The 144,179-nt window shown below is 36.5% G+C and overlaps 3 protein-coding genes and 2 long non-coding RNA genes across 9 annotated transcripts; 1 reads left to right on the forward strand and 4 right to left on the reverse strand.

The window, feature by feature from the left end:
* Positions 1-18,324: 18,324 nt before the first annotated feature.
* Positions 18,325-21,979, reverse strand: LOC145119985 (uncharacterized). The gene is made up of 4 exons (XM_079055774.1): positions 21,858-21,979; positions 19,893-19,929; positions 19,376-19,809; positions 18,325-18,901 (listed from the first exon to the last, which is right to left on the reverse strand). The coding sequence occupies exons 3-4, from the start codon at positions 19,772-19,774 to the stop codon at positions 18,782-18,784; spliced, it is 519 nt and encodes a 172-aa protein (XP_078911900.1). The 5' UTR covers positions 19,775-19,809; positions 19,893-19,929; positions 21,858-21,979; the 3' UTR covers positions 18,325-18,781.
* A 32,962-nt stretch (positions 21,980-54,941) lies between these two features.
* LOC145119986 (uncharacterized) lies at positions 54,942-56,435 on the forward strand. Its single transcript, XR_013714069.1, has 3 exons — positions 54,942-55,129; positions 55,288-55,350; positions 55,882-56,435. It is a non-coding gene; the product is annotated as an uncharacterized LOC145119986 (long non-coding RNA).
* Positions 56,436-56,752: 317 nt separating this feature from the next.
* On the reverse strand, positions 56,753-57,949 carry LOC145119988 (uncharacterized). 2 transcript variants are annotated; one of them, XR_013714071.1, is made up of 4 exons: positions 57,711-57,949; positions 57,269-57,359; positions 57,165-57,186; positions 56,753-57,076 (listed from the first exon to the last, which is right to left on the reverse strand). It is a non-coding gene; the product is annotated as an uncharacterized LOC145119988 (long non-coding RNA). The 2 variants fall into 2 exon arrangements; XR_013714070.1 differs by having other exon boundaries at positions 57,269-57,356; positions 57,711-57,948.
* A 5,212-nt stretch (positions 57,950-63,161) lies between these two features.
* On the reverse strand, positions 63,162-86,263 carry LOC145119984 (uncharacterized). 4 transcript variants are annotated; one of them, XM_079055770.1, is made up of 6 exons: positions 85,717-86,263; positions 85,380-85,537; positions 80,025-80,241; positions 79,646-79,747; positions 78,793-78,856; positions 78,070-78,224 (listed from the first exon to the last, which is right to left on the reverse strand). In XM_079055770.1, the coding sequence occupies exons 1-2, from the start codon at positions 86,057-86,059 to the stop codon at positions 85,500-85,502; spliced, it is 381 nt and encodes a 126-aa protein (XP_078911896.1). In that variant the 5' UTR covers positions 86,060-86,263; the 3' UTR covers positions 78,070-78,224; positions 78,793-78,856; positions 79,646-79,747; positions 80,025-80,241; positions 85,380-85,499. The 4 variants fall into 4 exon arrangements, with proteins under 4 accessions (XP_078911898.1, XP_078911896.1, XP_078911899.1 ...); XM_079055772.1 differs by lacking the exons at positions 78,070-78,224; positions 78,793-78,856; positions 79,646-79,747; positions 80,025-80,241 and adding an exon at positions 63,162-63,328; XM_079055773.1 differs by lacking the exons at positions 78,793-78,856; positions 79,646-79,747; positions 80,025-80,241 and having other exon boundaries at positions 85,380-85,478.
* Positions 86,264-135,394: 49,131 nt separating this feature from the next.
* LOC145120705 (uncharacterized) lies at positions 135,395-140,247 on the reverse strand. The gene is made up of 6 exons (XM_079056509.1): positions 139,685-140,247; positions 139,437-139,586; positions 139,285-139,349; positions 137,241-137,277; positions 136,724-137,157; positions 135,395-136,132 (listed from the first exon to the last, which is right to left on the reverse strand). Exons 1-6 carry the CDS (start codon positions 140,202-140,204, stop codon positions 135,521-135,523), a joined length of 1,818 nt encoding a protein of 605 aa, XP_078912635.1. The 5' UTR covers positions 140,205-140,247; the 3' UTR covers positions 135,395-135,520.
* Positions 140,248-144,179: the final 3,932 nt, after the last annotated feature.

Below are 144,179 nucleotides of genomic sequence, written 5' to 3' on the forward strand. Positions count from 1 at the left end.
AGCCTCTCATTTTAATAAACCATTAACTCATAAGTTATGAAAGATAAAAAGTTTTGAAAGTTACAAAACTTGCCCTTAAGTTTTGGAACATGTGAAGTCACCTTAAAAACTTTAGTTCCAACCACTAGAATTTTAAAAGTTAAAATTCAACCCTTATACTTTATAATATTATAATTTAATAATATACATATATATATATATATATATATATATATGTATAAGATCAAGTCGTTTTACCGTTAGTAGGCCTCATTCACGAAGCCGGTCTATAAGGGGGGTATAAGGTTCTTGCCTATAAAATGACAGCTTAATGGGTGTCCACTCTCACCCACCGCTTCCTTGACTGGTGGAGGGTCGTTAGCCGAACGGGTAGGACAATGACTTTAATCCTCATTAAAAGTATGATGGTTATAAAGTAACTAAATGTTTTATAAATTCCCAATCTTAGTTACTTTAGGAAAAATGTGAATATGGTGCTAACCCATGAAATTACACTTTGCACTTTGCTTAAGTCGTTAGTGGAGCGTGTGTGGTTAACCGGCACACTAACCTGGACTTAACAAGGTAGGCAAAGGGTGGCTTAAGGTTTATCATAGATCGGTGGAGCGCATGTGGTTAACCAGCACATCGATTAGGTGATAAACATTAAGAGTACCAAGTAATTTGCATGGTTAATTCACACCTTGTTCTGTGATCCTCGGCATCCCAGTCACAAAACTTGAAGGGCACATTCGAGATTGAAACATGTCATTGATAAGTTCAATGAATCTCAAAAGAATCTAGGAGTTTCAAAACCAATTAAAACCTAATAATTTATTTCGTTTTTCATGGTGGAAATTGGTGAATCGTCATTCGCCTACCTTCAAATATTTTATAGCTTGGATTACGACATCCCTCTTCTAAGTTATAAAATATTGTGTTGGGTCCTAGCCTTAATATTACATTTGGGTGTCTTATTAAGGACTATCTTTATATCTAATCTAAACTTGTCCTTCTTTCTTTTCTGATGTCTTCCAACAATGCTGCTTCTGGCTCAAACCCTACCGACTCCTTCTCTCTCATGAACCTTTGTGGGAGAGTCATCTTCGATGGTTCCAACTTTATGGATTGGATCTGGAACATCAGGATGGTCACTTGTTACGAGGACAAGGAATATGTCCTTGACAAGGAGCTTAAGGAACTTGATGAGTCGTCTGCTACTCCTGAGGTGATCGCTGAATACCGGACTCATGAGAGAGATGCCACTAAAGTGGCATGTATCATGTTGGCCACGATGACAGCCGAGCTCCAAAAGTCCTATGAGGACTATTACCCTTTTGAGATGCACCATGACTTGATGGACCGCTACCATCAAAGTGCTCGTCAAGAGAGGTATGACATCATCTCCTCCATGATAACAACCCGGATGAAGGATGGTGAACCCATCACAGGCCACATGCAGAAAATGCAAATGTATGTGGACCGTTTGTTGAAATTGAATGTGAAATTCCTCGAGGAGTTGGCAATTGACATCATTTTGCGCTCCTTACCTTCGTGTTATGATCAATTTTGGATAACATATCACATGAACAAGGAGGAAGTTACACTCAGCAAACTTCAAGGACTTTTGAAGACCGCAGAAAGTGGTCTTAAAGGTAAATCGGTTGTTACCACTCCTACTCCTACCGCGGCCCCTGTCTTGGCAATCGGGCAAGGTAAAGGGAAGAAGAGGAAGAGCCCTTCGAAGGGTACCAAGGGAAAGTCCCTTGATGGCTCCTCTTCGAGTGGAACCAAAAGTGGTTATGTTACTCCTTCTGCCAACCCTAAAGAGGCTGAATGCTTCTATTGCCATGAAAAGTTGCACTGGAAGCGAAACTGCCCAAAGTACCTGAAAGATGTTAAGGATGGGAAAGTGAAACCCAACCATGTAGGTATTTACACTACATTGTCTAATAACTCACCCTATTCTAATTCTTCGGTCCTTGATACAGGTTATGGCATTCACATATGTTCTGATTTGCAAGGACTAAGAAGAAGTGAGAATGTGGAGCATGGGAAGATAAACTTAATCATGGGGAATACGAAAGCTTCACCTGTCACCAATATTGGAGTTTATTCTTTGTTGCTAAGTAGTGGGTTAACATTAGATTTGAATAAATGTTGTTACTCGTCTGAAATGGCGAGAAATATTATTTCCTTTCATGGTTTGTACAAACAAGGTTTTACCTTTTCGTTTGATAATGCATGTGGTGGTATTAATGCTTTCTTTAATAATGTTCTTTATTTTAAAGAATTACCTTGTGATGGTGTGTATGAAACTATGTCGGTTGTAGATAACCTAGGAATAATGTTTTGTGTATTGATTCTTCCAATAGCTTGGATAAAGCATCATTATGGCATTGTCGTCTTGGACATGTAAGCAAGAAACGCATAGGCCAACTCTAAAAGGATGGAGTCTTGGAGTTATTTGACCTAAAGTCCGATGATAGTTGTGAATATTGTTTGCTTGGGAAAATGACAAAGTCACCCTTCACTGGTACTTGTGCTAGGGGTGAGGGTTTGTTGGATCTCATACATACTGATGTGTGTGGACCCTTCAGAACCGCCACAAGGGATGCTAACCGCTTCTATGTGACTTTTACTGATGATTATAGTAGATATGGATATGTATACTTAATCAAGCATAAGTCAGAAACCTTTGAAAAGTTCAAAGAGTTTAAACAGGAAGTGGAGAATCAGCTGGGCAGGAACATTAAGATGCTTCGATCTGATCAAGGTGGTGAGTATCTTAGTACAGAGTTTCTTGACTATCTTAAGGAATGTGGGATTGTCTCACAATTGACACCTCCCAGGACACCGCAGTTGAATGGTGTGGCTGAGAGGCGTAATCGAACCTTGTTGGACATGGTTCGTTCCATGATGAGTCGAGCTTCGCTACCAATCTCATTTTGGGGTTATGCCTTAGAGACAGCCGCCCATATCCTTAATCTAGTCCCTACAAAGAAGGTTGCCAAAACACCTCACGAGATGTGGACTGGAAAAGTTCCCAATCTAGATCACATCAAGATTTGGGGTTGCGAGGCTTTTGTGAGGCGCAAGACTCACGATAAGCTCGAACCTCAGAGTGAGCGGTATATTTTCATCAGCTACCCACAGAAATCCTTTGGTTACCTCTTCTACAGACCCAGTTATAATGTGGTCTTTGTGGCAAGGAGATGAGTCTTTCGCGAGAGAGTTCATAAGCCAAGGAAACAGTGGGAGGCAGATTGACCTTGAAGAAATTCAAGAGTCAAGTGGTGAAGGAACCTCAAACCCTAGCAATCAACCTGAGGAGGAAACTCCTGTTGATCCTGATGGGTTTTGAGCATTCTAACACTTCCTAAGTGTACATGCAACCCTAATAACCTTGGATCTATGTTTGTCTAATTATCATGCAAAGTTGAATTCCAAGGTTATATTCCTATCTAGCATACATGGGGAACAAATTTTAACTTGCATGAAAGATAGAATAACTTACCTTGTTGTTGCTTATGATCCTTGAAACCTTGTGAGCCTAGCACCCCAAGTGTGATGCCTCAAATGCTTCACACAACACCAAATGCTTTTGGAATGACTTTAGAGAGAATACACACTTCTAAAATCGGCCTAGCCCTCTTGTTTCTTATGTCCAACCTATTTTGGAGGAGAATGGGTTTCTTATATAGTGTTGACACATCTAGGGTTACACCATGTAAACCCTAATGTGTCATGACTCTTCATTTCCATGACCCATGGGTTTGTAACTCCCATGGAGCATCCTATGGGTGGAACCCAACTTGATAATCCATGGAGCCTCTTAGCCCACTATATAAGATATGGAAGATTTACATAATCTACCCATATATTTAATTAGTTATCTTTTGATCACTTAATTAATTCTAAATTAATTCTTGATCAAACTAATTAAATAATATTATTAATATATTAGAACTTATAATATATTAATAAACCATAAGTGTTATTTCTCTCATTTTAGTTTATCCAATTGCATGGTGCCATGCAACCCAAATGGACCATGCCGGGTCGGGTCAAGTACATACCAGAAATAGTTATGGACTTAGACACCTTATCCAACAGTCTCCCACTTGTATAAGTCTAATAACTATAACTGCAATACTTCAGGAACCGATCGGCAATCGTAGCTCTTTCAAGGTCTCTCGAAACTGAGAAGATGATGATACGCCATTTAAGATAAGTGATCATATAATCCTCTGTTCTAGATATCAGCCGGACAAATACATGGAACAATGTCTTACTTATTGTCCAGCAGTTTGTTTCCCGATTTCCGATTTGTTTGACAAAGAAATTAATTGAACACATCAACTTAGTTCTGACCGGGTCCGGTACATAGGTCAAAAAAAATCATCGAACGGCCCAGATATCAGCTTCTAATCCAAGAAGGAACATATCAACTTCGACTAATATGTTTGTTCTGCCACTCATTGAATTATACACAAAAGCACGTTTTATAACATCGAGTTACCAATGCGTTAACGTACAATCAATGCATAACCAACTCATAAGTAACAAATCATATCTCTAGGTTTGAAGAATTATATGATATTACCGTCTCACGATCACTCGAGATAAATTCCATGAAGTGATTCCAGTGAGCGTGGGTTGAGTCCAATGCTCAGAACTTATGAGCACTCATGAGTGTTGTAGCCATGTCCAACAACTTAGACCTCTGCAACCAATCATGACAATCTTGATTCATACCTACTTCCGACATATGACCGACTGTGGAGGTTCGAATAATATGATATACCAAACATAATTATTCTGGAAGTCAAAACATGCAAAAGAAATATAGTAAACGATTGACAAGAGATAGCAACACTTTACTCATAAATAAAACACCTTTTATTCATCATCTAATGTCAATTACACTTTACAAATTTCAAGGTTATCTAACTACTAAATCTAATATCATCCTTCAGCCCTATGCTCCGAGCATGTTGGAGATGCTTAACCCGAGTCAGTCCCTTCGTGAGGGGATCTGCTGGATTCTCATCCGATGATACCCTCTTTGCCACGAGGAGTCCTTCTTCTATTCGATGTCTGATGAAATGGTATTTTCTGTCGATGTGTCTGGATCTCCCGTGATCCCTTGGTTCCTTGGCTAAGGCAACTACACTTTCACTATCATAGAAAATTTACATTGGCTCTTTAATAGCTGGTACAACTCCAAGGTCTCCAATGAAGTTCTTCAGCCATATCGCCTCCTTTGCTGCCTTGCTAGCTGCTATATACTCTGATTCGCAAGTTGAATCAGCCACTGTCTCTTGCTTGGAACTCTTCCAAGAAATTGCTCCTCCGTTTAAGGTAAAGACCCAGCATGACTGAGAGCGGAAATTATCCCTATCAGTCTGAAAGCTAGCATCACTATACCCTACAACTCTCAAGTCTTCACTCCCACCGAGGGTAAGGACCCAATCCTTAGTCCTCCGTAGGTACTTGAGGATATTCTTTACCGCAGTCCAGTGTGCCTTGCCAGGATTCCCCTGATACCTGCTAACCATGCTCAAAGCAAAGGCTACATCAGGTCGAGTACACGTCATAGCATACATGATCGATCCTACAGCCGAAGCATAAGGTATTCGACTCATTTCTGCTATCTCAGCCTCAGTACTAAGGCTTTGTGTCTTACTCAATCTGGCGTTACTCTGGATGGGTAACTCTCCTTTCTTTGAGTCCTGCATGCCGAATCTCTTCAGCACCTTATCCAAGTAGGTACTCTGACTAAGTCCAATTAGTCTTTTACTCCGGTCTCTCAAGATCCTTATCCCTAGAATATAGGCAGCTTCTCCTAGGTCCTTCATAGAGAAACACTTCCCAAGCCAGGACTTAACTTCCTGCAGAGTTGGGATGTCATTTCCTATGAGTAGTATGTCATCCACATACAATACCAAAAAACTAACTATACTCCCACTAGCCTTGACATATACACAAGATTCATCTTCACTCCTAGAAAAGCCAAATTCTTTGACTTTCTCATCAAAGCAAAGATTCCATCTGCGAGGTGCTTGCTTTAACCCATAAATGGATTTCTCAAGCTTACACACTCTATTAGGGTACTCTGTATTGACAAAACCCTCTGGCTGACTCATGTAAACATCCTCAGCCAACTTTCCATTAAGGAAAGCGGTTTTGACATCCATTTGCCATATTTCATAGTCATGAAATGCGGCTATGGCTAACAGAACCCTAATAGACTTAATCTTGGCCACTGGAGAAAAGGTCTCATCATAATCAACTCCCGGAGTTTGTGAGAAACCCTTTGCAACTAGTCGTGCCTTATAAGTGTGTACATTACCATCCATGTCGGTCTTCTTCTTGAAGATCCATTTGCACCCTACAGTCTTACGACCTGGTACATTCTCAACCAAGTTCCAAACTTGATTGTCATACATGGACTGTATCTCGCTGTCCATTGCCTCTTTCTACTTGGCTGACTCAGGGCCTGCCATGGCTTCCGCGTAACTGTTAGGTTCATCCAGACCTATCAGTGTCTCATCACTGATAAGTGTATCACCTTCCGTAGTAATATGGAATCCATAGTAATGCTCAGGTGCATTCCTAACCCTTGTGGAACGCCTCAGAGGTACAGACTTGTCAATTGGCTCAACAGGAGTTTCCTCCTCAAGTTGAGTGCTAGGGTTTGAAGTTCCTTCACCACTTGACTCTTGAATTTCTTCAAGGTCAACTTGCCTCCCACTGTCTCCTTGGCTTATAAACTCTCTCTCTCTCGAAAGACAGCCCTCCTAGCTACAAAGACCACATTTTCACTAGGTCTGTAGAAGAGGTAACCAAAGGATTGTTGTGGGTAGCCGATGAAAATACACCTCTCGCTTCGAGGTTCGAGCTTATCATGAGTCTCACGTCTCACGAAAGCCTCGCAACCCCAAATCTTGATGTGGTCTAGTTTGGGTACTTTACCAGTCCACATCTCATGAGGAGTTTTGGCAACTTTCTTTGTAGGGACTAGATTAAGGATATGGGCGGCAGTCTCTAAGGCATACCCCCAAAATGAGATTGGTAGCGAAGCTCGACTCATCATGGAACGAACCATATCCAACAAGGTTCGATTACGCCTCTCAGCTACACCGTTCAACTGCGGTGTCCTGGGAGGTGTCAATTATGAGACAATCCCACATTCCCTAAGATAGTCGAGGAACTCTGAACTAAGATACTCACCACCTCGATCGGATCGAAGCATCTTAATGTTCCTGCCCAATTGATTCTCGACTTCCTGTTTAAATTCTTTAAACCTTTCAAAAGTCTCTGACTTATGCTTGATTAAGTAGACATATCCATATCTACTGTAATCATCAGTAAAAGTCAAATAATAACGATTAGCATCCCTTGTGGCATGTTTGAAGGGCCCACACACATCCGTGTGTATAAGATGCAACAAACCTTCACCCCTCTCACAAGAACCTGTGAAGGGTGACTTTGTCATTTTTCCAAGTAAGCATGATTCGCAACTATCATCTGACTTTAGGTCAAATGACTCCAATACTCCATCCTTTTGGAGTTGGCCTATGCGTTTCTTGCTTGTATGTCCAAGACGAAAATGCCATAATGATGCTTTATCCAAGTTATTATCATTAACAGAATCAATACACAATACATTATTTCCTAAGTTATCAACCACAGATACAGTTTCATACACACCATCACAAGGTAATGCTTTAAAATAAAGAACATTATTAAAGAAAGCATTAATCGAACCAACTTCATTATCAAATGAAAAGGTGAAACCTTGTTTATACAATGCATGAAAGGAAATAATATTTCTTGCCATTTCTGGCGAATAACAACATTTATTCAAATCTAAACTAAACCCACTACTTAGCGATAAAGTATAAACTCCAATCTTGGTGACAGGTAAAGCTTTCCTATTCCCCATGATTAAGTTTATTCTTCCATGCTCCACATTCTCACTTCTTCTTAGTCCCTGCAAATCAGAACAGATATGAATACCACAACCGGTATCAAGGACCCAAGAGTTAGAATGGGGTGAGTTATTAGATAAGATAGTGTAAATACCTGCATGGTTGGGTTTAACTTTCCCATCCTTCACATCTTGCTAGTACTTTGGGCAGTTCCGCTTCCAATGTGACTTTTCATGGCAATAGAAGCATTCAGCCTCTTTAGGGTCAGAAGAAGGAGTGACGAAACCTTTCTTGGTTCCACTTGAAGAAGAGCCATCAAGGGTCCTAGCCTTGGTACCCTTCGAAGAGCTCTTCCTCTTCTTCCCTCGACTTTTCCCGATTGCCAAAACCGGGGCGGAGTTTGGAGTAGGAGTGTTAACAACTGACTTACCCTTAAGACCTGTTTCTGCGGTCTTGAGGAGTCCCTGAAGTTTGTTGAGTGTGACCTCTTCCTTATTCATGTGATATGTCATGCGGAATTGATCATAGCACGATGGTAAGGAGTGCAAAATGATATCTATTGCAAGCTCCTCAGGGAAGTTCACATTAAGCTTCAGCAACCGATCCACATACCTTTGCATTTTCTGCATGTGGCTCGTGAAGGATTCCCCGTCCTTCATCATGGTTGTTATGATAGAGCATATGATTTCATACCTCTCTTGTCGTGCACTTTGATGGTATCTTTCCATCAGATCTTGGTGTATTTCAAAAGGGTAGAAGTCCTCATAGGACTTTTGGAGTTCCGCTGTCATGGTGGCCAACATGATGCATGCCACTTTTGTAGCATCCCTTTCATGTGCCCGGAAGTCAGTGATCTCCTGGGGAGTTGCAATGGTCTCATCAATCTCCTTAAGCTCCTTGTCAAGGACATATTCTTTGTCCTCGTTGCGGGTAATCATCCTGATGTTTCTGATCCATCCATTGAAGTTGGATCCATCAAAAATGACTTTCCCACACAAGTTCATAAGGGTAAAGGAGCCATTAGGATTAGAGCCAGAAGCAGCATTGTTTGAAGACATCTGAAAGAAGAGAACAAGATGAGTTTAGATATTAAGAGAGTCCTTAATAAAACACCCAAATGTAATATTAAGGCTAGGATCCAATCACAATATATTATAACTTAGAAGAGGTATGTCGTAATCCAAGCTATAACATATTTGAAAGGTAGGTGAATGACGATTCACCAATTTCCACCATGAAAAACAAAATATAGATATTAGGTTTTTAATTGGTTCTTAGAAATTCCTAGATTCTTTTGAGATTCAATGAATTTTTTTTCCAAAGGCATGTTTCAATCTCGAGTGTGCCCTCCAAGTTTTGTGACTGGGATACCGAAGATCACAAAACGAGGTGTGAAGTAACCATGCAAATCACTTGGTACCCTTAAAGTTTATCACTCAATCGATGTGCCGGTAAACCACACACGCTCCACCGATACTATGATAAACCTTAAGTCACCCTTTACCTACCTTGTTAAGTCCAAGTTAGTGTGCCGGTTAACCACACACGCTCCACCAACGACTTAAACAAAGTGTAAAGTGTAATTTCATGGATTAGCACCTTATTCACATTTTTCCTAAAGTAACTAAAATTGGGAATTTAATAAAAGCATTTAGTTACTTTATAATATTCATCATACTTTTAATAAGAATTTATAAGTCCTTGTCCTACCCGTTCGGCTAACGACCCTCCACCGATCAAGGAAGCGGTGGGTGAGAGTGGACACCCATTAAGTTGCCATTTTATAGGCAACAACCTTATACCCCCTTATAGACCGGCTTCGTGAATGAGGCGTACTAGCGGTAAGACGACTTGATCTTATACATATATATATATATATATATATATATATATATATATATATATATATATATATATATATATATATATATATATATATTAGTAACTTATAATATTATAAAGTATAAGGGTTGAATTTTAACTTTTAAAATTCTAAGGGTTGGAACTAAAGTTTTAATCAAGACTTTACTTGTTCCAAAACTTGAGGGCAAGTTTTGTAAACTTCAAAAACGTTTCATTTCTTATAACTTATGAATTAATTGAGTAATAAAAATGAAGACTCTTCATTTTTATAACTCTTGTGTTCTTTTAATGGCTTTAATAAAAGTGAGACTTTTGGTTTTCCATAACTTGAGAACAAGTTATGGACTCCATTAAAACACATTATGATCATGAATTAAACTACCATGAAGGCTACAAATAATTCCTATGATCATCTAATCTTCATAAGTTCAAGAACATGAATATGAACACTTTCAAGAATCAAAAATTACACTTAAAAAAAACTTGTAATTTTGATAATTGCCATTGTAAATGGATTAGCATAAACATTACACCATCTAAAACAAGTTTTAAAACATCAAAACAGTTTAGGGTAATGTTTCTAGTCCATTTCCAGCAACAAATGTGCAAACTTTCATACGAGCAGAAAACAGAAAAACGATTTTTTTCAAGCAGTTTGCACAAAAAAAACAACAAACAAACCTAGGCTTTGATACCACTGATGGGTTTTGAGCATTCTAACACTTCCTAAGTGTACATGCAACCCTAATAACCTTGGATCTATGTTTGTCTAATTATCATGCAAAGTTGAATTCCAAGGTTATATTCCTATCTAGCATACATGGGGAACAAATTTTAACTTGCATGAAAGATAGAATAACTTACCTTGTTGTTGCTTATGATCCTTGAAACCTTGTGAGCCTAGCACCCCAAGTGTGATGCCTCAAATGCTTCACACAACACCAAATGCTTTTGGAATGACTTTAGAGAGAATACACACTTCTAAAATCGGCCTAGCCCTCTTGTTTCTTATGTCCAACCTATTTTGGTGGAGAATGGGTTTCTTATATAGTGTTGACACATCTAGGGTTACACCATGTAAACCCTAATGTGTCATGACTCTTCATTTCCATGACCCATGGGTTTGTAACTCCCTGGAGCATCCTATGGGTGGAACCCAACTTGATAATCCATGGAGCCTCTTAGCCCACTATATAAGATATGGAAGATTTACATAATCTACCCATATATTTAATTAGTTATCTTTTGATCACTTAATTAATTCTAAATTAATTCTTGATCAAACTAATTAAATAATATTATTAATATATTAGAACTTATAATATATTAATAAACCATAAGGGTTATTTCTCTCATTTTAGTTTATCCAATTGCATGGTGCCATGCAACCCAAATGGACCATGCCGGGTCGGGTCAAGTACATACCAGAAATAGTTATGGACTTAGACACCTTATCCAACAGATCCGACTGATGATTCTGTACCTCTGAGGCATTCCACGAGAGTTAGGAATGCACCTAAGCATTACTATGGTTTCCATATTACTGCGGAAGGTGATACACTTATCAGTGATAGCACACTGGTAAGTCTGGATGAACCTAACAGCTACACGGAAGCCATGCCAGGCCCTCAGGCTGCTAAATGGAAAGAGGCTATGGACAGCGAGATACAATACATGTATGACAATCAAGTTTGAAACTTGGTTGACAATGTATCAGGTCGTAAGACAATCGGGTGCAAATGGATCTTCAAGAAGAAGACCGACATGGATGGTAATGTACACACCTATAAGGCGCGACTGGTTGCAAAGGGCTTTTCTCAAACTCCGGGAGTTGATTATGATGAGTCCTTTTCACCAGTAGCAAAGATTAAGTCTATTAGGGTTATGTTAGCCATTGCTGCATTGCATGATTATGAAATATGAAAAATGGATGTCAAAACCGCTTTCCTTAATGGAAAGTTGGCTGAGGATGTTTACATGAGTCAGCAGAGGGTTTTGTTAGTACAGAGTACCCTAATAGAGTGTGTAAGCTTGATAAATCCATCTATGGATTGAAACAAGCACCTCGCAGATGGAATCTTTGGTTCGATGAGAAAGTTAAAGAGTTTGGCTTTTCGAGGAGCGAAGATGAATCTTGTGTATATGTCAAGGCTAGTGGGAGTATAGTTAGCTTTTTGGTATTGTATGTGGATGACATACTACTCATAGGAAATGACATCCCAACTCTGCAGGAAGTGAAGTCCTGGCTCTGGAAGTGTTTCGCTATGAAGGACCTTGGTGAAGCTGCTATATCCTAGGGATAAGGATTTTGAGAGACAGGAGTAAGAGACTAATTGGACTTAGTCAGAGTACCTACTTGGATAAGGTGCTAAATAGGTTCAGCATGCAGAATTCCAAGAAATGAGAGTTACCGATCCAGAGTAACGCCAGATTGAGTAAGACTCAGAGCCCGAGTACAGAGGCTGAGATAGCTGAGATGAGTCGAGTACCGTATGCTTCCGCTGTAGGCTCAATCATGTATGTTATGACTTGTACTCGTCCTGATGTGGCCTTTGCTTTGAGCATGGTCAGCAGATATCAGGGGAACCCTGCCAAGGCTTACTGGACTGTGGTAAAGAACATTCTCAAGTACCGGCAGAGGACTAAGGACCGGGTCCTTACCCTCGGTGGGAGTGATGACTTGAGAGTAGTAGGGTATAGTGATGCTAGCTTCCAGACTGATAGGGATAATTTCCGCTCTCAGTCAGGTTGGGTCTTTACCTTAAACGGAGGAGCAATTACTTGGAAAAGTTCCAAGTAGGAGATAATGGTTGATTCAACTTGCGAATCAGAGTATATAGCAGCAAGCGAGGCAGAAAAGGAGGTTATATGGCTAAAGAACTTCATTGGAGACCTTGGAGTTGTACCAGCTATAAAGGAGCCTATGGAGATTTTCTGTAATAGTGAAAGTGCAGTTGCCTTAGCCAAGGAACCAAGGGATCACGGAAGATCCAGACACATCGACAGAAAATACCATTTCATCATACATCGAATAGAAGAAGGACTCCTTATGGCAAAGAGGGTATCATCGGATGAGAACCCAGCAGATCCCCTCACAAAGGGACTGGGTAGGGTTAAGCATCTTCAGCATGCGAGGCGCATAGGAGGATCATAATATAGAGTATCGCCAGTAGTTATCAAAGCACTTTCACTGTTAGTACTCGCTTATCGCGATACGATATGTGACAGTGGTAATATCAATGAGAAAACCGAAAGCACTAGAAAGCCTACACAGAATACATTGTCGAGCACACTAGGGATACACCATCGTATAACAAACGTTTCTTTCAAATCGGCCTAACATTTGTTTCTATAAAGAGTCCGTCGTCATCATTCGGCGTGGATTGGCGTGGTCCTCACAATACCAAGTTCATGTGTTTCAAAAATCCATCGCCCTAATCGACAGACTAACGAAACCCTCGTCATTCGTAACGACAACCCGACCCATACCTCACAATTGTCTCTTGTCTTCTAAACCCCGAAGTACTCATGCGAGGAGTACCTTGCCCTTCGAAACCTTGCCACTGTATACTCATCAGACCTTCCCGAACTACCACTCGTCCAACAGATCGAGTTCAAGCACAGAGGCTAAGGACGAATACAGCCCACCTATCACTATTAAGTGTATATGCGAGAGTGGTATATAATTATGATTATGCGGATTTAGTATGTGTGTTTCCCCCCTATCTCCTGTTCCTTGTTTGGTTGTGGAACTAGGGCAGAGTCGCACATCCGACCGTCTTACTAATCTTAATTAGATACGACTTGTATACACGAGGTGATGATAGATGGACCAGGTATGAATCCTATCATGAGCGTCAGGGCAAAGTGGACCAGATCTACGAGTGGATATTTTGTCATTTAGAGGAGCATGACCCCAAGAGTACTGCTAAGAAAGCTAATTTCGGGACGAAATTCCATCTAACGGGGGGATGATGTGACAACCCGTAAATCTCTATCTTGTGAAGTCAAATCCAATCAACCAAATGTCAAACTTATTTCTATTGACTTTTATCCTTGTTAAGGGTCATTCTAATGAGTTATAAGCCTAGTAGACTTAAGGATTGCATGTTGAGAAGTGTTAGCTTAGGATTAGAGGAATTCAATCAAACCAGAAAACCCATCAAAGAGTGTTCACGACCGCGAGCCCAAGTGTGGCCGTGAACCTCTCTTAGGCCGTGAACTCATTCTATAAGTATGAGTCTTAGCCATTTTTCCTTCACTTATTCTTCTCTTGGCCGCAAACACTCCATTCTCTCTCAAGTATCATAGTTCAAGAACACCATTTTCACTCTTTTCACCCTCTTTCCTTTGTATCTCCTTAGATTACAACTTAGGATCTTCAAACACTTGTCAAAACACCTAGATCTTCAAGTGTTCTTCAAGTTTGGGCCGTAAACCCTTCATATCTTCAAGTTTGGGCAGTGAACCCTTCAAGTCTTCAAGATTGGGCCGTGAACCCTTCAAGTATTCATCATTGGGCCGTGAACCACTCAAGTGGGCCGTGAACACCCATCCATTTGGGTCGTGAACTCCATTGGGCCGTGAACTATCCTTCCTTTGGGTCGTGAACACTCCTTCAACCTCCTAACTTGCTTCTATCACTCCTTTGGTGAGTTATTCTTGCATCCTAGGTTGTTTCCCAGTCTCCTTTGTAGTTAGATTCACTAATTACATGCCAATATATGCCATTATATGTCATTTAGGACTCGTTTGTGTCTCCGGAATTCATTCGTGGAACTTCTCATCCTTACGCGAATCTTCAATTGAATCACCCACATAAGGTGAGTTCATACCCCTATAATCAATCTTTTAAATGTTTTAAATGCTTTTAAGGGGGGGGGGGGGGGGAATACAAGTTGAACACAATGTTATTGTGTTAATGTTTAACTATGATAACCATCACATTAAAAGATTTCTTATGCTTTTGTAAGTGATCAAAACAATTCAAAAACTCTTTTTGAAGATATTAGTTTGTTGGTTATAAAACTTCATTTTAAAGTACATGTTTAACTCAGTAGCTATTTGAGTCTTTTCTATGGGTCAGTAACAGTTCAAACAAACATCCTAGTAAACTATAATAGGTATAGTTTAGGGTTCAGTTCATACTATAACTAACACGAGAAAGAACATACTATAACTAGAACAGGGAGGAACATACTATAACTAGAACAGGAAGGAACATACTATATTCTAGAACAGAAGAACAAATCATGATTTACATACTTATACTTTACACTCCCAGTAACCTAGGAAGGGAACGTATCATTAACTCATTGTTCAAAAGAAAATATGATAATAAACATGGTATGAGGTTATATATATATATATATATATATATATATATATATATATATGTGTGTGTGTGTGGTGCATCTACAAAGTGTCAGGTTATATATATGGGGTACATCTACAAAGTACCGAGTGATATATGGGGTACATCTACAAAGTACCGGATTTTACTTAAAAAGGGTACGTCTACAAAGTACCTGACAATAGTAAATAGCAATATATAAAACTCACAACAGTATCGACTGAGGCGTTTAGAGTACATGATTTCATTACTTCTAGTAGTCTTCCTAACCAATAGAACAACGCCACATAACTTACTAGTAACATGAACATTCAGTTAGAAGGGGGCCTATAATGCTAACTTTATGATTCCTTGATGGATACATTAGGGGTATATATTAATCAGATCCAACAGGCAGTAGGATGTGTGCTTTCCGCTTCACTTCCTGTTCCTTGTTTGGTTGTGGGCTTAGAGCAGATACACACAGTCTACTATCTATTCGATCTTGATGTATATATATCATGTTTACACCAAGTAATCATAAGGAGTAACAGGTATGGGTCAGGTCATAACATACAAATTCAGTATACCACTTTCTAGTAGAAAAACATACTTTTCGGATAGAACATTAAGTAGTTGAAACTAGAAACTTATCTATAAAAGGTTTGATACGCTTTATTAAACCAGTATAACTTAAAGGGCCTTAAATGGTTAATTCTATAATACCTTAGCTTATACATCAGGGTTGTATATAATTAATATATGATAGGCAGTGGAATGTGTGCTTTCCACCTTACTTCCTATTCCTTGTTTGGTTGTGGGCTTAGGGCAGATTCATACATTTAACTGTCCGTTCGATATTAGATTATATATAACTAGTATAAACTAAGTGATTATAGAGGGAACTATTGTGGTTACCATTTTTACTAAAGGAAATATACGATTTTCTTAAAGAATGCTTTCATCAAATATAAAGGAACTATTACAGTTAACTCCGTAAGTACCAAATAAATACGCCAGGGTTATATACAATGAAGATCTAACAAACAATGGGATGTGTGACTTCCGCCTCATTTCATTCCTTGTTTGGTTGTGGGCTTAGGGCAGATTCACACAATCGATTGACTGTTTACTCTGGGTTTTATATAACTTGTATCCATTTAGTACTCATAGAAGGAATTGTAGAGTCATTTTCACTTATCTTTCAACACATCAGAAAATATAGGATTTTCTGGAGGAACAGGCGAACTTTTCTAAAAGAACTTACAGTTTACTTTTCATCACTAAAATACTTATGAACTCACCAGCTTAAATGCTGATCTACTCTTTCAAAATAACTTGTATTCTCAGGAATCTAGTAGACAGGTACGCGCACTGGGATTCAGAAGATGGACCATATAGCTTCATGTCTTGTTTTGTTATTTAATTTGGAGTCAATCTTTTGTGAATCTAATACATTGTAAACACTTTAATATTTATACAATGGTCGTTGTTACTTTGATTACTATGATGCATGTGTTGTGATACTAAGCATGACGTCCTCCGCCCCCCCCCCCCCCGAACGTTTCCGTCGTTCCGGTTTGGGGGTGTGACAGTTGGTATCAGAGCCACCTTGCAAGTTTGGTTAGATTTTTTGATTTTTAGAAATCTTAGTTTGTGGAGAATATGGCTAACTTGGTTTTGTATAAAAACAAGTTCATACATATTTTCTATGACAACTTTATAATTGTTATTTTATGTTCAGAAAAGTTTTCATGCATCTTTTGTCATTTTAAAGTTGTCTTAGAAAAACAAAGGTTGTTTAATGTGTATGTTGATATGTATGATGTGAATAAAATAGCTAATGACCATTGTGTTTGTTGTATTGTTGTGTTGGTTGTTTTATAAAAATTGTTGTAATAATTTATTTATTCATATGGTATGTAATAAATTAAATAGATTAGTTTTCTTGGTTCATTTTTGTAAGTTATAGATTAGTTTTTAGAATTAATTTATTTGTACAAAAATGTAACAAGAGATGAAGTTGGAGTCATTTTTGAAGACAAAAGAGCCATTTTCGAAGTTAAAATGTGTGCAGGATTTTCTGTGACAGCTTCTTAAAAACTGTCGCTAAAGCTGTTTTCTGAATGACTGTTGGACTTTTAGCGACTGTTGCTGAATTTTAGTTTTCAAGAAGTTCTTCAAATCTTTTGCAAGAAAATGATGTTTATTCAATTGGGAGCTTCTACAACAACATTAAAATAAGATTTTTGGTCCCTCAAAATGTCCTTTTAGAAATGGACTTTGCATTTTTGTGTTGGCTCACAAATATGTCATTAGTTGGTTGTGTTTATGCACATATATAATTTTATGCATGTTTGTATTGTTTATTTTATGCAAATATTATGTGGTTGATAAATTAGTTTTTCACATGCTCAAATCATTTTGGACAAAATAAACATCATGGAGTTTGGTTTTTAAAATTTATAATGTGGACATAAAAATCCGGTTTTATAAAAAAACGTTAATAACGTCAAATTTTGAAAGGAAGTTTTATTAAAGATATAAAAGGTTCAAATGCAGTCAAACTTAATACCGGTTATTAAAATTGAATCGCATTAAATTATATAAAAACTAGCTTTTATATAGAACCTATAAAAGTGATTTTCTCTTGAAATTGGTACCATAGTTTATTATATGCATGTAATAACCATGATATCATATGTTTTTAAAACTAGAATTATAAACCATATAAAAGTCCCTTTTGCAAACCTCAAATCTATGCAATCCATCTTGAAGAACACTCGTACATCTCTTGTATGCATTAGTGGGATAAAGGATACTTAACCGCTTAGTGTTATATTTTGATGACCGAAGTGTATTCGAGATTTCTATAACCAAGTTATAGGCCGATTACACAAGTTTTCCAAATTGGATGATTTGATCGGAAATGTTTTGTGAAAAAGGATACCTAAGCAAAAGAATTCTAAGGCATAAATGGGATCAAACACGTCCAATTAAATTTGTTATTAGCGATCCCATAAATCTAAGAACTATATAGTAAGATATAATTGATAATCGATATCTACCGGGTTGAATTCAAATGGATGGGATAAATGATACCTAACCATTTATTTGTTTTGCAACTTGGATCCTAAACTTTGATAATTAATGTTTTTGGAAACTAAAAGGGTATTAATTATTGAAGATTAAATATTGAAAATACTAAATGAATTTTGTTAAAATTTTATAGTTAAATAATTCATTCTCATTACCATGAAATTGTCATTTTCTTTAATGAATTAATGAAACAATAACATTCACTAGATACAACTTCAATGAAATTGTATACACTTAAAGGTCGTAGTCCTAAACTATTTGCTTTGGGCTTATATAGCGGCTACTAACGATAAGAATAAAGAAACGAGTCCAATCGTCATTCTCTTTGGTAGGGCATAGAGAAAGTCACCCTCTGCATAACGTGAAGTAAGTATCCCTAAGAACATCAACACTGAAGTAGTCGAAGAGAATAATGCATTGGCATCTGATACGATAAAAAGCATAAAGACTCAATCATCTAAGAACAAAGGTTTCCCATTATCTTGGTTTCCACCAGGGACAGTGAACGCAACTGCAAATGTCATTGTTACTGTGAGTGCTGCTACTACGGTGCATGAAGACGCTGTGTCTTTCATCCATTCCTGCCTTTCTTTAAGTAAGTCTTTATGTTTATTAGTGAAAACCATTCTTGGGGTTTGTTTTCTGTATTCAAGGCTTCTTTATATGAGGGCTCTATAAATTTTTCGACTTCCTGCACAAATATGAATTAATGTTACTTTTTTATGAATAAAAATGTATTAACTATATTACAAAAGACAGTGAATAGTTTTCATTATTTTTAATTAGTACTTAACTATATTTTATAGGGATTATACAAATATATATTTTTTGTAACATTTTAATAAACAATTTTAAGTTTCTCTTGTTAGTTACCTGATTTTGAAAAAGTGATCATTAAAAAAAAATAACAGATTAGCACCATTTTGTTGATTTGTTTGTAAATAGATTATCTTTTATGAAAAACCGTGTGATGGGAAAAATGGTTTTTTTTAAATGGCAATAATAAACTGTGGTGTGTGATCACTAGAAAAAATGGTTAAGTGCTAATCCATGAAATGATGATCGATTAAAATGCTTTTTGAATTTTTTTTCCCATTACAGTATTACAATATGCAGATGAGATTTCTTTAGTATAAAGAGATGGAGATCAAATGACTATAATCACCTTAAACCATTGAAGCTCATGTCGCATTTGCAGAGCTGCACCCGTGACAACATTTAGTCGATGAGGTGGGGCTAAGTTAGCGGCCATGTGTAAGGAGTTCTGGTTTTTCTTATCAAGCTGAGTCGCTACAAATACTTTGTGAGCAGACATTTGGTTTATAAGATTGTAGACTCGTTCTTGGCGTTCCTTGATTGCTGCATGAAACAAGTAAAACCCTTCGACACTATACCAGATTATGCCCGAGTAAGTTAATATACACTCTTCGATAAGTTCATAAGCCCCGTATTTGACATTTGTACTTATCGCAGATCCTAAAATCATCCAAACTTTTTCATGATCGACCATTCCTATAACAATTTCACATATACGTTGTACTAGAAGGTTGCTCTGATCATGCATTACCTTGCTATCATGGATGTTCTTGATTGCTGGAGCTGGAGTTATAAACAACATGTGATCCAAACTTTAGAGATGATACTTGAGTATAAGCAACATGAGTTATGGATGCGTAGCGTACCTATGAAATGAAGGCCACTCCAAAATGCCACAACAAACTGTTCAAGGAAAAAATATATAAATTAAATATATCCATAAATATATATCAATCCGTTTTTATAAAAAATGTATACAAACACATATTTTATTAAAACAATGTATACAAACACCTAATAAATGCATTTTTATACAAACATGTTTTATAAACAATAAACAAGATGTATAAAAACATGTATTTTATAAATATGTATAAAAATAAGTCTTAATAAAAAAATATTTATGCAAACACCTATTTCATAGTAAATGTATTTGTATACATTTATGCATTGAAACGTGTTTAGATCAAAACATGTTTGTATAAATATGTGTTTGTATATATATTTTTTAATAAAAAATCATGTTTGTATAAAAACGTGTTTGTATACATAAATATACAAAAATACGTTTACTATGAAATAGGTCTTTGTATATATTTTATTTTATAAAAACGTTTTTGTATATAATTTTACAAAGTACATGCATGTATATATAACTTTTTTAAAAACATGTTTATATACAAATGCATTTATTCAAAATAGGTGTTTTTTGACATTTTATTTTCTAAAATGTGTTTATATATATATATATATATATATATATATATATATATATATATATATATATATATATATAAAGCAGATTTGTATATATTGATGTATTTATATATTTTTATAAAAAAAAAAAGATTTGTATATATTGATGTATTTATATATTTTTATAAAAAAAACAGATTTGTATATATTGATGTATTTATATGCACACAAAATACTTTTTATGTATTTAATACGTACTTATTTTAATATATATATATATATATATATATATATATATATATATATATGTGTGTGTGGGTATAACAATGTATTTTACATAAGTGTATTTCACACTTTTATACATAAATATTTAATATAAAAATATATAAATGTAAATAAGTATATATTAAAAAAAATTTATATATGTATTTTGCATTAAAAAGTGTTTTTTAAATAAAGAAAAAAGAAGATTTTTTATGTGAAAAATCTTCTTTTTTTATATAAATATGATTTTATACAACAAACAAAATATATTCAAAAACAAATTGAAAAAAAAGATGTAACAAATAAATTTATGATGAAATCTTAAAAAAAAAATTGAAATTTCGGCAAAAGATGTAAATTTTGAACCAAAATTGTAATATTTTATAAATATGGCCAAAAGTGTAATTTTTAACAATAAAAAATAACCTGTTGATTAGGTAAAGGTTCAAAATGAATAGAAGTGTCGGTTTCTAAAAATTAAATAAATAAAACGACTTTTAAGGATTGAATCAGTTATGATGTTAAACATAAAATTTTAACCAATGGAAAACTTATGAATGTGACTTAAATAGGAATTAAGAAAGAGTCACCCCGCGTTGCAGGGGTTAGTTGGTGTTATGATATTTTTTTTTTGAATTGTTATAACCATTTTTCATCTGATATTAGTGAATCATTCATGAATTTTTTTTTTGTAAACTTTTTATGAGTTTTGTGTTATCATATTTATTCTTTTCCGGAGAATGATTTTTTTTAATGAAATGTAAATCATTAATTTTAAGTAACAGTGAACCGTTCCTAAATTTTGGTTATCAAGTTTTTAATATTTTTTATGAGAATGTTTTTGTTGAGCAAATAAGCATTTTAATAATAAAACATAAAAGGAGAAACAAAAAATATAATACAAACTTATTTATGATTAGGAACAATCACATACAAACATCATAACGTTTACTGATGCTAGCAAAAGATTAGCAAAATATCATACGGACATCATAATGTTTAAGTAATTGGAGGGTATTTATTTATATATGAATTGAGTCTGTAGAATGGCATGCTAAAGATTATTGTTTAATTGTTTTCACTTTTATAATCATTACGAATAATACACTAACTAAACAGATTAGTCATTGCTATTTATTTAATGAGCCCACCTCTTGTTGGACATTTGCATATAGCCATTCATTCAAACTGTTTAGTCTTAATTTTGTCCACTGTTTAACCAAATTTGCAACTATCAACAGAATCTTCAATTGCAGTATGTAGAATATCTTTTTCTAAGTTATCAGTGACTTCTAAAACCTACACAACATCAGCTGTTAATTCGGTCATGTTTTAAGTTGTTACTATAAGTGCAACAATTTATGCATAAACAAAAGGATTAGTTGCATACCTGTGCAACCATGTATCATTTATTAACTGATACATACAACGAAATGGTTTTCTACATGAATTATGTGACAAAGTCACCAATTTATACATAAATAAAAGAGTTGCAGGCATAATTATGAAACCACATTTGACAATTGTAATCACGTCTCAAGTTATTACTATCAATTTATGCGTACATAGAAGGCCTTTTAGCATATTAATGCAATCACATTTCAATGGTTAAATAATTTATGCAACAAAAAGGGTTTATGACACGATTTATGCAAGAAATCATGTTTGAAATTGTTACAATGAAAGTAATTCCCCTCCTACCTAACGATTCACATAGTGAAGTGAAAGAGACTACCCCAAACGTCATCATTTTCATATTTTCACAAAATTGAAAGAAATAAGAGTAACTTGTAAATAAAGAAAATAAATATTAATAAAGCTTGCAAACCTTCAATTGGGATGTTCACCCATAAAAACGTTGAATTGAACTTACATGGTTTCCAAACATAAGTAAACCTCAATCCCACAAAGTTTCCAGGAAGACTCCTGTAACATGTACTTGTATGAGGACACGATTGTTATAAATTTTCATAATTTCTTTCTCTATAAAATTACTTAATTGTGTCATTAATTAAAAAAGAAGTACCTTGTTGCTGACTGTAAGGCGTCAAAGCTGGATTGACGTCTCAGATTAGCTGCAAGGCAATAAAAAACAGAATTCAGGTAATAAAAAAACATAATAATTTATATTACGTTAGTATTCAATAGGAGTTTGAAAAGATAGTTTTTTCTTGTTACGTTAGTGATGAGATCTCTGAAATTGTGTAGTCAACCAGCAGACCCACGTGGGTTGTCCTCTTTCAAGTATCTATTTCAAGATGATCCAAAAGGCAAACATAATAACAAGATGAAAAACTGAGATCAAATTCAACAGCATCAAAGATAAAAGGAAAATTATCAAGAAGAAAGAAGGTTGTGAAGTTACTTGATAGGAATAAAATGGAAGTCCGGAAGAGGGCCATCAATCTCAATCTCTCTCCAACTCTTGTTCCTCCAAAAAAAAATCTATAGTTGCCATGATCAAACTCTTTTATTCAGGCGATAACACCGATCCAAAGTGGAAAAAAATAAGAACAAAGCACTAATATTTAGGTCAGATGCAAAATTGAACTTAGAATAATGAAAAAAAGAGGAGAAAAGATTGTATACAAACCTGCAAGGCGCAAAGTGACGGTGTTGTTTAGGTCAAACCCTAAATCGGGGAAAATCCACTGAAATCAACAAGTCGACCCTATTCAATGCTTCTGTGTTGTCAGACTTCTTCACCTGAAAGTAGTTCATAGTAAGCTTAAAATTAGGGATACATGTAGAATAGTCGAGCCAATTGGATAAACTAAATACACAGGCACCGACCTTACTCAGCATCGAAGATTATAGGTGGAAGTAAGTAAATAAATAATACTTCTTCGCTGAATATTAACAGACGTGAGCATTTCCACTTGCTTGTACATAAGATGATTGTTCCAACAACAAACCCCTATTTGGAGTCACATGTTTCAGAGACGTGACAAACAAAATCCTACAAAAAAAAATCAACAAACAAAGCTTGAAAATCGGAAAACCCAAAGAACCAAAACCCACAAAAACATTAACAATACAACAACAAAAAATAAAATTGAAATCACAGAAAGAGTCTGACTACAAACCGGAGCAAGAGCAGAGACAACAAAGGCGAAGCATGTATTATAGGTTTTTCTATTTCCAATCTCACCCTGATTTGATTTTTTTTTTTTTTTCTATTTTGTTTTTTTAGTTGTTTTTAATTCTTTTTTAATTTATATTATTATTGTTATAAATTTCGTATAAAATTTTAAAATTCGGACGATATTTTTTTTTAATTCTTTTTTAATTTATATTATTATTATTATTATTATTATTATAATTGTTATAAATTTCACATAAAATTTTAAAATTCGGACGACATTATAAATGCAAACGGTTATATAAAATCAGTTTTTAAATATTTTTTATATTTTAATATAAATATTAATTATTACTGTTATTATTATTATAAACTTCAAACAACATTTTATAAATCGGACATTATAAATTCGAAAGACTATATAAAATCGGAACAAAAGCAAAGTTTGTCCCTATTAATTAAGGATATTAATTGGTACGGTATTATAATTGCATATTGTGTGGTGCGTTATACGGATTGAAAACATTAGTCGTGCACTATACAATGTTTCCCATGCAGCCGATTATTCTGGTCTGTATGTACGGAGAAGCCTGGACAAAACATCAGGCATTGGATATGATCCTTGTAAATCAACCATTACATAATGGTTAGGGTGAATGTGGGCGATAACGACATATATAGGGTTTGGTATATCTTGCGGGCCATATCGATGTGGGAACCACGTTGAAGAACCTTGTTTGCTTAGATAAATAACGATAACATCGTATCTGTTAGCAATGAGTATACCAGTGTCTGGCATAATCAACCAACACTCTGATACCGCAAAACCCGATCCAGAGTAATTCAATGAGTGACTTATGCGGTTTAAAAAATGAACATCATCATAAATCATAGCGTACTCTTGATAGTGTGATAATAACTCGTTGTATAGATCGTACCTAATTTGAAGCCAATCATGTTCACTACGACCAAGAGCAACTGCTATACACCGAAATCCACAATTTCCATCTCCTTCGACATTTGTAATGTTCCTGACGTATGGATGAAATTGATGTGGAATTTCATTCATAAGTGGGATTGAAGTATAAGATGGTTGATCTTGGTTAAAGTATGAATTGGACATTGAATGTTCGCGAAACGAGTACGTGCTATGCCTCTCTGGTTCCCGATTTAAGTCAAGGTCACTGGTATCCATATTATCTGTTCTATTCATAGAAAAACTACGTCTACGAGTATTGGTAGGAGTGGGCGTTGGTATAGGTGGGGTGTTGTGGCCTACATTTTTGGACTTTTGTTTGCTCAATCGTGGACGTCCACGAGTATTTTTATGAACATCTGAATAAACAAGTAATTTTTAGCATTTTATTATACAAATTAATATATTAAAGAAAATAGTACCTGGATCAACAACTGTAGTTGTTGATGGTGAAAATATGTCCCACAATTTTCTAACATAACTATGTTTTCGTTCATTTGACTGTTCAACGTAGCTTTCTTTTAATAATTCCACACCCTCATTAAAACGAAAATTAATATCATCATTAACTTTGACATTGATTAAATCAAGCTTACGCCAAAATTTATCAATAGACGATAATGGTATTGGTTGGTCCGCACATGAGTAAATTGCAATTTCGTGGGCACAAGGTAACCTACAACTACGACGCAATTGGCAACCATAATCGTCCTCAATTATTTGATGTGCGTCAGGTCGGTCCAACTCTTGTCTAATTTTTTCCAATGCATGGTGTGAAACATTTCCACACAAACCTTTAAAATGGGGTATGTTGTACCGACGCATCAACTTAGTTCGGTTTGTTTCTAAAATATCTTTTATCGCAGTGTGTTGCGATTCCACTACCTTTTCTATTCGAATTTTTTTTTTATCTAAGGTAGCATGTTGTGTCTGCAAGAATTTTTTCAACTTCGCGTGTTGGCTCTCAACTCTATTGTTAGTGTGGTTGTGAAAGTTTAAAACTTGGTTAATCCAAGTAGATACAAAATTTTATTTGTATTTATCCAACCAGACTCGATTGAGATACGAGAACACCTAATTAAAAAAGTAAATGGTTAGCTTATTATTATATATATTAATATATAAAATAAAATAGTACCTGCATGATTTGTCGCTTTTGATTCCAGTTTTGCATAATTTCTCAAATATGTTGCCACTGTTGATGAATTGACTAAAGTTTCCCAATCTTTTAAAAAGGAATTCCACTCAGCATCTATCATGTAACATCCTTTGCAATTAGTAAATATACTTTGAGATATGTGCCATCTACAAAGTATCTAAATGGCCCATGGGAATACTTTTTTACATGCATTCATCAATGCTATCTCTCTGTCAGTGACGATCACATATGGACTATCATATCTATCGATTATGGCATTTAGACAATTTAAAGCCCAAATGTAATTGGATTCCTTTTCCTTATCCATGAACCCAAAACCAATGGAAAATGTCGTGTTTGTTGAAGTAACACCAACAATCTCCAAAAAAGGCATGTTATACCTATTAATAAAAGAAAAATAATTAGTATAACAAACATATAAGGCATGTTACACCTATTAATAAATACAAAACAATTAAAAAAATATTTGTACTTGTTAGTCTTGTATGTAGCATCCATCATTATAATCTGTGGAAATGCACGTCATATTTCCAATGATGTTGGGTGAACAAAGAATAGATCTTCCAAGGCATTGGTTGTATCATTTACACGATGGTTAAATATATATCCTTTTGAATGCAAAAAATCCGAAGACAACTTGCATTTGACTTCGATCTCCACGTTCATCCATTTGAAGTTTGTAACACTCATTATAAATTGTTTTCAGTGTAGAAACATTTTTGGAATTTTGTGTCTTCAGCGCTGATAGAATATCCCGTGCAGGCACATTGTTTATCTTCATTTCTTCAACCATTTTTGATTCATTTGGAGTTAACCTCCTTGCAAATGGGTGACCCTCCATATACATTGTTGGTTCATGATTATGTTCATCATTTTTAACCTTTAACCTCCAAACATCATCTGACTTATAGTAACAAGCAAAAATTTCGAATGGACAATTTGTTTTTCTGGACCCTGTATTTTTGGTGGACGTCTCCGGACCTCTTGATACACCACCCGATCACACATAAATATAATTTTTGAAATATATCCATATCCATATCCTTTTGTCTTTGTTTTTTAATAACAACCACGTATCCAAGAGACTGTGTCGTTTCTTGCACCCACTCCGTTAAGTTTTCACGAATGCTTTAACAAATATAAATATATATTTGGCCAGTTTAAAAGAATTCCACTAAAAAAATAACATATAACAACTTACGATTAAACTAAAACTATCTATCAAAAATACATACCATGTTTGTGTGAAAACTTGCCATAAGGACAGAAGGAACGATCAATAATTTTGTGAATCGAATGAATCGAACGAATTGTTCGTTTATATAATGTATAAAGTTAAAGTCATGTCAAATCAGCTTCTTTATTATTAAAGATAAATATAAAGATAAAGATATATCAAATCAATAATAATAATAATAATAATAATAATAATAATAATAATAATAATAATAATAATAATAAGAATAAGAATAATAATAATAATAATAATAATAATAATAAAAATAAACGAATAGTAATATTTCTATTATTAGATGTACAATAATTACAGCTTCTTTTTCAATATGGGAATCTTTTGAATTTGGAAGATGACAAACAAAAAATTTGTGGTAAATATAGTGGATAAGGAAAAGGAAAAGGAATCCAATGTAAGATCGAAGTGTGTCAAAAAAGAAAAAAGGTTTTAGAATTTTTATTTTTCTTAAAATTAAAAAAGGTTTTAGATGTATATAGCTTAAAAGTTGCTAATGTAAGTTGGAAGTGTGTCAAAAAAAGGTTCCAAGTTCTAAGTGTATCAAAAAAAGAAAAAAAAAGTTTTATTTTTCTTAAAATCGTTATATATATATATATATATATATATATATATATATATATATATATATATATATATATATATATATATTTGTGTAAAAAAAGATAAAAAAACATGATGTCAAATCAAATGTCAATAATTTGATTTGATTGACATTGGGGGGTAAATGTGAAAAAGGGGGTACTTATAGCACAACCCTTAATAAACGGGAACCCAATTTTACTGTAACAGAACAACATAGCCGACACGGACAATACCCTCTCTGTCCTTCACTGACTCCAACGTGCTCAGTCGTCAGCTTCTTCTATCATTAGACCATGTACTTAACCCCCAGATATGGAATGAACATGGAAGTAGTGGAGCTTGAGTCGATTAATCGGTTGTTGGGATAAAGTGCTGTGAATTTGGCGGCTACCATGGGCAAGAACAACGTAATTAAACCCAGTTGGTAGTTGGTACCAACAGAGGCGGAGCCAATAAAATTTTTAGGGTGTTCCTCATAAATTAGTTAGAAAACACACACACTCATATATATATATATATATATATATATATATATATATATATATATATATATATATATATATATATATATATATATATATATATATATATATAGAGAGAGAGAGAGAGAGAGAGAGAGAGATCGTTAATTTTGAAGGTCTTATGTGAAAACTAAAATTGATCCTCTCTAAATATAACTTTTTTTATATAAACAAAATAAATTCAAGGGAGTGAGTTGTAACATGACAAAGCTAAAAACGTAACTAAATTAATTAAAATAAACAAATAAAGTTTTATAAAAATTGAGGGGTAGAATATATAAATTTCTAAAACTAATTTGTTAAAGAAATTAGAAGATTAGTTAAATTGTGAAAATGAGAGTATAAATAGGTGGCTACAACTATAACTTGAAATTAGGATTTAAATGACGTTGAGTTAAATGCATCCCATGTTCAAAAAAAATTAACAATTGGGCTCAAACATAGGTATATTGGAGGCCGATGTGATGCTTGTAACAGTTGAGCTCTTTTACGTTTATAATTGCATAAAATGATGTATATGAACTCATGCTTAAAAAAAATTGAGAATTTGAGGGTGGGCCTGGGCCACCCCTGGCTCTCATGTGGCTCCGCCCATGGGTACCAAGACTCAAACGAATCCATTGCCCACAAAAAATGAAATTGAGGGTTGATTTTGTAAGGTGACTAAAAAATTGTAAAAAGAAACGGGAATTCGAGTTTTTGTACGTGGTCTAATCGGAAGCAAAGCGGCGGAGCGAAGAAGAAAGAGGTTTGGAAGACGAATGGATTTAATCGAGGGAAGAAGATAACGACTGATGTCCATGGCGGTGCAACATGTGATTAAGTGGGAGAGGTAGTGGAGGGAGAAACCGACTCAAAACAAACAAAAATAATGTGGGAAATTGTAACAAAAGAAAATAAGCGGCCTAAAATACAAAAAGCCAAAACTTTTATGGTCAATTTCAGAAATGGAAAAGTGTACTGTAGATAAGGCTCCTCACAGTTAAAGGTATATATAATTTGAGATTTGTACCTTATTGAGAATACTTAAGAATATGTTAGACTTTAAGATCCTCTTGACTCTTCTTTAAACGAATCACTAACAATAAACAAAAATATTGGTATTATCATGTGTATATATATATATATATATATATATATATATATATATATATATATATATATATATATATATATATATATATATATATATATATATATTGAAGTTCAATAGAGAACCATAAATAACCAAAAAACCAATGAACCAATTTTTTTTCAACGTTTAGAACTCATTTTTTATCAAAAAAAAAAACTAAAAATACAGAATTTCATAACTTTTTATCATTTTTCCAATTATATATCAAATTCGATAAAGATTTTTTTTTTATTTTTTCGTCAAATTCACAATGTGAAGCTATGAAGATTCACAATATGAATCTAAATTCACACAGTGAATCCGAAAAATATATTTCACATTCACAATGTTAAGTTGTGAATTTAGATATTTTTAGTTTTTTTTTTCAATAAAGAATAAGCTTTAAAACTTGAAAAAAAGATTTAGTTCCTTGTAGAACCAATAATTATGGTTCTCTATTGAGTTTCTCCATATATATATATATATATATATATATATATATATATATATATATATATATATATATATATATATATATATATATATATATATATATAGGGAAGGGTTATTTGGAAAACAAAAAAACCCTAAAAAAACTCCAAAAATCATAAAAATGCATAAACAAAATACCTAGAGATCACAAACTTTTTTTTAACATTTTTTATGAAAAAATCGCAGGTTTTTAAAGAAATTCGCTGAAAAAAAAAATTGAAAAAAAAACTTTTTTTTTTATAAAAAAAAAATGATTTTTAATTTTTTTTTTCAGCGAATTTTAATAAAAAGCTGCGATTTTTTATAAAAAAATTCAAAAAAAAGTTTCGTGATCTCTAAGTATTTTTTTTATGCATTTTTATGATTTTTAGGGTTTTTTGTTTTCCATAGAAACTAAACCTATATATATATATATATATATATATATATATATATATATATATATATATATATATATATATGGTCCGGTTCCGATGAGGACTCGTAAAGACACTTTAAAAAATTTGAAAAAAAATATATAAATCATAAAATCAAGCATAGTACTACATCGGAGAGAAAAAAAATGTAATTTTTTTTTTATCATTAAAATCGTATCATGGATCATAAAAAGTGAATAATGGATCATAAAAATGTTCCATGCTTCAATTTTAATGATCCAAAAAAAAAATGTTTTAATTTTTTTTCTCTCCGATATAGTACTATGCTCGATTTCATGATTTGTATTTTTTTTTCAATTTTTTTAAGGTGTCCTCACGAGTACTCACCGAAAAAAAAGTCCTCACGCGATTCTCTCTCTCTCTGTATATATATATATATATATATATATATATATATATATATATATATATATATATATATATATATATATATATATATATATATATATAGATCTGGTAAGAAGTTTTCTTTGCTTGGAAGATAAGAAAGTTTTTTCTTACTTTTTTTTTGGAACAAAACAAATAAATCACTAGATAAATGAAAAATAACATGATTCACAAAAAAAATTACGAAAAAACATATCGATGATTTATTTTTATAATGATTTTATTATTTATTAAAATTGTCATAAAAATGAATTTTTTTCTTTATTTATTTCAGGATGAATCATGATGTGTGTAACGCTCTGTTCCGAATTGACTTCTAGTCTGAGGCTGTGGGCCGAAGTTTGGTCATCATAAGGAGTATGGCTCTAGAGAAGGTAAGATCTAGGCCCATTTGGGTTCGGGTGATGTATTAGGAGTGATTCGGGTGTTCGGTTTGTGTTTTGGAGCTTAGGGGTATTTCGGTAAAGTGTCAGTTCGGGCTTTTGTGGAAAATGGATTTTTGTTAGGAAGGTCTAAAGGAATATATGAGTTGATAGATGTGTAGAGCTTCTCGTCACCTTTCCGTGGATATAAGGATCGTCGAAATCGGGCTTGTAACGAAGAAGTTATGGCTTTCGGAAGTTTCGTGGTTTTCAGGCTTAGCCGAGTACACAGGGCGTACACAAAGTGTACATGGGGCGTACTAGTAAAGAAGGTAGTACGCTGGGCGTACTGACCAGGATGGTCGTGAAGGTTCCCAGGAGTACGCTGGGCGTACTCTAGTCAGATCAGAACCTTCTTTTAGGGTCTTGGACCCTATTTAAGCTCCTTATCTCATAACCTAACCCTAATATCTTCAGCCTCCATCCCTCTAAACCCTAGAAATCGACCCTTAGCCTCTATTTGAGTGATTCTTGAGCTTTTTGGTGATTTAGTGGGTTTTTGGTGCTTATTATGGAAGAAGGAGTTCCTTGAGGAAGCATTGCTTTGCTTGAAGCTTGTGGATCCAATCCCTAATCATATTGATCTAACTCCAGAAAGTATAAAGTTTGGATCTTGGTGGCTTTCTCATGTGGATCTAGTTGGGTTATGACTTGTTATGTTTGGACCTTGAAGAAAAAGGAACTTGGTGATCAAGCTATGGTTGGAGTCAAGCTTCTAGATCCAGAACCTTCATCAACTTTGCAAGCTTTTGGAGGTATAAAGTCTCAACCTTGTCAAATCTTTCATGTAGATCTACCATTGTGAGTTTTAGTTCATTTTGGTCTCAAGGATGGAACTTTATGGTTGAAATCCGATTCTTAGGCTTTAAGTTGCCACTCTCAGTGTTAAATGAGTCCCTAAGGCAGAAAGTTGCCATCTTGGAAGTCTTAATGGGCTCATGCATGATTTAAGACCATTTCCTTGGAAGCAGATTATCATTTTTGGAGTTTGAGCTTATGTGGGCCATGCAAAGCCGTCAAGTAAGCAACTTTATGGTTTAAGACGTTGAAAAGGACTTGGATCTGTGTTTGTAGCTTCTAGAGTAGAGTATTAAGCACTTAATGGGAAAATTGCTTAACAGAGGAGTACGCTGGGCGTACATGCAGGTACGCGCAACGTACACCACCTTCAGCCAGTACGCCTAACGTACAAGGAAGTACGCCCCGCGTACTCATCATTTGTGGGCTTGGACTGTTTTGGGCCTCGGGTTGGGCCAGGCAGTGGACTTTGGGCCTTTGGGCCTTAGTGGACCATCAGAAGTCAGATGTATTGGGCCAAGGATATGTTTGGGCTTAGGGTAAGGCCCATTAGAGGGATTGAGCCCAATTGATCAAATTGGCGTTGGGAAAGTCCACTTAGTGTTGGGCATTTGTTTTGGGTTTGGGCCTTAGTTTGGATCATATTGGGCCAGGGGTAGAATGGTCATTTTGATGGGTTTTGATCATTCTAACACTCCTAAGTGTACATGCAACCCTAGAAAACCTTGGATCTATGTTTGTCTAAAATACATGCAAAATACTTTTTCCAAGGTTCATAATCCTATCTAGCATACATAGGGAACTTTAATCATAATAATTGGCTAGAATTACATACCTTGTAGTTGATTTGATTCCTTGAAAACCTTGAGAGCCTAGCACCCCAAGTGTGATGCCCCAAATGTTTCACACAACACCAAATGCTCTTGGAATAAACTTTGAGAGAATGTAGAACACTTCTAATTCGGCTTGCCCTTTTGTCTCACTAGTGTAGCCGATTTTGGTTGCTCTAAGTATGCTTATATAGTGTGTTGCATTAGGGTTACACCATGTAAACCCTAATGTGACATGGCTCTTCATTTCCATGACCCATGGGTTTGTAACTCCCATGGAGCATCCTATCGACCTTAGCCCAACTAGATAATCCATGGAGCATCTAGCCCACTATACAAGTATGGATGATTTACACAATCAACCCATATATTTAATTAGTCTCCTTTTGATCACTTAATTAATTCTAGATTAATTCTTGATCAATACTAATTAAATAATACTATTAATATATTAGAACTTATAATATATTAATAAACCACAAGTGTTATTTCTCTCATTTAGTCTATCCAAATGCATGATGCCATGCAACGCAAATGGACCATGCCGGGTCGGGTCAAGTACATACCAGAAATAGTTATGGACTTAGATACCTTATCCAACAGTCTCCCACTTGGATAAGTCTAATAACTATAACTGCAAGTATGACTTCAGGAACCGATCAGCAATCGTAGTTCTTTTCAAGGTCTCTCGGAACTGAGAAGATGATGATACGCCATTTAAGATAAGTGATCATATAATCCTCTGTTCTAGATATCAGCCGGACAAATACATGGAACAATGTCTTGCTTATTGTCCAGCAGTTTGTTTCTCGATTTCCGATTTGTTTGACATAGAACTTAATTGAACACATCAATTTAGTTCTGACCGGGCCCGATACATAGGTCAAAACAAAATCATCGAGGGGCCCAAATATCGCTTCTAATCCAAGAAGGAACAGATAAACTTCGACTCATATACTCGTTCTACTACTTGTTAAATCACACACAAACGCATGTTTTATAACATCGAGTTACCAATGCGTTTTCGCACGATCAATGTATAACCAACTCATAGACAACAAGACATATCTCTAGGTTTGAAGATTTATATGATATTACCGTCTCGCGATCACTTGAGATAAATTCCATGAAGTGATACCAGCGAGCGTGGGTTGAATCCAATACTCAGAACTTATGAGCACTCATGAGTGTTGAGGCCATGTCCAACATCTTAGACCTCTACAACCAACTCATGACAGTCTTAATTCATATCTACTTCCAACATATGACCGACTGTGGATAATTTCAATAATATGTAAAACATAACATAAATATTCTGGAAGTCTAAACATGCAAAAGAAATAATAGTAAACGATCGACAAAAGATAGCAACACTTTACTCATAAATAAAACACACCTTTTATTCATCATCAAATGTCAATTTACACTTTACAAATTTCAAAATTATCTAACTACTAACACTAATATCATCCTTCAGCCCTATGCTCCTTGCATGCTGGAGATGCTTAACCCTACCCAGTCCCTTCGTGAGGGGATCTGCTGGGTTCACATCCGATGATACCTTCTTTGCCACGAGGAGTCCTTCTTCTATTTGATGTTTGATGAAATTGTATTTTCTGTCAATGTGTCTGGATCTCCCGTGATCCCTTGGTTCCTTCGCTAAGGCAACTGCACTTTCACTATCACAGAAAATCTCTATGGGCTCCTTTATAGCTGGTACAACTCCAAGGTCTCCAATGAAGTTCTTTAGCCATATCGCCTCCTTTGCTGCCTCGCTTGCCGCTATATACTCTGATTCGCAAGTTGAATCAGCCACTGTCTCCTGCTTGGAACTTTTCCAAGAAATTGCTCCTCCGTTTAGGGTAAAGACCCAGCCCGACTGAGAGCGGAAATTATCCCTATCAGTCTGGAAGCTAGCATCACTATACCCTACAACTCTCAAGTCATCACTCCCACCAAGGGTAAGGACCCAGTCCTTAGTCCTCCGCAGGTACTTGAGAATGTTCTTTACCGCAGTCCAGTGAGTCTTATCAGGGTTCCCCTGATACCTACTAACCATGCTGAAAGCAAAGGCTACATCAGGACCAGTACACGTCATAGCATACATGATCGAGCCTACAGCTGAAGCATAAGGTACTCGACTCATTTCTGCTATCTCAACCTCGGTACTCGGGCTCTGAGTCTTACTCAATATAGCGTTACTCTGGATGGGTAACTCTCCTTTCTTGGAATCTTGCATGTTGAACCTCTTCAGCACTTTATCCAAGTATGTACTCTGACTAAGTCCAATTAGTCTTTTACTCCAGTCTCTCAGAATCCTTATCCCTAGGATATAGGCAGCTTCTCCAAGGTCCTTCATAGCAAAACACTTCCTAAGGCAGGACTTCACTTCCTGCAAGGTTGGGATGTCATTTCCTATGAGTAGTATGTCATCCACATACAGTACCAAAAAGCTGACTATACTCCCACTAGCCTTGACATATACACAATATTCATCTTCACTCCTCGAAAAGCCAAACTCTTTGACTTTCTCATCGAAGCAAAGATTCCATCTGCGAGGTGCTTGTTTCAATCCATAGATGGATTTCTCAAGCTTACACAATTTATTAGGGTACTCTGTGCTGAAAAAACCCTCTGGCTGATTCATGTAAACATCCTCAGCCAACTTTCCATTAAGGAAAGCGGTTTTGACATCCATTTGCCATATTTCATAGTCATGAAATGCAGCTATGGCTAACAATACCCTAATAAACTTAATATTGGCTACTGGTGAAAAGGTCTCATCATAATCAACTCCCGGAGTTTGAGAAAAGCCCTTTGCAACCAGTCGCGCCTTATAAGTGTGTACATTACCATCCATGTCGGTCTTCTTCTTGAAGATCCATTTGCACCCAACTGTCTTACGACCTGGTACATTGTCAACCAAGTCCCAAACCTAATTGTCATACATCGACTGTATCTCGTTGTCCATTGCCTCTTTCCATTTTGCAGACTCGGGGCCTGCCATGGCTTCCGCATAGCTGTTAGGTGCATTCCTAACCCTTGTGGAACGCCTTAGAGGTACATACTTGTCAATTGAATCAACAGGAGTTTCCTCCTCAAGTTGATTGCTAGGGTTTGAGGTTCCGTCACCGCTTGACTCTAGAATTTCTTCAAGGTCAATTTGCCTCCCACTGTTTCCTTGGCTTATGAACTCTCTCTCTCGAAAGACAGCTCTCCTTGCTACAAAGACCACATTCTCACTAGGTCTGTAGAAGAGGTAACCAAAGGATTTCTGTGGGTAGCCGATGAAAATACACCTCTCACTTCGAGGTTCGAGCTTATCATGAGTGTCACGTCTCACGAAAGCTTCGCAACCCCAAATCTTGATGTGGGCTAGATTAGGAACTTTTCCAGTCCACATCTCGTGAGGTGTTTTGGCAACCTTCTTGGTAGGGACCAGATTAAGGATATGGGCGGCAGTCTCTAAGGCATACCCCCAGAATGAGATTGGTAGCGAAGCTCGACTCATCATGGAACGAACCATGTCCAACAAGGTTCGATTACGGCTCTCAGCTACACCATTCAACTGTGGTGTCCTGGGAGGTGTCAATTGTGAGACAACCCCACATTCCCTAAGATAGTCGAGGAACTCTGTACTAAGATACTCACCACCACGATCGGATCGAAGCATCTTAATGTTCCTGCCCAATTGATTCTCGACTTCCTGTTTAAACTCTTTAAACTTTCGAAAGTCTCTGACTTATGCTTAATTAAGTATACATATCCATATCTACTATAATCATCCATAAAAGTCACATAATAACGATTAACATCCCTTGTGGCAGTTTTGAAGGGTCCACACACATCCGTGTGCACTAGATCCAACAAACCTTCACTCCTAGCACAGGAACCTGTGAAGGGTGACTTTGTTATTTTTCCAAGTAAGCATGATTCACAACTATCATCTGACTTTAGGTCAAATGACTCCAAGACTCCATCTTTTTGGAGTTGGCCTATGCGTTTCTTGCTTACATGTCCAAGACGACAATGCCATAATGATGCTTTATCCAAGTTATTATCATTAGTAGAATCAATACACAACACATTATTTCCTAAGTTATCTACAACAGACACAACTTCATACACACCATCACAAGATAATGCTTTAAAATAAAACACATTATTAAAGAAAGCGTTTATTCCACCAACTTCATTATCAAAAGAAAAGGTAAACCCTTGTTTGTACAAAGCATGAAAGGAAATAACATTTCTTGCCATTTCAGGCGAATGACAACATTTATTCAAATTTAAAGTAAACCCACTACTTAGCAACAAAGTATAAACTCCAATCTTGGTGACAGGTGAAACTTTCCTTTTCCCCATGATCAAGTTTATCTTTCCATGCTCCACATTCTCACTTATTCTTAGTCCCTGCAAATCAGAACAAATATGAATACCACAACCGGTATCAAGGACCCAAGAGTTAGAATAGGATGAGTTATTAGATAATATAATGTAAATACCTGCATGGTTGGGTTTTACTTTCCCATCCTTCAAATCTTGTTGGTACTTTGGGAAGTTCCGCTTCCAGTGCACCTTTTCATGGCAATAGAAGCATTCAGCCTCTTTTAGATCAGAAGAAGGAGTGACGAAACCTTTCTTGGTTCCACTTGAAGAGGAGCCATCAAGGGTCTTACCCTTGGTACCCTTCGAAGGGTTCTTCCTCTTTTTCCCTCTACCTTTCCCGATTGCCAGGACAGGTGCGGAGTTTGGAGTAGGAGTAGGAGTGGTAACAACCGACTTACCTTTAAGACCTGATTCTGCGGTCTTTAGGAGTCCTTGAAGTTTGTTGAGGGTGACTTCTTCCTTGTTCATGTGGTATGTCATGCGGAATTGATCATAACACGATGGTAAGGAGTGCAAAATGATATCTATTGCTAACTCCTCTAGGAAGTTCACATTCAACTTCATCAAAAGGTCCACATACCTTTGCATTTTCTGCATGTGGCCCGTGATGGGTTCACCATCTTTCATTCGGGTTGTTATCATGGAGGAGATGATTTCATATCGCTCTTGACGAGCACTCTGATGGTAGCGGTCCATCAAATCCTGGTGTATCTCAAAAGGATAGTAGTCCTCATAGGACTTTTGGAGCTCGGCTGTCATAGTGGCCATCATGATGCATGCCACTTTGGTAGCATCTCTTTCATGTGCCTCATATTCAGCAAACTCCTCAGGAGTAGCAGTCGGCTCGGGTACCTTAAGCTCCTTGTCGAGAACATATTCTTTGTTCTCATACCGAGTGACCATCCTGATGTTCCTGATCCAATATGTAAAGTTGGATCCATCAAAGATGACTCTCCCACAAAGGTTCATGAGAGAGGAGGAGTCGGTAGGGTTTGAGCCAGTAGCAGCATTGTTGGAAGACATCTGAAAAGAAGAAAAGACAAGTTTAGTTTAGATATAAAGATAGTCCTTAATAAAACACCCAAATGTAATATTAAGGCTAGGATCCAATCACAATATATTATAACTTAGAAGAGGGATGCCGTAATCCAAGCTATAACATATTTGAAAGGTAGGTGAATGACGATTCACCAATTTCCACCATGAAAAACAAAATATATAAGTATTAGGTTTTATTTGGTTCTTAGAAACTCCTAGATTCTTTTGAGATTCATTGAACTTTTCAATGACATGTTTCAATCTCGAGTGTGCCCTTCATGTTTTGTGACGGGGATACCGAGGATCACAAAACAAGGTGTGAAGTAACCATGCAAATTACTTGGTACCCTTAATGTTTTTCACTTAATCGATGTGCCGGTTAACCACACGTGGTCCACCGACCTATGAAAAACCTTAAGTCACCCTTTGCCTACCTTGTTAAGTCTAAGTTAGTGTGCCAGTTAACCACACAACTCCACTAACGACTTAATCAAAGTGCAAAGTGTAACTTCATGGGTTAGCACCTTATTCACATTTTCCTAAAGTAACTAAGATTTGGAATTTATAAAAACATTTAGTTACTTTATAATAATCATTATACTTTTAATGAGAATTTTAAGTCATTGTCCTACCCGTTCGGCTAACGACCCTCCACCAGTCAAGGAAGCGGTAGGTGAGAGTGGACACCCATTAAGCTGCCATTTTATAGGCAACAACCTTATACCCCCCTTATAGACCGACTTCGTGAATGAGGCCTATTAATGGTAAAACGACTTGATCTTATACATATATATATATATATATATATATATATATATATATATATATATTATTAAACTTATAATATTATAAAGTATAAGGGTTGAATTTTAACTTTTAAAATTCTAAGGGTTGGAACTAAAGATTATTAAAGGACTTTACATGTTCCAAAACTTGAGAGCAAGTTTTGTAACTTTAAAAAACCTTTCAATTCATAACTTATGAGTTATTAAAATGAAGGCTCTTTATTTTTTGTAACTTATGTGTTCTTTTAATGGATTTAATACAAAGTGACTTTTGGTTATCCATAACTTGAGGATAAGTTATGGACTCCATTAAAACACATAAAGATCATGAATTCAGCATTAAACAAGTAATTCCTATGATCTATCAAGAACTCATAAGAACATGAATAATCATATCAAAATTTCAAGAACATATGAACACATATAATCATGTAATTTTGATATTAGCCATTGTAAATGGATTAAAACAACCATTACACCATCTAAAACAAGTTTTAAAACACCAAAACAGTTTAGGGTAATGTTTCTAGTCCATTTCCAACAGCAAAACTCGAAAAACTGCACTCAGGGGCTCCTACTCGTCGAGTGCCAGAACCTACTCGACGAGTAGGATGAGTTTGGTCATGGACTCGTCGAGTTCCCCCATGGACTCGGCGAGTTCATGCTTCAGAATGCATAAAAACGAGTTTTTTTTCACAATTTTGCATCAAGTATCAAACAAACAAGCCTAGGCTCTGATACCACTGATGGGTTTTGAGCATTCTAACACTCCTAAGTGTACATGCAACCCTAGAAAACCTTGGATCTATGTTTATCTAAAATATATGCAAAATACTTTTTCCAAGGTTCATAATCCTATCTAGCATACATGGGGAACTTTAATCATAATAGATGGCTAGAATTACATACCTTGTAGTTGATTTGATTCCTTGAAAACCTTGAGAGCCTAGAACCCCAAGTGTGATGCCTCAAATGTTTCACACAACACCAAATGCTCTTGGAATAAACTTTGAGAGAATGTAGAACACTTCTAATTCGGCTTGCCCTTTTGTCTCACTAGTGTAGCCGATTTTGGTTGCTCTAAGTATGCTTATATAGTGTGTTGCATTAGGGTTACACCATGTAAACCCTAATGTGACATGGCTCTTCATTTCCATGACCCATGGGTTTGTAACTCCCATGGAGCATCCTATCGACCTTAGCCCAACTAGATAATCCATGGAGCATCTAGCCCACTATACAAGTATGGATGATTTACACAATCAACCCATATATTTAATTAGTCTCCTTTTGATCATTTAATTAATTCTAGATTAATTCTTGATCAATACTAATTAAATAATACTATTAATATATTAGAACTTATAATATATTAATAAACCACAAGTGTTATTTCTCTCATTTAGTCTATCCAAATACATGATGCCATGCAACCCAAATGGACCATGTCGGGTCGGGTCAAGTACATACTAGAAATAGTTATGGACTTAGACACCTTATACAACACATTTTACCCCCATGTATGGATTAAGGATTACGGTATGGGACCCAATTGCTAATTGGGTATATTGATTGGTAGTGACAGCTCGGGAAGCTGGCGGGGCAGCAACTAAGGATTTCATGCGGGAAGCTTCTGCAGTGCGAGGTGAGTCTTCTCACCATACCAATGGGTCTAAGGCACCAATGCGGACTCATTTTATGTTATGTGGTACACTAGTTGTAGTAGAGATATGTGGTATGATAGTTAGCTTTATGCTAAGTGATATGCTAGTGATTATATGATATGTGTTATGCTAGTTGTCTTTGTGATACTTGCATGGAAGACCCCGGGGGGAGCCCGTGGCATTGGATGTAAGACCATGTGGGGTAGCCCATGGCAGTCCTAGGTAAAGACCATGTGGGGTAGCCCATGACATTGGATGTAAGACCATGTAGGGTAGCCCATGACAGTCCTAGGTAAAGACCATGTGGGGTAGCCCATGACATTGGATGTAAGACCATGTGGGGTAGCCCATGGCAGTCCTAGGTAAAGACCATGTGGGGTAGCCCATGGCATTCTTACAGGTTTATGTATGCATGGCTTATGTGATATATGTAGCTTTTATGGCTAATATGGTATGTGTGATGTGGATTGTGTGTGGGGTATGCTCTGGGGGATTCACTAAGCTTTGTGCTTACGGTTTACAGTTTTGGTTTCAGGTATCATCGATTGGAAATGAAGAGCTCGGATTGATCGCAATGCACACATCTATGATTTCCGCAATGAATGAATTTGGGGTGAACTCTGATAAATGTTTTACTTAATGATGATTTGAAATGTTTTAAATAAATGGTATCAATGTTTTAGCTATATTAAAAAAAATTCCCTTGATTTTTGGGTCGTTACAAGTTGGTATCAGAGCATTGGTTTGAGGGATTCGGGGATACCTTCGGGTGTGTCTGAACTCAAACTGAGGATTTGTAAGGTTTTCAAAGATTTTCAAAAGAAAATATTTTCAAGGAAAAGGTTTTCTAAGACAAGAAAGAGTGTGGTGCATGCAATCAACCGAGCTCAAGTAAGTTTCCCCAGAATACCTACATTTCTTATCTGTTATGATTTGATTATGAATATGTGAATCGCATGCTAGTTAGGGCTATGGGAGATGCATGTATATGTTGTATGCGCTGGCAGACTTGCATGCTAGTGCTGAGTAGTCAGCAATAGGTTGGCCTGATATGTGATGCTTGTAGCTTTTGAGATACTGTATGCTATGATAATGACTATTGGTATTGGTAACTGCTAAGTGTATGTTTTAAAAATTGTATACGGTTAGGATCTTATAGCCTTAGAATAGCTGATTTGGCCTTATTTCCTGTGGTCCTAGGGTAGAGTCTATTATTCGACAGTCTATTAGATCCTGTTCTGTGTATAATTTGCATGCATAAGGCAGCCGGCAGCGAGGATGGATGGATGTGGACATCATGAGTGGTGGTATGTGAGACGAATGTTTGATAATAGTTCATGGGATGGAGACTACCCTAGGGTAAGCCTAGGATGAGATTAGTGACATGAGTCACCTAATAGTGAATTGTATGTATAGGTAGAATTGTTTGATCGGAATATGTTGGTTAGTTTTCCGTTGTCCGAATGCTGCTTGCTCTGTGCTTTGTGGGACTTCTAGCATTGTGAGCTAGCTACTAAGTGAATATGATAGGTCACATGTGGCACAGGCTGGATAATCTCAGAGTGATGGATTTGGCCCTATTGCGCAGCTCTTGTTTGAGTCTAACCGTTCTAGGATTGAGTCTTTTACTTGAAGGATTATCTGATCTCTGCTACATGTGGCTATATTCATAAGGTAACTAGTTGACATTATTGGGAATCTTTCAGCAGCTGAGGACTGGGTGGGTTGGGAACCTAGGAGAGCCTGGGATATGCTCCAGTGAGTATACTGGGGCGGATCAGTGAGGTTGGGAACCTAGGGGGAGCCTAGGAGGTGCTTCGGTGGATATTGTGCTGCTGTTTAGCAGACATTTGGTACATCATGGGAGTAGGCGACTTAGAGGATTCGGGATGATTCCAGAGGAAAGTATGGATAGGTGTGGAAGGTAGTATTGGGCCCGTACTACTGAAAGCATAGGATCCATACTCGAATCGGGGAAAGTCTTGGAGAATGTAAGAAGTTTGGAAGAATTCTTGGTTATGACTGGACCATGGGGATAGCTGCTATACAGAATGTGGATGAACACGCAAGGGGAAGGACCAGGGTTTGGTCCCGGCTCCGGTGGTGAGCCAGTTAGCGGAAGGACAACCAGGGTTTTGAGTTCGCCTTGCATCTCTTGTATCAGGTGGTAAGGGTTGAGTATGAGATTTATTGCGCTTTGGGATTTGAAACTATGTCTTGGGAATAGTTTATAGTCGGTTTAGAGCAGAGGTTGCTCCGGCTTCTGTAGTTTAGCCGTTGGCGATTGAGCTGGTGAGGTTGTCAGGGTGCGAGACCCTGAATGATATGGATCTCAGATTCGAGGTTGGAAGATTGATTAGGAGCACCTCAATGAGAGAGGTTCAGGTCAGGTGAATTTATTGGAGGGTCTCGGTCGGAGACCCAAGAGTTTGGATCAGCTTTTGAGAGGCCAGCAGGGTCGGATCCAGTGCAACGCTTGTAGAAACTGTGCGATGAAGTTTCGTTCCAAGGGTTTGGATTGTCATTGGGATCGAAATGAGGTGTTACATTATGTTCTCAGGGTGGTCGAGGTATCACAGTAGGAGGTGGTCAGGATTCCTTCAGATGTTGGTGGATATGTTATCTTCGGCCATTTCCAGTGGATACCGGGTATTTGTATCGCTTGGGAATTGTGATAAGTTGGATCTTGGGTTGGTTTTCTGCTATTATCTGGGTTAGCAAGGGTTGTTAGATGCCATTCAGCATGTCGAGGAATCTTTGAGAGAACTTTAGACGGATGTACCTCGCGGAGCGGAATCCGCGTGTACCGTGATTGCTCCGAGTCGTTGTCGGAATCGGTTCAGTGATCTGGGTTGCTACAGGTGTAGCAGGTTTGGCCACGTCTTCAGGGACTGCCCATAGGGAGCAAGCCCGTTATATTTTGTTGTGATCAGGTGGACGACAAGGAGGTTGACTGTCTGACGGTCAGGGAGGAGCAGTGAGTGTACCGGTTCCAGTCATTTTCGGGGGTGGTCCAAGGGCTCGAACGAGGGAGTTATGACTAGTTTTCAGTAGCCTTAGTATTTATGTTTGGAAGAGCCATCGGGATTGTCGAGGGAAGAGAGAGTTGAGGCTGAGGTTTGGTTAGACTATCCGTTCGTTGGACTCCGAGATCTGAGCGTGATACCGTTTTTTTAAGTGTTTGAAGACATTGATGTGGTTGGGATACAAGAAGTGTTAGCTGGATTTCGGGTAGTGTGTTGTTTGGGCAGGTTTATTCATGGTGTTCTAGCTTTGGTAAGCATCGGCCGTCAGCAAGGTGAGCATGGGAACGTAATGAGGATTGGGAATCCTTCAATTCTCATATGTTAAGCGGACTTAGTTTAATCTAAGTGGGGGAGAGTTATTCAGATATCCAGGATAGAAGCGAGTGTGAGACGATGACGCGTTTCATATTCCCCTTTGGGAGAGGAAAGGTGGCCTTAGGGGCTGACTGAATATAGGATATCGTGGATGGGAGCTCGGGAAACTCCCCAACAATTGAATCGTGTCGTCTGATGTCATATAGTAGGCTTTGGGGGAGGGAACCAGGTAGAGTTCCAGTCAGTGTTTGAGTTCAGTTGGGAGGATAGATGTGACATCCCCATTTTCACGGCTAGAAAAGACCGATTTTGTTTATGCTTTATAAAAATCAGAGTACTTCTTTTGATAAAAATGTTGCGGAATTTGTTCCCAGTAAAACATGATAAATACGTTATCAAAGCATTTCCGAAAAAATGTATTTTATTCATTTTAAAACATTTGGGATGTCATTGTCAATACAGAAACATAAGCATAAACAGAACTTACATTCATTTACACTAGTGATCTACACCTCTTTAATCTCTCAGTGTAATGTAACTTCGTATCGGCACCTGTGATTCAAATAAGCTTGAGTGGGTCAGGTTGGGAAACCTGGTGAGTACATAGGGTTTTCAACCCACAATAATATAATTATTATGTTTAAACATCAAACAATCAACCCAATTACCCATCCCCATTATCTTCCTCACTCTTAAGGGTCTACCCTAAGAGTCACCTATCCTGCATTCATTCATTCCGAAGTCCCTTGCTTCCAGGGTTTATAAGACATGCACTAGTCCATAGCTGCCAATGCTCATTCGTAAAGCACTAAATCCATAGCTGCTAAAGTTCATTCATCGGGTACTAAATCCATAGCTACCAGTGTTCATCTAATAGGTACTAAGTTCATAGCTACCCACGTTTATCTATCAGGTACTAAGTCCATAGCTACCAACGTTTATCTATCAGGTACTAAGTCCATAGCTACCGACGTTTATCCAATAGGCACTAAGTCCATAGCTGCCGATGTTATTTATTAGGCACTAAGTCTATAGCTGCCAATGTTCACTCATATCATCTTTCATCTCTCATCATTCATCTACCCATGTTTTACCCAACATATTCGTAGATATAAAATACATATACAGTTTAAATTCTTTAAAACATGTATAAAATCATTCATCCAGCATAGATAGCAAGTATACAGGTTATATGCACACATAGCACGTAATTTATATAAAATACTTCATATCTATGTGTAAGATGAAAGTAACTATGCACTCACTTGATAAGGTGGTGACTCGGTACTCGGACAACGCTTCGTTTACTTTAAAATAATTTCCTTCGACGAAACCTAGTATTATTACCACTAGATTTTAGTCTAATATTTACCGTGACTAATTATTAGTCTTATTTTTATTATTATTATTATTATTATATAAGCGTTTAAACAATATTTTCCAACCACTATGTACAGACAGGGGCCAGACATAAAACACCGGAGGGCGGGATCATTTTGGCATATAGCACTTTTGAAATCCAACAACCCAGGCGACCCTTCAAACCGGATTCCCCGTACCGCGAGTGGTTAAAAAGATATTATAACGACACTTATATAACCCATAATAATAGCTCAAATAATTATTATAAGGTCCTAATAACGTTAGGTAGACGTATCTTACCTACGAGGGGGTTTGGCTAGAAGTCGCGCTCTGCAGGGCCAGAACTTCCGAGCCGAAAGCTCTTCTTCTCGGAGTCGTCGAGCGCTCCGGGGCTTTCTTCTAGCGCCAGGGGAGTTTTGGGAGGTTTAGAGAGAGAATGGTGGAGGTGTGAAGAAATGAGGGTGGAAGGGGTTGTATTTATAGGGTGAAATATGGCTGAAATTAGTGTCACATGTCACCATTTAGTGGCAAGCCTTGGGGAGAAAGCAATGGCCATGATTGTGCCACGTCACCCCTTTTGCAGCAGCACCCTGCCGACTTCTAAACCTCGTAACTTTCGCATACGAGCTCCATTTTCGATGTTCTTTATATCCACACGTAGGTAAAAATAAGATATACAACTTTCATTTTGACTCCGTCGGCTAATTCTCGACCGATCTTAAATTTAACAGTACGAGGAGATTATACTGTTAAATGTTCGCGTAAAATTTGTAACTTCTACATACGGACTCCGTTTTCGCCTGTCTTTTTACCATTGAGTTCCTATTAATGAGATCTTAAATTCTCATTTAGGTCATGTAGGCCAAAAACCGTTCGATCTAAAATTCGAGTTTCGGGCCGTGCACTGCTGCCAAATTTTAGAAAATTCATAACTTCCTCATACGAAGTCAGATTTGGGTGCTCTTTTTTTGTATGTTCTCGGTTTAACATATACTACAACTTTTTCTTAGATTTATAAGTCTAAAAAGTCCTCCATCGTAAATTCACTATTTACGTCTCCCGGTGCCATGCCGGTTTTGCGGAAAAACTTCGACGGGCCATAACTTCTTCGTTATAACTCGGATTTCGGCGTTCTTTATATGTACGGAACCCTTGTAAAATATACTACCATTTGGTTAAGATTACTCCTTCTAAATAATATTCCATCAAAACTCATTTTTGATGCTTATTGTCTCTAAATTGACTAGCCCGAATCTGCAGGCGTTACAATTATCTCCCCCTTAGGATGATTACGTCCCGGAATCATCAACGAAACAGGGCTGTATAATGACTCCATACGTTATCACTTCATCCTAGGTAATAACCGTAACTTCTATGTTTCTTCGAATGCGTATCTAACTCCTGGTCTTCTTGACTGCAAGCGGTGCTTGATCTTGCACCCGTTCTCTATGTCTTGTTACACTTTCAATCATGACCTTAATGTCACAAACTCACTCTTTATCAGAGACTCCTTCTTCTTCTTAACAAACATAAGATAAGTTTATTTGATTTCCACGATAGACCGATGGGTCACGTTCTAATGAACTTTCACCGTATCTTGCAACGCTCAGACTCAGGTCTTTTAGAGTCAAATTCCGGAATTAGATATACTTTCCTTCATGTTCTAATGTGATATAATCACATTTTAACATGTAGCATTTCTAGCTACCAAATTCTTTAACAACGAGCACGATACTTCTATTGATCGCTTCGATTTCAATCTTCTAGTTTAAGTCAGACGCTACATCAAACATAGTTCTCTGAACCACGTAACATATTTGTCTTAGTCGGACTCGATTTGATATGACCACTAGGGTTGGAATAACAACAATCTTCTTAGTTATTACCGAAACGATGGTAATGACATACTTTGAACAAAACGGAATCAATTACTAGCTTCTTGGTAACCTTGTGACTTTCCCTGATCCAAGTGTGAGTCCTGTGCTTCCGGTAGTATAGGCCTCTACTACCATTCACACCTACTCATACTCGTCCCAAGTATTGTCTCGCAGCTTTCCAAGTTACTATCACAAAAACAATTTTAACACATAAAAATGTGTCCAAACAATCATAAAATTTCCCCTAGACTCTACTAGGACTTCCTCCATGCGTATCTTCAATCATCAATTCTGTTTCAACTCGGTTGGTGGTGGAAGTTCCATACGATGGGATAACTTCATGGATTATACAAAAAATCTTTCTTTCTGCTAATCGAAAGTGTACTTCTCCCATACTAGACGTATTATTTCTTAGACGCGTTCTACAGGCAAGATATCACTCTTAAAATATCTTCTGATAGGTATCATTCAATATCGTAAGCCTTCTCATTTCGTTCATTTTCTCAGTCTGCTATGAGTCCTTATCATGACATTCTATACACCAAAGCAGGCGTTCGGTGTATTTAGACGAGAATATAGATAGAGGAAGATTTAGACGCGTATTCCTCCTTATTACTCCAAAAAGTTACATGCCAGTTCTAATATCGTAATTAAACGTTTAGAAACCTAAGCACATAAAATTTCCAGATCTGGTCGGCCACAGACCATAGATCCGATCAAACGATAACATAAAGCATCACAAATCATTTAGCACATAAAAGCATGTTAAGCATTTTCCCTAAATAAGCTAATGCTTGTGTCTATTCAGGTGTATTACCCAAATTTTATTAGACACACTCCTCACAATCATCGCTTAGCTTTCTAAGTTTAAGTCTAGAAATAAATCCATATTCCTAGTTCGCTTAAACTAATGCTCTGATACCAACTGTGACATCCCCATTTTCACGGCTAGAAAAGACCGATTTTGTTTATGCTTTATAAAAATCAGAGTACTTCTTTTGATAAAAATGTTGCGGAATTTGTTCCCAGTAAAACATGATAAATACGTTATCAAAGCATTTCCGACAAAATGTATTTTTATTCATTTTAAAACATTTGGGATGTCATTGTCAATACAGAAACATAAGCATAAACAGAACTTACATTCATTTACACTAGTGATCTACACCTCTTTAATCTCTCAGTGTAATGTAACTTCGTATAGGCACCCGTGATTCAAATAAGCTTGAGTGGGTCAGGTTGGGAAACCTGGTGAGTACATAGGGTTTTCAACCCACAATAATATAATTATTATGTTTAAACATCAAACAATCAACCCAATTACCCATCCCCATTATCTTCCTCACTCTTAAGGGTCTACCCTAAGAGTCACCTATCCTGCATTCATTCATTCCGAAGTCCCTTGCTTCCAGGGTTTATAAGACAGGCACTAGTCCATAACTGCCAATGCTCATTCGTAAATCACTAAATCCATAGCTGCTAAAGTTCATTCATCGGGTACTAAATCCATAGCTACCAGTGTTCATCTAATAGGTACTAAGTCCATAGCTACCCACGTTTATCTATCAGCTACTAAGTCCATAGCTACCAACGTTTATCTAGCAGGTATTAAGTCCATAGCTACCGACGTTTATCCAATAGGCACTAAGTCCATAGCTGCCGATGTTATTTATTAGGCACTAAGTCTATAGCTGCCAATGTTCACTCGTATCATCTTTCATCTCTCATCATTCATCTACCCATGTTTTACCCAACATATTCGTAGATATAAAATACATATACAGTTTAAATTCTTTAAAACATGTATAAATCATTCATCCAGTATAGATAGCAAGTATACAGGTTATATGCACACATAGCACGTAATTTATATAAAATACTTCATATCTATGTGTAAGATGAAAGTAACTATGCACTCACTTGATAAGATGGTGACTCGGTACTCGGACAACGCTTCGTTTACTTTAAAATAATTTCCTTCGACGAAACCTAGTATTATTACCACTAGATTTTAGTCTAATATTTACCGTGACTAATTATTAGTCTTATTATTATTATTATTATTAGTATATAAGCGTTTAAACAATATTTTCCAACCACTATGTACAGACAGGGGACAGACATAAAACACCGGAGGGCAGGATCATTTTGGTATATAGAACTTTTGAAATCCAACAACCCAGGTGACCCTTCAAACCGGATTCCCACTACCGCGAGTGGTTAAAAAGATATTATAACGACACTTATATAACCCATAATAATAATAGCTCAAATAATTATTATAAGGTCCTAATAACGTAACTATATTTAAATAAAAGCTATATTAAAAATTAGGTAGGCGTATCTTACCTACGAGGGGGTTTGGCTAGAAGGCCCGCTCTGCAGGGGCAGAACTTCCGAGCCGAAAGCTCTTCTTCTCGGAGCCGTCGAGCGCTCCGGGGCTTTCTTCTAGCGCCAGGGGAGTTTTGGGAGGTTTAGAGAGAAAATGGTGGAGGTGTGAAGAAATGAGGGTGGAAGGGGTTGTATTTATAGGGTGAAATATGGCTGAAATTAGTGCCACATGTCACCATCTAGTGGCAAGCCTTGGGGAGAAAGCAATGGCCAAGATTGTGCCACGTCACCCCTTTTGCAGCAGCACCCTGCCGACTTCTAAACCCCGTAACTTTCGTATACGAGCTCTGTTTTCGACGTTCTTTATATCCACACGTAGGTAAAAATAAGATATACAACTTTCATTTTGACTCCGTTGGCTAATTCTCGACCGATCTTAAATTTAACAGTACGAGGAGATTATATATTGTTAAATGTCCGCGTAAAATTCATAACTTCTACATACGGACTCCGTTTTCGCCTGTCTTTTTACCGTTGAGTTCCTATTAATGAGATATTCAATTCTCATTTAGGTCATGTAGGCCAAAAACCGCTCGATCTAAAATTCGAGTTTCGGGCCGTGCACTGCTATGCCAAATCTTAGAAAATTCATAACTTCTTGATACGAAGTCAGATTTGGGTGTTATTTTTTTGTATGTTCTCAGTTTAACATATACTACAACTTTTGCTTAGATTTCTAAGGCTAAAAAGTCCTCCATCGTAAATTCACTATTTACGTCTCCCGGTGCCATGCCGGTTTTGCGGAAAAACTTCGACGGGCCATAACTTCTTCGTTATAACTCGGATTTCGGTGTTCTTTATATGTATGGAACCCTTGTAAAATATACTACCATTTGGTTAAAATTAGTCCTTCTAAATAATCTTCCATCAAAACTCATTTTTGATGCTTATTGTCTCTAAATTGACTAGCCCGAATCTGCGGGCGTTACAATAGACTACGTGGGCGCTCAACGTTGAGATGTGTTTGGATTGATAGAGGAGCGATAGGACTATGGTCGGTGATCATGTGAAGGTGAAAGTGTTGTAAGACTAATGGGGAGCCGTAGCATTCACTAGCAGTCAGATAGTGTGGAAAGTGTTGTAAGACTACGGGGGAGCCATAGCATTCACTATCGGCCAGATAGTGTGGGAAGTGTTGTAAGACTGCTGGGGAGCCGTAGCATTCACTAGCAGTATAGAGTGTTGTAAGACTGCGAGGGTGCCGTAGCGTTCACGGATTCTTCCAGGTGATTTGGACTAGGGCAGGCTAGTTCGCAGGGTTGTGGGGGAGCCACAACTTAGTTAGGATCAGGACCAGAGGTGATTGACCGATCAGGTATCTGGGGGTGAGCCCGGATGGTTATTTGAATTTAGGACGGAACTGGTAGAGGCTGTTGAGTCAAGGGTTTGGGTCTTGAGTCGCAGGATCTTGTGGATAAGTGGTACGTGATGCAGGAGGGCTACGGCTTGGTACAACCTGATATTTGATCTCTCGGGAACCTGATGGTTGGACTGGGTACGGGACTGGTAGTCTCGGGAAATCGGCTAAGGGTATCTATTTATCAGTCAAGTAAGGAATGTCGGAAGTTATGGTGCATTATGGATCTCGAGGTAGTAGCGGGGTATCGACTCGTTTCGGAAAGGATCCCGAATTGGGGTTCGCGCATATTCAGTACATGATTTTATTTCATTGAGATGAGATTTGGGAGCATCAGGATCCCAAGGGCATCAAATGCAGGATACCACAGTAATGAATGGGTTGGTTCGATGGTCGCTTAAGCCATCATGACATGTCTCGGGTTGGTTTCATCAGCAATGGGGCCACGACACGATGGGATCAGGAAATGGCAGGACGAGGGAGACTGGGAATGATGAAAGACTATCGTATTCGGGTAGCGCTCACTATTGTATTGGATTCAGTGGCGACGGGTTGTCAGGGTACGATGATTGGATGTGTCAGAAGAATTGACAGAGTCAAGAGTGGCGGTAGGGCAACTACGGCTAGACGAGGTCGCTTCGGAGGTCGCGTGGGGCGAGTGTGTGGTTGCTAGTCGATTCAGCAATCGGGAAGGCGTTTGGTGTTCCGGAAAGATGGTAGACAGGTTGGGACCAGAGAGGTCCCCAGGTGTTCTCCAGGAAAGCAGCCATGTGGCAGCAAGAGGAGTATGAGCGACTTCAGTGATTTGGGGTCTGTGTGTGGAATTGCTTGTTATTCGGTAGACGCAGTTGATAGGTGATTTTGTCATTTAGGAAGCCTCAAGGAATTATGAGTAGGAAGTATTCTATCTAGGCTGGTTTCTTGTGAAATCAGTTCGATGTGAGCAGTCTGTCAGGGAGACAGACCATCTCGAACTTCAGAGTTCGGATGAAGTAGATGTGATCATGTTGCAAGGAATTCGTTCATCTTTAGGTTCTAGAACCCTGCGAGGATTGATTTCAGTTGCCTTGGGTAGGCTGCGGTATTCTCGGGTTTGTGGCGGTGTTGTTCAGGTTGTCTGGTATGACGGGGATATTAATGCATGATTTCGAGGACGAAATCTAATTTAAGTGGGGGAGAGTTGTAACGCTCTGTTCCGAATTGACTTCTAGTCTGAGGCTGTGGGCCGAAGTTTGGTCAGCATAAGGAGTATGGCTCTAGAGAAGGTAAGATCTAGACCCATTTGGGTTCGGATGATGTATTAGGAGTGATTCGGGTGTTCGGTTTGTGTTTTGGAGCTTAGGGGTATTTCGATAAAGTGTCAGTTCGGGCTTTTGTGGAAAATGGATTTTTGTTAGGAAGGTCTAAAGGAATATATGAGTTGATAGATGTTTAGAGCTTCTCGTCACCTTTCCGTGGATATAAGGATCGTCGAAATTGGGCTTGTAACGAAGAAGTTATGGCCTTCGGAAGTTTCGTGGTTTTCAGGCTTAGCCGAGTACACGGGGCGTACACAAAGTGTACGCAGGGCGTACTAGTAAAGAAGGTAGTACGCTGGGCGTACCTTGGAGTACGCTGGGCGTACCATATGTACGATGGGGGTACTCCAGTCAGATCAGAACCTTATTTTAGGGTCTTGGACCCTATTCAAGCTCCTTATCTCATAACCTAACCCTAATATCTTCAGCCTCCATCCCTCTAAACCCTAGAAATCGACCCTTAGCCTCTATTTGAGTGATTCTTGAGCTTTTTGGTGATTTAGTGGGTTTTTGGTGCTTATTATGGAAGAAGGAGTTCCTTGAGGAAGCATTGCTTTGCTTGAAGCTTGTGGATCCAAGCCCTAATCATATTGATCTAACTCCAGAAAGTATAAAGTTTGGATCTTGGTGGCTTTCTCATGTGGATCTAGTTGGGTTATGACTTGTTATGTTTGGACCTTGAAGAAAAAGGAACTTGGTGATCAAGCTATGGTTGGAGTCAAGCTTTTAGATCCAAAACCTTCATCAACTTTGCAAGCTTTTGGAGGTATAAAGTCTCAACCTTGTCAAATCTTTCATGTAGATCTACCATTGTGAGTTTTAGTTCATTTTGGTCTCAAGGATGGAACTTTATGGTTGAAATCCGATTCTTAGGCTTTAAGTTGCCACTCTCAGTGTTAAATGAGTCCCTAAGGCAGAAAGTTGCCATCTTGGAAGTCTTAATGGGCTCATGCATGATTTAAGACCATTTCCTTGGAAGCAGATTATCATTTTTGGAGTTTGAGCTTATGTGGGCCATGCAAAGCCGTCAAGTAAGCAACTTTATGGTTTAAGACGTTGAAAAGGACTTGGATCTGTGTTTGTAGCTTCTGGAGTAGAGTATTAAGCACTTAATGGGAAAATTGCTTAACAGAGGAGTACGCTGGGCGTACATGCAGGTACGCGCAACGTACACCACCTTCAGCCAGTAGGCTTAAAGTACAAGGAAGTACGCCCCGCGTACTCATCAGTTGTGGGCTTGGACTGTTTTGGGCCTCAGGTTGGGCCAGGCAGTGGACTTTGGGCCTTTGGGCCTTAGTGGACCATCAGAAGGCAGATGTATTGGTCCAAGGATATGTTTGGGCTTAGGGTAAGGCCCATTAGAGGGATTGGGCCCAATTGAGCAAATTGGGCCATTAGTGGGCCACTAGTTGGTTGGGAAAGTCCACTTAGTGTTGGGCATTTGTTTTAGGTTTGGGCCTTAGTTTGGATCATACTGGGCCAGAGGTAGAATGGTCATTTTACCCTCATGAATGGATTAAGGATTATGGTATGGGACCCAATTGCTAATTGGGTATATTGATTGGTAGTGACAGCTCGGGAAGCTGGCGGGGCAGCAGCTAAGGATTTCATGCGGGAAGCTTCTGCAGTGCAAGGTGAGTCTTCTCACCATACCAATGGGTCTAAGGCACCAAGGCCGGCTCATTTTATGTTATGTGGTACACTAGCTGTAGTAGAGATATGTGGTATGATTGTTAGCTTTATGCTAAGTGATATGCTAGATATTATATGATATGTGTTATGCTAGCTGTCTTTGTGATACTTGCATGGAAGACCCCGGGGGGGGGGGGGGGAGCCCGTGGCATTGGATGTAAGACCATGTGGGGTAGCCCATGACAGTCCTAAGTAAAGACCATGTGGGGTAGCCCATGACAGTCCTAGGTAAAGACCATGTAGGGTAGCCCATGACATTGGATGTAAGACCATGTGGGGTAGCCCATGGCAGTCCTAGGTAAAGACCATGTGGGGTAGCCCATGACATTCTTACAGGTTTATGTATGCATGGCTTATGTGATATATGTAGCTTTTATGGCTAATATGATATGTGTTATGTGGATTGTGTGTGGGGTATGCTCTGGGGGACTCACTAAGCTTTGTGCTTACGGTTTACAGTTTTGGTTTCAGGTATCATCGATTGGAAATGAAGAGCTCGGATTGATCGCAATGCACACATCTATGATTTCCGCAATGAATGATTTTGGGGTGAACTCTGATAAATGTTTTACTTAATGATGATTTGAAATGTTTTATATAAATGGTATGAATGTTTTAGCTATATTAAAAATAAAAATTTTTACCCTTGATTTTTGGGTCGTTACTATGTGTTTTTTTGGGGTTGCTTTTTGTTGTGAATCATCTTAGTTTAGGATTATTTAATGATTTATTTTGTTGTTCGCTAGAAATTTTTTATATATAAAGTTTCTTACTTTTCTACCAAAATTTTTTATCTTATTTGATCTTGGTTATATATATATATATATATATATATATATACCATATTATAAAGGGTTGATAATTTACAGGTACCTCACTGCACAAATGTCTTAAAATTAAGACAATTAGACTAAGAGGTACAAATCACAATGCATGGTTTGAGAAATAAGCTGCTTATCACCAACATTTTCAAACTCCCGCTCATCAAAATTGAAATAAGGGGAATGGATGATTTGGAGCGGGCAATTCAAATTTTTTTGAAATCCCCTCGATGGAAGTGTAATCACCCTGTTTCTTCAATTCCAGCGCCCTCTTTTAAAGCAACCATATCCACATGGTGAAGAACTTATCTAAACTAAGTAAGATCTTGAATTTTTCTCAGCCACTTCGATTTCAGGTTTCGTATTCTCACTCCTTTCTCCTCCACCTGAAACTTATTTGTGTGGGGATCTATGTGTTTTTTGTGCGTATTTATGCCCACTAAACCACCTTACCTTTGAAAGAAAATAAAAATCGATACTTTGTTTTTCTTTTGATTACTTTTGCTTTGTGAAGGTTTGAAGGCAGATCGATCTCACTCATCAATACCTAAATCGAACACAAATCCAAAGAATTAGGGTATGTTTCTTTAATAGTGCGCCATGTTGCTTCGTGGAATATTTTAAGGCATATCGATCAAAGCCATGTGTGATTCTTTAATATTTTGATATTTTGGCTGTCATTTTGAAATGATTATTGATGAACCCAAAAAACGATAGGTTCGTTAATCAGAATTTGCATTTGAGGGTTAGATATGTGGTCGATTTTTCTTTGGGATTGGGTTTTGTGTTTTTACTCATATCTTTCATGTTGAAGTTCTAAAATTGGCTATTTCCTTTATTATATTGTAGATATTCCTCTTTCTCTCTCCCTTTGTATTTTTGCGTGTACACACACTACCATGGTGGTTTGCCATCGTATGCTGGAAGAGAAACGAATATATAGTTTGATTTTCATGATTTGAACAAAAGCTAGGTGTGTGTGTGTGTTTGTTTTGTGTTTGTTGGACTTCTTTGTTCCTATGTTGTTGCTTGGACGTGTTCTATTGGTGCTTTGCTATGTGTTATGGGTCTGGACATGCTCTTTTACAGTTGTGGCGTTTTTTTGCAGTGGTTGTTGTTGGTGATTTTGGTTTTGCCTCTGTTGCTTTCCTGCTCTGTTCGGCGGCTCTCCGATGTTCTCATGTGCTTATGTTAGTTTGGTTGTATCGACTCCTGGTGTGTATTAGTTCCCTTGGTGGTTTGTTGGCTTATTCTCCTGGTTCGCTTTCAGGGCTGGTTGCTTTCTTCCTTGGTGCTTCAGTCAAGTTAGTTGCTTCTACTGTTGATCTTCTCTTATAAAGGCAGCTCCACCATCCCCATTACCAGATGTGCTGTCACAACCTTTGCGTTACCAGGATGAAGGTTTAAAGATGGAGAAGATTTGAAACTTGGTCATTAAAAACAAGAAACAACAAAAACGTAGTTCGGAGTTGCAATGGTTTAAGGATTTTTGTATGCTTTGTGTGTTAAATCGAGATATTATACCGTTTTAGCATCTGAATAATGTAAATAAAAGTGTTAGGTCCCGTTTGATAGTTGCTGACTGAGAAAGTGCTGACTCGGAAATTTCTGTCTGAGTAAGAAATCCTGACCGAGTAAGAAATCATAATGTTTGATTGTACATCTGACTGAATGTGTTGACCGATGAAAAATGACTATTTTACCCTGCTGAAGAGTTGTAAAAATATACAAAATGTCATACAAAATGTAAATTACACACAAATCATTTAAAAATCTAAATAAAATCTATAAAATGTTTTATACTGTTATAAATAGATTCATTGTTACATTTTATAAAAATATATCTTCACTTTACCACGTTCTCATTTTATTATTAAGTCCACTATGAAAATTAACACCTCGTATTATATGGTAAATACAAATTTTAAATTGAAAAACTACTGTAATATGGCATTTCATGCCTAAATGCAAAAACCACATGTTAAAGAATTTTACCAAACAAACTCAAAGTTTTTGACTTTACATGGTTCTAATTACTTTCTGTTAGTATTCTCAAAGTCTAACCACAAATTTTCACTACTAATCATCAATTTATGCATCAGACTACTTGTTGTCTTTGTTAACAAAAATATATAATGATTTGACTATTTACGTGTTGGCTCTCGACAACTAAACCTTCGATATTAAACCTCTCATTTTTTGGAAATAATTTGTCAAAAACTTGTTATGCTTGTTCATTGCTGTCAAAAGAAGCATGGTCTTCTTAAAAGGGTAGTACAATGATGAACTTACCTTATCTTTTCCTGCTATAAAATGGCACCAAAAGAAGCATGTTATTAGTGTAAATTATATCAAAGAGTAATGGATCTTATATAAGCATATTAGGATTACCTTTTTATATTGGTGAATCCATCTGAAAGATGATAATTAAATGTCTAATTAAAATTCAAAAAAAAAAATATGAAAGATGAACAGTAAAAAAAAAGCAATGTTACCTTTTAATTTATATACACGTAATAACTATACAAAACATATGGAGCTTTTATCCATCTCTAGAGTGAAAGCATTGCAATGACCAGAGAGCTTCTTAACAGGCCATCAACATCCAAATCAAAATCAAATAAAATAGAAATAAAAACAAATCATCAACAAATTAACCCTAGGAAAAACCCAATTGAAAAGCAATCAGAGCAGCAAAATCGGAACTTTGATTAGAAGAATCGATGCATGCCATAACTACATAATCTACAAAATTAATAAATTTTAACACAGATCATCGGAGGTATGACCTCATAACAGCAAAAACCCAATTGAGAACAACAAACATAAAGAGAAATATGAACACAGGAGCAAAATCGGAACTTTGATTAGAAGAATCGGAACTTTGATGAGAAAAATCAGAACTTTAAAATCAGATGAGAAGAATTGGAGGCGTACCTGGTGAGAAGTGGAGAAGGAGTCGATCGGTTAGGGGCAGAGGCACAAATCGTCGATAGTCAATTGGAGACGTGAAAGAGGAACGTAGGTAAGGGCACAATTGGAAAATCTTCTCTCTTTCTCAGCCAGTCGGTTGCTTTCTTCTTGCCGAGCCAGACATTTCATTCTGAGCAAGACGCCCAAAATTGATTTATCAAACAACTTTGACTGACCGAGTCAGGCAAAAATGTCTGACCCAACTCGGTCAGACACAAATCAAACACAGCCTTACTTTGATATTTTATTACTTATAAACGAAAGTTTTTTAGCTTCTTAGTTATGGTTTACATGGTTTTTATTGTCTTTTAATTTGATTTGATAATTAGTTTAAATAACTAAAGAATATATTATTTTCATTCTTTGAAAGCGTTCATATTATGTATTTGTTTATAGTCAATATATAATAAATAGATTTTAATTTATGTTAATTAAGGATTATGGATTATAGCTTTAACTAATGTTGGTTATAAAGAAAATCACTTATAAAGAAAATCATATTGTATATTCATTTATCTTTAAAAGTGTTAGTTACATATATATTATGAATACCTATTTGTAGTTATTTATAAAAATGATTTTATTAGTTCATTAGTCATGAAAAAGCAAAAAAACCAAGACAAAAAAAATACACATGTGAAAGAAAATCCTTTTTTAGTTTCTTTACCTTGATAAACAGAAAGATTGTATGTTTTATTGTAATATAAAACATATATATATATATATATATATATATATATATATATATATATATATATATATATATATATATATATATATATATATATATATATTCACCAACGAAGAGTATACTTTTGAAAAATATTTTTTGTAATTATAAATATACGTTTCTTATTTTCCTTTTCAACCGTGTATACATGTTAATTATTTTAATTTTTAACATTCTTAACCAATTAGACATAAACATAAAATAATTTAATTTTGGATAATATAAATTTGATTTATTTTGTTTTCAAATATATAAAAGCCGCAATGGGCTAAAAAAATCAGTTTTAAAAAAAAAAACAAAAAAAACATATCTTTAATTTTTCAAATTCCTTCCTTTTTTTTGGATATTTTTTTCCAGTTTTGTTTTTGCACTCCCTACCAACTAATTATATACTAATAGTTTCACCAATAGATGGCACCAACAAAAATATTGGTTAATTTTTCAAATAATATAATTTTTTCGATATTTTTTTTCCAATTTTGTTTCTTACACACGTTAGCAATTAATCATATTCTAACAACTTGAGCAATAGATAACATTCACGAGAAAACTATTTGCCACCTAACGTATTGCACGTCTATTTGACACTAAACAGCGTGCAAAGGTCGAAAGGAATCATATGAAACCAAAAGTAAACAAGTTGTCGTATGGAAACTGTCCATCGAAAAAAGTTATATGGGGCCGCTGCATCGCCCGGTACCCTACTAATATATATATATATATATATATATATATATATATATATATATATATATATATATATATATATATATATATAGGTTTAGGTTTTATGGAAAACAAAAAACCCTAAAAAAACTCTTAAAAATCATAAAAATGCATAAAAAAAAATACTTAGAGATCACAAATCTTTTTTTGACTTTATAGGTACAAAATTCGCAACTTTATTAACAAAATCGTTGAAATTTTTTTTGGAAAAAAAAACAAAAAAAAAAATTTATTTTTTAATTTTTTTCAGCTATTTTATTAAAAAAGCTGCGATTTTTGTAAATATAAAATAAAAAAAAAAGATTTGTGATCTCTAAGTATTTTTTTTTAATGATTTTTAGGGTTTTTTTTAAAGTTTTTTTGTTTTCCTAATAACCTTTCCCTATATATATATATATATATATATATATATATATATATATATATATATATATATATATATAGTTAGATTATTTTGTTTTTAGTAACTATTGTGTGCCACAATGCACAGATCTGGACCATCGGATGGAATATAATCAAAGGTCATGATCTGAGGGTCTATGATAGTAGAAAAGGATAACATATACCATATAATCACACAAATTTCAGCATAAGGGCATTTTAGTCAATTCTATTAAAAAAGAAAATTTTCGGATTTTTAGGGATAATTAATTCCTTTATTTTTAAAAATCTGAATATTTTATATTAATTGAAAATTAAAAATCCGATTTTATTCTGTCAGAATGATAGAATGTTAACCATAAACTAGTAAATATATTTTTCGATTTTATTCTATCAGAATGACAGAATGTCAACCATAAACTAGTAAATACATTCTGAAAAGAATACACAAAATCAATTTTTGAACTAATAATATACCAAATAATTACATTGTATGTTGGTGATTCATTGAACAATAACAACATTCTGAAAGAAAAAAGAAAAAGAAACATCAAAATCTAACAAAAACACTAATCTATTCTGAGAGAATATTATTTTTTAGCAACACTTTATACATTGTAGCATAACACATTCTGGTATAATACACTCTCGTTCTCAATGTTTTCTTCCTTCTCCACATCAATGTTAGCCTCTTCAAAACCTAAATCCATAAAGAAAACCTAATCAAGTTTCAAAAATTAAAAAATTCAATGCATTCTAAGAGAATAAAAACTATAAATTCTGACAGAATGTATTAAAGACTATAAAGTTTGACAGAATATAGTAGAAAATAAAAACTATAAATTCTGACAGAATGTAGTAGAGACTATAAAGTCAACCATAAAGTATCACAAATTCATTACCCGTTACACAAATATACTTGTTGTTGACAATTATTCTCAAACATTCTAACAGAATACATTTATATAAAATAAATTCTAATAGAATACATTAAATAATTCAAGAGCTGTGATTGAATCATCAACACACATCTGCATTCATGAATTCAAGAAACAAACACACATTTACATTATCGATTTAGAATTACGAACACCAATTTTGACTTTTTCGAAACAAAATCCAACTTATGACTGTGAAGTGCAAGTTGTATCAAAATATTTCTTCAATCGAACAGAAATAAACCATTGAAGAAATCGAATCTAATAAGATGATGAACACAATCTCGATCTTGAATCAAAATCGAGATAAAATCAATCTCGATTGAGGTAAATAATTTCCAGTTATATCCCCTAGTTGTTGGATTACCGGACCAGAGAAAGCAGAACAGGAGGCTGCCGGAGCATACCTCCGTCCAAGTACCTGCAATCGCCGGGATTTCATCACCGTTCGCTCCTCGCTTCTCATTCGTGTTCACGGACCCCACAGCAGCGCCACTGCTCCTCCACATCCCCTTCTTCAGCCTCATCGACCCCAGAGTCCATCATCGATTGCGAGACGAGAGTATGTGCTCCCTTTTGGATCCGTCGATTGTAGAAGAAGAAGCAGAATCAGTGATGGTGATGGTGTTGATGCCGATGATGAAGTGTTCGGCCACAAACATAACTAGGTCAAATATATTTAGTTTATTTCCTTAATTGAATGATTACTTTATTTCCTTAATTGAATGATTTCAATTAAATGATTTCTTTAATTAAAAGTACAAAAGGTCCAAAATACCCTTTAATGATTTATTTAATTATTTATTATTTCTTGAATTCTCATTGGTGCATTTAGGCACACAATAGTTGCTAAAAACATTTGAACCTAGCTCTAACTATTTCTTTTAATGATTTTTAGGGTTTTTAAGGTTTTTTTAAGTATTTTTTTTATGATTTTCAGCAATTTTATTAAAAAAGCTGTGATTTTTGTAAATTTAAAATCAAAAAAAGATTTGTGATCTCTAAGTATTTTTTTTATGATTTTTAGGGTTTTTTTAAGGTTTTTTTGTTTTCCTAATAACCTTTCCATATATATATATATATATATATATATATATATATATATATATATATATATATATATATAGAGAGAGAGAGAGAGAGAGAGAGAATCCATGGAGAACTACATTCAAGGAATGAACCAATTAACTGTTTTATTAACAATGACTTTAGGTACTACATTTTATGTATGTGCATGTGCACATGTTTTTTAAAATGCGCATATGCACAAAATAACAAAATAATATGAATATGTATCAAAAATATATTTTTTTTAAAATACAAGGAATATTTTTGTTGATTTGAAAAGAAATATAAAAGTATTTTTAAAAAATTAAAATTATTATATATATATATATATATATATATATATATATTAAAGTTATGAAAGATTTTAACAGTAAAGTGGCACATTTTTTGTCAATTTGGTCCTCCAACTTACAACATTGACCCTTCATCTTTATGCTTTTGTTCACAAACAACCCTTTCACTTTGGTTTGAATTTTTCATAACCCTCGCCTTTTATTACATATTATTAGTATTTAGTCTTTTGGCAGAAATGGTCCCTCATCATTATTATTATTATTGTTAGACAAAATTACACGATTGGTCCCTGTGGTTTACCAGATTTAACATTTTCTTTTTGGTTTTAAATTAATGTTTTATTTATTAGAAAATACCCACCCAATACCATAAACCCACCCACCATCTGCCATCACCACCACCACCACCACCACCGCCAAAATTACATAAATGGTCCATATGGTTTACCCATGGAGACAAATTCAGTCCCTACTACCTGAAAAGACCAAATTACCCTCATATCAACGGACAAAAAGCAACCAACATGCTACTTTACTTTACAAAGCAATACCTTCCGACCCCGGCAACGCCGGGGTATCTTTTCTAGTTAATAATAAAAGCTATATTTTTTTCTTGCAAACTAGCGAATATGTACCTTATATTTCAAAGCAATATTTAGAAAAAGAAAATCTCAAAAAAATACATTTTAATGAATATATTTTATATATATTTTTGTGCCTAGGCGTATTTAAAAAAAAAACATGTGCATATGCACATGTATATATTTTTATTTCAATTCTTTTACATTCTCTTAGATATGTATATACATGCTCGTGTGAAATTTGATACCATTATGGATAAAAATTTTGTTGGGTCACTTCCATAACTAAAATGTTGATAATACAATAATAGATCTCAGCCCTCCAAATATTAAGATCTAATATTAATATCAACGGGTCATTTGTGTAATTTCTAAAAGTTATGGGATGAAATTGCAGAGTAAAATACTAAAAATGTATTATGGTCACTAATTATTATTCTATTTTTATTAAGTTCTTGGAATATCTCTATACCACTCTCATGTTTCCTTATTCCTCTCCCTCCCTCTATCTCTCTTCATATATATATATATATATATATATATATATATATATATATATATATATATATATATATATATATATATATATATATATATATATAACGATTTCAAACATTAAAACCTAAAACATTAAAACGTAATATCTACCAGTTGACACCACCATATGCTATCAACACCATCATTGTAACATCCAAAAATTTTACACCAAATTTAAACTTTTCAACCATAAATAAAAGTCAAATAGTATTGTTTACAAAAATGTTTTCAAATCAATATCCATCAGAGTGTCCCATAAACAGATCATAACATAAGGATGAGGAGCGGTACTGTCACGCCTTCGCCTTGCCACGATCTCCTGAAGTACCTGAAACAATAAACTGAAAACTGTAAGCCCGAGGGCTTAGTGAGCTACCCCCAAAATACCAATACCACACTGACAATACCATGTCAGCAACAATTAGTCAATCAATCAATCAACATGCATACTGGGCCATCGGCCTGACTGGACCGCCCTACTGGGCCTACAGTCTATCTGAATCCATCCCGAGCCTTCGGCATGACTGGTCCGCCTCGTGGGCCTACAGTCTCCTCGGACCGCTCATAGGGTATGTTGGCCTTCAGCACAAAGCAGGACCGCCTCAACCCAACCAGGAAGTAAATAACCATGTTCGCATAACTATCACATACTGACATATACAAACATCAAACATATCTGTCACACTGATCATCAATCATAGAATCCTCTCGTAACGAGAGTACCGACCTAGCAGGTCACTAACATACCAATCCTTACGGATCATAAAAGCATAACATACTGTCTACCCTGATTCCGATCTAGCAGATCAAATCCATATGTAGCATACCATAACAATAACAACTAAAGGGCCGACCTTGGTGCCGTAGACCCTATCGATATAGTAAGGATAACTCACCTCGCAGATGTCGACTCGAAAGGTAAACTCCAACTCTCGGATCACTTAACACAGGCTCCACCACCTATGACCATAGTACAATATACTCATAAGTCCTTAACTCTATAAGGTACTCCATAACCCACCAGTCAACCCCTGGTCAAAGTCAAAGTCCTCAGTCAAGGTCAACAGTCCATGTTGACCCCAACTCGCCGAGTACCCTCGGCTACTCGCCGGGTTCCTTGAAGCACAATCCAACTCGCCGAGTCATCGGGGTGACTCGTCGAGTTGCTTTGATTCTCGTTCAAACTTTAAGGCCACCCGTCGAGTTCCCTCCTTGGAACTCGACGGATACACACGCATACGCATCCTAGGGAAAACTCATCTGACTCGCCGAGTTGTTCTTCAACTCGTCGAGTCTTATGGTAATCTTCATCGGACTCGCCGAGTTGTTCATCTAACTCGTCGAGTCCACGGCCATCTTCATGTGACTCGTCGAGTCAACCTTGTGACTCGCCGAGTCCATTCAGTCCCTTTTCCATACAGACTTGTTTTGAGCCATGCAGCGGCTCCAAATGACAGATCCAGGCTTCTAGGGCATGCTTATCACGTAAAGTTGCAAACTTTACGTGCATGCATGGCTATAAAGGCTCTAAGTGCTTATTTTAAGTTCTTAATGGAACTTTATGCTCAAAAGGGACCTCAATCATGACCAAGACTGTAACTTTATGCTTATAGAATCCAAGGAGGGTCCAGATCTGAAGTTACAATCTCAGATCTAGCCCATAGCTCATCTTTCCAACTTAATGTCTCACCAAAAACCCTAAAACTCAACCAATAGAAAAGATTCATAAGGAAAAGGTGATTTGGTTACCTCCAGAAGATGATAACTGAGATAAGAGTTGATTTCCACACTCTACTTGCTCCAATCTCCTTCTCCTCTAAGCCTTCTCCATCCAAAGATTCTCTTTTCAAGCTTCAATCACACAATGGGCACACACACACACGTATTAGGGTTTTAAGGGGCTCTCAAAGACTGTAAAGAGGCCAAAGGAGGCTGAGGTTCCTTTAAATAGGGGTGCAAACCCCGGGATGTAGGGTTTCATCTGCCAGCTCCTACTCGCCGAGTCCCAATATGGACTCGTCGAGTAGGTCACTTAACACGCGATCCTGCCCCGCTGCTACTCGACGAGTAGGTCAACCAACTCGTCGAGTAGAGCTTAACCCAAAAACCTTATTTAAACAATACCTGAAAATCGGGGCGTTACAACTCTCCCCCACTTGAACTAGACTTCGTCCTCGAAGTCCGTTGGAATAAACAATGCCGGGTAATGCTCGCGCATCTCCGCCTCCGGCTCCCATGTCCACTCGGATCCCCTCCGATGTTCCCACTGTACCTTTACTAAAGGTATTTCCTTGTTCCGTAGAATTTTCTTCTTCCTTTCCATAATAGCCACAGGCCTCTCCATGTAGTTCAGGCGCTCATCGACCTGAATGTCATCCAACGATACCACTGCCTCCTGGTCCATGATGCATTTCCGCAATTGCGAAACATGAAATGTGCTGTGGATCCGACCAAGTTCCTCCGGAAGCTCTAGCCTATAAGCCACCCTACCAACCCTGGCAACAATCCTGAACGGCCCGATGTAGCGGGGACCCAATTTTCCCCTCTTCCTGAAGCGGATCACTCCCTTCCAGGGTGAGACCTTCAGGAGAACCATGTCACCCACCTGAAACTCCAGCTCAGATCGGCGTCGGTCGGCTTAACTTTTCTGCCGACTCTGAGCGGTCTGCAGTCGCTGTCTAATCTGCTGTATCATCTCGGTAGTTTGCAGAACTACCTCTGTCCGACCCATCACTCTGTGCCCAACCTCGCCCCAGCAGACTGGGGTCCTACACTTCCGCCCATACAACAGCTCGAAAGGCGGGGCGCCAATACTGGAATGATAGCTGTTGTTGTAGGCGAACTCTACGAGCGGTAGGTGGGAATCCCACTCCCACTGAAATCAATGACGCACGCCCTCAACATATCCTCGAGGGTCTGGATGGTCCGCTCACTCTGCCCATCAGTTTGCGGATGGAACGCCGTACTAAAATGCAGTCTCGTACCCAGTTCCTCGTGGAACTTCTGCCAAAAACGGGAAGTAAATCGGACATCCCGATCGGAAACAATGGAAACTGGAACCCCATGGCGAGAGACAATCTCACGGACGTACAAGTCGGCCAACTTCTCTGCCGACGAACTCTCCCGTATGGCTAGGAAATGGGCACTCTTGGTCAATCGATCCACGATGACCCATATAGCATCAAACCCCTTTGCCGTCTTCGGCAACTTCGTGATGAAATCCATCGCGATCCGTTCCCATTTCCACATGGGAATCTCCAGAGTCTGCAGCTTACCATGTGGCCTCTGGTGCTCGGTCTTGACCATCCTACAGGTCAAGCACCTCTCAACAAACCAAGCGATATCTCGCTTCATGACAGGCCACCAATAACTCGAACTCAAATCACGGTACATCTTGGTGGCTCCCGGGTGAATAGAAAAACGAGACTTATGAGCCTCCTCCATCACTGTCTGCCGGACTCCTCCGAACATTGGAACCCAAACCCGACCGTAACGGGTCAACAATCCACGGCTATCCTGAACAAACCGGGCGCTTTCGCCCTTAATCTTCTCCAACTTCAAGTTTTCCGGTCTCATACCCTCAATCTAAGCATCCCTGACCAAACCCACCAGCAGGGAATCCACCGCTATCCTCATACACCGGGCTGGGGTCGAGGACCCAGCTGACTTGTGGCTCAGAGCATCCGCAACCACGTTCGCTTTACCAGAATGGTAAAGGATCTCACAATCATAGTCCTTGACTACATCCAGCCACCTGCTCTGCCTCATATTCAGGTTTGGCTGATCCATAATGTGTCTCAAACTCTTGTGATCTGTGTATATGGTACAACGGACCCCGTACAGATAGTGCCTCCAAATCTTGAGAGCGAAGACCACCGCTCCCAACTCAAGATCGTGCGTGGGGTATCTCGTCTCATGCGGCTTTAGCTGCCGCGATGCATAAGCTATCACTCGTCCCCTCTGCATGAGAACTGCCCCTAAGCCTGTGATGGACGCATCACAAAATACCACAAAATCCTCCACTCCCTCGGGGAGTGTCAACACCGGCGCCTCGCATAAACACTTTCGGAGGGTCTCAAACGCCCTCTGCTGCTCCGGGCCCCACTGGAAATCCACCCCCTTCCTCGTTAGACGAGTGAGGGGTACGACAATCTTGGAGAAATCACGAATGAATCTCCGATAATACCCTGCTAAACCCAAGAAATTCCTGATGTCTGAGGGAGATCTCGGAGTCTCCCACTGCATAACCGCCTCCACCTTGGCTGGATCGACCAAAATCTCCTCCTGGTTAACGAGATGTCCGAGGAACTGAACCTCTCGCAACCAAAACTCGCACTTCGAGAACTTGGCATACAGTCGTTCTAGTCGCAGTACCTCCAGCAGCTCCCTGAGGTGCTCCTCGTGCTGCTCTCGGGTCTTGGAATATACCAAGATATCATCTATGAACACAATGACCGAGTGATCGAGCATCGGTCTGCAGACTCGGTTCATCAGATCCATGAACACTGCTGGCGCGTTGGTGAGCCCAAACGGCATCACCACGAACTCGTAATGACCATAACGAGTCCGAAACGCGGTCTTCTCCACGTCTTCCTCCCTCACCCTGACCTGGTGGTATCCTGATCTCAAATCAATCTTGGAAAACTAAGATGCACCCTGCAATTGATCGAAAAGATCGTCTATCCTTGGAAGCGGATAACGGTTCTTCACCGTTAACTTGTTCAGCTCCCTATAGTCAATGCACATCCTGTGCGAACCGTCCTTCTTCCTGACGAAGAGGATCGGTGCTCCCCAGGGTGAACTACTCGGACGAATAAACTGCTTGCCCAGCAGCTCCTGCAACTGAGATGACAACTCCTGCATCTCTGGCGGTGCCAGTCGGTACGACGCCTTAACGATAGGGGCCGCACCCGGCACTAGATCAATCCTAAACTCGACCTGCCTCTCCGGAGGCACTCCGGGCAACTCCTCCGGAAACACGTCAGCAAACTCTCTAACTACTGGGACCTCCGAAACCGAGGGCTGATCCCTAGTCCGCGTATCTACCACATACGCCAAATAACCGGCACACCCGTGCTGTATGTACTGTCGAGCCCTGGCTGCCGAACAAAACCCTGATCCCAGCCTGGTGCCCTCACCATATACTACCAGTTCTCCCCCACTTGGGGTTCGAACCACCACCCCCTGTCCCTCACAGTCGATCATGGCGCCGAAACGGCTAAGCCAATCCATCCCTACAATCACGCATACATCCCCCATGGGGATAGGAATAAACTCTATCGAGAAGGACACCCCGAAAATCTCCAACTCGCATCCCCGGTAGACCGAGGAAGCAAAAACCCCGTGCTCGTTGGCGATCGAAACTCGCAACGGACACTCAAGATCATCTATCGGCACACTGAACCTTCCAGAGAAGGTCCGAGATACAAACGACCGACTCGCCCCCGAGTCAAATAATACCAAAGCGGGCAAAGAATTCACTAAAAACGTACCTAACCACAGGTACAATCAATAAGCATAAGACCAATACAATAACTGAGACAGAGAATAGAAACGTACCAGCAACCACATCCGGTGCTGCCTTGGCCTCCTCGGCCGTGAGCTGGAAGGCGTGACCTTGAGCCTTCGGAGGCTCCACTCTGACTGGCCTCCCATCTCCATTCCTCACAGTGGCTGGCGCGGGACCCTGTGCCGACTTGGCGGCGAGCTGCGGACAGTTGGTCTTCACATGACCAACCTGATGACAATGGTAACAAATCCGCATATCTGCTGGAGCGGCGGACTGACGGCAGTCCCTGGCATAGTGCCCCTCCTTGCCACATTTGTGGCACCCACCTTCTGCTCTACAAACTCCCGAGTGAACCCTGCCACACTTTCCACAAGTGTGGCTCTGCTGACCCCCAGACCGTGCATCAGCGGTCTTAGACCGCTTAGGCGCCGGCTGAGACTGTGCCGGTGCCTGATGCTGCTCCTTCAGCTGCAGCTCTATCTCCAACTCACGCCGCCTCGCGGCTTCCTGTAGATCCAGGAGGGTCTCACAACGCTATGTAGCCACAAACTGTCGTATATCCGTCTTGAGCATACTCAGATAACGAGTCATCTGAAACTGCTCCGACGCAAACTCCAGGCAAAACATAGCCCTCTCAGTGAACATCCGGGTAATCTCCATCACAGACTCCCCATCCTGTCTCAATGTCAAAAACTCCTGAGCAAGCCGCTCCCGTTCCATGCGCGGAATGTAGCGGGTGCGAAACATATCCCGGAACTGCTCCCAAGTAACAGCAGCCCGCTGATCATCAGAATATGAACCTGTCATCAATCTCCGCCAGTCCTTTGCCCCGAGCCTAAGCAGGTTCAGAGCACACCTGACCTTCTGGTCAGCAGGACATGAGCACGTGAAGAAACAGCCCTCCACGTCAGACAACCACCGCATAGCTCTGATCGCATCCTGAGTACCATCAAATGTCGGGGGCTTCGTATTATCGAAGTCCCGGTACTAGAAGGCCCTGTCGGCTCCTCCTCCAACCCCTGCCGCAGTTACAGCCGAAGTGGCTGCAGCGGCTGCTGTCTCCGCCAGAGCTATATCGCTCATCAAAATACTCGACCATCGCGGTCTTGATCGACCCAAACATCTCTGGTAGCTGCGCTCGGAAAGCCGCAGCGACCTCATCATGCAAAATCTCCCGGATCCTGGCATCCAGCTCCTCAGTCCCCATCTGCACCACGGGCTCAGGTGCTACCGGCACCTCTGGCCCTCCGTCACCCGACCCTGACCCTGATCCGGATCCCGATCCAGACCCAGCAGCAAAACGTCTCGTCACCACCATACTGAAAGGTACATTCAAGACATCAGATAAACAACATAATATCGGGACACCAAAACCCACAAATCCTAGGGGTTGTGACTTCCTTGCTACGCGTATGGGTCCTGTGCTTTCAGTAGTACGGGCCCATACTACCTTCCACACCTACCCATAGTTGTCTCAAGTATCATCACAACGCCCTAACACTATACTCAACATAATATGCGCTCAACCCTCAATACTAGGGGACACCGCCTATCTCACAACTGATCCCACAGCTCTGCACAACTCACACCTCCATGGAACTTCCATCAGCCACTGCAGCGCTAGTGTATGCTAGCCGCACATAACGCTGGACCCGATAGACTTTCGAATATCCCATCCTACCCTAAGGTCGAATCAGACATTCTCAGGCTATAAGATCTTGACTATACACAGCCGTGATGCATATGTTGGATTAATGTCTAAGTCCATAACTATAATTGGTAAGACTTGACCCGACCCGGCATGGTCCATTTGGGTTGCATGGCATCATGCATTTGGATAGACTATAATGAGAGAAATAACACTTAAGGTTGGTTAATATATTATAAGTTCTAATATATTAATAAGGTTATTTAATTAGTATTGATCAAGAATTAATTTGGAATTAATTAAGTGATCAAAAGGAGACTAATTAAATATATGGGTTGATTGTGTAAATCACTCATTCTTATATATGTGGGCTTGTGATCCAAGATTCCTTATGTTGGACTAAGTCCATGGGGTGACCCATGGATACTCCATGGAGGTTAAAATCCATGGAGCATAAGGAATGGGTAAAGTTATGAGTTACATGGTGTAACCCTAATAGCCACCATATAAAAGAATCCCATGGCTCAAGAAATCGTGCACTAATGTGTGAGTGTGAGGGCTAGACGATTTCCAGGAGTGTTCAAGTTTCTCTCAAGTTATTCCAAGTGTATTTGGTGTTGTGTGAACCATTTGAGGTGTCACACTTGGGGCACTAGGCACTCAAGCTTCATGAAGACATTTTACATCAAAGAGGTATGTATTCTATCTTGTTATATTTATTATTTTGTATGTTAGATTAGGATAATACCTTGGATGTTCATAACTGTATGTATAATAGAGAAAACATAGATCCAAGGTATTTAGGGTTGCATGTACACTTAGGAGTGTTAGAATGCTCATAACCCAACAGTGGTATCAGAGCATAGGCTTGTTTTCTTGTTATACTTGCAAAAGTAGCTGAAAAATCGAGTTGGATGCATATATTCGATTGTTTTGGCTGGAATTGGACTAGGAACATTACCCTAAGATGTTTTTGGACTTATAAACTTGTTTTTGATGTGGTAATGTTCATGCTAATCCAATTTCTAAGATAACTGTCATAATTTCAAGATTTGTATTAGTTTGTATGTTCATGCTAATTTCTTGAAGATTGATGATTTGAATTATCTTGTTCTTATGAGGTTCTTAGATTAATAGAAAAGTTGTGTGAAATAGTTGTTTTCAATTCATTTTAATCTAAGAGTTGATTCCAAAGTGTGTTTTTGTAACTTGTCCTCAAGTTATATGAAAAGTCACATTTAAGAATCATAAAACTCATAAAAGTTGGCAAAGGTTACAAAATGAAGAGTCTAGTTCTAATTAAATGGTTTTATGACTCCATAACTTGTCCTCAAGTTATGGAGGTTCAAGAGTCTCTTCATTAAATTAAAAAAAAAAGTGTAACCTTAATTAGTTCCATAAGTTACAATAAAAAAAGTTATTTTTTTTATTAATTAGTTTAAAGTCTTCCATAACTTGTCCTCAAGTTATGGAACTTGAAGAGTTTTTTTTTTTTTTTTTTTTTTTTTTTTTTTTTTTTAATTAAAACTACTTTAAACTCATAAGTTATGAAATTAATTAGTTTTGAATTGTTTCAAAACTTGCCCTCAAGTTTTGGAATTTGAAAAAGTTTTCACTTATGAATACTTTAATTCCAAATTAGCCCTTAGAATTTTAAAAGTTAAAATTCAACCCTTATACTTTATAATATTATAAGTTAATAATATTTATATATATGTATAAGAGTAAAGTCAGTCTTACCGTTAGTAGGCCTCATTCACAAAGCCGGTATATAAGGGGGTATAAGGTTACTGCCTATAAAATGGCAGTTTAATGGGTGTCCACTCTCACTCACCGCTTCCTTGACCGGTGGAGGGTCGTTAGCCGAACAGGTAGGACAAGGACTATAATTCTCCCTTCATTATAAGTATAATGATAAATACTAAGTAACTAAACACTTATAAATTCCCAATCTTAGTTACTTAGGAAAATGTGAATAAGGTGCTAATCCATGAAATTACACTTTGCACTTTGTTTAAGCTGTTAGTGGAGCATGTGTGGTTAACCGGCACACTAACCTGGACTTAACAAGGTAGGCAAAGGGTAACTTAATGTTTATCATAGTATCGTTGGAGCGTGTGTGGTTAACCGGCACATCGATTGAGGGGTAAATATTAAGGGTACCAAGTATATTTGCATGGTTACTTCACACCTTGTTTTGTGATCCTCGGCATCCCAGTCACAAAACCTGAAGGGCACACTTGAGATTGAAACATGCCATTGAAAAGTTCAATGAATCTCAAAAGAATCTAGGAGTTTCAAAACCAATTAAAACCTAATAATACATTTCGTTTATCTTGGTGGAAATTGGTGAATCGTCATTCACCTACCTTCAAATATTTTATAGCTTGGATTACGACATCCCTCTTCCAAGTTATAAAATAGTTTGTTGGGTCCTAGCCTTAATATTTCATATTGGGTGTCATGTTAAGGACTTTAAATCAACTATCTTGAATATCTCCCAAAAAGATGTCTGGTCTAGACATTTATGATCTTCCCAAATCTCTTGAAACAAGCTTTCCTAAATGAAGATGATGTCCCATGGATATCATACTTCTTTCACCTCCTCCAATTATTCTCCCTAACCCACAAGTTCCTAAAAAGTTTAAGGTCACTCAAGCCCTATTGGCAAGGCAAGGTCTAGGTGTGATCACATCTTGGAGATGTAGTCACATATTGACAAGCCGGGAGAGTTGGGTGTCAAAGTCTTGAGAAAGTTGGTGGCTCAACTACTTTCTAAGTCACATAGTGAGTTCTTTTGGGAATCCTATGAAACAGACTAAGACAAGACCCTTAATGATCTTATCTATTTGCTAAGATCAACTTCCTAAAACGCTATGGACATTGACAATGATGACATTGGATATCCAGTAAAGCTCTCTCTTCCCAATGGAAAGGGATCGGCCATAGTCAACTCGGTTGACCCAATGGTAAAGAGAGAGGCGAAGTCTGAGATAGTCCCATTATCAAGGGTCCATAGGTAACTATTGCCAAAGGAAGGGGCATTGGTTACGAAGCTGCCAAATTTACCTAAGGATGTTAAAGTCAATAAGTTTGGCTCTACTTCAGGTAAAGTCCATTGTCTAACTCTATTAAGTACATGCTGATTCTGATCGCGAAGATGGATTTCAATCGCATGGTTCGGTGATCAGAATTTTGGGCTATTACTTAAGAGTTATGATATTTATATTGCTTAGGAATAGATAACAACAAGGTTTTCATATGGATTGTAAGGATAAGTTTTTCCGCAAAGTTTTAAAATAAAAGAAAAAGGTTTTGATTTTATTTATTTTAAGTATCCTTACAATGGCATTTGTGAAAAGTTGTTGCTTATAAGATTCCATTGATAGCAATATTGGAAAATGGATTTGATTCTTTCAATTGTGGTAGTGTCTAAATTTACCAAATAAGGAAAGTTTCTCATCACCCAAGTTTCAATTGGACCGAAACTTGGAATCATGCAAGTTGTATAGTATGATGAATGAGAACTTTCAGCTTTCGAAAATTAAGACTAATTCCTTGTTCACATGTATATGTAAGTCAAGTAAATGACTAAAGGGATCGAGTACACATTCTTGTGCACTGGTCAAGTCCACCACAAAGATCGATAAGACTATTCGTCATGATTTACTAAAGTTTAGTAAATATGGTTATACTTACAGGCTTAAGTGTAATTATGAAGCATTGGAAAAGTCTCGATGTATGGCACAACGAATGAGAAGAATCAAATTAGGCAGAAAGATAAAAGTTTCTCAAATCTGAAAAGATGGGAGAGTACTTTAGTATCATGTTTGTGATCATCTTAATGATTTAGAAATCATATCACAATTAGTCCTCTAAAGGTCATCTTAATGCATTCTTATGACTAAGAAGAGGAGTCATGAATTGTTGAAATGGTTAGATCAGGAAGATGAGTCATACTTCGTTCCAAAACAATTCTTAGAGTCATACTCCAAGATTGTAACTTGAGTGACATATCTTAAAGAAAGGTTTAAAACACTTGTCAAATGTAAGAGTAAAAGTGTCCTACTCTTGTACATTTGAAATTGGTAAGTTGTGATGTTTTGGATAAAACAAAGACCAACTAAGGCCAATTGTGTGAAGTGTTTGTCTTGATAAAGAATCCGCACTATCTCTTGAATATTTGGCAAGATAGTCTTATATGTCAAGAGGACAGTGGGAGTCTTAAATATCCTAAAAAGAATTTCAAGAACTAATCAAGAATAAAACCTGAGGTTCTTCACTAGCACACGACTTGAGGTTTATAACCTATCGTGTTGACATATTCTGTGCCCATTCCAGTTAAAGTTGGCTTTGCATAGGAGTTCTGAAAGTTCTCAATTGGTTGCATAACAACTTGGAAGCAATGGCAGACCCTGTACTGCCAGGTGGCAAGAAGTTAAGATTGCATAAGTTCAGTCCATATAAGTTTGGATTTGTCATTATCCTTGTCTTGTGACTATGGTTTTGACGATTCACATGGATAAGAACACATACACCATAAAATCTAAGGGTCATAAGGTTTCTCTCCGATTCATGAAAATGATGGTGAGGAAACACTTCCACCAAGTAGATTTGAAGCAGATGGCAAAAGGTCTAAACAATTGAGACTATGATTACGGCATCCCTTTTCATAGTTCTGAAATTGTTTAGACACACATGCATGCTATCTAAGGAAAGGTGTATGATTTTGATAAAGTTTTATCAAAGCATCTCGTATCAGAAATCTGAACTTTGGTAAGAAAGTGAATAAAGTATTGATTTCTAGAAGTCCAGCTGATTTCTGAGTACATGTCAAAGCTAGTGGGAGCATAAGTGTTATGCTAATAATCATCATGTTAGTGGGAGCATGATAATTATTATTAGTGTTGCAAGTTAGCAATGTTAATTATAGAAAACAAAAGTTTCAATTCGTGAGGCTGCAGGGATTGAAAAAGTTGTTTGCTATAATTAAGGGAGAGGATATACTTCATTTCAGTTCTAAAGGCTTAGATTGAGACCTTAATCATCTTTAGTCAAGAATATATATATATATGAATTTCATGTTGGATTGGTTCAACTTAAGGAAATTCTATATATTGCGTTCTCAAAATTCGATTATGATTACGGCATCCCTCTTCATAGTCAAATTTTGAAAACATGGCAAATAAAAATATTGTAGCAAAAGACTGGTCTAGAATCATGTCTTGTTGTGAGACATCATGAATCGTGTACCATTTGCTTTGGGTACAGGATCGATTGCATGTGCTATAATATTTGTCATTTCTAAATTTTTCCAAATGCCCAGAGGCATTAAGAAGGGAAAAGGTCTAAAATTGGATATGACTAAAATGATTAAGCAATTGTCGAGGACAATCTGAGGTTTACCAAAGATTGGTTGCTCAGGGACAGTTGGAAGTATAGTGCTAATTTTGGAAGGACCATATTGACATATTCTGAAAAGAGGCATCTCTTATTCAGAAGTGATAGTCAAAATGAGAATATGGAGTTGTCTCCATAGGTGGAAGTTATCTGTGTAAGATTAGAAAACTTAATGCAAGAAGCATGTCCAAAGCAATGTACTTTGAATATGAGACTTAGTTTCCATGGAGTTGATCTCCATTGGAATACCTTATAATGACTGTTGACAAGTCTTTGTGACTTTGTACATATTCATTACAGGAGGGTCAGTGCATATAAGTTTAAAATCTAAACAGATTTCGATAAATGATAGGAATTTGAAATTCTCACATTTTTCGCTAAGGATTTGGGAGTGTGAAATTAGAATCATTGAAATTATGTTCAATTGGTTTATTTCACAAAGTAAGGATCATAGACAAACATAGAGTGCATACTTGGTGTATGACAAAGCTATTGTTTAAGAAAAACATAGTGTACATGCTTGGAGCATGGGACAACTAGTGTTTTTAATTCAAGTATAAAGTTGATAAAACCGAAACAATGAATAATGAGTAATCAGTATGGTGATAAATAAAAGTGTTTATTTATATTCATAGGGTTTGATACCATATTTGATTCATTTATTCTTGTGTTTCACTTTGCATGTTTTGACTTCCAGAATAACTAAGTCGCTCTTCCTGAATGATTAAGTTATTCAAACCATCGACAGTCGGTCATATGTTGGAAGTAGATATGAATCAAGACTGCCATGGGTTGGTTTGTAGAGGTCCAAGTTGGTGGACAAAGTGGTGCTACAACACTCATGAGTGCTCATAAGTTCTGAGTATTGGATTCAACCCGCGTTCATTTGAATCACTTCATGGATTTTATCACGAGTGATCATGAGACGATAATATCTTATATTCTTCAAACCTAGAGATATGAGTTGTTACTATGAGTTGGTTATACATTGATTGCACGAAAACGCATTTGGTAACTCGATGTTATAAAACGTGCCTTTGTGTATGATTCAACAAGTAGTAGAACAAGCCATATGAGTCGAAGTTTATCCATTCCTTTTACCTTCGGGATAAAAGCGATATCTGTGGGCCCCTCGTGATTTAGCGATGACACATGTGAGTGCTTGGCCAAGCCAAGACTGATTTGATTTGTTCAATCAGTCAGTCATCATAAATCGAAAATCGGGAAACAACAAATGGACAGAGAGAATGATTATAATCCATGTCTCAGTCCATATGATATCTAGAATGGAGGAATTTATGATCCCTTATCTAATGGACAAGTCATTGACAAGGTCAGAGTTCGACAGCGGCTTTAAGAGCTACGATTGCCAGTTAGGTTTTGAAGTCATACGCAATAATAGTTTTAGACTTATCCAAGTGGGAGACTGTTGGATTAATGTCTAAGTCCATAACTATAATTGGTAAGACTTGACCCGACCCGGCATGGTCCATTTGGGTTGCATGGCATCATGCATTTGGATAGACTATAATGAGAGAAATAACACTTAAGGTTGGTTAATATATTATAAGTTCTAATATATTAATAAGGTTATTTAATTAGTATTGATCAAGAATTAATTTGGAATTAATTAAGTGATCAAAAGGAGACTAATTAAATATATGGGTTGATTGTGTAAATCATTCATTCTTATATATGTGGGCTTGTGATCCAAGATTCCTTATGTTGGACTAAGTCCATGGGGTGACCCATGGATACTCCATGGAGGTTAAAATCCATGGAGCATAAGGAATGGGTAAAGTTATGAGTTACATGGTGTAACCCTAATAGCCACCATATAAAAGAATCCCATGGCTCAAGAAATCGTGCACTAATGTGTGAGTGTGAGGGCTAGACGATTTCAAGGAGTGTTCAAGTTTCTCTCAAGTTATTCCAAGTGTATTTGGTGTTGTGTGAACCATTTGAGGTGTCACACTTGGGGCACTAGGCACTCAAGCTTCATGAAGACATTCTACATCAAAGAGGTATGTATTCTATCTTGTTATATTTATTATTTTGTATGCTAGATTAGGATAATACCTTGGATGTTCATAATTGTATGTATAATAGAGAAAACATAGATCCAAGGTATTTAGGGTTGCATGTACACTTAGGAGTGTTAGAATGCTCATAACCCAACAACATATACTAAACATCTACAGTTATGATGTCAATTGCATATGCAAGAAACCCTAGGCTAATATGTATCATATAATCAGGCAACTCTATCATGCGATTCCTGAAGATCCCTAGCCTAGCACTAGCATATTGTTCTAATATACCAGAATATCAAATAACTGTATGATATTTTGGGGTTTACTTACAGGCTCCGGCTGATCGTACCCTCTGCATCCTCCATCCTTTATTTTGAAAACCATTTTTAAAACTTTCCTTCCGAAAATCCCCTTGATACCAACTCACTCAAACCAAGGCTCTGATACCAACTTGTAACATCCAAAAATTTTATGCCAAATTTAAACTTTTCAACCATAAATAAAAGTCAAATAGTATTGTTTACAAAAATGTTTTCAAATCAATATCCATCAGAATGTCCCATAAACAGATCATAACATAAGGATGAGGAGCGGTACGGTCACGCCTTCGCCTTGCCACGATCTCCTGAAGTACCTGAAACAATAAACTGAAAACTGTAAGCCCGAGGGCTTAGTGAGCTACCCCCAAAATACCAATACCACACTGACAATACCATGTCAGCAACAATCAGTCAATCAATCAATCAACATGCATACTGGGCCATCGGCCTGACTGGACCGCCCTACTGGGCCTACAGTCTATCTGAATCCATCCCGAGCCTTCGGCATGACTGGTCCGCCTCGTGGGCCTGCAGTCTCCCCGGACCGCTCATAGGGTATGTTGGCCTTCAGCACAAAGCAGGACCACCTCAACCCAACCAACAAGTAAATAACCATGTTCGCATAACTATCACATACTGACATATACAAACATCAAACATATCTGTCACACTGATCATCAATCATAGAATCCTCTCGTAACGAGAGTACCGACCTAGCAGGTCACTAACATACCAATCCTTACGGATCATAAAAGCATAACATACTGTCTACCCTGATTCCGATCTAGCAGATCAAATCCATATATAGCATACCATAACAATAACAACTAAAGGGCCGGCCTTGGTGCCGTAGACCCTATCGATATAGTGAGGATAACTCACCTCGCAGATGTCGACTCGAAAGGTAAACTCCAACTCTCGGATCACTTAACACAGGCTCCACCACCTATGACCATAGTACAATATACTCATAAGTCCTTAACTCTATAAGGTACTCCATAACCCACCAGTCAACCCCTGGTTAAAGTCAAAGTCCTCAGTCAAGGTCAACAGTCCATGTTGACCCCAACTCGCCGAGTACCCTCGGCTACTCGCCGGGTTCCTTGAAGCACAATCCAACTCGCCGAGTCATCGGGGTGACTCGTCGAGTTGCTTCGATTCTCGTTCAAACTTTAAGGCCACCCGTCGAGTTCCCTCCTTGGAACTCGACGGATACACACGCATACGCATCCTAGGGAAAACTCATCCGACTCGCCGAGTTGTTCTTCAACTCGTCGAGTCTTATGGTAATCTTCATCGGACTCGCCGAGTTGTTCATCCAACTCGTCGAGTCCACGACCATCTTCATGTGACTCGCCGAGTCAACCTTGTGACTCGCCGAGTCCATTCAGTCCCTTTTCCATACAGACTTGTTTTGAGCCATGCAGCGGCTCCAAATCACAGATCAAGGCTTCTAGGGCATGCTTATCACGTAAAGTTGCAAACTTTACATGCATGCATGGCTATAAAGGCTCTAAATGCCTATTTTAAGTTCTTAATGGAACTTTATGCTCAAAAGGGACCTTAATCATGACCAAGACTGTAACTTTATGCTTATAGAATCCAAGGAGGGTCCAGATCTGAAGTTACAATCTCAGATCTAGCCCATAGCTTATCTTTCCAACTTAATGTCTCACCAAAAACCCTAAAACTCAACCAATAGAAGAGATTCACAAGGAAAAGGTGATTTGGTTACCTCCAGAAGATGATAACTGAGATAAGAGTTGATTTCCACACTCTACTTGCTCCAATCTCCTTCTCCTCTAAGCCTTCTCCCTCTAAAGATTCTTTTTTCAAGCTTCAATCACACAATGGGCACACACACACACACACATATTAGGGTTTTAAGGGGCTCTCAAAGACTATAAAGAGGCCAAAGGAGGCTGAGGTTCCTTTAAATAGGGGTGCAAACCCCAGGATTTAGGGTTTCATCTGCCAGCTCCTACTCGCCGAGTCCCAATATGGACTCGTCGAGTAGGTCACTTAACACGCGATCCTGCCCCGCTGCTACTCGACGAGTAGGTTAACCAACTCGTCGAGTAGAGCTTAACCCAAAAACCTTATTTAAACAATACCTGAAAATCGGGGCGTTACAATCATCAAAGCCTTCCTTTTTTTTTCGTTCAACAAATCTACAAAACCTACAACTCGATTTCCAGACTTACAAATCGATTTTAATCAGGAAAAAATTAATCTTGATTTTGCTTGAATGTGTTATTGTGAAGATAAAGGTCGATGATATGGACTATGTCGATGGTGCTTACCTGGTGATTAAGGGTTGAGGTTTTCAGCCTGTTAAGATAATGGTGGTAGGTAACGATTAGAGTTTTCACTTTTTTTTTTCATAAAACTAGGGCTTTACCAAGTGCACGAGAAATCAGGGAGATATGTGTGTGTATGTAAGAGAGAACGAGAGTTTTAGAGCCGACTACAAGGGTTCCAAGCGTTCTTCCTGATTTCGTGTTCTTGGATTCGAGCAAGCTAATTTCCGTATTTTGTATTTATCATCTACAAATCTGCTTTAATATTTATCATATACTAATTTGCTTTCTTTAACAACCACTTCTTGTTTGGTAGTTGTATTCATTGATGATTATATGTGTTATTTATTTTTTATTACCTTCAACACTACCGCACTTCCTGTATCATTATATTGTTTTTACCAAAGATGTTTAATTTGACTTTTTTTCGATTTTATCTAAAAACTTTGTTATTATGAAACCTATATTTATAATTTAATTGATCATTGCACTTCTCATTCTTAGGCGTTTACAACTTCAGTCTATCTTAAATCCATATGCTTGACTGTTCTTAATATCTTAATGGAATAAAGTATATAAACTTCATTCTATTTTAATTATGGCTAAATTGGTTGAGTAATGTTAAATTTATTTGACCCGGATGAATTTATCCATATTTTGAGTGTTTGTTTCTTTATAACTTTTATTTTAAAGCAATATATATTCTTTAATGATTATAACTATAAATGTAGAAACTCATATGTAATTTATATTAATTTTATTATTTATGATTATAACTCTAAATGTATATTCATTTATGATTAGAGGTATATTATGTTCAAATTAATGTTATTGAGTTTTTTTACTTAATGTTATTGATATTTATTTTGTATTTGACAATACACGAATAAAATCAAGGTCCTTCTAGACGCAATATTAGAGGTGTGCAATTTCACATCAAGACAACCATTTCAAGTTCAAGTCAAACGGTTCACCTAAGAAAAAACAAGAAACATATAGTCCATTGTGTTTTAATCATTTATGATTAAAACTGCATTGTAATTTTTTTTCCTATGGACTATGTTATAAATTCATTTACGATTACAACCATAGTTGGTTATATATATATATATATATATATATATATATATATATATATATATATATATATATATATATATATATATATGATGTCTTTTATTCATTTATAATTGTAAATGTATTTTTATTTATCTCTACAATGTGTTTTATTTATTAATGATTACAGACGTATTGTATTTTTTGTCATTATATTGTCTTTTATTTTTATATTTACAACTATAAAATATATGGTTACAATTATATTGGTATTTTTCATCTTTAGAAAATATAGTTAAAAAAACTAATTCAATAAAACTGTTAAATTGATTACTTTATATATCCATTAATGAATGAAATGACATGAATCAAATTGTATAAGGAAAAAATGTTTTTATTTATTTTGTAAGAAAACAGTTAATAAAAATTATTTATTTTGTCTATTAAAAAAACGTGTTTTTAAATAATTTTGGAATGATATTTTTATTGAATTTGTTAATTAAGAAAAAGATTATATTTATTTATAATATTTAGGGAAAAAAATTAATTAATGATATTACGTACCATATTTATAGGAATTAATTAATTATCTTTAACTTATCCATATTTTATACATTTGTAAAATTCCAGTTATATATATATATATATATATATATATATATATATATATATATATATATATATATATATATATATATATATATATATAGGTTATATGGAAAACAAAAAACCCTACAAATCATAGAAATGCATAAAAAATGTTTAGAGATCACAAATCTTTTTTTTAACTTTATATTTTTAAAAATCGCAACTTTTTATATAATTTCGCTGATTTTTTTTTGAAAAAAAAACCAAAAATAAAATAAATAAATAAATAGAATTAAAAAGAATCGGTTTTTTAATTTTTTTTATATATAATTAAGATCAAATAAAAAGTAAATATTTGGTACGGAGGGTAAGAAGTGCACCATTTAGAACTTGTTTTTTGTTAACCACTGAAATGAATCATCAGTTGATTGAAAAAAATAACATGATTCATAAAAAAATGTTCTCGAAAAAAGCATTGATAATTCATTTTTTATGAAAACAAGTTTTGATTCAATTTTCGGACAACTTTAGTAAATCCTCAAAAAACTGAAGCATCGATGAGCTTTTTTGAAATTTTTTTTTTACAAATCATATCTTTTTTGTGTTATCTTTTTTTTTGAACAACAAACTAATCTACTCCTAAATTACCATCTATGTCTCAAAAAAGACTTGAATCCATGACTTCTCAATTGAGATAGTCAGTTCTTACCGTTAGGCCAAAGGCCATTGGATTATTTTTGTATTATCTAAAGATTAAATTTTTTGATTCGCCAAAAATCATAAAATTGATGCACTTTTTGTACTTCATACTAAATATTCATCTTACTGGATATATAAAAAAGTTTGCAAATGATTCGCCAAAAATCATGAAAGTAGATTGATAAAGTAAGAAAAAAGTGTAAAAATTCAATACCAAACTATATTGAAGTATGATTGTCAATATAGGATAATATTGCACTTTAATAGATTATAGTTGAATAATTCATAATTTTATTTTGTTTTTTAATTTTAATAAAAGATGGTTAAGATGATTATAAGATAGTATGATCTAAATAAAAAAAGTTATTTTCTTTTGATGAAAGGAAAAAATATAAACATTCTATAGATCTAAAAAAAATTAGTTAATTCATAAACTTTTTTATATTATTTGTGTAGAATTATGTCTTTTAAATATAGTTAGAGACCAATACTTTAAGGACCTAAGTTGTAACTTTGAAGTTAGTGGCTCAAAATATGTGAATGTTTTGGAGGACATTTGAGATACAAAAAGAAAGTATTATATTTATATCTAAGAGATAATGTATGTAAAAGATAATGATTAATAATTTCAATTTTTAAATCTTGATTTGGCTTTTAAAATTCATATATGAATATTGATATTTATTTATAGTTTTATAATTTATAATCAACTTTTATTCTGAAATTTATAGAAAAATATGACATTATTTTACATTTTGAACATTATCACTGTTAGGTACGAAATTTCATATGTTCATGTATATATATATATATTATTAAAAGAATTAAAAAAGGAATTTTTTAATTTACATGTACATATGCAAATGTTTTTTAAAAATGTGCATATGCACATAATAATATGAGTATGCTTCAAAAATGCATTTTTTTTTGAATTTTTTTTAAATATTTATTTCAATATATAAGAAATATTTTCGTTGATTTGAAAAAAATATAAAGTATTTAAAAAAAATAATAGTTATATTTCTTTTTGCAAATCAATGAATATATACCTTATATTTCAAAACTAATATTTAGAAAAAAGAAATTCTATAAAAATGCATTTTAATGAATATATATTTTTTATGCATAGGTATACTTAAAAAAACATGTGCATATGCACATACATATATTTTTTTTTCAAATTTTCTACATTCTCTTAAATATTTATATGCACATGCTCATGTGAAATTTGGTATCTAAATTTATTATGGATAAAATTTGTGTTAGGTCACTCCCTCAAATATTATTCACAGTTGAACTTGTTTTTATATATATAATCAAGATCAAACAAAAAATAAATATTGGTATGGAGGGAAAAGGTGCACCATTTGCATGTTTTTTTGGTAACCATCGAAATGAATCATCAGCTGATACAAATATAACATGATTCATAAAAAAAGGTTCTCGGAAAAAGCATTGATAATTTTTTTTTTATTATTAAAACAAGTTTTGGTTCAATTTTCGGACAGCTTTAGTAAATCCTCAAAAAAAAAAAAAAAAAAAAAACGAAGCATCGATGAGCTTTTTTGGAATTTTTTATGCAAATCATATTATTTTTGTATTATCTATAGATTAATTTTGTTGATTCGCCACAAATCATAAAAACGATGCGCTTTTTGTAATTCATACTATTCCTTCTTACTCTCTCTCTCTCTCTATATATATATATATATATATATATATATATATATATATATATATATATATATATATATATATATATATATACCAATAGGGTAGAGGCCTGTGGAAACCATGTATTTATAAGATAGACAATGAAAGTAGATTGATAAAGTAAAAAAAAAGTTTAAAAATTCAATACCAAACTATATTGAAGTATAGATAGTCAACATAGGATAATATTGTATTTTAATAAATTAGACTTGAATAATTCATAATTTTATTTTTAATAGAAGATGGTTAAAGTGATTATAAGATAATATATTCTAAATAAAAAAAGTTATTATATTTTGATGATAGGAAAAAATAAACATTCTATAGCTCTAAAAAATAATTATTTACTTCAAATATTTTATATGATTTTTGTAGAATTATATCTTCTAAATATTGTAAGAGATAAATATTTTAAAGACTTAAGTTGCAACTTTGAAGTTAGTGGCTCAAAATATATGAATTTTTTAGACGACATTTAAGATACAAAAAGAAGTATTATATTCATTTTAAGAGTTAATGTATGTAAACGATAATAATTAATAATTTCAAAATTTAAATTTTGATTTGGCTTTTAAAATTCAAAATATGAATATTGATATTTATTTATAATTTTATAATTTATAATCAACTTTTATTCTAAAATTTATAGAAAAATATGACATTATTTTGCATTTTGGAACCTTAACCGATGAAAAAAACTATCATATTAACAATTTGACTTGGTTTAGAAAAGTTAATCGATAGCAATCTCCGCTAAAAGATAAAGGTTTAACTAATTGTCTAATGATAATAATTTTTTTTTTTAATATTAGATGTCAATAAATTTTTAAGAATACAACATGACATCATTAAAATCATACTTTAGAAAAATATCATTTGTCAATGCGGGAATAGCTCACTTAGTAGAGGTCGAAGCCTCTTAGACATGAGATCTCGGGTTCAAACCTCCGGACATATAGAAATTGACTAACTTGATGAATTTAATATATAACAACTAACCGGCCGTTAAAAAAAATGTCATTTGACACTTAACTTGATTTTTATTTATTAGGTAATATAGATATAGATACACATATAGATTTAGATTTAGATAAGGATAGATGAGAGGCTTACATGAATGAATAAATGAGACGACCGCAAAATCCAAGCCTGCTTCCACTAAGAAAATTTTCGGGTTTCATAGCTAGTGCTTGCAAAGCCGTTTCACTGTTCCTATCAGATTCAAGCACGATGTTAATTTGGGTGCATATCAATTATTTTCAACGCCACATCTGCATCACGAGATTCAACGCAAGATTTAAACCGATGTAGTTAAAACGAAGGGATTTGTGTTTAATATGTGTGTGGGACTGTGGGATGTCGTAGTGGGTAAAAGGACGAGTGATGATTTTTATACTACATAAATAACTGCTAAATATCCCAAGTTATAAGCTGCAAATATCGGACTTACCATAGAATCCAGCCATAATTGTAAGGGTAATGAGATCGCCACCAGCAAGTCCGGTGTACGGACCAGTCCCTTCCTCAGCTCCGGGTGGTGGTAAATCTGGAGTCACCGTCAGCAAGTATTGAAGCGTTTTCTTGTTTCCATGCCATGCAGCCAATTTCAACGGCGTATTACCGGATCCATTCGGAAGACGGGTCATAGACGGGTTCTGGGCCACCAAAAGCCTTGCAGCAGTGGTATTACCAACCTTAGCAGCATAATGGAGTGGGTTGTTTGCGCCATAAGGCGACGCAAACAGCTTATCAGCTGCACCAACTTCAATGATACGTTCCACCAGCTTCTTCATGAAACGTTGGGAGCGATTCGTTCCCACGGCTATGACTAGAGGCGTCTCTGACCAATATATAGCCGATCTGCTTTGTCATCAAGTCCGGATCTTGTTTGAAGATTTGACTTACAGATTCCCAATCGTCAAGCAAGGCCGCTTTGTAAATCGGAAGATCTTGAATAACGTAATTGTAAGTCATTTTGGTTATAATTTAAATCTGCTCAGATGAATTTCAAATATCTTTGATCGATATATGTTCTGATTTGCGATTCATATTTCATATATAATCTATTTGTTGAGTCAATTCATGCAGCTGTATTTAAGATTCCTGCTACAAAGACGCTATAAAGAGTAATATAATCCCACTAGTATAATTTTAATTCGTTGGCCTATATATATATTACCCTCGTCATCATCTATTCGTCATCAAATGTTATAATCTCTTGGGCATTAAATAATGACAAGCAGACATTGGCTGTTTGCCTGTTATAATTAGCTTAGATTCTTATTAATTAGAAGATATTGACTACCTACGGTTCTTTAACATAAAGTCTGAAAGGTTGTTATAACATATTGCAATCCTTAAAATTAGAAAGCGATAGTCTCTTGTTTAAGAATTTAAAATTTTAGATGATAATAAGAATAAGGTTTGTAAGATAACAAATTTAAAATATGACTTGTTTTCTTGAGCAAAAGGAGAAAATGATATATGTGCTAAGTTTTCTTTTGTGGTTGAATTTGGTCACTTGCATTATTCAACGAGCTTGATGTCACAAATATTTCAAAATATGTTGGTGTTCATGAACTTTTTAAAGTATTCATGCATACGATATTTTCGATTTTAGTTATTTATTAATTTATTTTTATTTTTAAGGAATAGAAACAGAAAACCTATGATAATAATTGGGTTGTTTGGCTTCAAAAGGCATGTCTAACTTGTATTTATTTTATTTTTTATTTTATTTATTTATTTATTTTTTTGTAATCATTTGTTCTATTTCCACAATAGTTCTTACTATATTTTCATCGTTCCAAAAGAAACATGATCAAACAATACACAAATGTTAAACTATTGAACTTCATGTCACCACATTCATATATCCGGCCAAACTTGAAACTGACGAAGTATAATGAATTGTTAAATCACATTTGAACTTGATCAACTTGATCGAGTATACTAGAAGTTTATATAGAGATTACAAATATAAGGATAACTATGACAAGGAAAAAGCTAAAAAACTCGTAATTATAAACATTTTATGACATTTTTTTTCATTCGAAGCATGACGAAATTTGCATGATTAATGATAAGTTCTAATGACGTTTAATTGTGGAGACTATAAATCATGAAAACATATTGCTATAGATAAAAAAACCGTCACTATATGATAGAGAGTTTATGGAGTTGTATAAATCTTATTTTGATATATTTCACCAAGAATATAGTCACTTTTTATTTATTTTATTATGTACTTTTTGTCACAGTTAGAATTAAAGCATCACCATAAATTAGTTTTAATGACAAGAGTATTCTTATAGAATGATTGTTGTGTATAATTAGTCACAAATAATTAGAAGAATATCATAAAATAATTATAGTCAAGTATTATTTCTTTTATTATGACTATTAATAACTTCTATTGACATGTTTAATAATATATAGTGATATTATTACGTTTAGAAATAAATCACAAATTTAACGTCACCATAATATATCTATAGTGACGGTTTTCCCTATATAAGTGACAAATGTTTACATTTAGTTACCACAAGAACTTCGAAAATGACCATTAAATACGTATAATGATTGTATTTATTTGTTATTATGACTATTTTTTTTACATTATTTATACAAAAAAGAAATTAAATTGTCATCATAATATACTTATAGTCAACCTTATCGACACAGATTATAAATTAAATTGACATCATAACATACTTATAGTCACCGATTATATAATGTATGGTGACCAATATTTATTTTTGCAAACGCAAGTAAAATTAATTTGTGAGCATAAATTAGCTTTAATCACCTGTTTAATGGTGTATCATTACTAATGTTTACATATAATGACACATAATAATTTCAATCACAACAATATATTGACAATGTTTATTCGCAAATAAAAATTTAAACGGTGAACATAAAATAACTATAATCATGGTCTTTATTAGTTATCATGACTATTGTTTACTCTATCGAGACAAATAAAAAATTTAATCGTCATCATAAAATACTTATAGTCGTCATTTATAAATATTATTGCGATTGTATACTTTTAGAGGAAATTTCCATAAAAGTCCCAATATTTTGGTAAAATTTTTAATAAAGTCCTAAATTTTATTTTTTTAAACAGAAAAATCCAGAGTTTTTAACTTTTTATGTATCATCTGAAACCCTAAGGTACTAAAATTCATTCATTTATTTTGCATTATGAGGGTTCTTACGACGTGATATCTTGGGGATCACGTCGTGAGTGATCATTGACTTGTTGACCCACATTTTGGAGACTCACGACGTGAGGCATAATGACTCCAAACCCTAATTTTCGGGTATTTAAGAGAATGAGAGGCTAGGGTTATCCATCCTCAGCCTCTCTCACCCTCTAAGCCTCTGGAAAACCCTTATCTCGACCCTCTTGAAGTCCTTAGGCATTTTTGAGATCTTTGAAGCATTCTTTGGTGGTTTTTGGCTCCTTGTAGTGGAAGAAGACCTTGGTTGAGCAACCTCTTGGCGTCTTGGCTCCTACCTTGCAATCTCTTAGAGCTTTTGGACCATTGTAAGTCTTAAAGCTTGGACCTTTCTACCTTTTTCATTCTAGATCTAAGTTATAAGCTCCTTTTTGCATGATTGGGTGGGATTGCTTGCATGGGATCCATAAAGTTGGCTACTTTATGGATCATTGAGTCACTCTATATAATATAGTCTTTGGATCTGAGTTTTGGTGTAGTTTGAGACTCCAAGTTTGAGTCTAGATCTCATTTTCCCCACTTTTGACCTAGTAAGAGTTTGAGTCATGCAATGGACATGCATGACTGAAAAGCTATGATTTTTATCATCCCTTTGGGTAAAGGAAGACCCTCTGGAAAGTCCCAAGTTATGGTTGTAAGGAATAAGAGCTTAATGCTCAAAGCTGGTCAGTGCAGATCTCACGACGTGAGGATTAAGATCATCACGTTGTGAGAATACTAGCCACCCCGGCTATTTTGTCCGGATTAGGTCACGACGTGACCCAGGGTGAGGTCGCGACGTGACAAGGACTGGAATCGTCTTGATGGGCTGAGTGGACCCTCTGATTCGGGACTGGGTCGAGTTGGTGCTCACGACATGACCATGAGTTCGTCATGACGTAAGGACCAACTGTTGGAGTTTGGACAATTGACTTAGGGCTTTTTTTCTAGCATATTGCTCTTCCTTGGATTTAGGCCCATGTTTGGGCCCAATTCGAAAGATTGGGCCATGATTGGGCTGTAGGCTGCCATTTAGGATTTGGGCCTTTTGAGTAGTTGAGTTGGGCCTTGGCTTTGGGCCAAGTTAGATAAAGGGTAAAATGGTCTTTTACCCTGGTTATGGGGCAAGTAGCTTAGAATCGTGGTTATGGGTCAGAATCCAATTAATAATTGAATGTTACTTTGATGATGATAGCGCGTGGATTTCCGGACCAACAGTCAGAGATTTAGTTGGGTGATTCAGCAGCATGGGATGAGTTTCCTCATTGTGTTTTAACGGGTCGAAGGCACTAATGCCGACCCATGGTTTATTATGTTAGGATGCTAGATGTCTGCATGACTCTTGCATGTGTTATGTGTTTGTATGCTTACCGGGTAAGGCTCAATGCCGGACGTGGCTCGATGACCATTCTGTATGCTATTTATCTTCGTGATTATTGCATGTGTTATGTGTTTATCTATTTATATGTTTATATGTATACCGGGCAGGCCCGATGACTAATAGATCTGTATACCGAACGAGGCTCGATGCCGGGCGGGGCCCATTATGTGATTATTATGTATGGTGTATGGTAGTTTGGGGAACTCGCTAAGCTTTGTGCTTACATTTTCTATTTATGTTTTCAGGTACTTCTGGTTCGAAGGGGAAGAGCCCGGGATGATTGCAGTGCACACACCACCTCGTTCTGCATTATATGATTACTTTGACGTTTTCTGATGTATTTGATACACTTTGTTTTACCCTGGTGTGATGATGATGTTTTGGATAATAGTTTTTTTAAATTAAAAACAAAATTTTTAGTCTTAATTTTTGGGACGTTTCATTTTAAATAGAAAAGACCAAGAAACCGACTAATTTATTCACTGCAACCCTTTTGACTTGTTAGCAGGTCATGTGACCAAATTGTTAATTTTTCCAAATTAATGAGAATTTTCTGCATATTTCGTCAAAACTTGTATATAATGTAAAAACATATTTTTTTTTATGTATTTACATCTATTTGAACGTATTTATGTATTTTTTTTAATGTTTTTATATGTATATGTTTGCATATTTTTATGTATTTTAAATGTATAAACATGTTTTTTTACATATTTATATCTATTTTTAAGTAATTTACGTATATTTTTTAATGTATTTTTATGTGTTATTTATTTATGTATTACGTATTTATATCTATTTACATATTTTTTATTTATTTGTATATGTTATTTTTTTTATGTATTACATATTTATGTACTTTTAAGCTTTTTTATATAAATGTTTATGTATTTTGAATATACAAATGTATTTTTTACGTATTTATATGTATTTTTAAGTATTTTACATATTTTTATGTATTTCTATCTGTTTTAATTTATTACGTATTTATGTATTTTTCTAAAAGTTTTTATATAGATGTTTATATATTTTACATGTATAACTGTATTTTGTCTACGTACGTATGTATTTTTTTTACTTTAAGTTGTCTTCACCATTTCATCCAATTCGTACAGATTCTTCGAGTATGTTTAGATCGTTTTCCTACATACCTACATATTTTAAGCTTTTCCCATTCACTTATCTTGAAATTAAACATTGAATGAGAAAAACTTAAAATATGTGGGTATGTTGTAAAACCATCTAGACACACTCGAAGAAGCTGTGCGAATTAAATGAAATGGTGAAGACGACTTGAAGTAAAAAAAATACATAAATACATAAAAATAATACGGTTATACATTTAAAATACATAAAAATAAAAAAAAACATCTACATAAAAAACAAACAAAAATACATAAATACGTAAAAATACATATAAATATGTAATACATAAAAAACATATAAAAATACATAAAACATATGTAAAGTACTTTAAAATACATACAAATACGTAAAAATATACGTTTATACATTTAAAATACATAAAAATATATAAACATCTATATAGAAAACTTAAAAAAAAATACATAAATACGCAAAAATACATATAAATACATAATACATAAAAAACACATAAAAATACATAAAAAATTTGTAAAATACTTAAAAATACATAAACGTCTATACAAAAAACTTCAAAATACATAAATACGTAAAAATACATATAAATATGTAATACATAAAAAAAAATACATAAACAATATGTAATACAGTTAAAAATACTTATAAATATGTAAAAATAATACGTTTATACATTTAAAATACATAAAAATAAGTAAACATATACATATAAAAACTTATATCATTATATATATATATATATATATATATATATATATATATATATATATATATACACGTAAAAAATATGTTTATACATTATATACAAATTTTGACGAAATCTGCAGAAAAGTCTCATTATTTTGGAAAAATTAACAATTTGGTCCCATGAACTGTTGAACAGGTCAAAAAGAGCTAGCCTAGCCTATCTACCACACGGATTCAGTCCGTTGATTACAGAGTCTCCCTAATCTAATTGTGACCTAGTACTTAACTAAGCATGTTATTACCAGTCTCACTCGTAGGAGTCGCACACTGACTGTCCTATGCATATCCCCGAATGCCTGAACGATTTGCTTGTCCACGTTAACCCACTCGATCAGGTCTTTCCCTTGAGCTTCCCCTTATTATCATAACTAATCTGGCCTTGCCCATACATCTCACTCATTATATCGCAACTAAACTGGCCTATCCCACGGGTCTCACCCAATCTACAGAATCGAACGAGCCTCATCCATGAGTCTTAACCATCCTAACATAACCAAATGGGCCTCACCCACGGGTCTCACCCATCCGAGGGCCATACATGCCCACGACACCGTCACAACTGCGACAATCCTCAGTCCCATCAAGTAGTGGTCAACCAACAATAACGGTTCGACTCGACCCGTGTGTGCGATGCGATCCTTCTACAACCAATAATCACTCTGCAATGCTACAACCCATCCCAGTGAATTCTACGACCACCCATAGTCTTAACACATCCATAACAACCTATCAAACTGGTGAATGCTACAGATGCTCGTAGTCTTACAACACTTCCATAACAGACATCTATCTCCCATACTAAACCATGATCAATCATGAGTCGGAACCTCGCCCGACTACCCCCAAATCAGGTGTGATGTCATGATTGAACCCCGAAACCTTTATCTAACAAGATTATGCATAAAGGTTCTAACACAACCCCTCAACCTGAGGCCGATCACAATAATATGCGCTACTACCGATGCTTTCCATATTCGACATGATAACTAGAATTTTCATTACTTGTGCAACCTTAGTCCATACCGCGAATATAAATAGCTCTCTACTTGCCTGAGGTATGAACTCCTCCTTGTTTCATGTCCGAAATCATTTCCATTAAAATTGGATTCAGCTATTCTCTGCCAAACTTGCTAATTCCAATTGAATGTTAAACCCTTCATCGAAACGGACGAATCACAAATCCGATAGCCCACTTACCTAAAGATCGATGCACTCCAACATCTCCCACATATAGAAGTTAATTTCCTTTGACAATCCCAATACATGAACATGCCCATCTGACCAATTCTTCACCCACACTCTAGAGTGATAGGTCACTACCGCTCTTACCCTACTAGCGGTAGCGATTTGGTCAAAAGGCTATCAACAATTAGTTGACATCTAGCCTAAGAGACACAAGTGTTGGATTAGGTGTCTAAGCCTATAACTATAATTGGTATGTACTTGACCCGAGTGTAGCATGGTCCATTTCGGGTTGCATTCACCAGGGTAATTTGATAGGATGGATATTTGAGAAAGAGGTTATTTGTGATTTATTAATGTACAATAAGTATAATATATTAAATTGTGAAATCATATTATTTAATTAGTATTGATCAAGAATTAATTTGGAATTAAATTAGTGATCAAAAGAGACTAATTAAATTAACGGGTACTGATTATGTAAATCAATGATACATATGTTTTGGGCTATTGATCCATGATGGACTAAGTTTATGTAAATTTCCATGAAGAGTTAGTTCATATAAGTTATTGGATCATAAGCCTATGTGTAAGAATTAGAGTTTTCATATGACTCTTGGAATTCTACACTATATATGTATTTCCCTAAGCCTAAAATCGGATCAATGAGTTCAAAGGATGACCTAGCCGATTTTGTGTCTCAAAACCTCTCTCTCATATTCATCTTCCACTTGTTCATGGTGTTTGTGACTTGTTTGAGGCATCACACTTAAGGTGCTAAGCTCTTAAAGGCCAAGTTCTACAAGCTACAACAAAGAGGTAATCTTCCAACTAGCTTTTATGTTGTATATCTTCATTTGTATGCTAGTTATAGGTTTCATGCTTTGGATGATATTGTTGCATGTATAATTAGAGAAAACTTAGATCCAAAGCATTAGGGTTGTATGTGCACCATAGGGATGTTAGAGTACATAAAACCCAACAGTGGTATTAGAGCCATGGGTGTTTTCTATTATATTAATAGCAATATTGAAACAAATTAACTCCTTAAGTTATGGAATTCAAGAGTCTTGAAAGGTAACAAAACATGCCATCAAGTTTAGGAATCTAAAAGGTTTTGAAGAGTTTCAAAACTTTCCCTCAAGTTTTGGAATTTAAAATTTGATTAAAAGTTTTAATTGTGAAATATTAAATTCTAAACCTTTTGGCTTCATAACTTAAATTTAGACTTAAAAGTTTAATTATGGCTTTGTTGATAATTAATTAAAAGCTTAATTAAAAGAGTATTAATAAATCCATAATTATATGGTTTGAGTTTAATTAAATTAAATGTCTAGTTTAATTAATAGATTAAACCACCTAGTTTTTTAAATGTATAAAATACACCCTTATACTATATAACGTTAAAAGTCTAATATATTATATATGTATAAGTTAAAAAAAAGTCAATCTTACCATTAGTAGGGCTCATTCACGAAGCTGGTCTATAAGGGGTGTTTAAGGAAGCGGCATGTAAAATGACCGCCATTGGGTATCCATTCTTACCCACTGCACCCTTGACCAATAGAGGGTCGTTAGCCGAACGGGTTTGACAGGACATTTAAATTTTCATTAAAAGTATAATTAAATATAAAGTAACTAAACCTTTTATAAATTCCCAATCTTAGTTACTTTAGGAAAAATGTGAATTTGATGTTAATCCATGAAATTGCACATTGCACCTTATTGGTCAGTTAGTGGAGCGTGTGTGGTTAACTGGCATACTAATTGTTGGATTAATGTCTAAGCCCGTAACTATATTTGGTAAGTATTTGACCCGGTTGTGCATGGTCCTTTTAGGTTGCCTTCAGCAAAGCAACTTGATAGGATGATTTATTAGGAGAGAGGATTAATTATGATTTAATAATATATTATGAGAATAATATATTAAAGGAGAAATCATATTCTTTAATTAATATTAGTCAAGAATTAATAAAGAATTGATTTTGTGACTAAAAGAAATTAATTAAATAAAGGGGACTAAAACTGTCAAATGTATGATAGTTGAATTTGGGCTGGGAAACCCTAAGGAATAAGGGTGGACAAAATCTTGGAGGCTTGGGTATCCAATTTCGTCCAAAGGGGCCTTATTCCAGAAGGTTCCTTGGACTGCTTAAGGCCTAAGCTATCCATTAGGGTTTTGGACTGAAACCCTAGCAGCACAAGTATATAAGGACCCCTAGGGCAAGGGAAATCGGCTAGACTTGATTCTAAGGAACCCTAGAGCCGATTTTTCCTCTCTTCCCTCTCTCTCATACTTCATTCTCTTGCTTGTGGTGTTTGTAAGCCATTAGAGGAGTGACACTTGTGACTCTAAGCTCCAAGACAAGAGGATTCAAGCTATTCAAGAAGAGGTAATCATCTAGATCTATTCTTATTTAATAATTTCGAATTACATATGATAGATTAGGGTTCTTAAGTCTTGGATGAATTGCATGTACAATTAGAGAAACCTAGATCCAAGCATTAGGGTTTGCATGAGCACATAGGATGTTCTTTTGGCTAAAACTCATCAGTGGTATCAGAGCATTTGATTGGTTTCTATTGTATTGATGCTTAGTGTTTCATTCTTGATTGTAAAGTCGAGTTTTTGGCCATCTTCCTGACAAACTCGTCGAGTCCCAATGTGGACTCGTCGAGTAGGATGAACTCGGCGAGTCCATATGGTGACTCGGTGAGTCTGGCTGTCAGACATACAGATTTTCGGGATCTTTGCCTATTTTGACTTAGGATAATTGCCATAACTGTTTCAAATTAATAAAATATGAATTTTATTGATTCCTTATGATTATCTTTGTCAAAATAAAAGATTTTTTGTCATCTAATTAGATAATTGTTACCTTATTTGATACATGTTAAATTATTTGAATTATTTGGTCAATTATCTTGCATGAAATTGGATTAGGTCAAAAACTAGATAATCACCAATTAATTGTTTAATTGCCTTATTTGTATTTTGATCTAGATAGTTTTGAAAGGTTTCAAAACTTGCCTTGAAGTTTTGGAATTTAATTTTTGATTAAAGGTTTAATTTTGAAATTTTAAATTCTAAAACCCTAAGTTTTGAAAAGTTCAAATTACACCCTTATGATTTTATTAAATTAATTAAGTGTATAATTAAAAGAAAGTTAATAAATCCATAGTGACATGATTTATATTTAATTAAATTAAAAATGTAATTTATTAAAGTAGACCACATAGTATTTTAAAAGTGTAAAATGCACCCTTATACTATATATAACATTAAAAGTATAATATTATATATGTGTAACTTAGATGCTAGTCTTACCGTTAGTAGACCTCATTCACGAAGCCGATCTATAGGGGGGGGGGTATAAGGTTATGGCCTATAAAATGGCCGTTTAATGGGTGTTCACTCTCACCCACCGCTTCCTTGATTGGTGGAGGGTCGTTAGCCGAACGGGTAGGATAGGGAAAACCCTTTCCATTAAAAGTATAATGAATTATAAAGTAACTAAATGTTTTTACAAAATTCCCAATCTTAGTTACTTTAGGCAAAAGTGAATTTGATGCAATTCCATGAAATTACACTTTGTACCCTTGCTAAGACGTTAGTGGAGTGTGTGTGGTTAACCGGCACACATAATGGGCTCTAAGCAAAGGTGGAAAAGGGCGACTCGATGTTTGTCATATATCGATGGAGCGTGTGTGGTTAACCGGCACATCGATTAGGTGACTGTAACATTGGGGGCACCATGTATATTTGCATGGTTATTCACACCCTGTTTTGTGATCCTCGGCATCCCAGTCACAAAACGAGGGGCATATCGAGATTTAAACATGCCATTGAAAAGTTCAATGAATCTCAAAGGATCTAGGAGTTTTCAATACATTTAAAACTTAATCTCTTTTTCTTTTTTCATGGTGGAAAATTAGTGAATCGTCATTCACTTACCTTCAAATGTTCTGCAATTAGGATTACGGCATCCCTCTTCCAAGTTGTAGAATATTGTGTTGGGTCCTAGCCTTGATATCTCATTTGGGTGTTTTATTAAGGACTCAATCAATCAACTAACTTGAATTTTCTCCCGTTTTGTAGATGTCAAAGTATGAAAACTATGGTCTTCCCAAATCCCTTGGAACAAGCTTTCCACATGAAGATGATATTCCACGATTCGATCGAGGAACAAGAGATCATGCTTCACTTCGTCCACCTCCTCCTATTGTTCTCCCTAACCCACAAGTTCAAAGGCTTGAAAAGTTCAAGCTCACTCAAGCCCTTTTGGCAAGTAAACATGAAGAAGGAAAGTCAGTGTGTGCACACGTCTTAGAGATGAAGTCGCACATTGATAGGTTAGGAATGTTTGGAGTCATTGTCTGTGAGAAGCTAGCTGTTGACTGGGTTCTTCAATAGCTTCCTGACTCATATAGTGAGTTCGTAAGAGAGTACTATATGATAGACCACGACGTGACCCTCATCGATCTCACCTATTTGCTTGTTGCTGCTGAGTCAGAAATGATTTGGCGCACTGGAGAAGCAAAGTTGATTGGTGGGTCTGCCTTCCAAACCTCTATGGACATAGGCAATGGCAATGAAAGGCATGCCATGGTCGAAAAGTTTGATCATAAGAGAAAGGCAAAGTCTGAAGTAGTTTCGTGTGCTGTTCCAAAATAGTCAATTTGCTTTTATTGCCAAGAGAATGGGCATTGGAGACGAAGCTGCCCTGTTTACCTGAGAGATCTAAGAGATGGGAGAGTCAAGACGTTTGGCTCTGCTTCAGGTAAAATCCATTAACTAACTCTATAAGTTCCTATTTTTTATTCTTGATACATTATGTGATAAGATTACATTTTTGATGTTTTGTAGAATCGAAGAAAAGAAAGGAAGCTTAAAGGAAGAAGTGAGCTGAGTCTGATCGCGAAGAAATGGATTTTAATCGCATGGGTTCAAAGATCGGATTTTAAGCCTTTAGAGTTAGGATAGATTGCTAAGAAATGTAATAGCATAGTCTTTAAATTAAGTTGCGTTGTAAGGACAAATTTTTCCGCAATAAAATAAATTTTGATTTTGTCTTATTTATTTATCCTTGCAATGACATGTATGAAAAATTGATGTTTGTGTATTTCTATTATTAGCAATGTTGAAATGGATGTGATTCTTAGTTATGTCATTTATGGTAGTCTCATAAATTTCTAAGTAAGGAAAGATTCCCATCGCCTAAGTTTCAATTGGACAGAAACTTGGAATCTTACAACTTGTATTGTGTGATGTATGGAAATCTTGGTACTTAAGTAATTAAGACTAATTCCTTGTTCACATAAGTATGTGAGTCACGTGAAGGACTAAAGGAACTAGTACACAATGTTGTGCACTAGTCAAGTCCACCATAAATAATAATAACATTATTCGTCATGATTTACTAAAGGTCTAGTAAATGTGGTTATACTTACAAGATTAAGTGTAATTCTGAATCATTGAAAAGTTTCAATGAATGGCAGAGCGAATAAGTAGAATCAATGAAGGCAGAAAGATAAAAAGTTTCTCCAATCTAAGAAGAAGGGAGAGTACTTTTGTATCGTGTTTTATGATCGTCTTGGTAAGCGTAAGAACCATATTAGAATTCATCCTCTAAGGATACCTTAGTGCACTGGTTTGGCTAAGAAGAGGAGTGGAGAATTGTTGAAATGGTTAAGTCAATAAGATGTATCGTACTTCGTTCCAAAATCAAGTCTTAGAGTCATACTCCAAGATTGTGACTTGAGTGACATAATCTTAAGTAGGAATGTTCTTACAATTGCACATTTTGGTAAGTTATGATGTCTTGAATAAGACAAAGACCAACTAGTACCGAATTGCGTGTAGGTTTTGTCTTGATATAGACACACACTAACTCTTGGATATTTGCTTTTTGTCAAGAAATGTTTCTTGATAAGAGAATCTAATATGTCAAGAGGCCAGTGGGAGTCTAAAGATCTTGAAAAGTTTCAAGAACAAATCAAGAAGTAAACCTATTAAACACTAGCACACGACTTGAGGATTGTAACCTATCGTGTTGACGTATTCTTGTTTCTGTGCCAATCCAGTTGAGTTGATTATGCATATGAGTTCTACGAGTTCTCAATTGACTGCATAAGGGCAAACACCTTGTTCAATGAAAGTACATTGACTGGCATAGGTGAGCTTCTAAATAACTTGGAAGCAATGGTGGGACCCTTGATGGCAAGAAATTAAGAATGAACAAGTTCTGTCCATAAGAGTTTGAATTCGTCACAAACATTATCTTATGATTATGCTTATGATAAATTCACATGGATAGGAACACATGCACCATAAAATCTAAGTGTCATAAGGTTTTTCTCCTTCATGAAAATGATTGTGAGGAAACGCTTTCACTAAGAGAGATTTTAAAGAGATAGCAATTATGTAAATTGCATTCTCAAATTCGATTATGATTACGTCATCCCTCTTCATATTTCGAATATTGAGATTTGGCAATTAGTTTGAACATTTGGGACTTAGTAATATAAGTTCTGAATTAGTTTAGACACACTTGTGAGCTGTCTAAGGAAAGGTGTGTGAGTTTCAGAAGCTTAGATAAAAGGCTTATCGAAGCACATCGTATTGGAAATATGAACCTTGGAAGTCAATAAGTATTGTCTTCTAGAAGTCCAACTGTTTTCTGAATACGTGTCAAAGCTAGTGGGAGTATAAATGTTATGTTGGAATGGATATAATCATCATGTTAGTGGGAGCATGATTATTATTTAAGTATTGCAAGTTAGCAATATTAATTATAGAAAAACAAAAGTTTTACTTTGCAAAGTTGCAGGGGTTGAAAAGTTGTTTTTGCTATAATTAAGGGAGAGAATGTTATACTTCGTTTCCAATCTAAAAGCTTAGATCGAGAAATTTTAATTGAATTTAGTCAAGGATATATTTATTAATTGCATTCTCAAAGTTCGATTATGATTATGGCATCCCTCTTCATAGTTCGAATTTTGAGAACACGGCAAATAGAAATATTATAGCAATATTATAGAAAGAAACTAGTAAAGTATCACGTTTTTCATTATGAATCGTATCCCACACGCTTCGGGTATAGGATCGATTGCATATGCTGTAATATTTGACCGTTCTAAAATTTTCCAAATGCCCAGGGCATTTATGGGAAAAAGGGAATAGAACCGGATTTGACTAAAATAATTAAACAACTGTCAAGTACAATCTAAGGTTCGCCAAGGATTGGTCGCTTGTGGATAGTTGGAAGTATAGTCATGGATGGACCATATTGACATTATTATGAATAGATAAGACTCTATTTAAAATGAGTTGTCATATGGCAAATATGGAAATGTTTCCTTATTGGGAGTTGGACGTTAAGAATCTATGTCTAGATTAGAAACTTCTATGCAAGAAGGATGTTTAAAGGAATGTACTTTGAATGTGAGACTTCATGACTATGGAATTTTCTTGTAACAATCTCCAATAGTGCACTTTGTAATTTCATTGGCAAAGTCTTGGTGACTTTGGCGCTATGATATTACGAAAGGACCGTTGCATAAAATGTTAGAATCTAACATATTCTATAAGTGGCAAGAATTTGGTATTCTCACACTTGTGGTAAGGATTGGGAATTATGAAATGAGTGTGATTGAAAATGTTATTCAATTATACTATTTCACAAAGTAAGGACCATAGGTAAACATAGTGTGCATGTTAAGAGGATGGGACAATTGTCGTTATAATTCAAGTAAGAAGTTGATTACTTGAAACAACAAATAATGAGTAATCAATATGGTGATTAAATAAAAGGTGTTTTATTTATACTCAAAGGTTTGGGGCCATATAGGATTAGTATTATTCTTGTGCTTCACTTTGCATGTTTTGACTTCCTGAATAATAAGATTATTCAAACCCTCCACAGTCGCTCATTCTTTTAAAGTAGGAATGAATGAAGACTGTCATGAATCCGTCTGTAGATTGACTAAAGCGTTTAGTCATAGCACAAGTTTGCTACAGAGTTCATGAGTGCTGCTATAAGATTAGAGTATCGGATTAAACCCACGCTTACTTGGATCGCTTCATGGATTTTATCACGAGTGATTGGTGAGACGATAATATCTTATATTCTTGAAACCGAGATGTGTGAGTTGTATCTTGCGACTCGGTTACACATTGATAATATGTAAACACACCAGTAACTTGGTGTTATAAAACGTATTGTTGTGTGTGATTCGGTGAGTGAGTACAAGCGAACATTGAGTCGAAGTTTATCCGTTCCTTTTACCCAAAGTGGGATAAAAGCGATATCTATGGGCCCCTCGATGATTTAGTGATGACACCCTAAGCGCTTGGCCAAGCCGGGACTAAGTTGATGTGTTCAATTATAGTCTGTTGTCAGTCTTCATAAATCGGAAATCGGGAAACAACACATGAATAGAGAGTATGATTAAAATCCATGTCTCAGTTCATACGATATATAGAATGGAGGAATGTATGATCCCTTATCTAAAGGACAGGTTGCTGATAAGATCAGAGTTCGACAACGGATTTGAGAGCTACGATTGCTAATCAGATTGTACTTGCATTTATAGTTACTAGACTTATCCAAGTGGGAGACAGTTGGATTAGTGTCTAAGCCCGTAACTATATTTGGTAAGTATTTGACCCGGTTGCGCATGGTCCTTTTGGGTTGCCTTCACCAAAGCAACTTGATAGGATGATTTATGAGGAGAGAGGATTAATTATGATTTAATAATATATTATGAGAATAATATATTAAAGGAGAAATCATATTCTTTAATTAATATTAGTCAAGAATTAATAAAGAATTGATTTTGTGACTAAAAGAAATTAATTAAATAAAGGGGACTAAAACTGTCAAATGTATGATTGTTGAATTTGGGCTGGGAAACCCTAAGGAATAAGGGTGGACGAAATCTTGGAGGCTTGGGCATCCAATTTCGTCCAAAGGGGCCTTATTCCAGAAGGTTCCTTGGACTGCTTAAGGCCTAAGCTATCCTTTAGGGTTTTGGACTGAAACCCTAGCAGCACAAGTATATAAGGACCCCTAGGGCAAGGGAAACCGGCTAGACTTGATTCTAAGGAACCCTAGAGCTGATTTTGCCTCTCTTCCCTCTCTCTCATACTTCATTCTCTTGTTGTGGTGTTTGTAAGCCATTAGAGGAGTGACACTTGTGACTCTAAGCTCCAAGACAAGAAGATTCAAGCTATTCAAGAAGAGGTAATCATCTAGATCTATTCTTATTTAATAATTTCGAATTACATATGATAGATTAGGGTTCTTAAGTCTTGGATGAATTGCGTGTACAATTAGAGAAACCTAGATCCAAGCATTAGGGTTTGCATGAGCACATAGGATGTTCTTTTGGCTAAAAATCATCACTAATGTGGACTAATGAAGGATATCAATGGGTTTCTCGTAAATTATCATTGATTAATGGAGCGTGTATGGTTAATCGCCACATTGATTAGGTGGTTAATGACATCGAGAGTACCAAGCTAATTTTCATGGTTATTCACACCTTGTTTGTGATCCTCGGTATCCCAGTCACAAACTTGAAGGGCATAATCGAGATTAAACGTGCCATTGAAAAGTTCAATGAATCTCAAAAGAATCTAGGAATTTCAATTCATTTAAAACCGAATGTTCATTTTCGTTTTTCCTGGTGGAAATTGGTAAATCGTCATTTACCTACCTTCAAATATTTTACAATTGGATTACGGCATCCCTCTTCCGAATTGTAGAATATTGTGTTGGGTCCTAGCCTTAATATTTCATTTGGGTGTTATATTAAGGACTTAAATCAACTAACTTGAATTTCTCCCTTTGTAGATGTCTAGTTCTGACAACTATGGTCTACTTATACTTTTGGAAAAAAACTTTCCTTATAAAGATGATTTTCCACAAGACGATCGAGGTGAAAGATTAATCCCTTCTTCGTGCTGTAGTGAAATTTCTCTTCCTCCACCTCCTCCCATTATTCTCCCTGACCCACATGTTCGTCGACTTGAAAAGTTCAAGGTCACTCAAACCCTATTGGCAAGCAAACACCAAGATGGAAGGTCTGTGTGTGCACATGTCTTAGAGATGAAGTCACACATTGACAAGCTGGGAATGTTAGGTGTCGTTGTCTCGAGGAAGTTGGCTGTTGACTTGGTTCTTCAATCACTTCCTAATTCATATAGTGAGTTCGTTAAAGATTACTATATGACAGACCACGACGTGACCTTTATCGATCTTACCTATTTGCTAATTGCTACTAAATCAGAAATGATTTGGCGCACTGGTAATGCAAATTTGATTGGAAGATCTACTTCCCAAACTTACATGGACATTGACAATGGAAACATTGGAAGTCCAGAAAAGATTTCTCTTCCCAAGGGAAAGGGAAAGGCTAATTCTGAGATTGTCCGGTGTGCCATTCCAAAAAGATCTGTTTGCTTCTATTGCCAAGAAAAGGGACATTGGTTGCGAAGCTACCTTATCTACCTGAAGGATCACGAGGATGGTAAAGTCAAAGTGTTTGAATCTGCTTCAGGTAAGTCCACTATCTAACTCTATTAAGTTCCTATTTAAAGATTCTTAATACACGATGTGATGAAATCACATTTTAATGTTTTGTAGGATCAAAGAAAACGAAAGGAAGCTTAAAGGAATAACATTCTGAGTCTGATCGCGAAAAGATGGATTTCAATAGCATGATTCGATGATCAAAATTGTGAGCTGCTACTTAGGAGTTATGATATATTGCTTAGAACTATGTAGTGACATAGTTTTCATTTGTAATTGCATTGTAAGGACAAGTTTTTCCGTAGTTTTATAAATAAAGAACATTTTGATTTTATCTTATTTTATATTTCCTTACAATGGCATTTGTGAAAATTGATGTTTGTATGTTTCTATTTTTAGCAATATGAATTTGTTTCTTTCGTTTGTGGTAGTGTCTAAATTTACCAAATAAGGAAAGATTCTCATCACCCAAGTTTCAATTGGATAGAAACTTGGAATCATTCAACTTGTATTGTATAATAAATGAGAACCTTCATCTTTGGGAAATTAAGACTAATTCCTTGTTCACATGTATATGTGAGTCAAGTGAAAGACTAGGGGATCGGGTACACTTGGTTGTGAACTGTTCAGGTCCACCACAAAGAACAATAAGACTATTCGTCATGATTTACTATAAGCTTAATAAATATGATTATGCTTACAAGTTTAATTGTAATTCTGAAACATTGGAAAAGTTTCAATGTGTGGCAGAACGAATAAGAAGAATCAAATTAGGCAGAAAGATAAGAGTTTCTCCAATATGAAAGGAAAGGAGAGTACTTGAGTATCGTGTTTTATGATCATCTTAATGATTATGGAACCATATCACAATTGATCCTTTAAGGACATCTTAGTTCATTTGTATGGATAAGAAGAGGAATCGTGAATTGTTGAAATGGTTAAACCAAGAAGATGAGTCATACTTCATTCCAAAATCAAGTCTTAGAGTTATACTCCAAGATTGTTCCTTGAGTGACATATCTTAAGTAGGTTTATAACACATTTAGAATTGGTAGTTGTGATGTATTTAAGACAAAGACCAACTAAGGCCGATTGTATGAAATGTTTTTCCTTGATATGAATCCGCACTAACTCTTGAATATTTCTTTGTCAAGGAGTGTTTCTTGACAAGAGAATCTTATATGTCAAGAAGTTAGTGGGAGTCTTAAAGCTCTTGAAAAGTTTCAAGAACTAATCAAGAATAAACCTATTGTTTATTATTAGCACACGACTTGATTTTCATAGCCTATCGTATTGACATATTCTAGTTTCTGTGCCCATTCCAGTTAAAGTTAACTATGCATATGAGTTCTATGAGTTCTCAGTTGTTTGCATAAGGCAATGCATCTTGATCAGTGAAAGTTCATTGATCAGTAAGGGTGAGCTGCTAAGCAACTTGGAAAACATGGTAGGCCCTTTGTGCTTCCAAGTGGCAAAAAATTAAAGATTGAACAAGTTCAGTCCATAAGAGTTTGAATTTGTCATAGACCTTGTCTTATGATAATGGTCGGAAATGACAGATTCACATGGATAGGAACACATACACCATTAAATCTAAGTGGTAAGGTTTCTCTCCAATTCATGAAAATGATTATGAGTAAACGCTTTCACTAAGTAGATTTCAAAGAGTTAGCAAATGTGATATTTGCATTCTCAAATTCGATTATGATTACGACATCCCTCTTCATAATTCGAATTGTGAGAAATGGCAAAAAGTTTGAACATTCGGGACTTACTGCTATAAGTTCTGAAATAGTTTAGACACACATATGTGCTTTCTTATAAAAGGTGTATGAGCTTAGATAAAGGATTATCGAAGCATCTCGTATCAGAAATCTGAACTATGGAAAGAAATTCAATAAATATTGATTTCTGGAAGTCCAGTTGATTTCTTGATACATGTCAAAGCTAGTGGGAGCATAAGTGTTATGCTAGTAAGATAATAATTATTATGATAGTGGGAGCATAACTATTATGGTAAGTGTTGCGAGTTAGCAATACAATTTATAAGAAACAAAGTTCTAATTTGCAAAGTTGCAAAGGTTGAAAAGTTGTTTCGCTATAGTAAGAGAGAGGATACTTATACTTTATTTCAAATCTAAAAGTTTAGATTGAAGTATTAATCAAACTTAGTCATGGATATATATGAATACCATGTTGAAATATTTCAACATTGGAAATTCTATATATGGAAATATTATAGCAAAAGACTGGTCAAGTATCATGTCTTTATGTAAGACATTATGAATCGTGTCCCATATGCTTCGGATATAGGATCGATTGCATATGCTATAATATTCACGTGTTCTAATTTTCCAAATGCCTAGGGAATTAAGAAGGAAAAAGAACTAGAACCAAATATGACTAAAGTGGTTAAACACCTGTCAAGGACAATCTAAGGTTCGCTAAGGATTGGTAGCTTAAGACAGTTGGAAGTATAGTAATGGATGGACCATATTGACATTATTATGAATAGATAGAATTCTATTAATAATGCATTGTCATATGGAAAATATGGAAATGTTTTCAAAATTTGTCACACCCCCGAACCAGACGGCGGAATCGTCCTGGGGATCGTGTGACTATCAATTGAATTATCATCACAATGAATATACATGAAACATAACACAATCATCACCAAACATTACATATTACAACTGGTGTTGTTCACATCAAGTACATTGTCTTAGATAACATGTTCCCAAAATACTAATTGTACGATGATTGACATTACACAAAATAAATCCACACACTTGAAGGTTCTTCTGCTTAACGGTTACCTGAGAATACAAGTTATTTTGAAAACGGTCAACATATATAATGTTGGTGAGTTCATAAGCATGTTTGAAATGAAAGATTTTGTATTGTTTGTAAAACCCAGAAAATCCGATATTTTCTGTAAAAACTCTGAAAAATGATGTGAAAATCGAGAATAGTTGCATGTGTGAATTTCATAGTAAAAACACGTATAAGTATGCAGTCCAAATTTCTTTGTATTCTTTCTGTTGTAAGTAGAAGGAAATTGAATAATAGTGTTTCCCCAGAAAATCTGATATTTTCTGATTTATAAAAATGTTGCAGTCCTTGCATTATCGTATGACATGTTGGTATCAATATGATTTACGAGTTTTGATTTCCGTACTGTTGTGATGGTAATGGATCTCTATATGAGTCGTTATAACCATGCATGATAGTGACTGAATTGCATGTCTTGGCATTTTTCCAAACGCCGGATTTTGATCAAGGTTTTGTCATCCTAGACTGGCCTAGTCTAACTGTAGCAAACAACTCAGGTGTGGGGGAGTCACCCCCGTATAGATCTATACACAAACTTTCGCTCTCCTTCCAGGAGACTCTGATTATAACGACAGGCTACGGCCATACACTCAATGGTGTCAACCGACAAGTCTCACTAGATCCCAATTATTGCCACATGAATATGTATAACATTATATGTATTTAGAATTACGAACACCAGATGACACATGAACGTGAAAGGATAAGCCCCAACAAAGATGAAGAAAAAACAACTATGGCCCATTAGACATGTAAGTTATTTCCAGGCTTGTTAAGTATGCAATGGACACATTAAAGCCCATTAAGCATACAATGAATTCTTCCAGACTAAATTAGCATGTAAATGGGCCACTAAGGCCCAATAACATGTAAAGACTAATTTAGGCCCATCAAGCATGTAATTGGATCGCGAAGGCCCAATCGACATGAAATGATTATACTGGGCCCAATAAACATGCATATGGATCACGAAGGCCCAATAAGCATGTATAGCGAGTACCAGGCCCAATAGTCGTACCGTTGTCGTATTTTGTTGGTTTGCTATAATATAGTTCATTTAGTCGAAACATTTATCCATAATGTTATAAAAAGTCCAGTGTTTTGTTATAATGATATTTTTTTTAGTTCGATACGTCAAAATTCTATAATTTGAACCCGTATTTATTAAAAATTATACTTTAGGTCCCTTAAGAACTAATTTGAACATTTAAATGCTTATTTTTACATAAAATGTCATTTTGGTATATTTTAATTTAAAAATAACATTTTAGCCCATAAATTTATAAAAATTTATATTTTCGCCCCAAATGTTTAGTAATTGACGGGTTTGGCCCAAAAATACATATATTTATATTTTCAGCCCATTTTTGCAGAAAATTACATTTTCAGCCCCAATTTGAATAAAATGACATTATCGGCCCAAATTTTTATAAAATGGACATTTTTGGCCCAATTTTGAAATAAGAGTCATTTTCAGCCCTTATATTCGTTTATTTTCATTTTTGGCTCAAGTTTTGACTAAATAACATTTTAATCCCCAAAAATTGATATTTTTGCAATTTGGGCCCAAAAAGCCGTAAGGCCCAAATTAAGGCCCATAATGCAAAATATTGCATATTTGGTCCTTTGGAAAGTATTGTTGTTATAAAGACTCATTTTTATACAAATGTGACCCTTTTGATCCTTACAAAACCGTGAGTGGTAAAAATTATCCCACTCTTTTGTTTACTTGTCAAAAATGGCCCTTATACAAGATTTTTGTTTTGTTTTTCACATCTAAGGCATGTATAACACTTTTATCTTTGTATTATGATGTTTAGAGTGGTTTAGTTTATGAATCTCACCTATTTTTGTTAGAGTTTTCGAGATTCATCAAGTTTTATCACATAATCACAACATAAACCAAGAAAACCACACATAACATGCATAAATACATAGATCTACACATAAACACTTGTATTCTCCCCCAAAAACATGTAAAAACCGAAAACAAGGGGGGTATGAACTCACTTTGGGGTTCAGATCGGTGTAGATGAAGAGATGAAGGAAGTTTGAAGGTGTTTTCGGCCTTGGTTGCTTCCTTGAAGCAGTTTTCGAACTTGAATGTTTCTAGGAAACATGATCACGAAATGAAGCTTTGTAGTTATGAAGTTTTAGCATAGGAATGGAGGATATCAAGTAGTGCATGATGATAACTTACCAACAAAGATGATCTAGATGAGAACCTCCTGAAGACACACCAAATCTCGAAAATTTAGAGAGAATGAGGAGAGTTCTTGAGAGATTTCTTGTAAGAGTTTGAGGAAAAATGAAGATGGTGGTGGTGTGTGTGTGTTCTCGGCCGAGAGTGATAAAGAGAGAGAGAGAGAGAGGAAAGTTTTGCATGGATGGTAATAATCTCATTGATACATGTGATTATCTAGATGTTGTAGGGGTTTTAGCATACTAAGACTCCTATGGTGTACATGCAACCCTAGAAACCTTGGATCTATGTTTTACTATGATACATGAAAATTTGATTTCCAAGGTTCATAACCTATCTAGCATAGCATGGGGAATTTTTAAACATAAATGCTAGTTGTAGAACATACCTTATGTTGTTTGGATTCCTTGAAAACCTTGTGAGCCTAGCACCTCAAGTGTGATGCCTCAAATGTCTCACACAACACCACAATACTTGGAATAACCTTGAGAGAAGTTCACTAACACCTCAAAATCGGCTAGTCCTCTTTCTTGCTTGTACAAGTACCGATTTTTCTAGTCTAGGGGTCTTTATATAGTTGTGACACAATTAAGGTTACACCATGTAAACCCTAATTGTCATGGCTTTCCATATTCTATTATCCATGGGTTTGTAACCTCCATGGACTATCCATGGAGCACCTTATGGGTTTTAACCCAATCCATACAAACCATGGATCATTAGCCCACTATACAAGAATAGATGATTTACACAATCAACCCCATATATTTAATTAGTCTCTTTTTGATCACTTAATTAATTCCAAATTAATTCTTTGATCAATACTAATTAAATAATATTATTAATATATTAGAACTTATAATATATTAATAACCTTAAGTGTCATTTCTCTCATTTTTGGTCTATCCAAGTATTGCAATGCCATGCAACCCAAATGGACCATGCCGGGTCGGGTCAAGTACATACCAAATATAGTTATGGACTTAGACACTATATCCAACAGTCTCCCACTTGGATAAGTCTAATAACTATAGTTGCAGATATGACTTCAGAACCCGACTAGCAATCGTAGCTCTTTCAAGGTCTCGCAGAACTGAGATGATGATGATACGCCATTTAAGATAAGTGATCAAATAATCCTCTGTTCTCAAGATATCAGCCGGACAAATACATGGAACATGGTCTTACTTATTGTTCAACATTTGTTTCTCGATTTCTGATCTGTTTGACATAGAACTAAATTGAACACATCAATTAGGTTTTGATCGGGCCCGGTACATAGGTCAAAACAAAATCATCGAGGGGCCCAGATATCGCTTCTAATCCTAGAAGGAACAGATAAACTTCGACTCATATGCTTGTACTGACTACTTGTTGAATTATGCACAAAGGCACGTTTTATAACATCGAGTTACTAATGCGTTTTCGTACAATCAATGTATAACCAACTCATAGTCAACAACTCATATCCCTAGGGTTGAAGATTTATATGATATTACCGTCTCACGATCACTCGAGATAAATTCCATGAAGTGATACAAGGGAGCGTGGGTTGAATCCAATACTCAGGCCTTATGAGCACTCATGAATGTTGCAGCAACCATTGCTATGTCTAATACACCTATAGACAATCTACAAACCCGATTCATGACAGTCTTAATTCAATACCTACTTCCAAAGTATGACTGACTGTGGAGAGTTTGAATAATATAATTTTTCTGGAAGTCAAAACATGTAAAGTTGAAACAATAGTAAATGATTAACATAAGATAGTAACACTTTACTCATAAATAAATAACAACTTTTATTTAATCATCAAATGTCAATTACATTTTACAAGTTTCAAAACTATCTAATTATTAAAACTAATATCATCCTTCAGCCCGATGCGTCTCGCATGCTGTACATGCTTAACCCTACTCAGTCCCTTCGTGAGGGGATCTGCTGGGTTCTCATCTGATGATACCCTCTTTGCCACGAGGAGTCCTTCTTCTATTTGATGTCTAATGAAATGGTATTTTCTGTCAATGTGTATGGATCTCCCGTGATCCCTTGGTTCCTTAGCTAAAGCAACCGCACTTTCGCTGTCATAGAAAATTTCCATTGGCTCTTTTATAGCTTGTACAACTCCAAGGTCTCCAATGAAGTTCTTTAGCCATATCGCCTCTTTTGCTTCCTCGCTTGCTTCTATATACTCTGATTCGCAAGTTGAATCAACTACCGTCTCCTGCTTGGAACTTTTCCAAGTAATTGCTCCTCTATTTAGGATAAAGACCCAGCCTGACTGAGAGCGGAAATTATCCCTACTTGTCTGAAAGCTAGCATCGCTATATCCTGCCACTCTCAAGTCATCACTGCCACCAAGGGTAAGGACCCAGTCCTTAGTCCTTCGTAGATACTTGAGAATGTTCTTTACCGCAGTCCAGTGAGCCTTGCCAGGGTTACCTTGATATCTGCTGACCATGCTCAAGGCAAAGGCCACATCAGGGTGAGTACAAGACATAGCGTACATGATCGAGTCCACAACGGAAGCATATGGTACATGACTCATCTCAACTATCTCAGCCTCTGTACTCGAACTCTGAGTCTTACTCAGCTTGGCATTACTCTGGATCGGTAATTCCCCTTTCTTGGAATTCTGCATGCTAAACCTATTCAGCACCTTGTCCAAGTAGGTACTCTGACTAAGTCCAATTAGTCTCTTACTCCTGTCTCTCAAAATCCTTATCCCTAGGATATAGGCATCTTCCCCAAGGTCCTTCACAGCGAAACACTTCCCAAGTCAGGACTTAACCTCCTGCAAGGTTGGGATGTCATTTCCTATGAGTAGTATGTCATCCACATACAACACCAAAAAGCTAACTATTCTCCCACTAGCCCTAACATATACACAGGACTCATCCTCGCTCCTCGAAAAGCCATACTCTTTGACTTTCTCATCGAAGCAAAGATTCCATCTGCGAGGTGCTTGCTTTAATCCATAGATGGATTTCTCAAGCTTACACACTCTATTAGGGTACTCTGCACTGGCAAAACCCTCTGGCTGACTCATGTAAACATCCTCAGCCAACTTTCCATTAAGGAAAGCGGTTTTGACATCCATTTTCCATATTTCATAGTCATGAAATGCAACAATGGCTAGCATAACCCTAATAGACTTAATCTTTGCTACTGGTGAAAAGGTCTCATCATAATCAACTCCCGGAGTTTGTGAAAAACCCTTTGCAACCAGTTGCGCCTTATAGGTGTGTACATTACCATCCATGTCGGTATTCTTCTTGAAGATCCATTTGCACCCGACTGTCTTGCGACCTGGCACATTGTCAACCAAGTTCCAAACTTGATTGTCAAACATGGACTGTATCTCGCTGTCCATAGCCTCTTTCCATTTAGCAGCCTCAGGGCCTACCATGGCTTCCGTGTAGCTGTTAGGTTCATCCAGACTTACCAGTGTACTATAACTGATAAGCGTATCACCTTCTGCAGTAATATGGAAGCCATAGTAATGCTCAGGTGCATTCCTAACTCTCGTGGAATGCCTCAGAGGTATGGGCTCGTCAGTCGGATCAACAGGAGTTTCCTCCTCAGGTTGATTGCTCGGGTTTGAGGTTCCTTCACTACTTGACTCTTGAATTTCTTCAAGATCAATTTGCCTCCCACTATTTCCTTGGCATATGAACCCTCTCTCACGAAAGACTCCTCTCCTTGCTATAAAGACCACATTATCACTGGGTCTATAGAAGAGATAACCAAAGGATCTCTGTGGGTAGCCGATGAAAATACACCTCTCACTGCGAGGTTCGAGCTTATCGTGAGTCTCGCGCCTCACGAAAGCCTCGCAACCCCAAATCTTGATGTGGTCCAAATTGGGAACTTTCCCAGTCCACATCTCATGAGGTGTTTTGGCAACCTTTTTAGTAAGGACTAGATTTAGGACATGGGCGACAGTCTCTAAGGCATACCCCTAGAATGAGATTGGTAACGAAGCTCGACACATCATGGAACGAACCATATCCAACAAGGTTCGATTAAGCCTCTCAGCCACACCATTCAGCTGTGGTGTCCTAGGAGGTGTCAATTGTGAGACAATCCCACATTCCTTAAGATAGTCAAGGAACTCGATACTAAGATACTCTCCTCCCCGATCGGATCGGAGCATCTTGATGTTCCTGCCCAGTTGATTCTCCACTTCCTACTTAAACTCTTTGAACTTTTCAAAGGTTTCTGACTTATGCTTGATTAAGTAGATAAATCCGTATCTACTATAATCATCAGTAAAAGTCACATAATAGCGATTAGCATCTCTTGTGGCGGTTTTGAAGGGTCCACACACATCAGTGTGTATGAGGTAGAACAAACCCTCACCCCTCTCACAAGTACCAGTGAAGGGTGACTTTGTCATTTTACCAAGTAAACAAGACTCGCAACTATCATCCGACTTTAGCTCAAGTGATTCCAAAACTCTAGCCTTTTGGAGTTGGCCCATGCGCTTCTTGTTAACATGTCCAAGACGACAATGCCACAAGTATGCTTTATCTAAACTATTTGAAGAATCAATGCACAACACATTATTTCCTAGATTATCTACAACATTCACATCTTCATATACACCATCACAAGGTAGTGCTTTAAAGTAAAATACATCATTGTAATAAACATTAATAGTACCATTATCATTATCAAATGAAAAAGTAAACCCTTGTTTGTACAAGCCATGAAAGGAAATAACATTTCTCGCCATTTCAGACGAGTAACAACATTTATTCAAATGTAACATTAACCCATTATTAAGCAATAAAGAATAAACTCCTATCTTGGTAACATGTGATGCTTTCCTATTCCCCATGATTAAGTTTATCTTCCCGTGCTCCACTTTCTCACTTCTTCTTAGGCCCTGCAAATCAGTACAAATGTGAATACCACAACCTGTATCAAGCACCCAAGAATTAGTATGCAATGATTTATTAGACAATATAGTGTAAATACCTGCATGGGTGGGTTTAACTTTCCCATCCTTTACATCCGACAAGTATTTGGGGCAGCTTCGCTTCCAGTGCCCCTTTTCCTGACAGCAGAAGCATTGTGCTTCCTTTGGGTTTGAAGAAGGAGGAATGGAACCTTTCTTGGTTCCACTTGAAGAGGAGCCATCAAGAGACTTTCCCTTGGTACCCTTCAAAGGGGTCTTCCTCTTTTTCCCCTTTCCTTGCCCAATTGCCAGGACAGGAGCAGTAGTAGGAGTAGGAGTAACAACTAATTTACTTTTAAGACCGCTTTCAGCGGTCTTTAAAAGACCTTGAAGCTTACTTAGTGTGACTTCCTCCTTGTTCAAATGATAAGTCATACGAAACTGATCATAACTTGGTGGTAAGGAATGGAGAATGATGTCAATCGCCATGTCCTCAGGGAAGTCCACATTAAGCTTCAATAATCGGTCCACGAACCTTTTCATTTTCTGCAAGTGACCGGTGAGGGATTCTCCCTCCTTCATCCTATCTGTTATCATGGAGGAAATGATTTCATACCTTTCCTGACGAGCACTCTGATTGTACCCATTCATCAGATCCTGGTGCATCTCAAAAGGGTAGAAATCTTCATAGGATTTCTGGAGTTATGTTGTCATTATGGCCAACATGATGCAAGACACCTTAGTGACATCTTTCTCATGGGTAGTGTACTCAGCAATCTCCTCAGGAGTAGCAGTTGACTCATCGATAACCTTTAGCTCCTTATCGAGGACATACTCTTTGCCCTCATAGAGAGTAATCATTCTAATGTTCCTAATCCATTCATTGAAATTGGAACCATCAAAAGTGACTTTCCCACACAAGTTCATTAGGGAAAAGGAGCCTGTAGGGTTTGAGCCAGTAGCAGTGTTGGAAGACATCTGAAAGAAAGAAAGACAAGTTTTATTAGATGAGGAGTCCTTAATAAGTCACCCAAATGAAGTATTAAGGCTAGGACCCAACAAACTATTTATAGTTGGAAGAGGGATGCCGTAATCCAAGCTATAAAATATTTGAAGGTAGGTAAATGACGATTTACCAATTTCCACCACAAAAACGAAATAGATTATTAAGTTTTATTGGATTTGAAATTCCTAGATCTTTTGAGATACATTGAACTTTCAATGACATGTTTGAATCTCGATTGTGCCCTCTCAAGTTTGTGACTGGGATGCCGAGGATCACAAACAATGTGTGAATAACCATGCAAATTGACTTGGCACCCTTAACTTTTATCACCTAATCGATGTGCCGGTTAACCACACGCGCTCCACCGATCTATGATAAAATTAAGTTACCCTTTGCCACTCTTACTAGTCCTTATTAGTGTGCCGGTTAACCACACGCGCTCCACTAACGACTTGGTAAGGTAAAAAGTATAATTTCATGGGCTAACACCTATTTCACATTTTTCCTAAAGTAACTAAGATTGGGAATTATTAAGGTATAGTTACTTTATAATTTCATTATACTTTTAATGAGCATTAATGTCCTATCCTACCCGTTCGGCTAACGACCCTCCACCAGTCAAGGAAGCGGTGGGTGAGAGTGGACACCCATTAAGCTGCCATTTTATAGGCAACAACCTTATACCCCCTTATAGACCGGCTTCGCGAATGAGACCTACTAACGGTAAGACTGACTTATTCTTATACATATCTATATATTTAAACTTTTAATATAATAATAGTATAAGGGTTGAATTTTAAACTTTTTAAAACTCTAAGGTTCAATCCGAAATTAAAGTATTAGGGTGTAAGACTTTACAAATTTCAAAACTTGACGGCAAGTATTGAAACTATTCAAGACTTTTCATTTCATAACTTATGAGTTTAATGGTCCATAAAAATAAAGACTCTTCATTTTATGTAAACTCTTATTCTTTAATGACACTTTTAAAGAAGTGACTTTTGGTTATCCATAACTTGAGGACAAGTTATGGACTCCATCATTAGGCATTAAGATCAATAACCATATTAACAAGCAAATTACACATAATTCCTATGATCTTCTAAAACTCATAAGAACATGAACATTCATATCAAAATTTCAAGAATCATATTAACACATATAAAACATGGAATTTCGATATTAGCCATTGTAAATGGATTAGCATAAGCATTACACCGGCTAAAACAAGTTTTAAAACACCAAAATAGTTTAGGGTAATGTTTCTAGTCCATTTCCAGCAGCAAAACTCGAAAATCTGCATTCAGGGGATCCTACTCGTCGAGTGCAAGAACCTACTCGATGAGTAGGATGAATTATCTCATGGACTCGTCGAGTCCCCCCATGGACTCGGCGAGTTCATGCTGCAGAATGCAAAAACTGAGTTTTTTCAACAAGTTTGCATCAAGTATCAAACAAACAAGCCTATGCTCTGATACTACTCTAGGGTTTTGAGCATACTAACACTCCTATGGTGTACATGCAACCCTAGAAACCTTGGATCTATGTTTTACTATGATACATGCAAATTTGATTTCCAAGGTTCATAACCTATCTAGCATAACATGGGGAACTTTTAAACATAAATGCTAGTTGTAGAACATACCTTATGTTGTTTGGATTCCTTGAAAACCTTGTGAGGCTAGCACCTCAAGTGTGATGCCTCAAATGTCTCACACAACACCACAATACTTGGAATAACCTTGAGAGAAGTTCACTAACTCCACAAAATCGGCTAGCCCTCTTTCTTGCTTGTACAAGTACCGATTTTGCTAGTCTAGGGGTCTTTATATAGTTGTGGCACAATTAGGGTTACACCATGTAAACCCTAATTGTCATGGCTTTCCATATTCCATGATCCATGGGTTTGTAACCTCTATGGACTATCCATGGAACACCTTATGGGTTTTAACCCAATCCATACAAACCATGGATCATTAGCCCACTATACAAGAATAGATAATTTACACAATCAACCCCATATATTTAATTAGTCTCTTTTTTATCACTTAATTAATTCCAAATTAATTCTTTGATCAATACTAATTAAATAATATTATTAATATATTAGAACTTATAATATATTAATAACCTCAAGTGTCCTTTCTCTCATTTTTGGTCTATCCGGGTCGGGTCGTCAAGTACATACCAAATATAGTTATGGACTTAGACACTATATCCAACAGATGTTTGCTAGATAATTATGTGTTGTCACCATTCTAATTCATCCCCTTTTATGGCTTTTATTCTATTTTTTTTTACTATGGGCCGAGAATGGGCCTAATGGAATGAAGAAAAAAAATGGTGTTGGGCTTAATTTCTTGGCTTTGTTCGAATTTCATAGGCCTAATATTATTTTTCGGCCCATTGGACTCATTAGATGGTTCACGGTCCATTTGAATGAAAGAAAGGGAGTTTATGGCCCATTAAGGCCCATTAGGGTTAGAATGAATCATTCTAGGCCCATATGGTCCAAAATGTTATAGATTTATGAATTGGGTCCATTTAGAATCCAAATAGGGTTTCTAAGCCCAATATAGTCGAATTGAATGCTTATTGGTCCATTAGGCCTAATAAGAAAATCCTAGTCCATAAAGAACTTGAACCGGGATTTTTAGGGTTTTCAACTCCCAATTGGCTTTCTGAAATGTTTTGCATAGAGTTTTGAACTACAATTGTGGATCCTGACTAAGTTTGTTGTCATAAAATGAACATAACGTATGATAACAAGTTAGAGTTACAAATATTATCACAGATGACATTTACATGATCACAAAATTTCCTGGCTAAAATGCCAGTTGTGACATCATCTCCCCGTTAGAGGAAATTTCGTCCTGAAATTCTTTTGAAACTAGGATTATGAAGGAGAGAATAAGTGAGGGCACTTCTGCTTCATTTGATCTTCGCGTTCCCATGTGAATTCCGATCCACGCTTAGCGTTCCACCGAACCTTCACAATTGGAATACGACTTTGCTTCGTACGCTTCACTTCCCTATCCAATACCTTGACTGGTTCTTTGACGAACAGGAGATTCTCATTTATCTCGATCTCTTCCAAAGGAATGACAAGAGTTTCATCTGATAGGCACTTTTTCAGATTCGAGACGTGGAACACAGGGTGTATATTGCTGAGCTCGACAAGTAGCTGCAGCTTGTACGCCACTGGACTAATCCGGGCAAGAATCTCGAACGGCCCAATGTATCGCTGGTTTAGTTTTCCTTGTTTCCCAAAGCGGATCATCCCTTTCCAGGGAAAGACCTTCAATAACACTCGATCCCCGACTTCAAATTCTAATGGCTTTCGCCGCTTGTCGGCATAGCTCTTCTGCCGGTCTCGCGATGCTTGAAGTCGAGTTTTGATTTGGATTATCTTCTCTATCGTCTCACGAATAATCTTTGGCCCTGTTAAAGTATTGTTCGGTGATTGCCCTTTTGCTAGCTGGGTGTCACCCACCTCAGCCCAACATAGAGGCAATCTGCATTTACGACCATAAAGAGTCTCGAAAAGAGCAACCTTGATGCTTGTGTGATAACTGTTGTTGTATGAGAACTCGATTAGCGGCAAGTGGCCATCCCATGACTTTCCGAAGTCAATCACGCAAGCTCGGAGCATGTCCTCAAGTGTTTGTATGGTTTGTTCACTTTGACCGTTAGTTTGAGGGTGGTAAGCAGTACTCATATCAAGCTGCGTTCCCATTGCCTTCTGAAGAGATTGCCAAAATCTTGAAGTGAACCTACTATCTCGATCCGAGATAATAGACACTGGCACTCCATGGAGTCTCACGATCTCCTTGATGTACATTCGGGTCAGCTTTTCCATCTTGTAGGATTCTTTTATAGGCAGGAAATGAGCGGATTTTGTTAACCTATCGACGATTACCCAGATAGCATCCAATCCGTCTGCTGTCTTTGGTAATTTGGTCAGGAAGTCCATGGTAATACTTTCCCATTTCCACTCGGGTATCGGTGGCTGTTGCAATAATCCCGAGGGCTTTTGGTATTCTACTTTCACCTTGGCGCAAGTAAGACACTTTCCCCCGTATGTGGCTATCTCTGACTTCATATTTGGCCACTAACAATGTTGTTTGATATCCAGATACATCTTATATGAACCAGGATGTATGGAGTACCGTGTCTTGTGAGCTTCATGATCCCCCAATCTTAGGAACCCAGATTCTATTCATGAAGTAGTGAGTTCCATCCTCTTTAACTTCAAATCCCTTATCCATTCCACGCAGTGATTCACTAGTGACATTCTCCGGTTTCAATGCGTCCAATTGGGCTTCCTTGATTTGCGATGTTAGGTGGGATTGGATTGTTATGGTTAAGGTTTTCACCCGGCGACCTGAATATTCCTCCCTGCTCAAAGCATCGGCTACCACGTTAGCCTTCCCCGGGTGGTACCTGATCTCGCACTCGTAATCATTTAGCAGCTCAACCCATCTTCGCTGCCTCATGTTTAACTCTTTCTGATTCAGAATGTACTGGAGGCTTTTGTGGTCGGTGAAAATGGTGCACTTTGTACCATAGAGGTAGTGCCTCTAAATCTTTAGGGCGAAGACCACCGCTCCCAGTTCGAGATCATGAGTGGTGTAGTTTACTTCGTGCGTCTTTAGTTGCCTGGATGCATAAGCTATCACCTTCTCGCGTTGCATGAGTACACAGCCTAACCCTTGGTTTGAAGCATCACAGTAGACCACAAAATCTTCGGTTCCCTCTGGTAAGGATAGTACTGGCGCACTACAAAGGGATCGCTTAAGGGTTTGGAAGGCGGCTTCTTTCTTTTCTACCCAGTTGAAAGACACACCCTTTTGTGTCAAGGCTATAAGGGGTTTGGCGATCTTAGAAAAATTCTGGATAAACCTCCGGTAGTAGCCTGCAAGACCCAAGAATTGACGGATTTCTGTTGGGGTTCTCGGGATAGCCCAACCTTTAATGGCCTTTATCTTGGAAGGATCTACGTGAATCCCTTCCTTGCTGAATACATGACCTAAAAAGTTTACACAACGGATCCAGAATTCGCATTTGGAAAGCTTCGCATAAAGTCTTTCAGTTCTTAGGGTTTCCAAGATTTGACGGAGATGTTGACCATGCTCTTCTTCGCTTCGAGAATAAATAAGAATATCATCGATGAAAACGATTACGAAATTGTCAAGGAATGGGCAGCAAACTCGATTCATGAGGTCCATAAATAATGCAGGGGCATTTGTTAGACCGAAGGGCATCACGAAAAATTCGTAATGACCGTAGCGAGTTTGGAAAGCAGTCTTAGGAATGTCCTTATCTCGGACTTTGAGTTGATGATAACCGGATCTCAGATCTATCTTCGAAAAGTAACTAGCCCCTTGAAGCTGGTCAAATAGACCGTCGATTCGTGGAAGTGGATACCGGTTTTTGATGGTGAGCTTATTCAGTTCCCTATAGTCAATGCACATCCTGAAGGATCCGTCTTTCTTTCTAACGAAAAGAACCGGAGCTCCCCATGGAGAGAAGCTTGGTCTTATGAATCCTTTATCCAGGAGTTTACTCAGTTGGCTTGATAATTCTTGCATTTCACTGGGAGCCAACCTATAGGGTGATTTGGCGATCGGAGTGGCTCCAGGCACGAGGTCGATTCGAAATTCGACTTGTCTTTCTGGGGGTATTCCCGGAAGATCTCCTGGAAATACATCCGGGAATTCGCATGCCACTGGAATATCTTGAATGTTCACTTCCCCTTTGGTCTTATCCACCACATGAGCAAGGAATGCGTAGTTCTTCTTGTGTAGACACTTTTGTGCCTTGATACACGAGATAAGGTGAAGGTTGGCACCAGGTTTATCGCCATAGATTATTAGGGTTTTGTGATCAGGGAGATGAAGGCGAACGGCCTTCTCGCAACACATTATATCAGCATGGTGGGGGCTTAACCAATCCATGCCGATTATCACATCAAAACTCCTAATATTTACTGGCATCAAGTCTATTTGAAATGAGTGATTGTTTAGCGTTAATGTGCACCCTACATAGATATCTTTGGTTGTTTCAGTTTTCCCATTAGCCATTTCCACCGTGAAGGTTTCGTTGAGCTTCTGGGGTTGTTGATTTAGTAAGTGTTTGAATTTATTACTAACGAAACTTCGCTCCGCCCCACTATCAAATAAGATGCATGCGTACGAGTTGTTAAGTAGGAACGTACTAGTAACAACTTTTGGGTCCTGCAATGCTTCACATTGACCCATTGTCAACACTCTCCCTGCTGCTACTGCCCCTTGATTGTTTGCTTTGGGGAAGTTGCGCCGGAAATGGCCGGTTTCTCCACACCCATAGCAGGTGTAACTGGCCCCAGCATTGTTGTTGTTGTTGTTGTTGTTGTTGTTGTTTTTGCTGTTGTTGTTGTTGCGGTTGTTGTTGTTGTTGTTGTTCTTTGACTATTGGTTTTGTTGCGGGTAAGTTCTGCATTACCTTGCTGTGTGACCCTTTCGGTTGCAGCTTGTGCATTGCATTTCTCTACATTCTCCTTGATGGTGGAAATTGCATTTGTTGCACTTAGGTAGGGTCCCTGAGTATTGCTTGGGATTATTTGGTGTGGATGAGGCTGGAGCATGTGGTGTGGTGGTAGCTTGAGTTGCAGCATGGACAGTCACAGTTTGTTGTTTTTTTGATGATTCAGAGTTTTGCCTTCCCTTCCGCTTGTTGTTTTCCACTTCTTGCTCTCACCTTCTTTCTTAAACTCCGGTTCTCTTGTTTTGGCACCCTTTTTGTTGCCATGATCATACAATTTCTTGGCCAACCTCTTTGCACTATCAAACGTCTCAGGGTTTGCCGCAATGACGTTCCCTTGGATTGGCGCGGTCAATCCCCAGATAAACCTCTCAATCTTTTTCCCTTCTGAGGTGATCATTCCGGGACACAAGATAGATAGCTCGCTAAACCTAGATATGTATGCGTCGATGTCGGAATTTTGAACTGTGAGGTTCCACAGTTCTTGTTCCATCTTCTGAATTTCGCCTCTTGGACAGTATTCAGCCAACATCATTTCCTTAAGCTCTTCCCATGGCATCGTGTTCGCCACCGGGAGTGTCATGGCCTCTACGTGGCCATTCCACCAGGAGAGAGCTTGATCAATGAAGGTGCAGGCCGCAAACTTGACCTTGCACCCATCCGGACACCCGCAAATTTCAAAAACTGATTCCACCTTCTCAATCCATCGCTTCAGGGCTTTACACCTCCTGTTCCATTGAAGGTTCGAGGTTTGGCGTTGGTGAAATCCTTGTAGGTGCAGGTTCGTGTGGTTCCGTGGTTTGTTCCTTGATTTGTGCTTTTGGTTCCCTGTCTGTTGCCTTCTCCGTTGTTTCCGTTGCGAATCTGCGCAAGCGTTGCAGTGACCGCATCGGGTATTGCTGCTTGGAATGCAACTGAGTTTATTTCCGGTAGGCCACTAGGTTTTGGTAGAAAAGAATGCCATGTTGTGCTTCGTCCATGGCGACTTTGTGAGAAACTGGGAGTGAGAAGTGTGTAAAGGGGGCACGTGTAAAATTTCAAAATACTCCTATAGTATTTTAATTATTTGTGTTTGAATTCTTAAGAAGTTTTGGATATGAGGTAAGTTTCTTGGTCAATTTCCCGTCATGATTACCCCCAAACACAGGCTGGTCATATTTTGAATAAATATAGTTGATCAGACTATATTTACCCCCAATATAACTACATAACTGCCCGGGTTTAATCACAGTGTTCCATTACCTCTAGAGACTTTAAATGTTATAGTTTTTAATGTATGCACTTTATTCATAGTGTTTTAGTCCCATTGTATTTATAGTTACATATCAAGTATGGTTAGATATGCCACTTCACTATAAAAAATTCTTTGATACAAATATATCACACCCCCGAACCAGACGGAGTAATCGTCCGGAAGCTCGTGTGACTATCAATTGAATTATCATCACAATGAATATACATGAAACATAACACAATCATCACCAAACATTACATATTACAACTGGTATTGTTCACATCAAGTACATTGTCTTAGATAACATGTTCCCAAAATATTAATTGTACGATGATTGACATTACACAAAATAAATCCACACACTTGAAGGTTCTTCTGCTTAACGGTTACCTGAGAATACAAGTTATTTTGAAAACGGTCAACATATATAATGTTGGTGAGTTCATAAGCATGTTTGAAATGAAAGATTTTGTATTGTTTGTAAAACCCAGAAAATCTGATATTTTCTGTAAAAAGTCTGAAAAATGATGTGAAAATTGAGAATAGTTGCATGTGTGAATTTCATAGTAAAAACACGTATAAGTATGCAGTCCAAATTTCTTTGTATTCTTTCTGTTGTAAGTAGAAGGAAATTGAATAATAGCGTTTCCCCAGAAAATCCGATATTTTCTGATTTATAAAAATGTTGCAGTCCTTGTATTATTGTATGACTTGTTAGTATCAATATGATTTACGAGTTTTGATTTCCGTATTGTTGTGATGGTAATGGATCTCTATATGAGTCGTTATAACCATGCATGATAGTGACTGAATTGCATGTCTTGGCATTTTTCCAAATGCCGGATTTTGATCAAGGTTTTGTCATCCTAGACTGGCCTAGTCTAACTGTAGCGAACATCTCAGGTGTGGGGGAGTCACCCCCGTATAGATCTATACACAAACTGTCGCTCTCCCTCCAGGAGACTCTGATTATATCTACAGGTTACGGCCATACACTCAATGGTGTCAACCGACAAGTCTCACTAGATCCCAATTATTGCCACATGAATATGTATAACGTTATATGTATTTAGAATTACGAACACCAGATGACACATGAACGTGAAAGGATAAGGCCCAACAAACATGAAGAAAAGACAACTATGGCCCATTAGACATGTAAGTTATTTCCAGGCTTGTTAAGTATGCAATGGACACATTAAAGCCCATTAAGCATACGATGAATTATTCCAGGCTAAATTAGCATGTAAATGGGCCACTAAGGCCCAATAACATGTAAAGGCTAATTTGGGCCCTTCAAGCATGTAATTGGATCGCGAAGGGCCAATCGACATGAAATGATTATACTGGGCCCAATAAACATGCATATGGATCACGAAGGCCCAATAAGCATGTATAGCGAGTACCAGGCCCAATAGTCGTACCGTTGTTGTATTTTGTTGGTTTGCTATAGTATAGTTCATTTAGTCGAAACATTTATCCATAATGTTATAAAAAGTTCAGTGTTTTGTTATAATGATATTTTTTTAGTTCGATACGTCAAAATTCTATTATTTGAACCTGTATTTATTAAAAATTACACTTTAGGTCCCTTAAAAACTAATTTGGACATTTAAAGACTTATTTTTACATAAAATGGCATTTTGGTCTATTTTAATTTAAAAATAACATTTTAGCCCATAAATTTATAAAAATTTATATTTTCGCCCCAAATGTTTAGTAATTGACGGGTTTGGCCCAAAAATACATATATTGACATTTTCAGCCCATTTTTGCAGAAAATTACATTTTTAGCCCTTATTTGAATAAAATGACATTATCGGCCCAATTTTTTATAAAATTAACATTTTTGGCCCAATTTTGAAATAAGAGTCATTTTCAGCTCTTATATTCGTTTATTTTCATTTTTGGCTCAAGTTTTGACTAAATAACATTTTAATCCCCAAAAATTGATATTTTTGCAATTTGTGCCCAAAAAGCCGTAAGGCCGAAATTAAGGCCCATAATGCAAAATATTGCATATTTGGTCCTTTGGAAAGTATTGTTGTTATAAAGACTCATTTTTATACAAATGTGACCCTTTTGATCCTTACAAAACCGTGAGTGGTAAAAATTATCCCACTCTTTTGTTTACTTGTCAAAAATGGCCCTTATACAAGATTTTTGTTTTGTTTTTCACATCTAAGGCATGTATAACACTTTTATCTTTGTAGTATGATGTTTAGAGTGGTTTAGTTTATGAATCTCACCCATTTTTGTTAGAGTTTTCGAGATTCATCAAGTTTTATCACATAATCACAACATAAACCAAGAAAATCACACATAACATGCATAAATACATAGATCTACACATAAACACTTGTATTCTCCCCCAAAAACATGTAAAAACCGAAAAAAAGGGGGTATGAACTCACTTTGGGGTTTGGATCGGTTTTGATGAAGAGATGAAGGAAGTTTGAAGGTGTTTTCGGCCTTGGTTGCTTCCTTGAAGAAGTTTTCGAACTTGAATGTTTCTAGGAAACATGATCACTAAATGAAGCTTTGTAAGTATGAAGTTTTAGCATAGGAATGGAGGATATCAAGTAGTGCATGATGATAACTTACCAACAAAGATGATCTAGATGAGAACCTCTTGAAGACACACCAAATCTCGAAAATTTAGAGAGAATGAGGAGAGTTCTTGAGAGATTTCTTGTCAGAGTTTGAGGAAAAATGAAGATGGTGGTGGTGTGTGTGTGTTCTCGGCCGAGAGTGATAAAGAGAGAGAGAGAGAGAGAGAGAGAGAGAGGGAAAGTTTTACATGGAGGGTAATAAGTTATTTTATGTAAGTTTCCATGAAGAGTTAGTCCATATAAGTTATTGGATCATAAGCCTAAGTGTAAGAATTAGGGTTTTCATATGACTCTTGGAATTCTACACTATATATGTATTTCCCTAAGCCTAAAATCGGATCAATGAGTTCAAAGGATGACCTAGCCGATTTTATGTCTCAAAACCTCTCTCTCATATTCATCTTCCACTTGTTCATGGTGTTTGTGACTTGTTTGAGGCATCACACTTGAGGTGCTAAGCTCTTAAAGTCCATGTTCTAAAAGCTACAACAAAGAGGTAATTTTCCAACTAGCTTTTATGTTTTATATCTTCATTTTTATGCTAGTTATAGGATTTATGCTTTGGATGATCTTGTTGCATGTATAATTAGAGAAAAATTAGATCCAAAGCATTAGGGTTGTATGTGCACCATAGGGATGTTAGAGTACATAAAACCCAACAACAGGCATCTTTGAACTCTGACTTCGTTTTCCTAGAAGGGGGGGGGGGGCATCCAACTTCCATGAGACCCTTTCCTGAAAGCTTATGATACGAGAACCCCTCTCATCATCCTGAAGAACTCCCTTGCACTCGCGTTCTGACCAGTCCCTTACACCTTTCAACTATCTTGAATTCCAATGACCAAACAAACTTGTATTGAAACTCCTTTGACCTATTATGCTAATCCTACACGTCGATCCGACTACTGATCCTCCGAGCAGGACCCCTAGTTTTCTCCCACCAAGGGCCCACAAGAAAATGTATGACAACCTAATTCCAACTTAACAAGATGTGCTCCACTCCTAACTCTCGGTATGCAAAATGGCATATGAAAACCCTCGATAATAATAACTAGGCAACAAAGGAGAACTAAACCGAAAACCATTTCCTACACATACATCGGATGATCCAATAGCATATATATAAATAATACGGTATGAAGAAATAGAAAATGAAACATACCTGCGACAGCATCCGGTGGAACTCTGGTCTCCCCTGTCTGCAGCTGCAATGCTCGGCCCCTTATTGTGGGTGCCTCTGTCCTGCCCTCATGGCCGTTAATAATTCTCAAAGTAACTAGAGAAGGTGCACTCACTACTCCACTCATCAGCCTCATACAGTTAGCCTTCTTGTGACCCACCTGATTGCAGTGAATACACATAGAAATCGATCCTCGAGGGAAATCCCTACTGAAATGACCAATCTGACTACAACTGAAGCAAGCCCTACCCTTCTCATGACAACTCCCCTCGTGGGTCCTCCCACACTTGGCACATCGGCCCCGGCCCTGATGACCTCCTAATTGCAAATCCTTAGTCATGGGTCTCTTCGCCTGGCCTACTGCGGTCTGAACCTGCTTAGGCTTCCTCTTTCCGAGGTACTCCAAAATCAATCTCCCGCTCTTGGGCTCTAGCTATAATATCATTCAGTGTCTTGCATCCTGATAAGCTCACAAGCTCCCTGATGTTATCCTACAACATATCAAGATACATTGCCTTATTCGTCTCCTCGTCCACTGCATACTGCATAACTAACAAAGCCCTCTCTCGAAACTTAGCAGTGAGCTTTCCCACAGTCTCAATAGTCTGATGAAAATCATGAAACTCCCTCTCCAGCTGCTGCACCTATATTGTTGGCTCAAATCCTCCTGGAATCATGTGACAAACCCATCCCAAGGAATAGCCACCACAACCGCAGATCCCAACGTGCTATTGACCTCCTCCCACCAATCACGTGCTTTGTCCCTCAAAATACAAGATGAAAATCCCACCTTTGCCCCCCTTAGGGTAGAAGCTCGTCCTCTGAGCTTTCTCCATGTTAGTGATCCATCGACGACTAGCAATAGGGTCCTTGGACCTGAAGAATGGCGGAGCTCCACAAGCCTTGAACTCCCGAAAAGAGGGATTCTGTGCTCCGAACTCTTCTGCCGCGATCTCGGCCCGAAAGGCCCCGAGTCACTCATACAGTAACTCCTTAAACCCAGAGCATTAAGTGTTATGACACTCCTCCATAATCTCCATGATCCCCTCCTTGACCGTACCAAATATCATTGGATTATGCTCTCAAATACAACATGTGATCTCTGACGAAATGAACTCTCGTATCCGTTCATCCACTGACTCAGCACCTACACCTGATCCTGTACTAGAACCTGAACCTCCTCCACGCATGATCATCACCATTCTAAAGGGTAAACATACAAATGACAAAAAATACCCAAAGAATCCTCATCCTTCAAGCTTCTTAGATTCTCTGTGACTCTTCGCGATTTGAGTATGGATCATGTGCTTTCAGTAGTATGGGCCTAATACTAACTTCCACACCTATCCATACTTTCCTCAAGAATTATCCCGAATCCTCTCAGTCGCCCTCTAAAACTGGTACTCCAAGAACTCGCTAAACAACACATCTAAATCTACTAAAACACTTCCTAGGCTTTCCTAAGTTCCCGACCTCACCCTGCCATCAGCTGCTAAAGAACTCCCATTAATCTCAGCTAACTACTTCATGAATACAATTACATGCAACAAAGCTTAGATAATCCTTTGAGTAAAAGACTTAACCCCCACAACGGTTAGACTCAAACAAGAGCTCGCAATAGGGCCAAATCCATCACTCTGAGATTATTTAACCTTTGCAGCATGTGACTTAACGTATTCACTTAATGGTAAACTCACATCAATAAGGGTTCCACAAAGCACAAAGCAAACATCATTCATGCAGTAACACTCCAAGCTACAATTCAACATAGGACATCCCAAGCTCACTTTCTATTACCATGTTAGGTACTTTTACTCTCACTGTTGGTTGCCTTATACATACAAATTATACATAATATAAGATCAAATAGACTGTTAAATGAAAGACTCTACCTTAGGACCACAACCAGACACAGAATAAGAAATAAGGCTAAATCAGTCATTCTAGGGCTAGATGATCCTAACCGTATACAATTTTTAAAACATACACTTAACAATAACTTCTATCAATACAAAATCAAAATCTATCATAACATCTAATTCCTTCTAGGCTATGAGACATCAGATATCAGACAAATCTATCATGCAATTCCTGAAAGTATGCTTAGCCTTATCCTAGCATGTAAACATTCATATCATATAACATATCAACATGTATGGGTATTCTGGGAATCACTTACTTGAGCTCGGCTGATTGCACACATCACACCCTATTTTTCTTCAGGTAGATGAGAAATAATTTTAGCCTGATAAGAATAAGAATGATAATAATATAATCAATTAACATGTGTCACACATACAAATCCATGGAAAATATGGCATGTCTGATAGAGAATTTAACCTTAAACTTATTATCAGAAAACATTTCAAGAGTCTGCTTTCGTGACATTTTAATTCGCTCAAAAAGTTTTATTCCTGCAAAATAAAAATGAAAACATAATAAATATGCAAATATTTTTCTAAATCTTATACCCAATAATATGCATACTCATGAGCTTGTGTAAGGAGATGTAAATTACAACAACAACTTTCTTTGCTCCATAATTGATGGAGTTTTGATGGTGTAGAGGGTAGGTCCACCTCTCATGGATATCGGATGAAGTCACTTTTGTCACAACTTGCATTTTAGGGCTAGGAAATTCTGTCCATGTGTATTTAACTTATAGCATACATTGTAACCCTAATGTAATACAATGCAAGTTATTCATTCAAAAACAAAAATTCGAATCAAAACTCACTCGTGAGGCTCTAAACCTAAATCAATGCACTACATTCACTCAACATTTGGGTTGTAACCCTAACTTTCTGGTTCCAATCTCTTATTGGACAAGGATACCCTTATTGAGACTAATGGGACAATAAACCCTCAACTTGATTCTTTTGGACTAAGAATCCTCATTTGGGCCCTAATTGGAATCACTTTCAATAAGCAATAGATGTTGGACCATAAGACTCATCATGGGCCTTATTGGGTCGAAAACCATCTTCTTTGATTACAATGGGCCGAAAACCCATATTCTTGCACTTATTGGGACGTAAACTCATATGTGGGCCCACATAGATCGAAAATCCCTAATGGGCCAATGCTATATCAAGCCCAAGATCCATGTTCTTTTCTTTCCACCCATTCTCGGTTATATATATATATATATATATATATATATATATATATATATATATATAAAGAGAAAATTTAATGGATTTAAAATAGTGACACCTCACTAATGCCTCTCATACATCCATGCAAAATGTCCAACAAATATCTAGACAATTAAAAGATTACCCATTAAGCAAGGACCTTAACCTCACCTCCTCTCTCTTCTCTTCTTATTCTCGGCCCTCCCCTCTCCATTTCGAACTTTATTTCATTTCTAAATTCTCTCAAAACTCTCAAGAACTCCCTTCCATCTTCTCCAAAAATCGTGTGGTGCTTGAGTAAATTCAAGCTTCTACTTCAAGAATCATTAAGTTGAACTCCCTAAGCTCGAAAACTCATCTCAAGGAAGCATCCACGGCCGAAAACATCTTCAATCTCTCTCATTTCTTCATCAAAACTGAATCCAACACTCAAGTTGAGTTCATACCCCCTTGTTTTCGGTTTTAATATGTTTTTGGGGGAGAATACAAGTTGCTTTTGTGTTAGATCTAAGTATTTATGCATGTATGTGTGTGTTTTCATGTTATATGTTGTGATCATGTTATGAAGATATGTTAAACCTTCATAAAGCTCGAAAGATCTACCAAAACTTGGTGATGTTTATAAACTAAAACACATTATGTAACTTAGGGGTCGTTTGATAGTTGCTAACTGAGTTAGAACTGACTGGGTTAGAAGCTGACTGAGTTAGAAGTTCTGACTGAGTTAACTTCTGACTGAAATTTGTTGTTTGATTTTGCATCTGACTGACTGTGCAAAATGACTATATTACCCTCAGGCGCTAGCTTTTATTAAAGAATTCACTGAGTTTTTTTTATGACCAAATAGATGTCAACAAATTGTTGCAATATCATCTAAATACAAAACAATTTATCTATTGTGATATAATTTCAAGCATGATTTAGAGGTTATTGGGCAGCTTCTTTCATTTAGGCTAATGTGGTTACACGTAAAAAATAGCAACATGTTTCTTTTTTCATCTAAACACACATGAAATAGCTGCAATGAAATAGCTCCATGTATGTGGAAAAAAAAACAACACAGTGACACATGTTAGTAATTGGATGGGTTTTGACCAAAATCTAATGTTTTCAATAACAAAATATCAATTTCTCACAATCACAGATCAACTGATTGACATGAAATGAGACAACAAAAGATTGAAAATCCTTTAACCATTTTCCTAACACTTATAAACACCCTTCAACAACCAACAAAGGGCTTCGAGTTTTTATATAATAAATCAAACCAATTCACCAAAAGTTTTCACAGTAAAAGGAGAAAAACAATTAAAACAAAGAAAACAAGATGTAATGACCAACATTCCCCTGCACTCCTGCACTACTAAACTACAACAGATGAGTTTCCAAACTGGTATCATGGACAAGATGGTCAAAATATGAAAAAAGATGTTTAAAAACATACCTTGATAGCTTCCAAGATTATATTGAACTCCATCTTATCTTCATTCTTAATTGTATTCAAGCACAAAGCTGCTTTATTTTCTGATGAACAATCTGCCATAACATTCCAAATAACATAACAAGAAACTTGTTGACTTGAGCAAAACAATCAATGGGGTTTACATCATCAGCAATGATCACCAATTTAAACACATCTTACCAAATTCGATCAAAGTCGCAAAAGCAACAAAGGTTTTGATAGAGTAAACAGTGGATGTTTTGCTGATTTGATTATTTACTAGAAAAACAAAACCCTCGTCAAAATACAGAGCTCGACGATGGAGAAGAGAAGAAATCAAAAATAAAATTGGATAATCATACAATTAGATACAAAATCAAAAAGAAAATTGATTTCACAGATGGAGAAGAGAAGAAATAAAGTCGATTTCACAGATGGAGAAGAGAAACTTACTGAATGAAGAAAGAAAGCGATAGGGTGGCGGCGCTCATGTCTGCTGGCCGGAGTCAGTTGTTTGCTGGTGTGGGGGAGGAAGTCGTTGGAGTGGAGACTAGGGATGAGCAAAAGGACCGAACCGGCCGGAACCGGACCCGACCAGGGAACCGGCTTCGGCCAAAATCAAGAACCGAACCGGCCCGGCGGTTCTACCGGTTCCCGGTTCCTACCGGTTCTTGTCGTGTCTTCAAATGTTGGAACCGTTCCTCGAAAAATAGCATCATACGGTTTCGGTTTTTGCCGGTTCTACCGGTTCCGGTTATATCGGTTCCGGTTCCCGGTTCCAAAAATCCACAAAAATAACGTCTCGGTCCCGGCCCGACCGGTTCCATCGGGTTCCAGTTCCGGTGCCGGTTCCGGTTCCGGTCGGTTCCCCGGTCCATATGCTCATCCCTAGTGGAGACGATGGGTGTACACGATAGAGAAGAAGACGTCTGCAAAAGAAGAAAAAGGGCAATGAGAGAAAATATGATGCTTGGTCTTGGTCAGCTGTATTCTATTAATGGACCGAGTCAGGAGGTGGGTCAGTAAGAACTGACCGGGTAAGACGAAAATCACATATATCAAACGTGCTGACCGGACCGAGTCAGCCAAAAGTGCTGACCCGGACCCAGTCAGCGAGATATCAAACACTCCTTACTATGAAGTTGAAAGGATTAAACATGTTAAGAAATACTTGAAAACTAAATAAAAACCGTATGAGGGGCCATATTTGACAAATAAACAAAAAGTGAAGCCTTTATGTTAACTCACGGTTTTGAGAGGACCAAAAGAGTCATTTTTAGATAAAAAAAAATGGATCTTTATAGTATTCACAGTTTTAAAGGGGCCTAAAGTGTTTATTTTCATAAAATGAGCTTCTATTTGGGCCTTCACGGTTTTAATGGGCTAAAATGGTCAATTTTCATAAAAATGGGCCTTAATTAGAAAATCACGGTTTTCATGGGCATAAAATGTAAATTTTGGCCTTTATGGACTTAAAATATCATTTCTATTAAATTTGAGCCGAAATTGTTATTTCCATTATCTGGGCCGAAAATGTCATTTCCATTAAAATTGGGCCGAAAATGTTATTTTTATCAAAAGTGGGCCGAAAAATGTCATTTTTACCAAAAATGGGCCTTAATTGTAAACTTTCGGTCGTAAAGGGACCTAAAGTGTCATTTTTATCAAAAATGGACCTCTAATGTAAATTCCCGGCTTAATGGCCAAGAATGTCATTTTTACTAAAAGTGGGTCTTTTATGTCATTTGGTAAATAATGGAATCAAAACAAGCATTTTAATAACAAACATGCTAATTACGTCATTTTCACTTTAATTGGGCCTTGTATACTTATTACATGTTTATTGGGCCTTATTGACCAATTTACACGTTTGATGGGCCCCGTATATTCATTTCATGTTTATTAGGCCTTGTGTTCTCATTACATGTTATTTGGGCCTTATAGGCCCATTGATTTTCTTATTGGGCCCCACGACACATTTTATGTTAATTTGGGCCAATAATAAATGATACTCGACACTTTGATAAAAACGAATGGTATTTCCATCACCAATGTTTTGTAATCAAATGCATACTCGAAACATTATTTTAAAACGGTAAACAATGTGATACACTGTCTGCGTAAATTCTGTTAAGGTTCTTGTGAGATGTTCTTTCATCCGTACCTACCTAGTGTACAACCTTAAGCCTTGTAGTTATAACCAGAGTCTCCTGGAGGGAGAGCGAGCATTTGTGTATAGATCGATACGGGGTTGATAGCCCCGCACCTGAGCTGTTCACTACAGCTAGACTAGGCCAGTCTAGGGTGACAAATGTCTTACCTTAAACAAGTCGACGCCTGAAAAACGGCATGACAGACAGATCAGTCATATCAAACATGGTTATAACGACTCACATAGAGTTTAACAACATGATAAATTTACGGAATACATATACTATATTGTTGATACACATACGAGCTATTCACTTTTATAACATTCGGGTCTTATGGTTTAAAGACAACTACTCTTTTACAGATAGAAAATATCGGATTTTCTGGGAAACAAACACGATACCTTACATTTTACTTACAACATAAAATATAGTAATTTCGGGACTCTCTCTTTATATATTTCCAAAATATAAACATACATGCTATAATACAAGATTCGAAACAAAACGCTCAAGCAATTTTTGCGGAAAATATCGGATTTTCTGGAGTTTACAAATGATACAAAACTTTTCTTACAAACATGCTTTTGAACTCACCAACATTATATATGTTGACCGTTTTCAAAATAACTTGTATTCTCAGGGAATCGTTAAGCAGGTTGGTCATCAAGAACACGTGGATTTTTGTTGTACTTTTTTTTTGTATCATCATACATTTAACATTCGGAATGTAATTTGTAAACCAATACACTTATGTAAACTCTGATGGTTGTGATATTTCATGTGTGATGATGATGTTGTCTTGATTCAATTATTTACATTGTGATGATATTACAAGATGAAGTCACCCAACCCCCGGACGTTTTCGCCGTCTGGTTCGGGGGTGTGACAACTTTTTTAAAATTTTATGTAATGTATTTGAAAAGAATATTCGAATATAATATCCCATAAAAAAAAGTTAATTTTTTAATATATATTTATATTTATAACTTTATATATGGATTCTATCTTTGTCGATATTAAGTGACCAATACAAAACATATTTGATCTAATTAGTTTTGGGTTTTGACGTGTTTGTTATTTATATTCAAAAATGTACTATGATGCTTTTTAAATTATAGATAAAATATACATAGAAATCTATCACATAATTATTATATATACCAATTATAAAGATCGATTATACAGTAAAATTTGACTAATTGAACAAAAAACCTCAACAATAAAGAAACAAAATTAAATCCATGGACAATCTAAATTGAATACGTTATACAGATGAAAATCAAAAAATAAGAAAAATACTCAACTCCAGTAATCTAAAGTGAAATTAAATAGTAGCACCTCTAACCTAATAGCGATTGGGAATAAGATATTACCCACCCGTCCTGAATATATTTCACAAATCCAGTGAAGGTGGTATCTGGAGTTCTAGAGGAGCAGCAACGAAGAATCAGTTGACAATAACATTAGACTCTTTCAAAGCTCCAATCAACCGCCGTAGATTGTGTTGACGTTCGAATACAAAGATGAAGAAAAATTAACACATACATGCACTATTTCAGAAAAACAATACAAAGAAACATACTTATATCGTGTGTGTCCATATTTGGTGGGTCTAGGGTTTTCAGGGAGAACAACAACGACATTCAGTTGGAAGCGGATAAAAATTTTAAACAACCAAACGCGCTATTCAGATGCTCAAATTGAAACGAAAAGCTTGTGAAATTGAAAAAATAATCTGACATCGGTGAAGGAGGCATCAGCGAAATCGACGGGCATGTACAAACGATGGGAAGTGAAGGAATTTGGGAGGAAGGGTAGGAGAAGGCGGTGCAGAAGGGAGATGATGGTTCAAAAGTGGATGGAAGATAGATAGAACAATCGGGAAGATATTGGCTGAGAGAGTCGGTGGGGAAGTTTGAAGATGAAACGGTGACAAGAGCGTTGGAGGATTAACCATGGTGAAGTAACCTATGAACAATACCCTGGTCAGGTACTGTTCACAAAGGAACACACAGTTTATATATATATATATATATATATATATATATATATATATATATATATATATATATATATATATATATATATATATATATATAAAGAAAAGAATTCAAATATTACATGCTTCAAATTTGATGATTTGTTCTTCAAAGAAAAGTTAGATTATTTTATAGGTCTAAGCAAAACTTGATCCGGAAATTGAAAATTCGAAAAAAAATACAAAAAACCGAAATCGAACAGAAAGTTGAAGCTTAAAGTAGAAACACCCTAGATCGATATTGTATGAAATGTTCAGAAAAATTATATTTTATAGCATATATTATGGGAGGTGATTCGTACAAAATAATTTATGCGTTATAATGTTTTACAATATAATTATATAAAACATAAATTGTTGTGTATGTAGAAAAACTGATTTATATGAATTATTCTGTGTATATAATAGTTAATTTCTATGTGAATTATTCCGTATATATTATAATTTATTTCTATGTATATCAAGCATAAGCAATTTCTATGCATCCTAGGTACAATTGGTCTTGGTATAGAACCCCTGTCTGATCATCACTTATATAGAACCCCTCCTCATCCTCTATATAACGGTTTCTCAAGTATTAAGAATTATGTTAGTTTCACATTTTGGGTTGGGTTCACTTTTAAACTCAAAGCCGAGGTTTAAAACATACCGGAGAAAAACAGGAAACCTAGAAACACACACATTTGGTGCAAATTATTACCAACATATTTCACACATAAACTCAATGAGGGACAATTAATACATTGCAACATCATGTCCAAAAAACACACACATACATACAATATGACATATGGCTAATGCATCCGTCGATCATTCTGTTTGCGAAAAACGCTTGGTCCATATGTGGAATAAACAAGCTCCACAAGTAGAGGAAATTGCAACAACGCAAACAAACATGCCGGAATACTCGTTGCTATAACGACTGGAGCTGCAATCCATGCTACTTTATCGCGAACCACAAGCGTTATGGTCGCACTAAATGCTATCATAGCGGCTACTAACGATAAGAATAAAGAGACGAGTCCAATCGTCATTCTCTTTGGTAGGGCATAGAGAAAGTCACCCTCTGCATATCGTGAAGTAAGTATCCCTAAGAACATCAACACTGAAGTAGTCGAAGAGAATAAGGCAATGGCATCTGATACGATAAAAAGCATAAAGACTCCTTCATCTAAGAACAAAGGTTTCCCATTATCTTGGTTTCCACCAGGGACAGTGAATGCAGCTGCAAATGCCATTGTCACTGTGAGTGCTGCTACTACGGTGCATGAAGACGCTGTGTCTTTCATCCATTCCTGCCCTTCTTTAAGTAAGTCTTTATGTTTATCAGTGAAAACCATTCTTGGGGTTTGCTTTTCTGTATTCAAGGCTTCTTTATACGAGGGCTCTATAAACTTTTCGACTTCCTGCACAAATATGAAGTCTCGTTATCTTTTATATCACCAAAAGTGAATTAACTATATTCCAAAAGACAAAATATTTTCATTATTTTTATTTTTTAATTGGTACTTAACTATTTTTATAGTGAGTATACAAATAAAATTTTCAATAGTTTAAAAAATACATTTTCTCCTGATTTTGAAAAAGAGACCATTCCATAAAAAATACATATATTTCCACCATTTTATTGATTTAATTATTTGTCACTAGATTATTTTTTATGGTTGATTTGCATTCTTAACTATATTTTATTATTGTTTAAACGTTCGCAGACTATATTGACAAGAAAGATTGTTAATAAAATAGAAAAAAATGCGTTATGCTTGTTTGTATCTTTCTCCCTTTAATAAGTGGTAAAAATATGTGGTGTGATCACTAGAAAAAAATAGTTAAGTGTTAATCCATGAAATGATGATCGATTCAAATGCTTTATGAATTTTACCCATTACAATATGTAGATGAGATTTATTTGGTATAAAGAGACGGAGATCAAATGACTGAAACGAACAACAATATTATTTCACGAGTTAAATTATGACTTTAATTACTATGATCACCTTAAACCATTGAAGCTCACGCTGCATTTGCAGAGCTGCACCAGTGACAACATTAAGTCGATGAGGCGGGGCTAACTTTGCGGCCATGTGTAATGCATTCTCGTTTTCCTTATCTAGCTGAGTTGCTACAAATACTTTGTGATCAGACATTTGGTATATAAGATTGTAGACTCGTTCTTGGCGTTCCTTGATTGCTGCATGAAACAAGTAAAGCCCTTCGACACTATACCAGATTATGCCAGGGTAAGTTAATATACACTCCTCAATAAGTTCATAAGCCCCGTATTTGACTGCTGTTGTTATCCCAGATCCTAAAACCTTCCAAACTTTGTCATGATCGACCGTTCCTATAACAATTTCACATATACGCTTCACAAGAATGGTGCTCTGAGCATGCATTACCTTGCTATCATGGATGTTCTTGATTGCTGGAGCTGGAGTTTTACACAACATATGATCCAAAAATTAGAGATGATACTTAATTATAAGCAACATGAGTTATGAATATGCAGCGTACCCACGAAATGAAGGCCCCTCCAAAATCCAGCAACAATCTGTTGAAGGAACAAGTAGAAAAAGGATTTTATACTATATATTTACGTATAACCTTCTTCTTTGTGTGCATATAGGAGAAGGATCTTTCCATATTATAAATAGATATTGGCATTTCGACCCATATGATAATTTTTGAAGTATCGAGTAGAAATCATTGTTTGTAAAAGATTTAACATAAATGTAAACCATATTTAATGAGTTTTATCCAAGGGCATCATATCAAATTTCATAGATTTTAATGGATTGATACATCATCATTTTATATTTCATATAACTTTATTTTTGGATAATTCAGAATCCTGGGACAAAATCTCATCTAAGGGTAAAATAGGAAAGTTCCGTTTTATTAAGTTCATTCCTAGTTTTTGTATTTGAGTCAAACACCTTATGTTTTCATATAAATATAGGACTTGTGTTTTTTCGTATTTGTATGAAAAAGAACCTTCTTTGTTTTGCTTATAAAGGAAGACCCTTTGGCATGAAGTAATTGCCCTCTCTTCTTCTTTTTCCTTTCCTTTCTCGTTTTCTGTTTTGTTTGTGTTTGAAGCTGAACCAACATTTGGTATCAGAACCTAGGGATTGTGAAGACCTAGGGCAGTTGGTTTGAGAGTCGGTTTAAAAAAAAGTGCAACCCTTTGCTGCAGGACAGACGCAGCGAGAATCGGGTTACGTTGAAGGGGGTGTGATTCGGTTTTGATCACAAGCAATCCGAGTTTCTCTTGATCAGACTTGTTCTAAGGTAGCAAGAGACTAACCGGAGGCGCGGAAAAGACAAGCGGAAAGACATCAAAGTGGGTGGCTTTGATTTGCTTTGTTTTGTGGATAACGGAAGACGTTAAAGGTGGTTGTGACCTTGTCTTGTTGTTCGGTGGAAGATTGCTCTCGAAATAAGCTTGATTAAAGAGGCAGGGGTTGTCAAAAGAAGAATAGGATGTCGTTGGTAAAAGAAGAAGGTTCGATGACGTTTCAAGTTTCGATTTTGACTCCAACGAATCATCCGGTGTTTTCAATCAAAGTCAAGTTGATGATGCATACACCATATGGGAGATGGTTGAATCAAGGGCGTTCGGTGGAAGAAAATCTCGGAATATGATTGATCAGAAAATGTATGGTTGTCAAGACAAGAAATGAATGGACAAACAACACGGTGTGAACATTATTGCGGTGAAAGTTCAAATCGGGTGGCTTAGGATGTGGTTGGGGAGAGGTCGTTGATCCGGGAAAAGTTGAGATGGTAATGAACATGTCCAACGAGATGTCATGGTATATGTTACATGTGTTGTTAACAATCAAATGGATTGAGAGAAGACTTTGGATGTAACCGAGGTGAAAGTCGGGTGTCCGGGATAAGTCGAGAATTAAACTAGTTCGAAAAGACGAGATGAAGAAGTTGCTAGGTATGAAGATGTACGAGATTCTGAATTAAGAGGGAGAATGTTGGATAATTCAGAATCCTGTGACAAAATCTCATCTAAGGGTAAAATAGGAAATTTCCTTTTTATTAAGGTTATTCCTAGTTTTGTGTTTGAGTCAAACACCTTATGTTTTAATATAAATATAGGACCTGCGTTTTTTCTTATTTGTATGAAAAAGAACCTTCTTTGTTTTGCTTATTAAGGAAGAGCCTTTGGCACCAAGTAATTGCCCTCTGTTTTGTTTTTTTTCCTTTCCTTTCATGTTTTCTGTTTTGCTTGTGTTTGAAGCTGAACCAACATCTATCAATATTTATTTAGAATACATTGAATTCTATAAAGTTGAATGAAATTTATTTAAAGGTTAAAAAGTTTTTTTTACTCTATTAAGAATTCAATTACTATTGAACTTCAAATTCATTTAACTTCAACATGACATGTCATAATTGTAGAGTTTCATCAATTGGATAACTAGGATTGCCACAGCATTCAAGTCTTCAACTCTCCATTATGGATAACCAGCAACTTGTATGTGTTAGAGATAAAAAATAAACAACTAAACGTGCAACTTAAATTGGAATTTAAAATTTGTACCTTACTGAAAATACTTAGCAAGATGTTGACTTTACGAGCATCTTGACTCTTCTTTATAGGAATCACTAACATCAAACAAAAATCTAAAGTTTAAAACTCGTATCCAAATATTGGTAGTATCATATATATCTGGAATAACATGAGAAATTTACATGAATAGATGAGACGACCCCAAAATCCAAGCCTGCTTCCACTAAGAAAATTTTCGGGTTTCATAGCTAGTGCTTGCAAAGCCGTTTCGCTGTTCCTATCAGATTCAAGCACAATGTTTGGGTGCATATCAATTATTTTCAACGCCACATCTGCATCACGAGATTCAACCCAAGATTTAAATAGATATTTATACTACATAAATAACTGCAAAATATCCTAAGTTTTAAGCTGCAAATATCGGACATACCATAGAATCCAGCCATAATTGTAAGAGTAATGAGATCGCCACCAGCAACTCCGGTGTATGGACCAGTCCCTTCCTCACTATCAGGTGGTGGTAAATCTGGACTCACGGTCAGCAAATATTGAAGCGTTTTCTTGTTTCCATGCCATGCGGCCAGTTTCAATGGCGTATTACCGTAGGGATTTGGAACACGGGTCATAGAAGGGTTCTGCTCCACCAAAAGCATTGTAGCAGTCAGATTCCCAACCTTAGCAGCATAATGCAACGGGTTGCTTCCACCCCAAGTCGCAGTAAACAACTTTTCAGCTGCACCAACTTCAATGATACGTTCCACCAACTTCTTCACGAAACGTTGGGAGCGATTCGTTCCCACGGCTATGATTAGCGGAGTCTCTGACCAATAGCCAATCTGTTTGGTCATCAAGTCTGGATCTTGTTTGAAGATTTGACTTACAGATTCCCAATCATCAAGCAAGGCAGCTTTGTAAATCGGAAGATCCCTGATAACATAATTGTAAGTCATTTTGGTTAATCTGAATCTGCTCAGATGAATTTTAAATCTTTGATCGATATATGTTCTGATTTATGATTCATTTCTCATATATATAATCTATTTGTTCATCAGTCAATTCATGCAGCTGGATTGAAAATTCTTGCTTCAAAGATGCTATAAAAAATATTATAATCCCACTTGTATAATTTTAATTCGTTGACCTTATATACTAAGCTACCGTCGTCGTCATCTATTCGTCATCAAATGTTATAATCTCTCGGGCATTAAATAATAGGACAAGCGAACCTTGGCTGTTCGCCTGATAGATAGATTATTATTAGATATTGACTACGTACAGTTCTTTAACATAAAGTCTGAATATGAGATATATTGCAATCCTTCAAATTAGAATGTGATCGTCTCTTGTTTTATGTATTTAAAACACTACAAGAAATTAGAGTATTACTGGCGACAGGCGTCGGCGCTAAAAGTGTCGTTTGTCACCGTTAATACTATTAGCAGCTACGTGTCGTCACTAAAAGCTCGCCGCTGATGCTTTGTCACTAATACTCCAAATGCTGCCGCTAATGCGAGATATCGCCGGTAATAAGCGGACGTCACCGCTAAGGTACTGTCGTCATTAATAACCATTTGTAGCCACTAAAGGCGTTGCCGATATTGGAATTTTTTTTAAATTTTTTTATTTTTTGTAATTCACATTAAACTTGGAAAAAAACAGTATAAAAAAAGATATAAAAAATGCTATGATATTAAATAATCTAATCCTACATTCTTCCATTCCAAAATATTAATCTAACATCCGTTCAAAAAATACTCATCCAATTTAACATAATGCAAAATATCCAAAATACTAGTCTAAAATACTTAGACAAACAAAACATTACAAAAATCCTACAATTAGCTACTCGTCATCATCACTCTCCTCGTTTCCTTCGGTTTCATTTCGTTGTGGCAACGAAGGAAACCAATCTTCAAGTGCGACACTACACGCCGGATTTTTTAACATTGTTTGAAGCATGTCCAATTACAAAAAAACAACATAATCTTATAAGTTAAACCAACATTATTACATTCTATATACAAATATACATTCCACATACAAGCAAAGTACAAAATATAGCATTGTACTATAACTAACAATTACCAAACTACACTATAAGAAAATTTTGATTTAGCTACGAAAAAATTCCGTAGCTAGAAGCTAAAATTCCGTAGCTAAACCTGAATAACTACAAAAGTTGCTACAGAATTCGTCAATGAGATTTCGTAGTTATATTTCTTGTAGCAAACTATTTAGCTACAAAATTATAGTTCCGTAGCAGTTTTGCTACGACGTTTATTCCGTAGCAATTTAACTACATCACACTTCCATAACAATTCCGTAACAATGGGGTGCGTATCAAATTCCGTAGCCATTTATTCCGTAACAAATTCCGTAGCCATTTGTTTTGTAGCAAATTCCGTAACCATTTGTTCCGTAGCAAATTCTGTAGCCATTTGTTCCGTAACAAATTACGTAGCCATTTGTTCCGTAGCAAATTCCGTAGCCATTTGTTCCATAGAAGAAATAGGTTCCCAAACAAATTCATAACAATACAAATATTCAAAAAAAATCCAATTTCCATTTATAATATTCGTTGAAATATATAAAAATGCAATAAATTTAATTTTAGTAGTTACATAGATTTTTATAGATATATTACATAATTGATAATCCTTTTACATGGTTCCCTAATCATCAAAACTGAATATTCTTTACAAATATTGTCACACAGTTCATATTGGAACCACCACAAAAACACAAATAACCATAAATGCTCTAGAATACCAGCAGCTTTGAGCACCAATTACAACAATATTTGTCCCAACTTCAAATTTTTTACGATGATAACAGCTGATGCAAGTTCACATGAATATATACCTAAACAAAAACAACGATTCTTCTATTTTTAAGTTCATGAGCTTAATAGAGTAAGCACTTAATATTGACAGATGTATGTTAAATACCTGTTGAATTCACGAAACATGCATTTTGGTCTTATCATTCACAGCATGTTTGTCAACAACTAAAAAACTACAAGGATTTATGAGTAATTACATCCTTCAAGAACTGTGATTGGGACAGGAGTGGATGGCTTTCCTATAATCAAGTTGCCTTCAATTTTTGATGATTTAAATGGATTGAGTGACCTAACTTTTATCTTTTAGTAGTATAAGATTAGCATGATTAAGGCCAAAAATTGTAGTTGCTACCATATCCAACATCACCAACCATCCGGTTATACCCTTTTGTAGATTTTGGACGAACAAACTCAGTATCTGGAAAATTAAAAAAAAAACATAAAAGTTTAAAAAAGAAACTATAACCTTAGATTTAAAAAAAAACATAAAATTTTAAAAAGTAACTATAAACTTCTACCTAGGACATTGCATTAAAGGGACATAAGGATTCAAACCAAGGGTGTTCTTTCACTCAAAATTGAGCCCTAATTCTAACCACTTGAAGAATCCATATCCTTGAGCAAAATGAAACTTCTTTTGTCAATAACAGTTCACAATAATGAACTTAAAAAGCTTTAAGAACCAGAGGAAATCATCATATCAGGAACCCATAAAGAAAAATCTGAAAATAGGAACTTTCAGGTGCAATTCGCGAGTGTAAATGATAAAGTAATTACTTTTTCCAACTAACTATAAATATTGTCGGTTCCTTCAAGCTGGACCCTAACTTCAAAGCAAAATACATACAAGATTTGCAAAAAAAAAAACATATGAACTTTCTCCAAGATACATAATTTATTCCCCAAATATTGAGCAATAAAGCTTCTGAAACAAAGAAAAATCACTATCTGAAAACCACAGAAAGTAAATTCCTAAAAAACTTAAACATTGCAAGTGAAAAACATAATTTTATTACCACCCAAAATTCAAAATGATAAGCTGGCTCAACTATAAAATGTGAACCATCTTCAAAAGAAAATTTCATGAAGATAAGTTCCACTCAAGCATGACATCAAATAGGTAGTGTGCAATTCTGTAAACACATAAACAATATATAATTCCATGAACATGTTATGTTCCAGAGGGTGCATGCAATTCTGTAAACACATAAACAATATATAATTCCATGAACATGTTATGTTCTAGAGGGTGCATGCAATTCTGTAAACACATAAACAATATATAATTCCATGAACAAGTGATGTTACAGAGGGTGCAGAGCATTGACTTTCAGAAGAGAGATGGAGCTCTATTTATGGGTTAACATATATAAGCAAAAAAAGAAACCCTACTAATACCTTTCAGCAAACGTTTCAAGTGTAGCAGGAGTATCAGAGACTGTATCATCGGTTTCAGCTCTCTTCCCGTCACATAAATAAAACAAAACAAAGACGTATGCGACCATTAGCAAGTTGTAATATTGTAACTGTTTTTAGAAAGTATAGAAACGTGAAAGAGGAAGAAACATTACCTCCTCGTTCTTCCTTCCACCACCAAATGATTAGAAAGGAGCAGTGGGGAGATAGGAATCAAAGATGAAGAGGTGCCGCGGGGTCGATGTTCACAACATGACATTGATTTTCATCTTCAAGATGCATCGATTTCGATGGTTTGAAAGACGATGGAGATAAAGTGAGAAACAGGAAAAACACATCGGTAAAATCAAAATCAAACATTATCGAGTAAATGAAATTGAGCCACAAGATAGAAAGAAGAACAAAAGTAAATCTAAGAATGTTAAGTGACTGGGCTTCGAACAGATTCAATTTCACTTCACAATAAATATGAATCTGAAAGTTTACTTAGAAGAAAGTAAGCATACGTTGGATTCTATGAAGTGGATGGTACCGGTAACAAAAATTTAGGTCCCAAAATTACTACCAAAAATCAAAACCCTTGTCAATTTGGAGATGGGAATTGAAAAGATTATGGAAAAGTACCATGTTTCTAGCTCTAATTCGGGGACGCGCGAATGACGCTACG

This window comes from Lactuca virosa, chromosome 6 (genome assembly GCF_052849685.1).
Source record: "Lactuca virosa cultivar CGN04683 chromosome 6, Lactuca_virosa_CGN04683_v6, whole genome shotgun sequence".
Taxonomy (NCBI): domain Eukaryota; kingdom Viridiplantae; phylum Streptophyta; class Magnoliopsida; order Asterales; family Asteraceae; genus Lactuca; species Lactuca virosa.

What these genes read in the sequence shown, in the direction of transcription:
- LOC145119985 (XM_079055774.1), bottom strand. Translation starts at nt 19,774, where the DNA reads ATGCATGATCAGAGCAACCTTCTAGTACAACGTATATGTGAAATTGTT. An exon ending in ATGAGCTTCAATGGTTTAAG is followed by an intron (nt 18,902 to 19,375) that starts GTGATTATAGTC and finishes ATATTTGTGCAG; the next exon opens with GAAGTCGAAAAATTTATAGA.
- LOC145119984 (XM_079055772.1), bottom strand. Translation starts at nt 86,059, where the DNA reads ATGAAGAAGCTGGTGGAACGTATCATTGAAGTTGGTGCAGCTGATAAG. An exon ending in AATTATGGCTGGATTCTATG is followed by an intron (nt 85,538 to 85,716) that starts GTAAGTCCGATA and finishes CTCGTGATGCAG; the next exon opens with ATGTGGCGTTGAAAATAATT.
- LOC145120705 (XM_079056509.1), bottom strand. Translation starts at nt 140,204, where the DNA reads ATGACTTACAATTATGTTATCAGGGATCTTCCGATTTACAAAGCTGCC. An exon ending in GGGTCGTCTCATCTATTCAT is followed by an intron (nt 139,350 to 139,436) that starts GTAAATTTCTCA and finishes GTTTGATGTTAG; the next exon opens with TGATTCCTATAAAGAAGAGT. An exon ending in GAGGGGCCTTCATTTCGTGG is followed by an intron (nt 137,158 to 137,240) that starts GTACGCTGCATA and finishes GTAAAACTCCAG; the next exon opens with CTCCAGCAATCAAGAACATC.